We start from the raw sequence: 117441 nt of genomic DNA on the forward strand, positions 1-117441 counted from the left end.
TAATTGAATAAGTGACACTTTATCCTATTATTTATTAATGATCTAGATTAAATTATTTACAAAATTTCAAGAAAAAGAATCGCCTACTAATTGTCTCTTTTATTTCACATAAGCCAAAATAATTAGAATTATTGTCTTAAACTTCTTTACTCTTGCAAATCTGACAGAAGAAAAATCCCCTATTGTGAAATATCATATTTAGGGTAATGATTTAGTAGGTCATTTATAATTTGGCTATTTGTTCTTTTATTCGATTTATAATTATCGTGTTGCACCAGTATATTCCGCTAAAAATTGAGACATAACTAAGTTTGATTGATCAACAAAAATTATGATAAAGTAATAAATATTCTATCTCAAATTTGAACCCTTTCTGAGTATGTCACCTTTGTTATGAAACTTTTAGCTAATGTAACACTTTTAGACCCAAATGTCAATTTCGTCGACATGGATATCAAACATTGTGCTGAAAAAAAGAAGCAGCTTTGATGGATAATATGATAATCTTCAATCCACTGAGAATTGGATAGCTACTTGATATGTTGTCTCTTTCAGCACACAGTCGTTTTTGTTCGGATCCTACCATGCCAAGGCCCACAGGTAATTGAATTTCCCACTTCCTTTTTATTTAACCCTAGCTAGTGGGAAATTGTGGGATCTCATAATCGAAAAGGACAGTGTTGATTATAAACAAGTGTCCTTAATAGAGAAAAAATTGTGGATGGGGCAAGTAAAATTGAATAATTCTCAATGTTAGAGGGATTTTTTTGGATGTGATATCTTGTTATTTGGTTGTTCCTCCACCCATTTTAGTGTTTTCAGCACCAAATGGGGCTCTGCCCTGTTACACAGCAGTTTTAAGAAAATCTTCATCTGGCTGCTGCTGTTGTATGGCATTATTTGATTTCACTATTATGTATCTCTTCTTCTTATGTTATGTACTGGAGGATGATCTTGTTGTGTCATTATTACCTGGAAGAACAACTGTTTCATGTGGTGTTTGATATAGTGGAATTTAGTTTAATGGATGATTTTACAAATGGGAGAAAATGACTTCCTTCACTCGTGAGCAAAAGTTTTTTTTTTTGTGGTGTATGGACTAGCTTGTGCGCATCTCAACTAATTGCAAATGGGGAAAATGACTTCCTTCCCTTATGGAGAAAATGTTTTTTTATTGGATAACTGTGGTGTCTGAACCAGCTTGCGCACATCTATACTAATTTCATGAGATAGATGGAAATTACGTGGTGGCTTTTTGGCTCTGCTTAGATTTGAACCTAAAACTTCAGGGTTGTCAACCCACTTCATTGGTCACTAGGTCACACCAACCAGTGGGGTGTGTGGGCGAAACTAATTTTACTTAGAACTATCTTAACTTTTTAAATCATACCATTTGCTCCATCTAACATTTTAGATATTATTATCCATCTTTAATACTCAAAATATCATCAAGGCAATAACTATTAGTAATCCCACTTCGGTTTGGACGATCTTCACCGCTTGATCTAGCTTTTGGGGTTGAGTTGGACTCAATTTCCATTTCTACTCAATTCTTGTTTCACCAGATATTGATCTCCATATTATCTTGTCCAAGCTCTAGTTGTCAGTCCTTGGCGTGCGGGGTGTTAGTAGTCCCACATCGATGTGTGGGATGACAATTTGTCTCCCTATACTGGACAATCCTCATCTCTTGAGCTACCTTTTGGAATTGAGTTATAGCTAATTTTCATTTCTCATCAATATCGGATTTGCTAATATTATTATTCATATTTACTTCTTGGAGAATATTTTCTTATGAAAAAACAGTTTTCATGAACTATAGCTTTCATTGTACCAAACAGACACAACACATTAATTATCTTACCATATGCAATTTCTGTTACTTCTTCCTCTTTTCCTTGTTCTTGGATGTTATAACTTATAAGGTCTTTGGCAAGAAGAAACTCTAAATGCTTTGTTATTGGGGAAAATTTTGTTCCACTATAGCTCAAGATATTTTGTTTCATTTGCAAGTGCTGGTTCAAACTTGACCTACCATTCAACAAAATATAATGTTATCTTGATTCTTCAAGAATCTCACCAACCACGCACTTTGCATGTGTAAGATCACAAGAATCCATGCTTTGTTCTTGATGCTCCCACAAAGAAGTTGGTTTAAGATGTTCTAGAGGTGCTAAATAGATCCCAAGCATTAAAATGGAAGGTAGAAATTGATTCTGAATCAGACTTTTGATATTGCTATTATAAAAGTATATCACCATGAAATCATAATACAAAGAAAAGGAAAGGCACTGATAGGAGAAAAAGAACAAGCTCATTTAGTGATCTAAACAGGTGCTGTCTTTATGTGGTCAATGCACTTGTAGAACTCATTAAATTATTGCAATCTTCTTGTTTTAGAGACCCCACAGAGATATTCCTAAATCTTGCTGTGTGCATCAGTTATTGCTTTCTCTTTTTCTTTTATCTGTGATAAAAAAATGTTTCTGATGTTTGCTTCATTGTGCACTAAGCATATTTATTCAGTTCAGAATGTTACAGATTTTATTCTTCCCAAGCATCTTAAGTTTCCTAAGTCAGTTTGGTAAAACATTGCCAGAGTGGTACTACTACATTGGAATTTTTGGTGTATATGATCAAAATCTGGCAATGTGATCATAATCTAAATCTAACATTATTACTATATGTTGTTGTTGGGGGGAAAAACCCTTCGATTTTGCTCTTGAAATGGTTCCCTCTGCACATTTTCATCGCACACGATTGAGTGCTAGATAAGCGATTAGCCGGTATCCCACTAACATTAGAGCCATGATGAATACATCCATCCACATATTGTTCAGGCCTATTGATTTTATGGCTGGAAATTCTGCAACCTGACAATAGACGCCTTTTGAACACTCGTAGTAGTCGTTATCATTGTATTGTACCCCTAGAAGCAACTTGTAGCAGTAGTAGCTGTAGCTCAAATATTTTAACCAGACTATGAAAGGGGGAATTTGTTGAATGTAATAACCTCCGGCAATTAGGAAGACTAAAGTTGTGACTGATGCTAAGGTAGTGGCCTGTTTCACATCCATGAGCATGGCACCATATGCTAGACCGAGGCTCTGAGAAACGAGTACGCTGTAAAGGACTACTAGAAGAGATAGGATGAATGTGGCAGGGTTGGCTTTGAGCCCACCCATCCAATATAGGATGAAGGTAAATGCTGTTGGTAGTGCTAGTTCCAAGGGAAGATCCCCAACAGTTTTAGCTAGAAAATATGATGAGAGTCGGTACATTCCTGATGATCGCTCTTTGATGAGCATCCTTCTTTCTTGGGGAAAAGTGAAAACTGCATTGTAGAGTGGATAGAAGCCCCAGAATACCGCGAAGAAGAATACCATTGCAATCTGCACGAGGAGGTCAAATTATAAATATCATATTAGCAATTGAATTTTCCTATTCTATGTTGATGCGAAATGTGATAAGATCAGATTGTCAATATTAACGTAGCAAAACTTGGAAATGGTTTTACATTAGAAGAGATTGTCATGTTGCTGTAAATACGAGCCTGCTCTGCTGTTATTGGAGCTACCTAGTGTAAATATTGAAACTAGTTGTCTTCTTAACATATAATAGTTCTTACTCTGTCTTCAATGTGGGATGTTGGAGTGTGCCACCATAACAATCCAGCAAGAAATGCTACACTAACAACTTGGAAGATTCTAAGCTTGTTGAAGGTCTCGTATCTTCGTTCCTTCAGCCCCCTTAGTAGCAGCACCTTAAATTGATAGCCCCAACTCGTGCACCAGTGCTCTGACTTCACACCGTTTCCTGCATGAGTAGAGCATGAGTAGAGCACGATAGAACTGGAATCAGTCACTAATTCGAGGTAGAGAACAATTTGATAGTCAATTAAAACCATCCCTTTCTTCACAGTTAATTGAAAACTTACTTGTTGAAACATCCTTTGCGTAGCTGTAGTTATTGGTATCTGAACTGCATAGCTCAGTTTTCAGCCTTGTAGAAATGTTCTTGTCATAAGCAGAGATGAGAGCTTCTCTAACAGATTTCTTCTCCTGTTCACTACTGTCACCTTGCTCAATTGCATGCTTGGAATCAGGTCCAATTCCTGAAATTTCGAAGATCCTTTTTAAAGAGATGTTTGACACCATATACATGATTTTTAAATGTCTCAATGTTTGCATATCTTTTGCCCCTCTATATACAGTAATTGGTCAAAAAGGCTAATTAAAGAAATTAGATTGAGATTTACTGATTAAATAGTAGGACAACTTATGAGTGGATTCTCTTTTTTACTCTACTTACTTAAAGGTATTGAATAATTACCATTGCTTATCATCAAGATTAGTGACTCATCTGACTTTAGCAAAACCAATAATGAAAACTATGGACCTCTAAGTTGATTTGCTAGGAATGATATTTATGTTAGAGTGTTTGAATTACCATTGGCAAGATCAAGCAAGAGATCAGCAGGATTGATAGTGATGGATGTGGAAAAACCAACAGAGGAGAAGTACTCAAGGGCGGTTGATGCAGGACCATAGTAGATAGGGCAGCCTTCAGAAAGCAAGACTACCTTATCAAACATATGGTAGAGCCTGCTGGATGGTTGGTGGATTGTAGTGATCACAGTTCTGCCACCGTCAGCTAGGCGCTTAACAGTAGTTAGAATCCTCAGAGCTGTAGTAGAATCCAAACCAGAAGTAGGCTCATCTAGCAGTAGTAAACTCGGGTTAATTAGCATTTCTTGACCAATACTGACCCTCTTTTTCTCCCCACCTGATATCCCTCTAAATAATGGTCCTCCTATCATGCTGCTTCGACACTTGTTTAACCCGAGCTCTGCTATAACATGCTCCACATGCCTTTCTTTTTCCTCCCTGCTTAGGCTTTGGGGAAGCCTTAACAGAGCTGTGAAGAGGAGAGTTTCTGTTACAGTTAGATGAGGATATAGGACATCATCCTGTGCCACGAATCCAGTACGGCGTTTGATAGCTCCTGAGAATGGCTGGCTGTTGTATGTAATTTTCCCTGATAGCTTACCCGATAGACGGCCTCCTAAAGCAGTTAGGAGGGTAGTTTTTCCACTACCTGATGGACCTAACATTGCTAGCATCTCCCCTGGGCACACAATACCTGTGACTCCATTTAGTATAGTCTTTTCTTTTGTGCTTGATGGTCCTCCACAACACATTCCTTTTGTTTCTTGCTTAATCTTGTAAACAACTTCTTCAAACTGCATAACATATTAATCAAGATATCAACATATTGATAAAGAAACAAATTGGGTACTATTATGCATGTAACTAACAAGTCTAGAGAGAAATTAAGTTAGAAAAGAGACCTTCAAAGTTATGGGAAACAAGGCCCTTTGTATAAAGGACTCTGAGTTCTTCATCTCTGGCTTTGACGAATTAGGTGGAGGTGCCATCAATTCTGTGCCAAAGTTTTCTGGTTTTGGTGCTACACAATGAAGAGGCATTGGTGTTTTGTTTTAGCAGTGTGTTTTACTGATGAATACTGAATATGAAGAGAAGTTAAAGAGTTGCTTTTAACTTGAGTTTTCTCAAGAGAAGTGAACAACCATATAAATATATAAACTGAGAAAGACACAGAAGAAAAAAGACCAGTATCTATTGTGTGTGTTAAAGTCTCCATGATGTAGGTCTATCTCTCCCTTTATTTTTTCCTTTGTGGTTCCCACCCTTTTTCTCTTAAAGTAATGTAACACTTTCACTTAATCAAATTATTTAAACCATTCTTTCATTTTGATCCTCTCTTCTCTCTTTTTCAGAACCGGCAATATTTGGCTTTAGATTACTAATTTTATACGTCTCAGACGTGTTACCAAAAAAAACATTTTTTTCTAAGATGTGGCCTTGGTCTATGCCACACTAGTAGATCTACTTAGAAAATAGCCAAATTAAGGGTACTTCATAGATCATCCAACATTAAGAAGTGGGTAATGAGAAGCATGCCACTGAACAGATCATTTTTTCACTTGCCTTGCAATTCTGATTGAAAAGAAACTTAGATTTAGACATTTAATTATCTTTGAAATGATTTTTTTTAAAGCAAGTTGCAATAAAAGAAAATGAAAATCTAATGTGGCAATACCCTATGAATTATGGGTTTTGTAGGCTAATTTTGTCGGATTTGTGCTTTCCCCCCCTCCCTCTTTTTTTCTCTCCTTTTTTGTTATTTAAGCATAGTCATGTACGGATGATTTATACACACTAATATTATAATGATTTTCACCATTCAATAAAAAACAGGAATTAGATTGGATACTAGTCGGTAAATAGTTCATAGCTAACATATTTTTTTGATAATTCATCATCAAATCGGATTAGCGATAATTTTTTGGTGTTTGTTATATTTTAGCTTGCTTGGACGATCATAGGTGAGGTGTCTTATTTTTTATGTTACTATTTTCACTTTTTATGAACGGTCACGTATAATTATTTGATAATGTAAAATATATATTACATTAACAGGTTAACAACGTATAGAAGTAGAACTCTTTTCCTATTCATTTGAATTCCTTTAACTTAGAATTTTTATTTTTATGTACTTCTTTATAAGACTGATAGTGCTTCCCACCTTTAATTCAATAAAGCTCTATTATTTTTGGACTTTTTTTTAAAGTTTTCTGCAAATGGGTTCTTACATTATCTGCATGTCAACTCTTGTGCATGCTGCACCTTTTTTTTTTCTTGGCTTTTAATAACTATACTATATATTTGTTTTTCTATCTTATGCACTGCTTTCTTTTTCTCTTTATGTCATGCGTCTTAACCACCAAGGATTATAATGGGACGGATACGGTCTCTTTATTCTTAATCAGTGATCTTAGGTTCGAGTTTGTGGTCAATGAAATGGTTGAGAACCCTAACGTCTCAGGTTCAAAACTTAGTGGAGACAAAAGAACATTTCTTCCTATCTGATCTAGCCTCGATGGATAGAGTTACCTGATACCTGTTGTTGGTGGGAGGTGACAAGTATTCCGTGGAATTAGTTGGGATGCACAAAATTTGATCTGGACCACGGTCATCAAAAAAATAAGATAGGCCTAACACAACACAAATTCAAATTTGTTGGGTCTATTAAGTGGGAAACCAAAAATGTTATGCGTCTTAGGTTCTATTCTTTGGAAACAACCTTTCTACCTATACGCCTACATGGGATAGTGATAGAATCTGGGTATACTAAGTTTGATTAATACTCATTGACATTTGATTAGTGATTTGGTGCTCTTCAAGTGATGGAATATACAACGTAAGGTCACAGATTAGTAAGAAAAGCAAAAAGATGCCAACTTTACTGTTTTCATATGTTCATAAAATTCTCACAAAATAATTATAAGAAAACTAATTTCTTTTTCTATAATAGAAGAAAAAGAAAACCTTATTTGGTGATTTTGTCAGTGGGGATTGATGCAAAGCTGCATTTGCAGGAAATATTCTGAAAATATATAGAGTAACATGACTAAGCTGGGAGTTGAGTCAGTTGAGTGGTGCCCTATTTGTGTACACGGCCGTACATTATTATATGTGATGAACATAATATAAATTTCGAGAGTTGGTTGACTACTGGAACTTTCATTTTGTTACTATGAGTTCAGTTCCTCTCCTCCATTTCCCCTTCCCTTACCCCGATGTAATAAACTTCTTTTTTGAAGTTTCAGTTGGTTGACTATTTAAACTTTATTTTGTTGGTGTGGGTTCAGTTCCCCATCTCCATTTTCCCTTTCCCTACGCCGATGTAATAAACTTCTTTTTTCGAGCAACAACAAAATTCAAACTCTTTTTTTGGGACCAATTTGACTCTTTAGTCATAGTTATGTAGGTGATATTACGAGATCAAGTTGCAACAATAGCTGAATATGCAACAACAATCCAAGGTCGCATATCCAGACGCAAACTAAGCTCCCACTCACGACCCATGTAACAGGCTACGACAAGTAAGGAGTATAAAACAATTAGTTCATTAGGATCACTATTTAATTAATCTCTTACTGGAAACCTATTTTCTACCTCCATAAGATAGAGATAAAATCTGCGTAAACATCTGATATCAACCTCTCTAAACTCTACTAGTAAAATTACACCGAGTATTTGAACTACTAGTAACATGCGCACATTTTTCAACTTTTCCATTATTTAAACTATTTCCTCCTTTAATTTCTGTTGCTGCATTTATTTAGTTAAAATAAACATATAATTTATATCATCATAGCTAGCATTGTTGATCTAGATATTATTCTATTTCTTCTTTTGTAGATGTTAACATGTGTAGATCAAGCCTACAGTAATTTGAAATTTTATGCTTTATTTCTTAAGATAAATTTGGAAAATTGAGAGAATCCCTAATCCAAAATTGTGGTGCATTTGTCACTGGTTTTGTAGATGTTAACATGTGTAGATCAAGCCTACAGTAATTTGAAATTTTATGCTTTATTTCTTAAGATAAATTTGGAAAATTGAGAGAATCCCTAATCCAAAATTGTGGTGCATTTGTCACTTTCCAGTTAAAAAAATCATAGGATATACATACCACTCGTGGGGAGCATTTATGCTTATCTCCAGTAAGCAGTATAATACAATTTCACTATTTTAGTAACAGGAAAATAAAGTGGAAAAGGATCAATTCTGATACTCACTCGATTTGATATGCATGTCTGGTATAGTTTGATTCGACACGAAATTAAAAGAAAAAAAATAAAGATTTAAAAATGTGGTCTTTAATATTTCATAATGTTTAATTTGTGTGACTATAAAGATTTGAGTACTACATCTCTCTAGTTAAATAGAGTTATCTTCGCGGAGCCTTAACGATCCCGATGGTAATGTTTAAATGGAAGGAGAGGTTGTTATGGAGATAGGTTTTTGTAAAATTAAACTTCTGAAATTTGTGGGTTAAATCTGTTGTGATATTTATTTGTTTATAAAAACTTTTTATTAAAAGTAAAATGAGAAGGTATTGAAAAATTATAAAAAATAAATAAAGTATTTGACCAAATTTAATTTACTACAACTGCTCTGGACCCACTCAGTCCGTCGATTTTCTTTAATTGATTTTTACACTATTTTTATTAGCATAACTTGTTCATTTATAAACACAACTCATTTTGATCAATCCGAATTTAGCTTAATCTTCCACTTAATTAAGACTTTTATTAATGTAACAAGAGATTAATAAGGACATAGTCTCAAACAAAATGGAACATAATGAGTGTATATAAGTTGCAAATTGGTAACCACATATTAAGCAAATAAAAAGTGAAAATCAATGGTTTCTTTTTCCTAGTAAAGCCATTTGATTCTTATATTCTACATTCCCTTTGATAGAAAATTGAACTATAATTTTCAATATTCGTATCAAGCAAATCCAATCTATCACCATATTCTATAATTAGGTCGTTGATTTCTGTAATATTCATTAAATAATTTCATGATAACTAAAGTTGATTAGGCTACTAATTTCTTGATTCTCTCATGATAATGAATTCCACCTTTTCGATTAACAATGAAAAATGTTAAATAATAGAGAACGTTAGCTTGAAGACCTATATGATTCAACTTTTGAATAACTTAGGTACAAATATCTGGAAAAAAGATTTTTATTTTCAGTGTATATAAATTAAATAAAATTAAACATGACATTGTTCATGGTAATTTTACCACCTTTAACCAAATTATAATTTGTATCCATTTATAAAAGGGAAAAGAAGCAGTATTAACTTATGTTTAAGGAAAATATAGTGAGATTATTTAGTAGTTTTTTTTTTCTTTCAAAATGTAGCTGTATTTTCCTTTCAAAACGTAGCGAAATAAAGTGAATTTGTGCGAATACAAAATTTAATCCTAATTGAAAGTGTGGATATACATTATCTGATTGTAATTGTACGCGTGTATGTATATATATATATAATAAGCCACAATACAACTATCGTTGTAACTACCTTGTTAGCTTTCAACCAAAAGCTAACAAGATTTTTAGTTACATATTTTATTATTTAGTTAAATAATAAATATGTCATTGTATGTAGGGGTGTGCAAAAACCGAACCGACCGATAAACCGAACCGAAAAAAGTGTTATTGGTTTATTGTTATTGGGTTATTGGGATAACGGTTACTTAATGGTTTTACAAAAAAAAATTATTGGGTTATCGGTTCGTTATTGGTTTTTAATATTGGGTTATTGGGTTAACCGATAACCCATTAAGAATATAATAATTTACTATTTTAATTTTTAGTTATACATATATATAATGTATTAAAAAAAATATTAATATAATTAGTAGTATATTAGGCTAAATATATAAAACCCTACACAATAATTAACACTACTTAACAATTAACTCTCCTCTCTACTTTTAGTTATTTAACCTTTAGGTTTTACTTTTTAGTATTACTTATTTACTTTAGTTAGTTTATAATTGACTAGCTTTTGCACGATTGTAAATATCTGCAATTTGATTAACGTTAGGAATTTAAATTGTGTGTGTGTTTTTTTTTAAATATAACGTAAGAACTTCATTTAGTTACCATAAGCATGGCCTCATTTGCTACTGTTTTGACTTTTGTCTATGATTTGGTTTTATTTGATTCTCTTTATTGCATAAAGGGGACCTCGTTTTATATATATTATGGTGATTGAAAATTAACCAAGTCTTTGTTGTGATGACCAAAATACAACAAGTTGGTCCTCGTTGTCCCGTTTGGAATGATTATTTCGATGTATGCATATCGCGTCAAATTATTGGATAAGTCATATATTTGTTTTGAAAGCATTTTCTTATTGGTTAAATCGAAAACCGAACCGTCAAAGACGTAAAACCGATAAACCGAAAACCGATAACAAATATCTTATTGGTTTGGTTATCGGTTTAGCATATTTAAAAACCGAAAACCGATAAACCGAACCGATAATACTTATAACTGAACCGAATCGACCGATACACACCCCTAATTGTATGAGCTATTTATTACTCATTCCTTTTGAAATTGTTAATCTGATTTTGATCTGACACATAGTTTACGAAAATAAATTAGATTTTGAGAAAAAAACATTAAGTGATACTTGAAGTTGTCCCAGATTTTCAAAAAGACACTTTAACTTTGCGTGCGTCCTATTATCCCACAAAACATTCAAAATCACAATAAATACATATTTTTTACACAATATTTTCACTTTGGACAAAAATATCCTTCGAATATGCAATTTCTTAAAAATAAAAAGTCGGACCCATTATTGATGTATTGAAAGATGCTTTGGTAATTTCCTATGATGAATTCGTTTTGTTTGTATCTTTTAAATTTCTTTTACTACACTAAATAATTGTATAAAATATTATGAATAACGATAATTAATTACTTAAATATTTAAAAGATATAAAAATATATAAAAGACCTGATTGACTCTTCAAATTTTACCGGTGACACATAAATTGGGACAAATGAAATAATATATATTATTTGAAAATTTCATAGAAAGTACTATAAATTACAGTAATTAACAGCTAGAAATATTTCAAAGACAAAAAAATTAGTTGAATCTCAAAAAAAATTTAGTACTACATAAATTGAGAAAGAAGAAATGACCTCTATTATTTGAAAATGGCGTAAAAGTATTACAAATCATACAATAAAAATTAACAATTTAAAATTTTAAAAGACTTTAATGTTTTATACTTATTTCTATTTCCACTTTGGACAAAAATATCCTCCCAATATGCATATTTTTTTAAACAAAAGTGGGACCCATTATTGATGTATTCAAGGATGCTTTGGTAATTTTCCTATGATGAATTCATTTTGTTTGTTGTTTATTTATTTTTAAATATGTATAAAATATTATAAATCACAATAATTATTTACTTAAATATTCAAAAGATATAAAAATATGTAAAAGATCTGATTAACTCTTCAAATTTTATCGGTGACACATAAATTGGACAAATGAAATAATATATATTATTTGAAAATTACTTAGAAAGTACAATAATTTACAGTAATTAACAATAGAATATTTTAAAGACAAAAAAAATTGATTGAATCTCTAAATTTTATTAGTACCACATAAATTGAGAAAGAAGAAATAACCTTTATTATTTCAAAATTGCGTAAAAGATATTACAAATCATACAACAATAATTAGCAATTTAGACTGTTAAAAGACATAATTTTTTTTTTACCATAGTTAACAATAATTAAAAATTTAAACTATTTTAAATTAATATTAAAGTTTGATTAACTCTTTAATTTTGTCTTTGTCACATAAATTGAAATAAAAAATGATACATATTGGGCCCGTGCTAGCACGGGCTCCGATGTCTAGTATATATAATAAGTGAGAATATCTACTACTTAGCACATGACAAGTGTTGGATGTATGTGCTTGATATTGTTGTACATTCTTCTTTTATGGTTGTACCTTTAAAATTTATATTATTGAACAATTTAACACTATTAATTACCTACTACTTTATTAGCCAAAAAGTTTGACCTCATTTGGGCCCATTTATTATTTATATGTTTTCTATTTTCAATATATATTGTCTATTTAATTCTTTTTTTCAACCTTTTATTTTAAATTTCTTGAAATTTAATTACCTATTTATTACTCTCTCTATGCACTTTTAATTGTTATGATTTCCTTTTTAGAGTCAAACTATAAGAATTTTAACTAATATTTTACAATGTGTTTTTTCATCATATTCATAGGCAAAAAATTACAATTTATAGTACTTTTTGTATAGATTTTGCATATTTAAATTTTTATTTTAAAATATCTAATTAATACAATCTGATTTAACTTTGAAAATTAGTCAAATGGACTTTCAAAAAGCACAACATGACAAATACAAGTGGACGGAGAGAGTATATTTTAGCTACAAAATATATTAGAGGTACAATTTTTTAAAAAATTTAAATTTTTATTGCGTTGACTCTTGAAATCTTATCATTGTCATATGAATTTGAACAAATTATATATTATTAAAAGTTACATAAAAGATGCTATAAATCACAATAATTAGCAATTAAAAATATTTTTAAATCATATAAGAAATTTGATTGACTAATTGGAATAGAATAAGTAACATGTACTATTTGAAAATAACGTCAAAATTTCTACAATTCACAATAAATTAATAGCTGAAAATATTTATGATTATTCACGTGAATTGAAACATGAGTAACTTATATTATTCAAAACTAACGCAAAAATACTATAAATCACAACAATTTAATAACTTCAAATATATTTTTAAGAAAACATATAAAAAATCGACTGATCTTCAAATTCCATTTATATCACATAAATTAAAACAAAAAAAAAATATTTATTGGGCCCGTGCTGGCACGGGCACCAAATATCTATATATATATATATATGTGTGTGTGTCACAAATGGAAAAGTTCCAATCAAGGAAGCAACATATATCATTTACAAATGACTTAAAAAACATTAAAAATTACAATAATTACCAATTTAAAATATTTAAAAGCTATATAATACAATACGTTGACTCTCAGAATTCTATCAGGCTCACATATATTGGGACAGAAAAAATAACACATATCATTTTAAAATTACCAAAAAAGTATTATAAATAATAATAATTAACAACTTAAAATATCTGAGATATTTTAAAGGGTTAATTTTGTAATTTTATTTCATATCACATAAATTAGGACAAAGTGACCAGTAATGTACGTTATGTGAAATTTACATAAAAATATTATAAATCACAATAATTAATAGCTTAAAACATTTTTTAAAAAAATATGAAAATTTGGATGACTCTTCAAATTTCATTTGTGTCACATAATTTGAGACAACAAAAATAACATATATTGGGTTCATTTTAATTTATTTGTCTTATTTTTTATTTTTTTTATATTTAAAAATTGCGTAAAAATACTATAAATCATGATAATTGACAATATAAAATATGTTTTGATAAAAATACAAAAAATTCCATTGATTGTTGAAGTGAATCTATCGTAAAAATACTATAAATCATGATAATTGACAACATAAAATATTTCAAAAATGTTGTATGTGGGTAGTCTTATTATGCCTTAAATAGTGTCAAAGAAAGTACAGGTTTGTGATAAAAAAACTTATTCTTTTATCCACGCAAACAATCGCTTCAAAAACTCGATTATTAGCCCCAAAACATACCATTTATATTATTGGGCCCGTGCATATCTAGTATGTGTGTGTGTGTGTGAGAGAGAGAGAGAGAGATCAATTGTATATACATGTACATGTTTTCAAAGCACAAACTGAATGTGTGTGTGGACACTTATATATGTTTACAAAGCAGAAGTTAGATGTATACGAGTGATCAACTGAAAATTTTAAATACAAGTATATGTATAAGTATTATATGCTATAGTTTGTGATTATTTAAAAATAGCACTATAAAAGTAATAAGAAAGTAAATACGCTAAGTCAGATCATTTTTCCCTTAAATAAAAAATAAGACAGTATAGTTGATGGTCTTTTCCGAAGTGTTAGTGCACTATTTTTGCTGTTCAATTTATTTACACAATTTTCATTTATGAGGTTAATAAGATAAATAATTATATGTTTTAGTCTATATATTATAATAAAATCAGAGTATCTACATAGCGAGCTGACATGACACGAAGATTTAAAAATTAATATGAGTATCGAGAATGGATGATTGGTCGCGGTCACCTTCTTTTGGAGAAGGAGTTTGTTACTGTAACCCTTTCTCCGGTCAATAATGAAAAAGTCACTTCACTTTGTCTAATTAAATGTCATGAAACTCGTTAAACTAATTAATTTGCTACTTATAATAGAAACTCACAAAACAAAAGGAGAAGTGATCTTCTATGATACTAAAATAAAGTTGAATATGCATTTCTATTCTAATTTTTAAAAAAGTAGAATTTAGTAACTTTTTGTGATACTAATTTAATTAGGTGAGCACCCATGAAATTACCTCCTTTTTTCTTCTTTTTTATTAATCCTTACCATTTCAATTTGTTTAGTATTTCTTTTACAAATGAAAGAGATTTTCTTCCACTAGCTAGCTCATTGCTTTTTTGACATATATATATTTTTTGAAATATTCTTTCTTGCTTTCACACCTTTTATAATTTATCTTGAGCCCCATGTTGCATGGGAGAAGATATTCTCTCCCTATTCTTCCTAATATAGCATCCATACTTAAATCATCTTTGACCAATTGTAACCCTTCAAATTCACATATTCTAAACTTTTCTATGTCTTGTTATGTCATTCATGTCGATCGAACATTTCATTTTTACTAAGATTATAGTTTTGTAGACTCACGTTTGAATATTTTTATAAGTCTTCCTTCGATTTTAATCAAACCTCTAAGATTCGAGTTCTAACCATGAAATATAATATACCGTCCATTTGAATGATGAAATTAACTCGTACTTTTGGGAGTAGTTATTTTCTTTGTAGAGCTGTTGACAAAGGCTTTGCTGGTCGAAGTCTAATTTTTAAGCCGAGATATAATTTTTATTTTCTTAATTGTGTGCGCTATTAGCAAATAGTTCAGCAAGGTCAGCTTAGACCTAAGTTTTGGCATTAAGTATCAGTTGCGCTCCTTGAATTTGAGGCGTGACATAAAAGAAAATCCAGATAGGGAGAACTTCCCCTTAATTAAATGATCCTTACACTACGTGAATTCAAATTGATCAAGACATCAATACAGATATCAAACATCGGATAAAAAAAAGAAAGAAAAGAAAAATGTCATTCTTCTTGTCCAACATTTCATGTTCATTAACATTAAACTTTTGTATAGTGATCACGTTTGGATGTTTTTTTATAGACTAGCTCTAGGTCTCTAGTTCATTTGAGAGCATCTAAGATTTGTTAGGCCTTCTTTAATTCTTTTGATTAATTAGTACAAATATAAAACAATTTATGGTCTTATCGATCTCTGTTTTTAAAAGTAAAGTCTATATACTGATTATCTGAATTATTCTTCCCATAGTCTATTTGTCTCATGCAAAGTAGTTTCTTCTACCTAGGGTGTACAAAATCGAACTAAAAATCGAACCAAACCGTAAATCGAGTCAAATCGGAAAAAAAACCCCGACTAGTGGTTGGTTTGACTTGGTTTGGTGTTGAAAAAAAAAACCCGACTATATTTGGGTTGGTTTGGTTTTAACTAAAAAAAACCAACCCGAGACCAAACCAACCCGACATTATATATATAATTTTAAAATTTTATTTTATACATAAAATTATTTACTTTTATATAATTTTTAAATATTTGTTATACTTTTTTATAGTTTTTATCTGTTAATATATTATTTCAAGTTTGAAACTTAGAATTTTGAATAGTTCCATAAAGATTATAGTCCATAGATGTTGGTAATTATAATAAAACTTAAATCAAAATCAAATTAATACTAATGCAAAAAAAAAAATCAATTTAACACTAAAAATGACAATAATATTGAATATTTGTTCTTTGGTTTTACATTGGTTTAGACAATTAAAGTACAAAATCTAATTTTAATTTCCTTTAATATTTAGTCATGTAACTAATATTTATTAAACTTATTTTAGCATGATTTAGTACTTTTAAATTATGATCATTTTCATTATGACTTGTTAATTTGCAATATTTGTTTTACGCGATTTCATTATTATTAATTTTTTTTGGATATTTTAGTGCATTAATCATATCATTGTTTGTGTTGTATTCTTAAGAAAGACCTTAAATAGTTGTATTTTGGTAGGATTGGAGAAATATTTGAAGTACAAGTAAATTATATGTTTGTATGAATACTTTAGTAGAAAAACCCGAAAAAATCCGAAAAAACCCGAGGTTGAAAAACCCGAATTTTATTGATTTGGTTTGGTTTATAGATTTAAAAATCCGACACAAATAGTTTGGTTTGATATTTGAAAAACCCAAACCAACCCGACCATGTACACCCCTACAGTTCTACCTTCTGATTTTTCTTATTAAACGTTTAGAATTGTCCTTGTCTTGTTTACTGATTCATATATAGAAAAAGCATTTGTTGGATAGACCTTGATTCAAAAATTTGGACCATCCCTCTTGTAATAAGGCTATAAAGAGCTAGGGAATATATGAAATAAAGAATAAAATTCACCTCTGAATAGTGCATTATATTGGATATGTGAATAAAGTCCAAATATTGAAAGTTGGCCAGGTGAGGAAAAATGTAAGATCGTTCGAGAAAAAATCATACAAGTTTAATTTGATCAAATGGTTAATATAATACCATGTTAGGAGTATAGTTTAGTTATTTTACCCCAATAATTAGTATTGAAATCAATGGATTGATGACAAGGGTAAGAAAATGCCAGAGTGATGACATCATGGGGTCCGTCTTACTACCTTTGCGACTTGCACCCTGGTTTACTAGCTTTACCTATAGCTTGGAGATTCGTACACATAAAATACGTTTCTAGATTTTCATGGCCGTAAATATTTTATTGTTATAGGCGATAGACGATTAATCTCTAAATGAATCCATAAAAACTTAATGATGGGCCATATGGATGGGTCACGTCCCAATCGTGGGTGAGACCCAAAAATACCATATGAATGCATATGATACAACTATACACATGAATCATGACACGTGTCACACTTTATAAACAAATAAGCATGTGACACAACTAACAGACTAGTAATTTTTTTATTTTTTTTTATATATACATGTAAGGGCCATCCGGCCTAATTGAACCATATGACTGAAATGACAAGTGAATACACATGAACTTCATTATATACCGTGTCTATATATAAAGCTTCTATTAAAATTCGAAATCATACAATTGTCATATTACCTTAACGAAATTTTTGACATCTTCAATCAAATCTTCAATACCTTAATTAATAGCATCCCTTTGTCCCCTCATCTAAATTGTCCTTGAATTTCCTCCACTAAACATTTTCTCTCTCACACAAACATACATTTTGGACCATTGATGTGTAAAGTTCATTATATGCTAACACTCTAATGTACAAACACAAGGAATTCCAACACTCACATAATAGGAAGTTCTTATCATTCATAGATTGTAAACATAAAACAGCCTATCAAATTGTACCAACAGAGATTCTGAGTTCGAGTTTTAATGTCATGTCAAAAAGAATTTTAATGTGATTGGTCATAGAAAAAGATTAGGCATGCATCATATGAAATGACGTGTTGAAGACATAATGTAATGAAGTAAAGAACAGTGTGTCCTCACTTTAATAAATTAACCTTTTAGGTGAGATGATTATGATGTTTCAAGAATATGATATCGAAGCAATTAGAGGTACTAGGTTCGAATCCCACTACCACTTATTACCATTAAAAATTCAATATTCTTGGCGCATGCATAATCTTTTTTCTAGATTCGCACGGGAGAAAATAACATTAAAAATATAATTAAGTGTATTTTCTCTAACAACTTACACTTAAAATGATCCATTATAGTGGGAAAATGCAAATTAAGTGAGAAACCAATTAATAGCGCAATGAATTAGTGATGAGAACCCGTGAAAATAAGGATTATAGCCCTTTTAATTAGTCCTTGCTATATTTGAATGTACATTTAATTTTTAACTACTTGAAATATACATTTTTAATTTCTTTGCTTATGAATATTTACAATTTTTTTGAACTATTTACCTTTTTATAGTTAAATACTCATGAGAAAATTAATCATATTGTTTTGGAGTATAATATACTACTAAAAATAGTTCTATTTACCTTTTTTATAGTTAAATACTCATGAGTTTTGTTAAATTTATATTGTTACTTAGGAGTATAATATACTACTAAAAATAGTTCAAATATATCACACTTCCTTGTGAAAGGGCCAAAAGAACATATTATTAATGAACTGTTAAATCATAAATGTATTTTGTCATAAAAGTAAAGATCAAAATCGGAATTTCCCAATAATGAAGGGACCAAAAGAATAAGTCCCTTTGTTTTTAATTATCTTGTCCTACTTTTTTTTATAGTTCGTTTTTTTAAAAAATATATCTTTTCTTTTTTAACAACTTTTTAGTATCTACCTTCCACGTGACATGTTTAAGATCACAAGATTAAAATATGTTTTGATACATTTGACATTTTTTTAGTTTAAGACAAGAAGATTCAAAAGTTTTCTTTACTTTTTAAACTCCGTATCAAGGCAAAACAAGTCAAACAAATTAAAATGAAAGAATAAAAGGGTTTTAGAGCCTTTTTTTTTTTGTAACGGGTGGGACAAATTACACATTTGGCCGATCGATTAAATATAATTACATTCGCTAGCCAAATATATATAAAAAGAATATATACTATTATCATACATTAATATAAAAATATATTTTTTATTATTTTTATTTTGATGGACGACTATTTATATAAATTTTTTTTTCAAGATTTCAAAGAAAGTTCCACAAACAAATCCTTCACTCTTCCAATATATATTCTTAGTAACATCAACAAAAAAAATTCTGTTCTTATTTCTGCATGTTGTCTTTGACTTTTGCTTTAATTAATTAACTCAATTAATAAATGAATCTTATATATCATATTATTAGGGATTGACAGGTAATTCAAAGCTTAAATTCTCGAATATAATTAACAAGTTATTGGAGAATCGTTATCACTTTGATTCTAAACTATTCTATATTCAATTCATAAGTATAATTCCTTTAATTTGTTTAAATCATCTTCAACATGATGAGTACTACTTTTATATTTTTCTAATTAAATTTAGTATATTCCTTTATGATAAAACGAGTAGAGTTAGTGTACAAAATGTTTGTTTTCGGCGCGGATTAAATTGGAATAAAGATGAAAATTATACTTTTTACTCGTTTTAATTGACTACTTTTTTTTTTAGAATGAGAAAAGGTAGAAGATAAGAACATTACTATATTCACATAATTTCTTTTGGGAAGGGTAAGCATATTACCGTAACTTTAATTGGAATATATCTTAGAGAAAAAGTTGTGTTCAATCATATATTTTTTATTTAATTAAAGAGTCAACTATGATGAGTGACATGAAGCAAATTAAAAGTGTTTTAGATGCCTCATCACAATTTTAATATTTTTTTATATGAGATAAAAATACAAAATGATTTCTTTTTATTTGCTAGTTTTGGTGTCTAATATCTCATGAAATTAGCCGTGATGTGCGAAAGCTGATCCGAACATTATAAAAAGTAAATTTTTGGTTTGTTAATGGAAGTTTTCATCTAATAATTGTAAGTTATTATTTAATAGAATTTACATTAACGTTGTAAAATAATATTTATACAATCATATAATTTAAAGAAAGTGATAGGCAACTTTTTAGAATGTGCGTTAATTGTTGGTAACGTAACGTCATAAATTACATTAATTAATAATATAGTATTTTTTTTGCTGTACAAGTACATATATAACTTAAAATTCGTTTTTAATTGATATGAACATGTCAATAGGTGATATTCTCACCAATTTTATGAAAGATGTAGCGGAATAGAATTTAATTTGGATCAAGTAATGTCTGGAGTTATAGTTCAATGAATGTCTGCTTGCCTCAATAAGACTCCCCCCCCCCCCCCCCCCCCCCCCCCCCCCCCCCCCCCCCCTCNGTATTGAAATCTGATTAAATTTAGATTCGTGTCGAAAAGTTTTATATTAATTAGTAGGCATTTAGTGACAATAGATCTTTCTTTTATTATCGCGAAAACATCTAGCGACAATTGAGTAAATGTTATTTATATTCAGAATCGCTAAAACTTTTACCAGCATTTATATAGAGTACGGCTGATTATAAATACGCATACTTATTATTATTGTTTTAATCTTCTATTTTTTTTAACATAATTTTGATTTCACATTATAAAGTTGTAAATTAAATTTGTGGTAATAGAATATATATATATTTTTTTATGGAAAGAAATGTATTCTGTCATCATCTAGAATTTTGATATTCCTATATAGAGGAATTCCAAATTCTGATACTAATTACAGTTGGTCGGTTTAGACAGTTGGAAAGTTTATAATAAGAATAATCTAAAATTTAAATTATTAAAGATGAAACATTTATTCTTTAATTATGTTACGTCGATATTACGCTATGCTTAATTTAATTTGTATGGACTAATTCTTTTTTCTTAGCTATATATGTAGAAATTTTTAATTTGTTGATAATTGATGACTATAGAATTAATTAACACAAAGCCACAACCTTCCTGTTCTCTTTTTATTCAATCTTTTCTTATGTATGGCTAAACATGGATGGTGTATAACACATTAATATATAAATATATTTAAAATAATTATCCAATTTTATTTATATAATTCAAAAAATTAAATGATGAAAGGTTTTTTTCAGAAAATAATTCTCTCCTTTCTGTCTTTTTTCAATGAAAAAAAAAACGTTTTGAATTTATATTATTCTTATATCATAACACTATGACATTCACATTATGCAATCGTTTAAAGAATCTTATCTAAGTGGAGAGTATTTTCACAATGATTCATTTTTTTCCATCTAATTATTATCTTTAAAATTTGTAATTAACTTTCACATAACGTCTTATTATTTCGATCCGAATATATAAAAACTAGTTAGTGGTTGTTGTGGTTAGTGATATGAAATAAAAGGAGTTTAGAAGGCGAAACGTGGCATACACTATACACTCTCAGCTTGTGGTGGGATTTTTGAGATATCATTTTGTCAATATTGTAATGGATTTTTCTGCTACATATATAATATATAAAATTTAATATATAGTATAGTATTTTTCACTTTTAAATCTTTGTGAAACTTTCAAGGTGATGATGAAGGAAATCATGTTTTTATTTGGTGGATTATTATTGTGGGCTGTCCCTACACAAATTAAAGTGTCGTAGTACTCAATTCATTATCTTCTCAATTATTATATAGACTTCTACATTTAATACACACCCCTCTTTTAATTTGAGTGACTATATAATAACTATTAATTATTATCTCTTTCACTCATTTGTCCTAATTATTGCCACTTTAACAACCTTAATTAGTTGTTGGCCCCTAATCTAAACCCCCCCTTTTTATTGAATTGATAGTGACCGTCCATCATCTCTTTAGTACCACACCTAATTTGTTATTATTATTATTATTTTTTAAAATATGATAAAAGCAAAGAAAAAGTTAATATATAGTGATGATTTCATAATTTTCTTGTTGAAGATGAACATTCTTTGTGACATCCTCCTAATAGAGACAACTCCATCCATGTGGGAGTTCTTGTGGCTTTTTTTTTCTCCTTCGCTATGCATTCGAAATTTGAAATTTATTAATTTGATCATTTTAAATTCGATAATTTTTTTTATAAGATATTCTCGATCCATGCGCAACCTCAAACACTCCGACTAATTAATTTTAGTGTAAAAAATTGCTTTAACTTCCTATTTGATCAAATACTATTAAGAGTATTAACACACCTACATTCATGTAGCTTCTCCTTCTTTTCAACAACTAATTAATGTACGATTTTGTTTAAACAGCCAACAAATTTCCTTAGGATTAAGCTCTGTGTGATCCATCACTTCACACAGGCTTATCTAAAAGTTAATCGTGTGTCACCCACATCAACTAAGTGTTTATAGTCGTTAACGTCCACCAATTTTTGTTGTTGTTGGTAGATACGTCTCCAAAGCTAGAGGCAAAGATAGCAAACCGGTCAATAGATGGACAAAGGCGCTAAGCTAGGCTTCACGTCATCAACCCACCATTTTCATAAATCATTTGCTCTGATATCAATTATTATTAGGCTAATAAAATCCAAAAATACACTTAACATGATATGATTTTATCTGCTTTGAATCAAGTATACCCCATAAAATGAACCCCAAGTTTAGTGCATCCATAAGGAGTTGGTTAAGTGTAAAATTATGAAAGGATGTGTGAGATTTGCAAGTCCTTATCAACAGTTAGTGGTCATAGATGATACTGTATTAGGTTGTGATAGCCACTCTTTATTTAATAGTAACTAATGCTAGTCCACACTTAATCCTTTAACACTTTGTTTATCCAAAAGAATTAGTGAACGTAATCCTTTATTTTGGGCTTATTTGGGACATTGCTAATGACACTTCCATTGATCACCTCATTCAAATCCACAATTGCAGCATGACGCAACACATCAACTTTAATTAACTTTTTTTCTTATTTCATTCCTAGTTACTAATACTTAAATACTTTTAATTAACACTTCCTTTGCCCATTTGTGCGTGAGCATTTTAGGTAAGACTAGATAGCTCATCAACCAAAATTAAGGGTGTGAAGGAAAATGTTTTTCTGGAAAACAAGCAGATTTTTGACTTATTTTCTCATGTTTGGTTGGTGAGTAGAAAATTTTTTTAGTGTTTGATTTATGAATGAAAAATGTTTTTGAGAAATATCTTTTATTTTTACTAGAGTATAAAATAATTTTTGAAATTGAAAATATTTTTTAAAAACAAACATAATTTTTTCTGGGGGGGGGGGGGGNCAAACTTAAATTTTTTTTGGGGGTGGGGGGGGGGGGTGGGTTGAGGGTAGGGGTGAAAAAATGAAATTTTGAAGTTGAAAATATTTTTTAAAAACAAACTCAAGCTGGCCATAGTGATGGATCGGTTTAAACCAAAACCTTCAGCTCCTAACTGTGATGGAGAAGAGACGATATCTTTTTTATTTGTGATGGATCTTTTAATTGGGTTTGGATCAAGGAATATCAATATGGGTCGGGTTGGTAGGAGGAAATTTGGTGGGTTGAAATTTAACTTTATTCAATAGAAAGACTCCACGTAATAATTATTAAATATAATAATTAAAAAACATAAGATTGTTAGTTTAAAGGGCAATATTGGACAAAAAGGTTGACTGAGGGGTATTTTTAACCCAATAAGTGGATGAGAAGTATTTTTAAACCTTTTCGAATAATACATGGATATTTTTGGCCCTTTTCCGAATAATTATGTAAGGAGCTATGATAATACAAAAATGTGGGAATAATAAAAATAAAGAGCATTGATTTTTATATTAGAGAATTTTTTAAAAAAGATTCTTCTAACTTCTTATATTGCATATTTAGTACAATTAAAAGAGTTAAATGAGTGATATTATTAATATTTTTTATATAGCACATAAATAAAATTAAATAGAAAAAAGTCCAAAAAATATATTGCATTTGTATTTCTTGGCCAAAGAGAGGTCTTAAATAACTTTCTATATTCCTTACCTATATTATTATGTTAGAGAATTTTAAAAAAAAGATTCTTCTAACTTCTTATATTGCATATTTAGTACAATTAAAAGAGTTAAATGAGTGATATTATCAATATTTTTTATATAGCACATAAATAAAAATAAATAGAAAAAAGTCCAAAAAATATATTGCAATTGTATTTCTTGGCCAAAGAGAGGTCTTAAATAACTTTCTATATTCCTTAACTATATTATTATGTATACATATAAATTATTGCAATATAATAACATAGCTTCAACATTTTAAAAAAAAAATATTATATAAATAAATAGAAAAAATAGAAAAAAGACAACAAAAATAAGGGGGAGAGAAGATAATGACATTACTTGGACAAAATAAGTGATACATCAACTTTTCAATCCCCAAAATTATATATTTTTATAGCAATACAATACTAATGAAAAGAAATATCAATTTTCTTATACCACATTATATCTTCTAAAGCTCTCATTCAAATACTTACAGTAATAAAAAAATTATATAAAACCAAAAAAAATTATTTAATCACAAATATACCAACCTTGCATGTTGATGAAAATTTTTAAAGAAAATAATCTAGAAATAGTGTTTCAGTGATCATCATCTTATCATGATAGATTATGTGCTTTGATTTTATGTTTCATGAAAAATTTTCCCTGCAAAAGAAACAATATATGCTAAGTTAAACCAACAAAAATATATGAATTAGAAAATACAGTTTTCTTTGAAAATCATGTACTTCATGAAGATCGCTATAATAGTAATTTGTTTTTCCATAATTAATATACATAAATAAAATCTCATACTGAAAGAGGAATAAAGAAATGTAGGAAGATGATGATTTACAAATACGAATAAATACAAATGGAGGCTAACTATCTTACTCAAAAATGAAATGATCATTTTCGCCAAATTCAAACTTGAAATTTCATCCTAATTTCACTTTGTCAGATAAAATATCTACGAGCCTTAGATCGATGATGTATGAAACCTAAAACTCAATAGAAATATACAATAAATATAATCAAATAAGAAAGAAATAATGTAGTAAGATTTTGGGAAAAGGGTCTGAAAAATACTCCAACTTTGGCTGAAATTGATGTTACGATACCAAACTTTATGGAAGACCTTTTACCCCCTGCACTATTTAATAGTGTATTCAAAAAGTATATATGTGCCCACGTGGACACGTTATTATTTATAATTATGCAAAATTTATGATGTCCACATGTGCATATATATACCTTTAAAATACACTATTAAATAGTGTAGGGGGTAAAAAGTCCTTTCCAAAGTTTTGTATCGTTACTGCAATTTCGGTCAAAGTTCGGATATATATCAAACCATTTTCCCTAAGATTTTTAACTTACTTGATGAATATAATGAAATAAGGAAGAAATAATGTAGTAAGATTTTTACTTACTTGATGAGTATAATCAAATTAGGAAGGAAAGATGTAGTAAGATTTTTAACTTATTTGGAATGAATTAAATAAGTAAAACAGGAAAGAAATGGAGCAATTTTAGGAAAAGATATGAATGACATTAATTGTGAGATTAATGGGAGAAAAAAACCAACGTAAAATAGAGAAAGGTTTTAAAAGATATGAATAACATTAATTTTCAGCAATATTTATTGTAAAATATTTAATGTATAATATTATTTTTTATTTAGTTACAAAATAAGTTATAAATAAATAAAAATGTCAAAAATAAATAAATATGAATCTTGACTTTAGAAGCATGCCATCAACAACCATATCATTCAGCTTTTGTAACGACCCGTTCCTGTCATTATAGAAATGTCAACGGGAGAAAATTTGGGGCCGAAAAACTTTTTTGTAGTATTTGAATTTTCCCAACCTAGTTCAGATTTGGACGAAATCAGAGTCTTTAAGGTGCAAGGAAATCTGGTAATAATCGGGTAAGTTAATTATTGTTTTGATTACATGAGTAGTTAGATAACTCGTTAAGGAATCCGTACGACTTTACAGAATTGAATTCGGGCGGGTAGAACTCCCGGAATCGATCTTAGTGTAAAGGGTATTTTTCTGAGCGTCGTTGATTAGAGGTGTGTTGTGAAATGGGGATTTTGGAATTCTTTAAAAAGCTCTCTGTTTCGTGCAACCCGCCTTGGCGGGGATTTTGGTCGCTTTGGTAAGGCTGCTATAACGGGGTGGTGGCCGCTGTGGCGGGCCAGACGGGATTTAAAGTCGTAAATAAACCCCTAAATGACCTTTTTGGCACTTTTCAATTTTTAGAGCTAAAGAACGAACAGGTGACTCCTACTCATTTTTCACCATTCTTGAGGCTAAAAGTAAGCTTTTCATTCCCCGAATCCGTTTTTCGATCCGTAGAACGTCATAGAATGGGTGAATATTGATTTGGGGGGGGGGGGGTTATACATTCTATGGTGGAAACAACCCTAATTTGGATAATTGGTATCATAGGTTTGATCTATGGTTTATAGAATTATTAATAATTCGGGTAATTAATGATTGTTTATTGATTTCCATATTGTATTGATTGTTTGTAAACCAAGAACAAGCGGAACGAATCCGGAAAGGGAATGATCAAGTTTCTTAGGGTTTCAAGCTTGTTTCGAGGTAGGTGATGGTTGTGATTCTATAATTGTGTGATGTATTTTTGTTCTTGCTTATATATATATATATATGAATATTGCATTATTGATCACATTTGTTGTAAATGAGATAGATGAATGATGATTACCATGAAATCATGACTTAATTGTATGATCCTGAGGATATACTTGTGATTGTGGTATGTTGAATGGATCGGTTGTCACGTTCCGGCATAACTAACTTGGATCGGTTGTCACGTTCCGGCATAACTATGGGATTGGTTGCCACATTCCGACATTACTATGGAATCGGTTGCCACGTTCCGACATAACTATGAAATCGGTTGCCACGTTCAGGCATAATTATTGGATCAGGTACCACGTTCCGGTATGCTAACTGTTTGGGTTTGGGTTCCATGAGATGACCAGTGATTTGATATAATTGTATATCTTGAGAAATGTGAAGTTGTTCGTTGTTAGTAAATATTGATAATATTGTATATGTTCGATAGATGCATGTGATTATATTGTTGTGATGACTTATGTATGTTGCACCTAGTGGGATAGCCGCGTGATCCTACTAGTACACTATGGTTGTGTACTGATACTGCACTTGCTCTTATTTTGTTGAGTGCAGGGCTTCTTCAAGCGGCTATTGATAGACCTCGTTTAGGAGATCAGTGATCGTCGTTCGAATTCAAGGGTGAGTCAATTTTTCCAGGCTACCATTAGTTCTCCTTTCATCTATGTCACTACTAAAAAAATGCCAAAAACGACAGGCAAAAAAGCGACGGACTGCGTCGCTCCAAAAAGCGATGCCATTTGCCACACTGTTCGTCGCTTTTTAATAAAAATAATTATTTTACAAAAAGCGACGGACGACCTCTCTTAGTCCGTCGCTTTTTTTCACGTATTTTTGCGCTAAATATATATAATTAATATTTATTTATTTAATATATATAGAGACACCATCCGTCGCTTTTTAATAAAAATAATTATTTATAAATTAAAAACTAACCACGTTGTCCGTCGTTTTTAATTTATTTTATTTTATTAGTTAGTTTTTTAAAAAAGCGACGGATGGCATCTCTTAGTCCGTCGCTTTTTGGTTAAAATATCTAGTCAAATATTTTTAAAAAGCGACGGACAGTGTCTCTTAGCCCGTCGCTTTTTAGTCAAAATTTTGGTCAAATATTTTAAAAAAGCGACGGACAAAAAGACGTTGTCCGTCACTTTTTTAAAATTATATTGAACCAAAAAGCGGGTTTTCCCACCATTTTTTCATCTCTCTTTCTCTCTCTTCTCTCTTATGTCCCTTCTCTCTAAAACCAAATTGTTGTGCCACTACCGCCGCTGCCCCACGCCACTCCACGCCGCTGCCGCCCTTCTCTCCTTGAGCATTATTTCCGTCGCTACCTTGCCCCGTCGGCGCCGCCACCCGTCGTCTCCACTGCCTCTTTTCTTTTGCTTGTTAAGGTTAGGGTTTAATTTTAGATTTTTTCAATTCTAGTAATATTTGATTTGTTATAAATTAGTATATTGTTTTAGTTTAATGAATTGTGTTATTCAATTGTTAATTTGTATATTTGATTATTGTTAGTTAGGTAGAGAATTAGGAATTTTTGATTTTAGGGTTTTCTTCTAAATTGGGGTTTATTTTAATATGATTGTGAATTGAGTTTTAGAAGATAGAACTAACAAATAATTAGAAGTTAGAAGTTAGATTAGTTACATTTTTCAACTTTGAAATTCTTGAATTTAGTATGTTTGACGGTTGAAGTTAGAAAAACATTCAATTGTATATGAAAGTTAGATTACTTTGAAGTTAGAAAAATATTGGATAGTCTATGAAAGTTGAAATTAGAATAGTTGAATTTTCCAACTTAGAAGTTCTTGAATTTAGTAAGTTTGAAAGTTGAAGTTAGAAAAATTGAGGATTTTTAAATATGATTGTAAATTAAGTATTAGAACTTAGAACTAACAAATAATTAGAAGCTAGCTAGAAGTTAGAGATTAGTTGAATTTTTCAATTTGTCATTGTATTTGTGCTTATATGTATTATATTGTTGTTGAAAATTGGATTACTTGAATTATATTCTTGAACTTAGAAATTTTTGAACTTGGAAATTTTGAACTTAGAAATTCTAGAAATTAGATATGAACTTGAATTTTTGTAGGATTTTGGATTTTAGAACTTTAATTAGGTTGTGAACTTTAGAAATCTTGAATTATTGTAGCCTTTTAGAATTTTAGGTTGTGAACTTTAGAAATCTTGAATTATTGTGGGACTCTAAACTTTAAGTTGTGAACTTTAGAAGTCTTGAATTATTGTAGGATTTTAAACTTTAGGTTGTGAACTTTAGAAATCTTGAATTATTGTAGAATTTTAGAAATTTAGTTTGTGAACTTTAGAAATCTAGAATTATTGTGGGATTTTAGAACTTTAAGTTGTGAACTTTAGAAATCTTGAATTATTGTAGGATTTTAAATTTTAGGCTGTGAACTTTAGAAATCTTGAATTATTCTATTTAGAACTTTATAAGATTGTAAACGTTAACAATCTTGAATTATTGTAGGATTTTAGAACTTTAGGTTGTGAAACGTTAGAAATCTTGAATTATTGTAGGATTTTAGAACTTTAAGTTATGAATTTTAGAAAACTTGAATTTTTATAGCATTTTAGAACTTTAAGTTATGAACTTTAGAGAACTTGAATTATTGTGGGATTTTCGAACTTTAGGTTGTGAACTTTAGAAATCTTGAATTATTTTAAGATTTTAGAACTTTAGGTTGTGAACTTTAGAAATCTTGAATTTTTATGGGATTTTAGAACTTTAAGTTGTGAACTTTAGAAACCTTGAATTATTGTAGGATTTTAAACTTTACGTTGTGAACTTTAGAAATCTAGATTTATAGAATTTATGAACTAATTATTAGGTGAACTTTAGAAATCTTGATAAAATATAGTCTTTATGAACTATTTGTAATTTTGAAACAAATTCTTTGTAATTTTGAAATGAATTTTGAAAGACTTTATAAGTCTTTAAATCACAATTTTTGAATGTTAATTTAAGTTTGTTGTTTTATATTTTGTGTAGCTTCTTTATAATGTTTTGTGTTTGGTTGGGGCTGAACTGAATTAAATTTAATTGAATTGCTTTTGCAGATGGGCAGCAGAAACTGACAGTTTCTGCTGTCAAAAAAAATGCAGAAAAAGCGACGGACACGGTGGTTTTGTCCGTCGCTTTTCTGGATTCTATTTTTTAAAAAACCCAGAAAAGCGACTGACAGGGTCCTTTAGTTCGTCACTTTTCTGGATTTTTCAAATTTTTATTTCCTAAAAAGCGACGGACGGCGTCTCATTGTCCGTCACTTTTCAAGATTCTAAAAAAAATAAAAATTAATTAAATCAATGGACTTCGTCTCTTTTTATTTTTTTTTTTTTAAAAAAAGCGACGGACAGCGTCGCATTCTTCAAAAAAAATAATTTTTTTAAAAAAAAACAAAAGTGACGAGCCGAAAAGCGGTGAGATTGACTGTGTCGCTTTTGGCTAAAAAAGTGACGCAGTCCGTCGCTTTTTTCCGTCTCTTTTTGACAGTTTTTTTTAGTAGTGTGTCCATATTTCGGACTTAGACAGTTCTATTAGTTATTAGTACATTTGTTGGGGTTGTATCCCTTCTTGTTTAGACTTGGTTCATTGTTAGATGTTTTGGTACATTGACTTTCAGGTTCTAGGTTATTTCTTTCGCATTGTTTAGTTCGTTGTTAGACTTTTGTTGGATTTTATGGAAACTCCCTATTTATTTCCTTAGTATTTAACTTGCTTCCGTAACTTAAATGCCTTAGTTTTGAGTTAGTTGCTTGGTTTGGGTTGTAGTAGTGGTTCTCCCACCAGAAAGTTAGTATGGGTGTCAATCACGAGGGTCGGAATCGTGACAGTTTTATGTTATTACAACAAGCATATCATTCAGCTTTATATTACTATATAGATTGTGCATACAAATGTTTTCATAACTATTAGCTATGTGAATTTTTAAATTGCAAACCAAATATCGTAATAGCCTATTAGGTGTGCTAAATTTTATACATAACAAAAAAAAATACCAAAAATCATACTACTTATACATAATTTAATACTAGCATAATTTAGCTTCTAATAAACGACCCCTTAATTGTTTGATTTGCCTTATAAGATAAAAATAACCAAGACACTCTCTCTAAAGTGATTTAATTTCTTGTATAAAGTTCCCTTGCAAAAACACACGCTACACCAAAAATGATCTTTAACGGCAATAGTTTAATTACTGCTAAATATGTTTTTTAGAGGTAATTAACACTCTTTGTAAATGTTTGACATTGAATCTAGTGGTGATAAAATAATGTCAATAAACACTTTACTGCTAATGTGATATTTTTTTCCGTTAAAAATTATTATATATATATAGTGTATAGTAGTTGAATTTTCTAACGACGAAAAAGAAAAATGCAAAGTTAACTTTGTCTAAAGCAATTTTATGATGTATGATCATGTGAAATCACAGTCCGAAATGCCAAAACAAAGAAGAAAGGAGGGGCACACATTGAAAGGATTACACGTTTCTTGAAAATCGCTATATATCACAATCAATAATATTTGACAAATCTAATTTTGAGAGATTTGATTTCTTTTTGCATTTGATACAATCGTTACCTAACTACCTACTACCTAACATGCTAGTTTACTAAACTAGGCTTGATTTTAAGTTCACCCATTGGACAAAATGGATTTTCTTTTAGTAAATATATATCATTAATTTCTAGAAATGAATATATGACGACATGGGGAGCTAGTTAGGTCAAGGGGTTTATCAAACATTTTTTAATAAAAAATTATATTATTTATACATGATAGATACATATAGTAGATACTGAACAATCTTTGACTTTACATTTGTTTATTTTTAGAGAAAATTTTGATTTTGCGTCACTGCATTTTTTATCTTATAGTCCCTACATAGAGACTAGTGCTTCTATATATTGTTATTATTATTATGTGTGTCCACAATCTATCCCTTCAACATCAAAGAAAGGGACAAGTCCGAGGTCCATGCATTGAGGAGACAAAGTTATTAGGTACTCTTACTTCTTTACTCTTTTTTTTTTTTTGGCATAATATATATATTAGACCCTAAACTTGGCTTTAAATTTTACTTTGATCTCCAACTTTCATAGTGCACAAATAGACACTTTAACTATCCAACTTTTAAATAAATAAACACACGATTTTTGCAGCCAAGGAACTTGAAATGCAAACGATCCAACGTATATTAGTGAGCCACTCAATGGTTGTCAACTAATTAAATATTTTACACGTCGATTTTAGAACTTAAAAAAATCAAAATTAATTTTAATGTATATACAAGAATCAAAATTAATTCCTCCTAATCTTTTCCTTTTCTTCATCATGTTTTTTTATCCTCTTTTGTAATCTCGAAATAGCAATTCTACCGTGTTCAGTATAATCAAGTTCACACCACCTAAAAAATTTGCATCCAATCTGTTTAAGAAGAACAAATTCACTATCAAAATTGAATCTTGAGAACTAAAATTTAAACAAAAAAAAGATGTCTTAAGAAACCAATGACCTGAATTGTTTACAGACCAAGAAATCTTCATTATAGCTTTTTTTCCACAATGACAAAAAAAATAGAAGCCATTTGCACTAAATATGAGCAGAAATAGTTCAAAAGAGAGGAAAAAATCTAGGTTTGAAAGAGGAGGAAAAAAAAGAGATTTTGATATGGTAATATAAAAATATATGTAAAAGGGATACATTAAGGGTAGAGTTGTCATTTCAACATTTTTTTTTTTACTGTTGTGAGCCTAAAAAATTACTCCAAACGTGCGCAAAATAAGTGCACATCACACGTTTTGCCATCTAGGACTCGTGTGTTATTTATTTAAAAGTTGGATAGTTGAAGTGCCTATTTGTGCACTATGAAAGTTGAAGGTCAAAGTTAAAATTTGAAGCTAAGTTTAGGGTTCAAGTATTATGTCTTTTTTTTATGGACCTAAAAGATATATTTTGTGTGCATTATTGATAACTTAGAGAAAAAAGCAAAATATATCTTCAAATTATTCAAAACGGGTCAATTTTACTTTCCGCTATATTTTTGCTAAAAAAAAAACGTTTTATCAATATGTTTTGGACTCAGAAATGCCCTCCAATATTATCAAAATAGCTCAAAAATATCCTTCTTACAAACAATTGTTCAAAAATAAGGGGAAATAGATCAATTTTTCCTTTGAACTATTTGAAGTAAAACCACTTTAGAAAAAGAAATATACTTGATAGTATAAAAAGTCTTTTTATCTTATTAAAAATGTGACATTGTGTCACGACCCAAAAATGAACGTGATGTCACTCGTCTTCTCCCACCAAGACAAGTCAGCTTAACACTTACCCATTTCGATAAAATGCGGAAATTTACTCAAAAATACCCCCAAAATCTGGTTGTCACGTGTACAAACCTCTAAAGTATTACCATAGATTTGAAAGGAAACGTAAGTCTCAAATGATGTTGTCTCTAAAATAGAACAATATCATAAATAGGAGTAAGAAGGTCCGCTGAGATAACAAACAACTACCTCGCAAATTTCCAAGACGCCTCGGAAAATAAGAGAATGGAAAGTATCACAAAATTCAGGCTCGTAACCTACAAAAAATTGTAGAAACAAGGGGTGAGTACCAAACCACACGGTACTCAGCAAGTAAACCTCTAAACATAAGCTAAAGGGATAGAATACGGGTACTCCTTACACCCCAACCGAACCTCCACAACTACAACTTGCATAAAACCAATCCAATCTAACAGTTCACAATTTACCTAGCACCCAGCTCAACAACAATCACTTTAACAAATTACATATCCTCAGCAACAATTCAATATTCATCAATCACAACTTCCACAAAAAGGCACTCACAAATATCAGCAACACACAAGATCAAGTTCATCGAATAGAGGTAATCAAATATCAAGTACTTTCTAACCACCAATAAAACACATAATCATCAAGAATGAAGGATGTCATGAGATGCAATGCAATATGACACCATGAAATGATATGCCTCAGAATACTAAGTACTCTCTCAACCGTATATACATGATACTCCTCAAAAATACATCGAGAGTTCATGACCCGTGAGGAACTCGCGAGGTCCATATACCGACACGGACGATCTCCACGTGTCTGTGCGGACGATCTCAACGCACTATCATAAATCAAACAAATTTCGCACGGACGATCTCCACGTGCCCAAATTATAATCTTAACATCTCACCATCCCCAACATGGACGATCTCCACGTGCCCAACTTATACTCAATCTCATGTCAATGCATGTGCAGAATATGATTTCAATAAAAGGGATGATGCATCTCAATCAAATATCAATATGATATGTAATCACCTCAGCTATCACCAGTATACGGGTTCAATAAAGAACACAATCACACATAATAAATCAAGTCAATATATAATATCAGCTAATGCTCATATGCTTTGGCATTCTCGGATTACAATCCGCATTCTATAATAATAAACTTTCCCTTTATACACCGGTACTCGTACAGATGCCCGTCACAAACAATTCTCAACACATCACACACAAACAATTAATCACATTGTCTTTTATTATTACTCCTTTTTCATCATTAAAATTAATCAATGTGGACAAGTCAACCCATCACCAAGTCTCATTACCCCCAAACACATATTACAAGGAAATATACGAATTCCATACACTTAACAAGGATTTAGAAATCCACTTGCCTCAAATAGTCGAACAATCACTTTAGGACTTGAATCTTCTCTTTTGCTAGACTTCCAAATCAATACAATCTATTCAAATAGATAACCACAATAAGATTTCAAAACTAACAACACCCATATTACTATAGGTCTAGCGTAGACCCAAAATCTCATACAAACCTAAAATCAAGTTCCTAAATTTTGATGTCCATTAACATGTCAATTCTCATGTTTTTTTTTTTCAAATTTCAAGGCTAGGATTAAGTTCCAATATATCAAACCTTGAATCATAATGTAATAAGCTTAAGAAAATTCTTAACGAAAATTTGGATAATAAATTACCAAGATAATATGTTAATTCACCGTAACTACCAATTGGAAAAACTGAAACCCTTTTGAACTAATCCACTCACACTTATTACCTATCTCCCAATTCACTATCTCATGATAATGCAAAGATAAACCCATAAATTAATTAGTTTGTCTCATAGGAGCCTAACAGGAACTTCAACCTACGCGAACAACATACATATACTAGTAATAGCCATTCCTACCAACCAATCATAATCACCGCAAGTGCTACTAGGTAACAACAACAACAACAACAACATATCCAGTGAAATCCCACTAAGTGGGGTCTGGGGAGGGTAGAGTGTACGCAGACCTTACCACTACCTCATGGAGGTAGAGAGGCTATTTCCGGAGGCAAGTGCTACTAGGTAATGATTACCAATTCACAATTTTCTTTTCAATCAAACAGAAACCTTACCTTAATTATCCATGATGCCTTTTGGTAAATGTGTGCCCGCCGCAACAGTTTTCCTCTTTTCGTTCGTGCTTTGACTCTCAAAAATGCCAGCCTCATTTAACTCTAATTTACTCGTATATATGGGCCAAATGGTACTGAATATTCAATAACTCATGGACTTGGCCTATTAATTATTAACTAAAATATTGATCTGAAATTACCCACTAATTAAATAATAATAGATACTCAGATATTTCAAAATTTCCAACCAACTTCACACGCTAATTATACATGATTCGAGTCAACTATCGAGAGGGGTAAAACGATAATTTTATATAAAGAAAGATCCAAAAATGACCTTCTGGGTCATTACATTATCCACCACTAAAAATCATGTTCGTCCTCGAACATAAAGACAGAGAAGGAAGAATAACCGACATTATCAAGAGCTTGAGAAATGATCTTCTAGACTTGGTGTTCATCTCTCCTAGTGAGCTCCTCCTTAAGATCATTCCATCAAGATCAACTACTAATTACTGAACTTTCGAATCAATTTTGACAAATTTACAAATCACGAGTGATTACCAACCCACAAACTAATTCATGAACCAAATCTAAACTGAAACCCTCTCGACCAAAACACACTCCCCACAATGAAACTTTTGTCCCATAACCAAAATAACATTCTGAATCGATACCGGCTACAATCAAAAGTGAATTAAACTCGACCACCACACACTCATAAGACACAAATCATCACAGATCTTATCAAGATTCCCTTTCCACAACACAGTCTTTCATGAGATTAAGTTATAAAAATCTGATCTTTAGACATCGGATACTCACCAAGGGAGAATCAAACTTATCTAACCCAATGAAGGAAATGATTAAGTAAACATCCAACAAACGATACACTCCAAAATGCAGAATCTCTAACAACACTTTTAGAAAATTGTAACTCTTCATATATAATAGCTCTTGTATAAGTTCTCATAAGCAAGGTTGTGCGTGTAGAATCACTAGTATACTTCAACTATCCAAAACAACACCAAATCTATCATAACTGAAATGACCAACTCTGCCCAAGGATGCCACCCTACCAGGAGGACAATCGCAGGATCGGTACACCCGATCCACCACTAGAAATTCACCCATAGATGTGGAAACACGCGTAGCATAAGCAGTGAATCATACTCCAAATAATGTCCAGTACGAAGAATGTGGTCACATAAGAATATACGGAAGCAAGGTCGAATAACACAAGATACTCCTTCCATTGTGCCCATATAATTATTAACNCGGTACACCCGATCCACCACTAGAAATTCACCCATAGATGTGGAAACACGCGTAGCATAAGCAGTGAATCATACTCCAAATAATGTCCAGTACGAAGAATGTGGTCACATAAGAATATACGGAAGCAAGGTCGAATAACACAAGATACTCCTTCCATTGTGCCCATATAATTATTAACTAAAATACTGATCTGAAATTATCCACTAATTAAATAATAATAGATACTCAGATACTTCAAAATTTCCAACCAACTTCACACGCTAATTATACATGATTAGGGTCAACTATCAAGAGGGGTAAAACGATAATTTTATATAAAGAAAAATCCAAAAATGACCTTCTGGGTCATTACACATTGTTATTGTATAAAAGATAAATTCTTGTATTTATTAAACACAAATATCAGTAGAACGAATATTCCTTTTTAAAGAACGTATTTTTCTAAAAAAAAAAATTAGAAATATTCTTCATAACGAACTCATCCTAAATTTTATAAACACTTCTAGATTACCTCTTTTCATACAGAGTCTCTAAATTGTAGACATTATAAATTAGGTAAAATAGACTATATATGAATTAGTGTACCACTTATAATTGAGGATATATAGTTGAGTTTTTTTTTTCTCCTATAGAATTGGCACTTTCAACCACATGGAGACCTAACACTTGTTCATCAAACAGCCAATATAATAGTTGCCCTACCCTTTAACTTTAGCTTTAATTGTGTGATAATAAAAACAAGCTATGCAAACTTTAAATCTTGCTAACCGACATTATATATTCCACCCAATTTCTAGTAACCTACTAATCTATGACGAAAGTAGTAGTTATATAATGTTAATAAAAATTATCTTGTTAGATCTAATTGAGATTCACTAATAGAAATGGAAGGTTTTTTTTCCACCGCGTGAATTGGAGAAAAATTATGTTGTAAAACATGATTTTTCATTCATTTTCTGTTGAATCAGAAACCGATTCAGTCTACTAGTCAACTTTAAAATTTGTCACTAGTTGATAAGGCCTGCTTACTTATAGACCCAACATCTCTCCTGTGTCTTGCAGGTATAAAATTTCTTATTTTAAATTGAGGTGTCACAAAATTAGTTCACTAGGAAAATACATGATGGAATTAAATTCTCACTGAAATAATGGGGAACTTTCAAACATTTCCATATGAAAACATTTGTTATTATTTTTCTTTTTCTTAGCGATTCAATCAAAATTTATATATGAAAATAGTCACTAAATATTTTTCAGTGAAATAATAGTAATTTTATAATGAAATCTCATTCAAAATAATGATCCAAAATAGTGAAACAACATTAATTTACGGGAAAAGGGTAAAAAGAAATGTCCTTAAATGGTGTGAAAGGAACAAAAAGGTCCTCAATTTATAGTTTGGCTCAAAAATGGCCTTGCCATCAATACTTTGGTTCAAAAATGCCCTTGCAGTCAATACTTAGGTTCAAAAATGCCCCTGCGGTCAATATTTTGGTCTAGAAATGCCCCTATAGTTAGTAAATGAGTCATAAATGTCATTTTCGAATACATATATTATTAATTTTCTTTTTAAACACATCTTCTTCCTAATCAAAATAGTTTTAAACAACCATGTTCTTGTTTTCTTTCTTTTAAAATCACTTTAACAAATAAAAACGGAAGAATTTTTTTTTTCTTCTTAATCTCATTTTATAAATTAAAATAAAATAACTTCATGTACCCTTTCGATAGATAATATGTCATATATAAGATCATAGTATATCCATCATTGATTTATATTTATATAACGATAAAAAAATAATTATAATAAAATAAAAAATATTTTTATATTTTATTTTATTTTCTGAATTGAAGTAAGATAAACATTTGCTAATTTTAAAAAAAATATTATTAGAAAAAAATGTGTTAAAAAGAAAATAAACAATATATTTATTTGAAAAATGAGTATTTTTGACCCATTAAATAACAATAAGGGTATTTTTGGATCAAATTATTGACGGTAAGGGAATTTTTGAACCAAACTACAAACTGAGGGCATTTTTGTTCCTTTCGCATAGTTTAAGGGCATTTTTGACCATTTTCCCTTAGTTTAAAGGGATAATACATTAAAAAAAACCCTAAACTTGGCACAAAAACTTACTTTAGTACTTCAACTACACGGGTGTTTATATACTCCCCCCCCCCCCTTAACATATTTGATGTGAATTATTTTCAACCCTCCGAACACCGGCCCAGTTGAAGGTTGAGCATTGTTACACACACGCATTTTCATCCGTCCACGTAACTAAGTGTTTAAAAAATATCTTACTCGGTTTATATAACCCCACCCGTTCCCAAAATAGAACCCGACCCATTTCTAAACAAATATCCCTAAATCTTTGAGCCCGATTCTCATTCTCTCAAATCTACAAGATCTAATCTGAAGATTTTTCTTTCGTTAGCGTGAAGGATTTGTTGAGTTTAGGATTTTCGTGAAGAAACAAAGGATTTGCGTGAAGAAACAAGGTTACCAGGTTACTAATCTTCGTTTAGATGATTGTAGCATTTGACTGAGTTTAGGGCTTTCGTAAAACTTAATTTCTTTTATCTTTTCAATTTGACGATGGATGTGTACGTCACTTTAAGGTTTCACCATGGTGGAAAACTAAAACAAAAACCTCGTATTAAGTATGAAGGAGGTATTGTCACTGATTGTTTTGATGTAGATGTTGATAAATTCTCATACTTTGAATTTGTTAATATAGTTAAAAGAAATCGGCTATTACTGTCTGCTTGTGTTGTTTCTATTAAACCACCTAAATGTCGACATGTTGTTGAAGTTAAAAGTGATAGGGATATTATGGGTATTGTACCTCAGTTGAAAAATGAAGATATTGTTGAACTTTATGTGACTCATTTAGTTGAAGAAGCTATTGTCCCCCCTCCCCCTCCCCCTCCCCCCCCGAAATTGAATATCTTAATGATGTGGGTGGGGAATCTAATGCTACTTTCGAGGGTAGTGAAAGTTTAGGGCTTGTGAAGAGGCTGCAGAACCTCAAGAACCTATTGTGGGTGAAGATTTGGGTGAAGTGTTGGGTAGGACTTATGCTAGTGTTGGAGAGGACTTGGGTAGGGCTTCTGTTAGTGTTGGAGAAGACTTGGGTGGTACTTCTTCTGCTGTTACTACATCTGATATTCTAGAAATTGGGTCTGATTGTAAAAGTGAAACAGAAGCAAGTAACGATTCAGACAATGCAGATTTGTCTGATGAAGGAGAAGATGAGTATGGTAGTGATGTTCATGAGGAGGTTATAAATCTTAGGAAAGAGAAAAGGGTTGCTAAAAAAAAGGCCTAGATCTTAAGGAGTTGATTTAGGAAAAAAAGGAGTTGATTTGGGATATGATGAATATTTATTCAAGAAACAAACTATTTTAGAGGGTAAGATAGCTGGAGATGAGCCATACTTTGATTCAGGTGAAACTGTTAGTTTTGAAATAGATAGTGATGAAGATGTTAATGAGCAAGATGAGGTTGAACAACCTATAAGAAGACAAACAAAAGCAAGAAGAGCAAAAAAAAATGTCAAGAAAGTTGTCTTTGATCCTACTAATCAGTTAATAGTTTGGGAGACTGGTGCTTTTGAAAGTGTTAAGCAGTTTAGAGAAGCTATTACTAGATATGCAATTCAAGAACATGTTGAATTAGATAAATATGTTAATAAAGCAACTAGGGTGAGGATAAGATGTACAACTGGTTGTCCATGGTTGTTGTTTGGAAGTATTGATTCAAGAACATGAGATTTTGTGGTGAAGAATTATTATTCAGTACATAGATGTAATGGCACAACCAAAAATAAATTGGTGAATTCAAAGTACTTATCAGTAAGGTACAAGGACATAATTATTTCTGAGCTTGGTATTAGCGTATTTCAGTTTCAAATTTTAGTAAAGAAAAAGTTGTGGGTGTATGTGGGGAGGACTATAGCAAGGAAAGCTAGAAACATTGTGTTGCAACAAATTATGGGTGATCATGTGGAGGAGTTTAAAAGAATTTTAGATTATAGAGATGAGCTCTTAAGGACTAATCCAGGCAGCACATGTGTGGTGAGACTTAGTGAAGAAACTTTTAAAGGTGGCAGAAAAATATTTCAATCATTTTACATATGCTTTGATGCTTTAAAGAAGACATTCAAAGCTGGAGCTAGATGATGTATAGGATTTGATGGTTGCTTCTTGAAAGGTGTTTCTAGAGGTCAATTACTTGTGGTTGTTTGTAAGAATGGGAACAACCAAATGCTACTACTAGCATGGGCAGCTGTTGAGGTTGAAAACACATTCAGTTGGAAATGATTTGTCAAGCTTGTAAGAGATGATCTTGAGCTAGAAGATGGAATAGAATTGACAACCATTACTAATATGCAGAAGGTATTTTTATTTTCTTTTTCATTAATTCATTTATTTTCTTTTTCATTTATTCATTAAGTTAGATCTCATGGTATTCTAAATTTTGTTAAAGGGTCTTGACAAAGCTATAGCTACACTTCTTCCAAATGGAGAACAAAGAATGTGTGCAAGACATGTTCTAGCCAACTGGTCTAAGAATTGAAAAGGCATTGAAAAAAGAAATTATTTTTGGAGATGTGCCAAATCTACATATGAACAAGAATTGAGAAGAAATTTGGATCATATGAAGAAGTTAGGTGATTAAATATGTGATGACTTACTGTGGTACAATATAGAGAGGTGGTCTAAATTATACTTAAAGGTTTTTAGTTGTTGTGATAATGTTGATAACAACATGGCTAAAAGCTTTAACTCATGGATTTTGAGGCCAAGACACAAAACTATCATCACAATGCTTTAAGAAATAAAGATCAAAGTGATGAGAAGAATACGACAATTGAGGTAGTTCTGTGATACTTGGATAACAGACATATCTCTAATGGTCCTAAAGGTATTGACAGAGAATACAACAAAGTCAATGAAGTGTAACCTTGAATGGAATGGTGAATATGATTTTGAAGTTAAAGACAGCTGAGGTAACACATTTGTTGTGTACTTGTAGATCTTGGATGCTAAAAGGTATACCTTGTTGCCATGCTATAGCTGCACTTTATTTTAGAAAATTGGAGCCCATTAACTATGTTGCACATTAGTACAACAAGGAGACTTATCTCAAGATCTATAGTTACTACATTCAACCAGTTACTAACATGAAAATGTGGCCACAGTCAACCAACCCTTCTGTTATGCCACCTGTTATAAGAACACTACCAGGAAGGCCCATAAAGTGTAGGAGAAAGGAGCAGAATGAAAACAAAACAGAAAAATTGTCCAAGAGAGGTGTTGAGATGACCTACAGTTTTTGTCATGCAAAGGGTTATAATAAGAGGGGTTGTCATTTGAATAATCAAGCTAATGCAGACAGAGAAAGAGGAAAGGGGAGAGGAAGAGAGACTAGTTCAACAAGGTCAAGTGTTGGTTCTTCTACAACATCAATTGAATCACAATCAAGCACAAAGAGAGGAAGAGGTTGACCAAGAGGTTCTACAAAACAGTTAATGTTTATACTAATTCATTTAGTTGTTATTTTACATTTTAATCAGTCTAATATTTTTGTTAATCAACTTATGTTATAGGCTAGTGCTACTGGAAGGGGAAGAGGAACTGCAACTGGTAATGGAACATGTATTGGTGTTGCTGCTGATGGTTTTGGTGCCATTAGAAACGGAAGAGGAACTGGAACTGATTTAGCTAGAAGGGGAAGAGGAACTGGAACTGATTTAGCTGGAAGGGCAAGAGGAACTGGTGTAGCTGCTACTGCTACTAATGTTCCTGGTGCTACTGGAAGAGGGAAGAGGCCAAGAATGGTTGGAAAAAGGATACTACATACACAGAGTGGTTTTACAATCCACAATGTAAGTTGTCTTAATTATTTACACACTTTTCAATTTTAACTTATCAAGCATCTAAGACAACATGTTTTTGTGAATCTAGCTTGGAATGCCTATGACACTACATCAAAAGTGTGAATTACATAGGTATTTTCTTAGGGATTAGTATGAAAATCCGCAGGAAACTTATTTTTCTGCAAATTTTCATACTAATCCCAGGAAAATCTCCATGTAATTCACCATTTTCTTGTAGTGTGAACTTTTCAATAGTGACTGGAAATCTTGGGAATCATAAACCAAGATTAGGCTTAAAATGGAGAGAAAAGGTTGTTGTAACTCAACAAGGTCTTCAAGAGATGAAAGAAAACAAAAGAATGAGAACTAGGTCCAATGTTGCTGAAGTTTGATATGGAGACTGCTTTAGTTTGATATTTTAGCTGTTTTTGGAACAATTATGTAGTTTGACTGCTTTAATTTGATATTTTAGCTATTTTTGGAACAATTATGCAGTTGTGACTGCATTAGTTTGATCTGTTTGTTTTTTAAACAATTATGTTGCAGCTGTGATTGCATTAGTTTGATCTATGTTTGTTTTTGAAACAATTATACAGCTGTGATTGCATTAATTTGATCTATGTTTGTTTTTGTAACAATTATATAGTTGTGCCTGCATTCGTATGATATTTTAGCTGTCTCTTTTTGAAACAATTATGCAGCCAGTTTTGCATTTCTTTTATGTGTACAATTATGCAGTTGTGACTGCAATTTAGTGAATGCAGTTGTAAATAAAACACAAACAAGCAAATTACATTAAGAGACTAAGAAGAACACAAAGTTCATTACAAAAGAGTCTTGCACCTGACATAAACAGTGCTACACTACACCAACACTGATCTCACTACATCAAGAGCTTAAGGTAACTTCATTGAATCTTTCTTCATATATATCACCCAGAACAAATAACTTATAGCTATAACCACAACATAACAACAAGCTACAACAAAAAAGAGCGCATTCTGCCATGTTCTTCTCCATTTATTTTGCATTCCTTTCATCTTCTCAACCTCTTCTTGCAACATTTTCAATTTCATACCTAAGCAATTATCATCTTGTTTGAAATCTCCAGGCTTGTCAACTTCTTCAGTAACCTCAACCAATTCAAATGCAGTGGCTGATATTTGAGAGGATTCTACTATATTCTCAAGCTCACCCAATTTCTATATTAGTTTAGGAATCACAAATTTTGACCTCGAATCAATATTTTCTTTATCCTTCCAACATCAAAAGTGGCAAGATCTAGGACCTTTCAATAATGCAAAAGGATGAGGGAATTAGTGGTTAATCAAAATTCTTAATCGGCTAGAAAAATGAAACAAAAATGATCTTTACCCCATAATAAGGACATAATCAATATCATCTTCCGAGGTTATTTGAAGTCCAAGATGTTTTCAAACGCACCACAAGTCCATCATTACAATAATTTTTTTTTCTTCGTAGTATAATCATCTTCTTCCATACAAAGGTTTGTCAAGTTAATTGATCGTATTGTGTGCACAATTTTGTTCAAGAAGAAACGAGAATCTGAAAAAAAAAACAGATAATAAGGAAAAGGGAGGAAACAAAAATCAAAATAATAGATGAAGAAGAATAAGTTTGAATAACAATTATTCCTTCAAAGATTCAACTTTTAGGTTTGAAGAGCTAAGATTTGAGAAAGATCAAGAAAAATAATAATAAATTAGGTCACCATTTTTTGGATGATTGGGTTGGTGAGGGAGAAGAGGAAATTAGGGTTCTTTAAAAGTGAAGGTGGATCTTCAAATACATAATGGGTCAGATATTACCATTGGAGGGGCAAATTTGATTTAAAAAAATGTTAAAAGATGAATAACGCGCCGTTCTAAGCTGTATCAACACGCGCACAAGGCTGGTGTTCGAAGGGTTGAAAATAATTCACATCAAATATGTTAAGGAGGGCATATAAACACCCGTGTAGTTTAAGTACTAAAGTAAGTTCTCACGCCAAGTTCAAATTTTTTTTTATGAATTTTCTCTAATTTAAAGGGAAAATGTTTCGCTGAGTCTCCCACATTGGTTAAGGGAGGAAGGATTTGATCTCTTTATATGATTTGAATAATATTGAGCTATTTTTTGAAGTTAAGCTAGACTTAATATTCATTTCTTTATTGTGTTCAAAATTGTCCATAGAATTTGTGAAAATGATTAATTTTACCATTTGCTAATAGTTTGGTTAAAAAATGCCCTCATCATTATCAAATAGGCATACATACGTCCTTGTTTTCTAACTCAGCTAATAGAGTTATTAATAAAATATTAAAATAATATAATGACAAAGATTTATAATATTTTCTCTGTGTGATTTGCAAAATAATTACTTTTGCCCTCCGTTTATTAATTTAGACTAATATTATCCTCTCTTTTTTTTTACTAATGGCGCCATTATGGACATTAATTTGTGCTTCTTAAAACCATAACACACCACTTGACAATTAAACTCACTCATATTTCGATAATTATTTTATGAACAATCCTTTACGGAATTAGATTTTTCTTTTAAACTTGCATACTAAAAAATAACTACTATCTATAGACCTAATTGGTCTTAAGTAAATCACACAACATGAACATTTCATAAGTAATTAATACCTAAATATTTAGTCTATCCTATAATTAATTAATTAATTATGACATGATTAATTATTGCACCTCCTTTGAAATAGTACACACAAAAAAGGACACATTTTTGTTAGATTACATGTGGAATGTAAGGTGACAAATTGGTTAACATGCTTCAAGATAAGGGTTACCACCAACCTCCTAATAATTGAATAAAAGAAATCAATTCCTTTTAGTGCGACATGATAATAAAAGAGGAAAACTTAATTCATTTTGTTTTACATGATTTTTTTTTCTTTCTTTTTTCAATTCTAAAAAAATGATATCTTTATATATTTAAGATTTTTTTTCGTATTATTTTTAAAGTTTTATCTTTAATATCTTATCGATCTTGAAGTAAATGAATTAGAAAGAAGTAAAGAAATGAGATAATTCTTGCTTAAACTATATTATAAACAAATTTTCAATTCCTCATAACATCCTTAATAGTCACGGAAAACATCACGACATAATTAATTAAGATTACAAATTCCAACGATAACTTGAATTCTGATGTACATATATTTAAAAAAATTGTATCTTTAAATTAAATTTTATACTCAATCATACATCGACATATAAAATAATAAAGCTAAACTTAGATTGCTTTAACACTTTCAATAGTTGAATGGATAGTATTTTAGCAGGGTTAATTCTCTGCGGTCTTTCAACTAAGAATTATTTTCTCATAAAGTTACATTTTTCTATTTTAATTTTATTCAAAAATTAATAATAATACACTCAAATAATAATCATTAGTTGAGTGACTATCTGCGGAAAAGTTTGAGAGTATCCGATCAAATGATAAAGAATAGACAAAGAGCAAAATCTTTTACATATAAAGTGCAAATTAATTGTCATGTTTCATCCACACAATTGGCAAGTTTATCTTTATGACTAGTTTGCGTCAACCTTGTCATGAAAATCTATGAGAATAGTACTACACAAACACAACTTTATTATGATTTCTTAATAACGTTATAATAAATAGGTTATCTTAATTTTTGTCAATGCCATCTCATCAAGTACCTAATAATGTTTGTTAAAATCATGATGAAATTGGTGATAAACTTCTTAAATCTATAACTTAGATATAATCATAATGTTTTTATGCAACTTGTCTTGTTGCTACTCGATGGACTACTTAGAGATAATTAATTTAAAGCTTAATTAAAAATTAGCCCATGATTTGGTCCTTTAATGTATAACTAATTAATTCGTTGCTTAAAATAATTAATTGACTCGAACTTATATATATTCAACAAATGTCCAAGTGGAATTCTTCCTTAGTTCCTTATTTGGTAATGAATGTCCTTTACACTAAGGTAAAAAATAAATGTGGAGCAACGATGTCATGACGCATTAGCTAGATATTGATCAGTTTTTTTTTTTTTTTTAATGATCGTGTGATATCGATGAGACACTATTGATGATAAAAAAAAAATGGAAGGAAGATCTTCTCGAAGATGATCATTCTCTATCCTGACACGAGCAAAACATTAAAAAGTTGAATATATATATACATGCATAACAATATATTCAGGAATACATGATTATCCAATTTGATGGACTGTCTGCAAAAAAATAAAAGAGTTTAAAATGATTGTATGACAAGACACCATTGATGAAAAAGAATGAAATAAAAATATACCCAAAGGTGATCACTAAAATAAAAAATAAATGAATATATATAGTGTACTAACTATATATTCACATAATATATAATTTAATTTGATGGATTGTCCATGGAAAGAAAATTAGAGTTTATAATCTATGATTCTTCATGATCTTTATTTTTAATTCCCATGTCCCTAGAAGGGTTAAACTTATTGATTTAAGTTTTAGCTTCTAATTAAGTTTTATATTACTTTCTTATGTCATTTTTTCATTTTATATTAATTTAATTTGTTGTACTTGAGGTGAAGGTCTTCTGAAAATAACCTCTCTGCTTCCACGAGATAAGAATAAAGTTTGTGTACACTCTAATCTCTTTAGACTTCTATAGATATGTGGCAGTTTCACTATATATGCATGTTGTTGTAATTTTTTTAAAGATAATAGAGTTTCAAACCCCCTTTTTTTCTAAATGAGCTCAGAAGTAGTTTAATTTTGATTTTTCACTAGAGTATAAGATTGTATATTCAAATGAAATAACTAGAGCTAAGTAGTCCCAACACAATTAATTAAGGAGTCACTCCTTTTCCTCAACTCCATCTTTAATGCCTCAAATAGGATAATCTCAATTTTCACAGTATTAATTTACTGCATAAAGCAAAAGTCATTTGACCATAAGTCCATGACTTCAAATTTAGTAATTTGAAATTAAGTTAATTTGAAGTTAGATATGCAATTTAGTTTTCTTAAATTGTATTTTTCTTACCATATGAAAACCTCATAATTTGTAAATCTTATCAAAAAAATTCAAACTCTTATACTATCTTACCAAATGAACGAATCATAGTTCATAAACAAGCTAAGCATCAGAATATCCTAAGATGCCGAATTAATAGATCACAATAGATCTACATGTTTCTTTTATAAATAAATATTTGCGATTATATATATTATTAAAAACTTTCAATACACATAATTTTACAAATGTACGTACACTGGTCCAATAAATCAATAATAGTACTAATAACTATCTATTCTTTAATAAATTCCTCACACATAATACAAAATAATATTTTCACGTCAAGCATAAGCTGCTTCTTTTTCCTTCTTTTTTGCAAAATTTAAAATTTTGAGCCTTTTTACAATGTAAAATAAACAACTTTCCGACTTGCTTATATAAGAAAGTTTTTTTGCTCATTTATGCTCTACCTTTAAAAAAGATCATAATTAAGGCATAGAAAGAAATTAAATTTATACCTTTCAAGAAATGAAAAAGTAGGATGATTATTCTTTTATCATATAAAAGTAATAAATTGAAGTCATGTACTATTTTATTCCTTTGGATGGAAGGGAAGAAAAGAAAGAAAAAAAAAAGGAAGCCAAGTGGGGTGATGTGGTGAAGAATGACATATATGGAAGCAATTATATATATACACAAAGCTTATTAGGTTTAAGATTTAAAGACAAGAGAACCCACAAATCCACGCGTGACCATGTGTGTTTTGATTCTTTGCTTAGTTGTACTCCCACTTATTCAACTCTTAAGAATAATTTTTAAAAATATGTCTCAAGATAAGAAAGAAAGAAAGAGAGAGTGTATAGTAGTATTTGATTGAAATACTTACTAGTTAGGAACTTTATAGGTTTGTCGACCGATCTGCAATAATCACGACTTATAACATCAGTTCTAGTTTGGAGATTTATAGGTTTGTCGAGCGATCTGCAATAATCATGACTTATGTCGTCAGTGCTCTTTTGATAGCTAACCCTAATCATCAGGGATGGAGTTGGTGTGTTGATTATGAGTTCGATCGAATTCAGTAACTTTAGTTTAAACTCTGAATATGTAGTGAGAAATTCATTGTATATATACAAATTATAAATTTAAAAGTCAATAACTTAAAAGAATTAAAACTCATAAACGTCTATTAGTGAGAAAAAAACTCTCTTTTTTAATGCACATAATGATATACTTATATGTTAAGGATTAAGTATTAGAAGAAAGACAAGCTAATTGATTGATTAGTATATATCCTTTATGGATGGACTTGATCGACCAAATTATAGCTATTTTCAATAGAGGATTTTTTTTTTTTAAAAGGTAACACAAAAAGAGAAGAAGGATATATATAAGGAGTAGTATTTAATTGGTCATCACTTGTTGACGTTTAAACTTTAAACGATGTCTTTAGAAGCTATAATAATAATAATTATATAAGGCAAGAAGGTTCATGTTGTTAATGTAAATTTCATAGCTAATCAATAAAAATATCATGCTAATTCCATTCTGCTATAGATTATAAGAAAATTGTTTTATAGAAACGGTTAATTAGAAATTGTTCATAAATTCTGTAGCTAATTTTATATTTTGTTGTACTGATTAGACACTTAACCAATTGGTCCAAGAAAAACAATATTTTTATTTTTCTAAAATCTATCAATTTATATATGCAACTTCATGTGATAATAATTCAACTCAAGTCATCTACAACTACTTAAAGTTGTCCTCATATTTCATTTGAACACTTCAATTAAGGCTTGTACCTATTGAACACCTCAAGTGGCTGTAGATGCAACTTTTAGAGGACTACATACCATTCTTGAGACGACCACATATATTATTGAAACATTAATGATTATTTTTTAAATTCCAGGATAACCTGCGCCGCTACAACCTCTGCCACAACTTCTGCCATATCATTAATGAACTTTATTGCTAAATGAAAATGTCAAGGATTTATAATATTTCATATCGAATATATAAAGGGAAAAGAGAAGATCTTAAGTTTACTTTTTCTAATTATTTTAATTGAATCATGATCTTCAATTAGTGATTAACTTAAGGGATGTAGAAGATATGTACTAATGATAGTTTAGTTGTTAGTATTTATTATTAGTTATAATAATTGTCTTTGAGAATTACAAAAAATAGAAGGTGGAAAAGGTCATAAAGTTTAATTAAAACCTCCAGCTCTCAATTAATCTATATGCAAGTGGAAGAAAATATGATATTAGCTACTTTGGTATCATTGTGTATGTCTTTAACTCTTAATATATATATATATATATATTATAAACTCTGCATTAGCTTATGTACACAAAAATTTCATTCTCACGTAAGCATGAGACCACTGCCAAAGAAGGAAGAAAAAAACGTTGTGTGCTATATTGATCCCTAGCAACTTGGCTTCAAGTCGTGTAAGGTCAATTTAAGGGAAACACACTTTCTAACAATATATTTTTTCAAACTTGGGGCACTAACTTGCTTTAGGAGCTTTGATTAAGAATAAAAGAGACATTCATTACAATCACTGAGAAGAATTATTTATCAAAAAGTACTATTTTTTAGTATTGTATTGATTCATATTTATTTAGAGTAAAAATATTTAGTACAATTTTTATTCAATAAGTATATGTACAGTCAAACCTTTCTATGATGATATCGTTTGTCTCAATATTTTTTAACTATTAAAGAGAAATGTTATATATAACATATAAAATAAAATAACGTTTTAAAAAAATACTTAAACATTATAATGAAATATTGTCATAGAGAATGAATATTATATATAGAAAGGTTAAGGTTTGACTATACGTTACATTATATATATATATATATATATAAAAAAAAAATATTTAGTTTGACTCCGCATGAATTTTAACAAAATATATATTTTTTAAATAATTTTTTGTGTTACTAAACTAAAAATATATGTAATGTATCAAAATGATCTTTGAATCTCATGATTTCAATTATGTCAATGTAGAACTATTGGCCGTAAAGAGTTACTAAATATATAAGTGATCTTTTTTTAAATAGACGGAAAAAAAGAAAGTAAGATAATTAAATTGAAAAGAGAATTATATGATTCAATTATTCTTATTAGTACATATCTATCCGAGTTATAGATTTTTATAGGGAAAATTACGCGTATAAGCAAATATATAATAGTTAATTTCTTAGCATAGCTATAGTTTGCCTTAATTACAATTCGCGGCCTACTTTTAGCTATAATTATGCAACTTAGCTTTTTAGTTTTGTATAATTCGCACTTTGTATAATTCAGAATTTGTATAATATAATTTGTATAACTGTTTACACTTTTGATGTTTGTAATTGTATAAATTTGTTAATGCAAGTTTATACAAAAATAACTAAATTATACAAATGTACTAGCGAATTATACAAACCTGCGAATTTATACAAATTCGCGAATTATACAAATGAGATAACTTAAATTGTAGCTACAGTCCATAAATATGCAAACTATAACTATGAAACATAATCAAGTTTATTATAGTGGCTATTTGCAAAAGTTCCTCATTTTCATACTCTCTTCAAATTCAGTTTCACAGACCTCATGGGTGGGTGGGAATTACATGCTTTAGGCCCAAATAATTTGTTTTAAGTTTCAAGATTATTTTGGGCTGTTTTATAGTTAACTATTCTCAAATTTTTTAGTGTTTAAGTTGTGTTATTAAATGACACTAACATGAAATTCGAACTTAAAAAGTGAAACTCCATCGTAGTATCCTGGTTGTGATTTCTAGTACACAAGTCATGAAGTTTCACTCTTTTTAAGTTCAAAATTCATGATAGCATCCTAGATTTTCCACTTGTTTAAATTCGAAATTCATGATGTTTTCACGTAAAAATTAACTATTTCCCAATGAATTTTCAAATAGTTGCTATATTTCAAAGATCGATCCGAAAGTGACTATCCCATAAATATCTTTACCTCGACCCACAATATATGATTTGGGTGGGCTTTGACCCAATTTACTAAGCAGCCCAAATGATATGGCCCATTTAGATGTTTTGGGCCCAAACCATAATCATTTCTACTCTGTTTACGTTAGGAGGAGGAAGAGATCTGCAACTCCGATCACTTCACTTGAAGAGCTTCACATATACATACGAATTCATATATCTATAGATTATCACCGGTAGAGGAAATCGACGGTCGCCGGCGATGGCATTGGCACCGGGGCTATCTCGGAAGCTGAAGAAAGTGTTGGAAACTCGAACAGACACGCCGGATCTACTCGCGTCGCTCAATACTCTCTCTGAATTCTACACCAAAAATACACCTCATTCTCGCCGGAACCTCCGATCCACTATTGAAAAGCGTTCTCTATCTATCAATGAAGAGTTCCTCCTTTCCTCCACAGCTGCTCAAAAGGTACCGTTTGCTGTTGAAATTTGAGTTTTTTCCTTCGTTCATTTCTGTAGAAGTTCTTAGTTTAGTAATTCTCAGGTGAATTAACTTCCTTTTTTCTAAAATGGACTTTGTTAGTCGTTGGATCGAGTTGAAGAAGAAGTCAATGAGATCGTTGAATGTTGTGACAAGTAAGTAATTACTCTTCCGGTTGATATATTTAGATTAAGTTTAACTTCTATAGGTGTAAGCTAATTTTTAAACTATCTGGTCACCCATGATAAGTGAAACTAATTACATAGAATATTAGGAATGCAACATGCTACAACTGGTTAAATTACTAGGATAGCCTAAAATTTGTTTGCACCGTTGGCGTATATAAGTAAAATCCATTTGGATCGTATTGGCTTGAGAATGCTACTTACACGTTAGTAGTTTTGACCTGTGTTGATAGGAAGTTAACTAGTTATATTCGAAGGAATTAAAATTTTATTTTCCTTCTTTCATTCTCGTGGTTTGAAATTGTTGAGAATGAAATGTTGTTTTTTTTAATTTTTTGAAACTGGTAACATTTGTATTTCATTTAGTACTTAGGTAGTACTGAAAAACCATATTTACAAAAGCAGAAAGGAAGTATAATCTATCCAAAAACTGAACCAAACCTAAATGGATCCTAAACCATCTATGATTGACTCAGTTTCATTGGAGTAGACATTTGTACACCAAAAGCAGAACAACAAAACACACTTAAGCTTTACTTCCTGCAAGTTGTTGTTCCTATTCTCAAAACATCTCTCGTTTCTCTCCCTCCATATAGTCCACCAAATACTAGCAGGGATCATCCTCCATCTTTCTCTGTTTGTAGCCCCAACTCCAGCCATCTCCCAACTGAATAGAGTCTCATCAATCTTGCTAGGCATACACCAAGATATGCCTCTGAGATTAAGGAAAATCTGCCACAGCTGCTCAGTAAAGTTGCAATGTAAGAAGAGACGTCTCACTGTCTCATTAGCCTTACCACATAAGGAACATCTGTTACATAGAGAGATTCCTCTCTTGGCGACATTATCCAATGTCAAAACTGCTTTATTGGCTAGTAGCCATGTAAGGCATGCCACTTTGTGTGGCACTTTGGTCCTCCAGATTTGCTTCCAAAGCCATTTGAAGTCTTGAATGCCACCAGGACTTATCTGTTTGTATCTTTCTTTCACTTTGTAACTACATTTGTTGTGCCCTTGCCACCATAAATAATCCTCGCCTGTTTGTATACCTTGAAAATTCTCCAGAACCTTAAACAATTCAAGTATTCTGGGAATTTCCCAGTCATTCAGATTTCTTCTGAGGATCAGATCCCAGCCTTGTTGTGTCCACATTTCAGCGACAGTCTTCTGTTGGTGTCGAGCCAATGTAAAGATGTCAGGAAAACGATCTTTGAGGCTCATACCACCCAACCATTTATCAAACCAAAAACTAGTTTTTCTTCCATTTTGTACCTTGACAGTAGACTGATTACTGAGAAAAGGCCAAAATATTCTGATGGATTTCCAAAGGCTAATCCCATTGGGGGTATTTACCTCTTTGGTTACCCATTTATTTAGCTCCTCATACTTGTTGTTGATCACCCTATACCATAGTGCTTGGTCCTCCTAATGGTACCTCCATAGCCATTTCACCTTCAGAGCTTTGCTATGGTTTTTGAGATTCTTGATGCCTAATCCACCTTGCATCATACTTCTGATGATGTTCTTCCACTTGACTAAGTGAAAGCCTTTTCTTTCCTTATTTCCTTGCCACAAGAAGTTTCTTCTAATTTTGTCCAAACTCTGAACTACTGATTGGGGAATATGGAAGATAGATAGCATATATGTAGGGAGAGCATCCAGAACAGAGTTTATCAAAGTTAATCTACCTCCCAAGGAGAGGTACTGTGATCTCCATCTGGCTAGTTTCTTTTCACATTTCTCCAATATTGGGTTCCAAATGTCTATGGCTCCAGACTTTGCCCCCAAAGGCATGCCCAAGTATACTGATGGCAGAGTACCTGTCACTCCTCCCAAGGTTTGTGAGAGGTGTTCCATATCCGAAACCACATTAATTGGATACAAATGGCTTTTGTTCCAGTTTATATGTAGTCCAGATATGGCTTCAAAGTAGACTAGTATGAGTCTCAAAATCAGCAAGTGCCCCTCCTCAGCCCCACAAAAAATTAGTGTATCATCAGCATACTGTAGGTGTGTGATCTCCATACTATTCCCAGCAACCTTACTGACTTCAAATCCCTGTATTCTTCCTGTTGTCTTGGCTATCTTCAACATATTCTTAAGCCCCTCCATAGCTATGATGAACAGGAAGGGTGATAAGGGATCCCTTGCCTGATTCCTCTGTGTGCACTGAAAAAGCCTTCAGGAGACCCATTGACGAGTACTGAAAACTTAACAGTTGAAATACAAAACTTGATCCAACAGATCCATCTGCTATCAACCAGTTAACTTTCTCAAAAAAGATCCATCTGCTATCAAATCCCATTTGTCTCAGCATACTTAGAATGAAATCCCAATTCACATGGTCATATGCTTTCTCAATATCAGGTTTGCATAGTATACCAGGTTTCTTCTGGGACACTCTAGAATCAATTGCTTCATTAGCTATAAGCACTGCATCCATTATCTGTCTGCCTCTGATAAAAGCCATCTGTTGTTTGTCTACCAACTTATCCACAACTCTCTTCAACCTTTCGGTCCTTGAGTTCCTTTGCTCCTATCTTTTTAGGAATCAGTGCTATGTATGTTGCATTATAGCTCTTTTCAAACATCCCAGTTGAATGAAAATTGTGGAGAGCCCCCATAATGTCATGTTTAATGATCTCCCAACATTTTAGAAAGAATCCCATTGTGTATCCATCAGGACCAGGGGCTTTGTCTATAGCACACATTTTTAAACACTCAAGTGCTTCTTGTTCCTCAAAATCTGCCTGCAATGCTTCATTTTCACCCTCTGTAATGGTAGGATGGTTGCTGATATTTACAGAGGGTCTCCAACCTTCAGGTTTTATATACATCTTTTTGTAGAAAGAAATAATTGTTTCCTTAATTCTGTCTGGCTCTGTTATAGTCTCTCCCTGTACTTCCAGTTGATCAATATGGTTGCATCTCTTGTGGGCATTAGCTGTTTGGTGGAAAAACTTTGTATTCCTATCCCCTTCCTTGAGCCACAAAGCCCTTGATCTCTGTCTCCAGGCCACTTCCTCATTCTTCAAACACCCCTCATACTCCATGAAAAGTGTGGCTTTTTTTTCTATCTCCTCCTCAGTTAAAATTCTGTTGCTCTGATGTGATTCTAACTCAGCCATCTGATTGAGAAGGTTGTTCTTTTGCAATTTCAGATTACCTTGTTCATATCTGCTCCATTCTTTCAATTTCCCTTTGAGGGCTTTGAGTTTGCATGCTAAGATGTAATCTGGCTTCCCATAGAACTCAAAATCATTCCACCAGACCTTAATTCTTTCAACAAATCCTTCTTGGTTCAGCCACCAATTTTCGAACTTAAAATAGGATTTAGATTGTTCCCAATGTCCACACAACAAGGCTATAGGAACATGATCAGAAGTCACTCTTTGCATAGTGGTTTGCTTTATGTTGGTGAAAAGATTATTCCATTCTGTGGAGACCATAATCCTGTCTATCCTGGATGCTGTGATATGGTTATCACCCTTGTACCAGGTATACCTTCCACCACTTAATTGCAGATCAATGAGGTCCATGTCTTCAATGCATTCTGAGAACTCTCTCATTGCTGAGTTTAACCTGTTGCACTCCCTTTTTTCAGAGGGAAATCTACAGACATTAAAGTCACCACAAACAGCCCATGGACCATCCATCAAGCCTCTTACATCAGCCAGTTCTTCCCATACAAACCTCCTCTCCACTCTACTATTCGGAGCATACACTCCGGTTATATGACATTCAAAAGTGCTTGTCTGAGCTTTGAATTTACAAGAGAGAGTATAGGCTCCAACTTGCATAATTTCCCCTTCCCACATTCTGGAAATCCCATAACATCAGGATTCCTCCTCTGGTTCCACTGGCCTCTAAACAAGCATATTTAATCCATCTCCCTGCCCAAATTTGTTTAACTAAGTCCTGTACATCGCCTTCTAATTTAGTTTCCTGGAGGCAGAGAATGTCTGCTTTCCAGTCCTGCAACAGGTTTTGTACCACCCTTCTCTTTCCCTGTTCATTCAGCCCCCTAACATTCCATGAGATTAATTTTATCTTCATGGAGTATTATGTGATTTCCCCTTCCCCTTCCTTCTATCACCATTGCTTTTGAATTTGACATCAAAAGTTATCAAATTTTTTTAACTCTTGTAAATAGTGCATGTGATGTGATGTGATGTGATGTATGGAAGAAGTGGGGGGATTGTGATGCTCTTAGGAGAGGAAATTTGGTGCGCGATAATTCTTGTTCTTTCCCGTAAAATACCTGTTAATTTAGGCACGTGTTATTAAAACAAAGGGTGATATGTGTGAGGATCGGGATCCTTGTTTATCGTATGTTGGACATTTTACTGGACATATATCAGATGTGTATGGAAGTGATCCCAAAGAACCATTCATCACAAAAGTACATGCGATGATATTTTGTTTTTAGCCATGATGACTTTTTTAACTGAAGGAATTTTTGGACTTAAGTTTTGACTTGCTAGTGGATAAGGGATTTGAGATGTGAGGTATCTACCGAAAAAAGAAAATATTTTGTAGTAAAGCCTTTTACAGAACTGGGTAGTTGCCTGGATAGCTGATAAGAAGTTGAAATATGGAGTTCGTAGACTCACCTAGAATAAGATATTGTACAAAATATCATGGTCTGGTGAAACTATGTTTAGCTGGATGGATAGGAAATAGTCAAATGGACAAAAAAGGTATACCACTTCTGAACTTTCCGTAGGGAACTTGGTTCTGAAACTAGTCTGATCATGTTGATTAAGATAATTAGCTTGACAGCATCGACATTTTTGCACTAGTGAAGAAAATAAATCATTTTGAATGAACTTATTGGAAGTTACTTATGAAGGTGAAATCCTTAATTCATCTTAAGTGAAATTTTTCCTTGGACAAGTGTGTGCGAAGGTGAAGTCCTATTGTTGGAAGTTTTCCTTGAAGCTTTTAGTTTTTAAGTTTGACAATACTTTTGCACACAATATTCAAATGGATAAGAGGAGAGGGATACCTTTAGATGGTTTGTGCTAATTGCCTTATTGGATGAGTAAAAGTTAATGTTTGATTGAAAAGAATCCTACTAAGTACTAACTGGGTGTTCTGTAGTTAGCAACTTAGCCGAAAAGAATCCTCTGTTGTTCGACCTTATCTTCTTGAACATGTTTCCTGCAAATATGTCTACCTATCTTGCCAGAGTGGCAGCTTCCAAATACCAATTATATGATAAATGCAATCAATAATTCATATATTAAGTTTCCCCTCTTTTCCAGCTAAATACTTGTACCAGTATCTTGGATTGTGCTCCCACCTGGCTATTATCTGCCATAGTTGGTATTATAAAGACTTATTATGTATAACATTCTCTTGCCGTTACATCAGTTAAAAAGAAGTTGTGCTGACATGTCTTCTTGTAATGCCTGCATTTTCCAGAATTGCAATGGCTTTAAGCAGTTGCAATGCCACGACAGGCGATATTATCAGTACCACAGAACGGCTGAAACAGGAATTTGAAGTTACTACACAGAGGCAAGAGATTGTGTCATGCTTTCTTCGTGATTATCAGCTATCCCCAGAAGAGGTATTAGTCATTCCTTTTGGTTGAAGCCTATATCACTCATATATTACTTATTTTCCTTGTGTTATTAACGTACTGCTTTACAACTTTTATGTTGATGTAGATTAATGCCCTAAGAGAAGAAGACCTGGATGATAATTTTTTTAAGGCTCTTGCTCATGTTCAAGAAATCCATGCCAATTGTAAAGTGCTTCTCAGGACACACCACCAAGTAAACTTCTCTCTGATGTCTTTGAAGAGTGTGACGTGATATGATCCAGACTACATGTAGTTTGATTCAGCTTTTGCTATGGCAAATGAAGGATCCTCATCTGGATTGATGAATTAAAAATTGGTTATTTACTCTTGGAATAGTGGGACTCTATGCAGGACATATATAGAGATTCATTTTTATCTTCTAATCGCACTAATTATAACAGATTAACCAATTGCAAACAACAACAACAACTATGTTTCGCAATTTAAATTCATCTCAGGCCAGATTAACCAATTACACTGATATATACCAAAAAAAGTAACATATTTACCAATTTCTCCTGCAATATCTGCTCATCTGTTCTAGAAACTTTTTATCATCTAATGTCATGCTTCTTAATCACTTCACAGTTGTGTCCTTCTAAAGGTGTGTTAGCTTATTGAAGCAAGTCCAATTTAGATGTACGTGATCACTTCTTTCACTAAAAAATAGGTATGAAAATTTTGCTGACATAAAGGGACACCTTGTACAAGAGCTATAGATCATTGAAATATGAAAGTTGAAATTTTTATTAACAAATCACTGTCAATTGTCTATACAAGTTGAACTACATGAGTGACCCAAGGATATATGGGGAACTTCACAATTAAATGAAATGGAAAAAGAGCATTTTTTCCCTTCAAGAGCCCTTACATGATAGGTAAATGAAAAGAGTTCATTCATCTAGTTTCAGTTATATTTTCCTAAAGATAACCTAGCTTTTTCCAAATGTTAGTATTATATACAAGGCAAGGACACTGTTACCATTCTCAAAAAAAATATACAAGGCAAGGACAAACGTGATTTATTTATTTTTGCTTTATGGACTCGAATACCCTCCCCAGACCCCACTTGTGGGATTTCACTGGGTATGTTGTTGTTGTTGTTGACTCGAATGCTTTCGGCAGCGTGCTGGTTTGGAGCTCATGGATATGATGGCCATGTATCAAGAAGGAGCATATGAACGCCTTTGCAGGTTACTCTTCTCTGTCTCAGTGGATTCTTGAACTTGGGACTTTTCATATTATATTCCTGTCATAGGATTCTCTTGTTTAAGTGCCTATCATAAAATGTAACTTCTGTGGTGGTCAGCTGATGTCTGGAACATAAAACAGTATAGCTATCTGGTAAAATTCATATTGTGTTGCAGGGAATTCAGATGCCCATTTTGATCAATTTGTTTCTTTCTTGTATGATCTACCCTTGTCAACCTGCTCCTTGTGACTGGAACATATATTCTAGGCCTCTTGCAACACTACCAATCCATGGCTACAAACACAGTCTAGAATTAGTTCTCTCTTTATTTATGTACCTCTGTTTTGTCTCAGTGACTGATGTCTGGTTATTGTGACTTCGTTCAGATTGGTCTGTCTACTATTAGTGAGTCATATGATTTGTCTAATTTCTTGTATGGCTAGTTAAAACTTAAAAGTACTTAAACAAGGGGTGCTGTGGTCATATGAGCTTTCTGCTATGTTTGAGATTATGCTGGTTTTTCTTTCTAGGTGGGTTCAGACAGAGTGTAGGAGACTTGGTGATGTTGATAACCCTGAAGTGGGTGAACTTCTGAGAACAGCAGTCAGGTGTCTCAAGGAAAGACCAGTGCTTTTTAAATATTGTGCAGAAGAGGTAACTTATCTTATCTAAAAGTTAGAATAATAATTTAACAAACTTTGCAATGATATATGCATTTCATATTCATGCAATCTGAAATATTAGGTGGCAAACATGAGGCACAATGCATTGTTTAGGAGATTTATAAGTGCTCTTACACGTGGAGGACCTGGAGGACTTCCCAGGCCAATTGAAGTGCATGCTCACGATCCTTTAAGATACGTTGGTGACATGCTGGGATGGTTGCATCAGGTGATAGATTTAACGTAGTGTTTAAGTTATTCGTCCTGTGAAGCAAAAAAAGGGACTTTTGCGCATTGACTTGCTGCATCTGATTTTGTACATGTTTTTGCTCTATGACAGGCATTGGCATCTGAAAGAGAGCTTGTCCTTGCATTGCTTGACCCGGATGCATCAGATACTAGACCAACTAGTCATAACTACTCCAAACGCGTAGATAGCGAGTCTGAGAAGACAGAATCTGACTTGACTTTTGTTCTAGACAGGATATTTGAAGGAGTTTGCCGCCCTTTTAAAGTTAGAGTGGAACAAGTTTTGCACTCCCAACCTAATCTTATAATTTCTTACAAGCTTAGCAATACACTGGAGTTCTATTTCTATACAGTGAGTTGAAATCTGCTGCCAGTGAACCCGATCTACTTGCACCCCCATTTTTAAGTTGTCCTTGCCCTCAAATGTTTTTCCAATGCAGATATCGGATTTGCTGGGGATAGAAACATCTCTATGTAATACTTTATTGGTTCTCAAAGAAGCAGCCCAGAAAACATTTTTTGACATACTAAAGGGTCGAGGCGAGAAGCTTTTGAGGTATCCTCCATTGGTAGCTGTTGATCTTTCTCCACCACCAGCTTTAAGGGAAGGAGTTTCACTGCTGCTTGAAATTATTCAAACACACGATAGCATGATGTTCCCTGCATCAGGAAAGAAGCCCGACTTTGATCCAGTTATATCTGCTTTGCTAGACCCTATTATTCAGGTTAGTGTCCATCAAGATACTTTAAGTAAACGATTACTTGGAAAAAAATGATTACTAGTTTACTCTTATGTATTAGTTCCTGGTTTTTTTGTGTTAAATAAGTAAAAACTGCACAATCCTCTTAATTCTGTTGGTCCATTTAATAGGAAAGACACGTGAGGATTCTGCTTCCTAGTTTACACTTAACCCCTCAGTGCGTATGTTGTTGTATTTCCGAAGGTATTGCAAGCACCACTCAAACCTAAGAAAGGAAGACTTTCCTTGCTTGCCATTTTCTCTAACTAACTGCCCCAGTATAAGAGGCCCTTTGACTGAGAGCTCTCCAGAAGCTTTCTTTCTTCTGGAGCTTGATCCCCTTGTACTGCAATAACACTAAGGAATCTACCATATCTATTTCACTTCTGTGAACAATAAATGTAATGACGATGGTCATTTAATTTCCATGTGCTTAATCTATTCCCCCTGGTCCAGGAAGCAATATGCGTTAAATTGCACAACCACCTTTCCACAAATTGTACCATCTTTCTGAACTTGAGAATTCTTGAGAAATATCAAAAGATTTATGCCCTGCCATAAAATATATCTTTTGAGAGATGTCCTGGGAAACAAACACCATAGCTCGAAAATCTTGAAACAAAAATCTGAAAAAATAATAATCACATAAGGTGAATATCAGAATATCACTGTAAGGAAAGAAAGGATCCGGAAAGCAGTTGCCAGAAAATAGGATATTGCTCTCCTAAGAAGTGGAAGAGTGAAAGATGTTGGGAACTGTGCCTGGGAGATTTTTTAAATCTTTGACCCCTGTGCTGCAGGAAAACAATCAAAAGAAAGAAAGAAGAAGGAAATCTAGATACAGGAATTTCACTCTAATAGTCGGTTGTTGAATAATTAGTATTAACTCTATATATTCTATTTTGTGTTTGAAAAAAAGAAGAAGAAAAAACATCTAGAAGAGTTGAATCCATTAGTTTAACCCTACTAACAGTGCAGGACTAGTTTATTGCAAGATGACATTCAGATGTCCTACTATAGCCATAGATACCCGTGAAATGTAGGACACCTGTGACAATGGCTATGATGTGACTTCTAACAATTGACACCTGCTGTTTATGATTCTCTTTTTTCTAAGAGGGTATTGATTTTTTTCAAAAAATAAATAAAGAATTGCACCCAAATGATGTGGCCTAATGGTCAATGAAATGGATTGAGAACCATGATGTTTGGTTCAAATCCCAGCAGAGGCAAAAACATTTGGTGATTTCTTTCCGTCTGTCCAATCATTGGTGAACTAAGTTACCCAAGTGTCTGTGCTGGTGAGATGTGACCTGGACACTACAGTTAGAGAAAAAGTTGCTAACAAGAATTAGAGAAAGAAATGTAACTGTCACGCCCCGAGCCTACACCCTGGACGTGGCCGACACTCGAGAGCCATCGTTGGTCCCCAAGTGAACCCTTGGCCTGGCTCAATACTTAGCGGAAGACTTAATCAACAATATAGGAACTCAAATGCAATTATTAACTCATAAGACCTCAATAATACAGTAGTTTAACTCAAAACTGTCTGAAATACTCAAATAAACATAAGTGTTAAACTCAAAAGTCTTTAAAACGTCAACATGGAACAATGAAAGACTCCTCATACTACTATTGTCTATGAAACCTCTAATAACTATGATAGATATCGGGACAAGACCTACGACATCTTAACAAAAACAAAACCATAATGTGAAGCCCTCTGGAAAGCAAGGAGGCTCACCAAAGCTAGCTGGAATGTGGATGGTATCAACGGAGCGCCTTTTGATGATCCTGAACACCTGTATCTATATCATAAAACGATGCAGGTCGAATGGCGTCAGTACATTGAATGTACGAGCATGTAAGGGAAAAACTAAAACATATAAATACAGCTGAACTGATAGAAAGGGAAGACATACTCACCTCAACTCAACTCAACTCAATCCGAAAGAAATGGTAACAAGATGCAATATATAAAGCTTTTAAAACAGTAAATATCAACCCAAAGTGTATAAAAATACAATGAATAAACTATTTACTCTTATTTGGGAGATTCTCTAATCGTCAACCATCACTATGAGCTACGTGATGATACAACGTCTCGCCCACGCTGTCAGAATTGTCCTATACCTTGCCGGGGTATAGAACTCCTCAACTAAGTGGATCCACTAAGCTATGCTTAAAAGCAATAAGGAATCATCTGAAAAGTATGATCCTTTTCCCATGTTGGCATACATGGTTTATGAGGATTTTGAGTTGTCTGAACTCATCCTTTACCCATGCTCATATGTTTAACATAACTCTTCCTCAATTTGAGATAATTACTCAAAAGATCCTCTTCAAAGAGGTGATGCTCAAGACTCCTCATAAACTCATTTAGAAATCAGTGTTTCTCTCGTTTTAAATGTAAAGGTATTACATTTGGGAATGCTTAGTTCCCTTTATACTTATTTGAAACATACAAGTTAATTCTCCTCATTTTCATACTCATTTACTCAAGTCTTAAATCAAATTATAAATGATTGCAAACGACTTCTTAAAATGACTCAAAAGAACTTTCCTCTAAATTTTACTTTGATTTGAAATGTGAATTTAAGAACTATGATTAGGACATAGGATCTCTCAATGATTAAGGAAGGCTTAGATAGTTAGTAATAAGAAGAGAGCGATGACACGGATTGAGAAGCACAGGCGCGGTGCAGAGAAGGATTTAATTCTTGGTCGTGAAATAAAATTTCGAGACAGAGGACTTTGTATCCTCTCTGCTACTCGGAGATGGGGGTGACTATTTGAAGACTGAAATTTTAAAGCGCCTCTGCAACGCGGACCTGAGCGCATATTTTTGCCCAATCTTTTCTTCATCTCCCAAACTTGATTCAATCCATACCCAATGCAATTCCATGGTCCAATTTCATGAAATTTCATAAACCCAGAACATTTTCAACGAAACCCACACAAAAATCTATCAAGTGACTCAACTCATTCGCAAAACCCTCGCCTCAAGAACTCAAAGACCTCCATTGTTAGCTAAACTCAAGAACTTCTCAAGAACTCAACAAATCAACTTCAAGAACGAATTCATGGGTAAAAGTTTACATGGTTGGCGTGAGGGCGAACAAACTCAACACTATGAAAGCTTACATACATATCTCGAAAGAACTAAGTTCTTGGCGAAAATCATTGAACCTTGAATGAATGCTTAAAACCTTCTTTTTTTTCTCCTCTTGAAACCCTCTCTCAACCCTTAGCATTTAGGAATGAATGGAAACTGATCTTAATCAGTTTAGACCCCTATTTGGGTGAAGAAAAACGTTTGGGCCTAGTGGGTAAGGAAAAGACCAAAATACCCCTTCTTAACACAAATGAATTGCCTTAACTAGACAGGCTGCAGTCAAACGGGCATAACTCCTTCATCCGAGCTCGAAATTTAGCAAATTTGGTGGCGTTGGAAAGAGGACTCAAAGACCTTTGATTTGATACCTCATGGGCCACCTAACTCCTTATGTGCTGAAAGTTATGGTCGTTTGAAGTTGACTCAAAACTAAAAACTGAAGTTTTATTTGAACGGATCTCTAGTTGACTTTTCGAAGTACGAGATGTTACAGTAACTTAGTAACTTATTCACAGTTGATGACTTGCCTTTCCATTAAAGTAAGACCAAATATAAAATCATGTTAAGTACATGTCAACCTTGGTTGATGTTCATCATGAGAATGAATATGTTCTCTGCTGAATTCTTAGCACTGTTCATTGTTTCTCATGTGCAGCAAAGAGGATTATGTTGGGGAAAGTAAGTTAATTAGTTTCTCCCTCCGATCCATTTTATGTGAGGTAGTTTGACTCGGCACGGAATTTAAGAAAAAAATGAAGACTTTAAAAACTTGTGGTCCAAAATGAATAATAGAAATTTATGTGGCTATAAATCATTTCACGAAGGGTAAAATAAACATTTTATAGTTAAATTGTTACTTAATATAGAAATGTGTCATTCTTTTTGGGACTGATTAAAAATGAATGTAAGTCACATAAATTGGGATAGAGGGAGTAGTTTATTTGAAAAACTGAAGTGCATCAGCTATATACATCGGAAAAACTAGAATTCACTGTTGATTTCATTCTCCCGTTTGAGTGATTTCAGAATTTAAGATTGTTTGGTTTAGGGTTCTTGACGTGTGACAGACTGTAAATGCATCATTGCTGATTTTACTGCAGTATTGCCTCATCAGACTTATTATGCTTTTCTATATTTAATATTTATCTTCCATGCAGATGTGTGAGCAAGCAGCAGAGGCGCACAAGTCAAAAGGTTCCATGCACTCCTCAAGAAGGAACAGAATTACTTCTGATCCAAGTCAACATCGCAGGTCATCTGTGGATGCTCTTTTGGATGGCAGCAATTCAGCACCTTTACCGCAGGTATTTTTGGTGTTGTTTCCCTTGAAGGTCAAAATCCAATTAGGCCTCTTGTGTTGTAATCTTGGCTGATGAAATTTCATTCCCCTTCTCTCTCCTCCATTAAAAGATAAGAAACCAAACAGACAGGAAAAACAAGAAACCGTGGAGTCATCCTACCCTCTTGACACATTCCAAGCTGTGTTTGGGACATTTTACTCTTAACAATAGTATTTTTTTTCAAGTGTGATTTGCTGGACCACCTTATGTTAGACGGACGATTGACTGAAATCTTGATTTTGTGTTCATTCCATGTCTGCTACCATGAGTAAACTGTCAATTGATAAGGGTGGTATAACGTAGTACTATCAGACGGTTGCTTTATGCCTGCTATCCCTAGCGTTAACCTTCTGTTTTGTTTTATGCAGACCAGTGAAACTCCAGCCAAAATTTTCCTTATCAACTGCTTATGTGCAATCCAGCAACCACTTTTAGGACATGAAGTTGCAAGCGGCTATGTGAAGAAGCTAGGTGTGATGATAGATAATCACATAAATGCTCTCGTGGAAAAAGAAGTTGAAGCTATTCTAAGAAGATGTGGTTTATTAACTAAAATGTCACATTTCCGCAAGTCATTAGAAATTAATGAATCTAGCAACTCCATAGCTAGGACACCATTAGCAGAACAAGAAGATACATCTCCAGTTTCTGTTGCCGAGAGTTTGAAGGCTTTATTTGGTCTCATTTTAGGCAGTGAAACTGCCATTCCTGAATTTGAGCAGATGCAAGTTCCCAGATTGCGATCAGAAACAAGTGTTCAGGTAGCTAGGTCGCTTGCCGAAGCTTATGAGCTTATTTACAGAGCTATCATGGATCCTGAGAATGGCTACACAGATCCAAAGTCATTGGCTAGACATCCACCTGATCAGATAAGGACAATTTTGGGAATTTGATAACTGAATTATACATGTAATTTGTAGTACGTTCAGAAGTATGTCTGCTATTTGTATTTTTCACTTTTTCATTCATATTTTCTTTATACTTGTATGCGTAAAAAAAAACTGCAAATTAATTGAATCAATTTCTATCTAATATAAGTTTGAGTCGATTTTCTATTTGGTGTGATTTTCCATTTGTATCACTCCTAGTGGTTGCTCTCAACAAAAAAAAGAAAAAAAAATGAATTAGCATGCATCACCTACTTTTAAGTAAGTTTGCCTTAAGTGAGGTAGGTATGTACTCCCTCTGTCCCATTTTACATGTCACATTTTTACTTTACATTTGTATTAAGAAATGGTGTAACTTTATCCTTCTACTCTTATTTAATATTTTCTTAAGTCAACTTTATTAATAAATGACAAGATTAATTAACTATTATATCAAGGATATAATAGGCAAAATATAGTAATTTATGCATAAATTTTATAAAATGACAAGTATTGTGATTCAATTATTTATATAAATGAATGACATATAAAATGAAACGGAGGGAGTATTATCAGACATACACAAAATAAGCACCTTTAACGAAATCTACTACACAAACGAATAAGAGGACCACATATGAATTGTATAATAATCCCACCTACCAATGGAAAGAATCGTAAAATTAAAGACAAGAAATTTCGAATAGCGACACATTCTGTCAAAATTAATTACTCTATCGAAAGGTACAATATAAGTGGAATCAAAAGAATATATTAAAAACAAAGTGGTATAAATGGATTGAATTGGTGGATATTTTAATTAAATTGGTTATATAAGAACCATTACATGTCACCCGGTATTAACTGTTTAAGTCTATTATAATAAAAGACATAACATATGAATATGCTCTTTAGTTTGGCCTTTAACTTATAATTATGCCCTTTTAATTTTGAATGTGCATAAGTTAATATTTAAATTTATATAAAATTGAATAAATAGACATACACATTCTATGTGACAATTTGTGTCTTATGTGGTGTCCTACGTATGATTTATGTATTTACTTGTTCAGTTTTATACAAGTTTAAGTGCATAGGCGGAACTAGGTAGGAGTTCAGACGAATTCAATAACTTTTTCGTAGACCCTGTATTTGTATTAAAAATTAAATGATATATATGTATATTAACTTGTTAACCCCTAACAAAATTGATTGATGGTTCAGTGGTAAAGAAGAGACCATGAAAATGATTTTCATGCTAAAGTTGTAGCTCTGAACCCCCTCTCTTTTTTTAAAAGGAAATTTAGAACCCGCAAACATTTAGTCTTGATTTCGCCTCTGTTGTTATGCACACTTAAAATTGAAGGACATAAATATGAAACAAAATCAAATTAAAAAAAGATACTATTAGTATATTATACTATGAAATATAAATAAATAATGATTATAACTAGTAGAATTTTCTTACCAGAATAAGAAAAGAAAAGAACAAACCACATCAACTAAATTTGCACCTTTACCAAGTTCAGAAAGATGCAATTTTTCAATGCAAGAAGAGCAGTAGAACAATGTGAGGTTTCTGATCCCTCCAACTACTCACACTTTTTTCATCCACAATTAGTAGCAATTATAATCAAATCAGCAGAAAAATTTTCAAATATAAGTGGTCCTGCTTCAAACTAAAGACCCAGAAAACCACCTACCCCTCATTAAACTTGGTGTACAGTGTACTATATATATAGGGGTGGGTGAGGAGTGGAAGAAATTAACAAAAATGGCAGAAGGAAATGGAGGTGAGGTATGGAAAGCCCATGGTGCAATGGTTTTGGTGCAGCTTTTCAATGGTGTTTACCATGTGATTACCACAGTGGCTCTCAAAGTGGGCATGAATGAAATTGTCTTCTGTTTGTATAGAGACCTTCTTGCTATATCTATTCTTGCCTCAATTGCCTATTTCCGTGAAAAGTTAGTTCTTTTATCTCTTTATATATATATCCCCTTTTTTCGTTGTTTGTCTTAAATCTGCAATCCAACTAATGTAGTCTTCTTTTATTGCTAATCTACATGGTTAAGTTGTATTTGAAATTTTCAAAAACACCCAAAATCTTGTTTTTTACTTCTTTGACTTTCAATATATTTTTTCTTTTTACAAATTTACCCTAAAAAATTAATCTTTATAAATAGAATAACCATATTTAAGTTATATTTTGTGTTCTTTAGTACAAGTATACATTCAACAACAAAAACAACTAACTCAGTGAAATCCCACAAAGTAGGGTCTGAGAAGGGTAGAGTGTGTGCAAGTCTTGCTATTTCCTCTCTGAGTTAGAGAGGCTGTTTACGAAAGAGGAAAAAGTACATTCAAACAACCAAATTCTAATATGCTATTAAATAGTTTAAAAATTAGATCAAATAAAATCATCCCTTGATTCTGTGATTACTAGTTTGTTTTCTTTTCTCTACGTATATATTTGTATCTCTACAAATGAATAAGATTGTATAATTTTGGTACAAAACTTATAGTGTATATAGATGAGTTTCATCTGTACATCTCACTGTTTTATAGACAACTACGTAACTAATTCTAACTATGTAGGGGTGAAAAATTGAAATTTTGAAGTTAAAATTTTTTTTTAAAAACAAACTTAAAATTTTTTTTGGGGATGGGGGGCTGGTAGGGCGTGGGTGGGGAGGTCGAGGGTAGGGGTGAAAAATTGAAATTTTAAAGTTAAAAATATTTTTTAAAAACAAACTTAAATTTTTTTTTTGGGGGGNTTTTGGGAGGGGTGGTGGTAGGGGGTGAGGGTGGGGTAAAAATATTGAATTTAAAAACAAACTTTAATTTTTTTTATTTTTTTTGGGGTGCTTGGGAGGGCTGGTTTGAGTGTAGGGACCAAATAAATTGATTTTTTCAACAATTTTTTTTTAAAATTGGAAGTTGAAAGAGAGTTTTGGAAAATGTTTTCCTTAAGTTTTGAAGGGAAGTCATTTTCCTTAAATTTTAGGAAAATGAGTTTGATTTGGAAAACATTTAACCCAACCAAACATGAGAAAATTGGAAAACATTTTCCGGAAAATGTTTTCCTTCATACCAAACACACCCTAATTCTAACTACTTTGAAACTGTCAGTAACAACCCTGCTGACATGGATAACTAACTTCTAGATCTTAACTAACTTTCACACTCAATTGCATATTCTGATAATATAGTGAAGTAAGATTCAATGGCATGATGGTGTCTAAATGTTGACAGTTCACATAAGAAGGTTCAGTTCTAAAGAGAATGACATGATGGATGAAGATGTAATACATAAAATTGAAATACGGGGGGTAGAAATTGAGGAGTGTTACACAATGCAGAATAGGTGCTTTAAGAATATTACTAACCCATCTTGCATATGGTGGTCAATTTGGAAGGAAAGAAACAATAGGTGCTTTAAGAATATTACAAACCCAATAAGTTAAAGAAAACTGCATTAATACTCTATATTTTTGGTGTAAAGAAGAGGGTATATATGAAGTAGATCAGTTAGTAGATTTCCTAGGCTCTTTGTAATCATGACTACTTGGCCTTTGAATTATTTTTTTTTGTTTGGTTGCCAGCATACCCTCATTGCTGATGAATACAACTTTACCATTCTCAAAAAAAAAAATAAAAAAATTGAGGAGTGTTACAACTGTGTTATGCGATAGGAAAGGGGCAAAGGGCTATACCAAGTGAAAGACAAGTTCCTTAGAATAGTTGTGAGATCAACAGTGTTTTATGAGAGTAATTGTTGGATTTCTAAAGATTAGCATATCAATGACGAATGTAGTAGAAATATAGATGTTGAGATAGATACGTGATCGTATAAGTTGGAAAAGATTAAAAATAATCACAGTAGACAAAGTTTACAAGTAACAGATTTTGAGAGAAGGGTTTCTTGATCATAGACCTCGGAACATACTAGTTGATGCAACACTCGAAGTATAGTAGTTGAATGTTTTAAAAGTGCATAATATAGACCTATCACATGGATGTAAATTGCCTTAAAAAACTTACAATTTCTTGGAGCCAATGTGGATTTAACTAAGAATAGAACACAATGAAAGTACATAATCTGTTAGAAAAATTAGGAAATATAATTGAAGAAGAAGATGGTTTTGAGGCGTGAAGAATCACTTTCCTTAAAGAGATATTGCCCGTATATATATTGGGGAAAATACAAGCATTTCCCTCCAAGATACAACAACGACCTTGTATATACCTGCAGATTTTTCTTAGGCTACTTCAAGAGAGTCCTTATATTTATAGAAGTTAAGAAATGACTTTTCATATTAGCCATGTTCGTCTGATCAATTTAAGACCTCTACATATTACAAAATATCCAATAGAATCCATTTACGCTATACCAACTAGTTGAGATTGAGGTTATTTATTGTTGTTACATGTTTATTAAGATGTATGTTTGATAAGAATGCTTTTAATTTAATTAAATATTGTATGTCACTGTCCGTACAAGAATAGGCAGGAGATTCAGAAAACCTTTAGCTTTAGAGAATCGTTAATTCTTTTAAAAATCAATTTATTTTCCAGTATTAAAATGGAATGGGCTCGATTAGAGCGCGGTGGACAGAGGTTCATATAGCAGATCCTAATTATTTTATGAGTAGTTGCTTGAATAAAATATTTATTTTATTGACTATTTGGTAGTCCAGAAACCAGAATAACTGAAGCAAAGACTATAAATGATTTTTTTGGCTACTCTTTTGATTTTGAGATTTGACTCAAACCACATTACCAGTTTTAGGAAAAAAAAAAGATTTGAGTGTAAAACCTTGATATAGTTATTCTAACATGTCTAGCTTTCTAATGATGATGTGTGATCTGGGTTCATGATGATGTGTAAGATTTGAGTTTGTTAAAGAAAAGCATTATCATTGACCTGGTTCCTGTTAAAAAAAGCACTAGCATTGGTAAGTGGTATATTATGCAAGCTGAGGTTCTTATAATATGTTGCATATTGTTTTCAATAAGTTCTTTCGAAAAGTTAGTTACAATATTTGGAATTATATGAGTATCACTCACAAATGTATGTTTTATGTTTCTTTATGTATAGGAGGTTGAGGGTTCCTCTGAATAAACAGCTTCTACTGTCATTCTTCATTTTAGGATTGACTGGGTAAGTTTTGATGTCCTAGGCATGTTAGTTTGAATTTGCTTTGTTCTACTTGATAAAAGCTTATTCCTGAAAATGTCTGTTTTCGCCCTTGGTACTGAGACAGTATTTACGGTAACCAACTCTTGTTCCTTGTTGGTCTTGGCAACACAAATCCGACTTATGCTGCTGCTTTGCAACCTGCAATACCAGTCTTCACGTTCATACTTGCTGTACTTTTGGGGTCAGTATACAGACAACCCCCTTCATCTCTTGATTTTGTATTTATTTCCATCACTCCCATCTCTTGCATGTCCTGGGTGTTGAGTGAGCCTTGTGCTGCTTAAATTTGTGAGCTTTATAAAATCATAGTCTTCTATCAAGTGTCAAATGTTGTTTTCTTAATTACAAAGTTGTTTTGTGCTTTAAATTGGAGCAGTCACAAGTATTAGCATGATGGACAGATCATGGACGAGAATATGTAAGAGATATTATAAATACTACATTTAGTATAAAATATCGTATAGCATTTGTTGTAGAATATATATAAGAGATATTTTAGAAACTACATTAAGTGTAGAATATTGGTTTCTGTGGTGCTGTTTTGGAAACATTTGAGGTGAACAGGTGTCTTTGTTTGCCAAAAACAACTTAGGTGCTCCTTTATTTATTGTAACGGCCCAATCCCCTAGTGATATTGTCCGCTTTGGTCCTAGACCCTCACGGCTTTAAAACGTGTCACTAGGGTGTAAGGACTGCTTGCTTATATACTCAACATATTTTCTGTGTTTTGCCCATGAGGGACTCTTATCCTAAGCTAGGGTGTCACATTTATTTTAATAGTGCACCATTTAAAAAGTAATTTTATGATCAATGATAGAGTACAGGGTGTTGTTCAACTGTGGTAACACATATTTTAGTGGAAATGAGACGTACATCTATGATTTGAAGAAACTTTTATGCCTTAATTTAGTTGACATGAAAGCAGGTGATCCATGAGAATCTCTTGATATCAAGAACAATTAATGGAAATACAAGGCACAGGCTTTTAGAAAAACTGTTGTCTGTGAAGTAGTCCATGTTCCCTGCTTCTTAAGTCATCAGAACTCAGAAGTCTTCCATCATCACAGGAAGGAACATGGGCCAGTCCATTGTGCATTTCTAGTATTGTCACATAACTTATCCGGCTCAGTTATTGACCTTCTCAACATCATTCATATTGTGTAATTCATGTGTGTTATTTATGCAGTACAGAAACTGCGAAATTCTTTACTGTGGAAGGTCAGGCAAAAGTTGGAGGTACCATTGTTTGTGTTTCTGGGGCAATTTTAATGGCTTTATTCCGCGGTCCAGCGATGTTTGGAGGTGGCACATCAAACTTCACAGCACAAATTGAGATAAGTTCTAAGGGTCAACCAGAACCTGCTGGATGGCTAATGTCTAGTTTTCTGGAGTTTGGACTTGATAAGTGGCACCTCGGCGTCTTATGCTTAATAGGGAACTGTATATGCATGGCAGCATACTTGGCTCTTCAGGTAACTAGATAATCATTTCAATCGTTAATTCAGATCGACTTGATTGGAATAAATAGCAGACAGTTCTCAATGATTATACTGAAAGGCTATGCACATATATAAATTATATATGTATCTAGTCATCCTTTAAATAGTTCGACCAATCTTCCTTGTATATAGGTCCTTTCACAATGGACCTCCTCTAATAATATGCTCACGAAGGTGATTTTGGCATGTTTTGGGTGAGTGGCCTGTGATGCACTAGCATTTGCAGGGGTCCTTTGAAATTGTGAAATTGGCATTGAGTGAATTTATACAACTGATTAAAACCTGATAAAAAGTTTAATGAACTATTGCTATGTAAAATACAGATGTAACTTACCTTGTAAAAATTATTAGATGTAACTTAATTAAGTCCAATACTCCTTCCATCATTTTCTTTCTTGTCTTCTTGTCTGGGGATTTATTTTTCACTCACTGGTTCTTAGGAAAGGCTGGTAATGGTTTGTTGATTCATCTTGATTGTTGACTGGTTTTCACTTGTAGAATCTCAACTATAGTCTAGTGGGTTTCTTTCTTTCTTTTTCTATTTTCTTCTTTTGTTGGGGGTGAAGATGTAGAAGATGTTGCTTAAATTTGAATTGCCTTTTAGTATCACTGTTTGCTTACATGAACAGCTCGTATGTCCTAAAATGAAATGAAACCTCTATATCTAGATGGCCTTCCAATAGGAAGTACATAGTAAAATAGCACAATTAGGCAGGATTTATAGTCTAGACCAATAGAGGGAAATCTCGTTGTTCATACTCTTATATAATGTACAGACATATTTAATTGTTCCAAGGGGCTCGCTGTCTTAGATTTAGTTCAGAGTAGAAGTTGCAACCACTGCACAGAAATGATTTGTTAGCTTGTGGAGTGAGTTAGGAGTAAACAGAACATAAGGATGTTTATTTGGGGCCTTTTACATAGTTAAGTCAGAATTTTCTTTCCAAAGTCTTCAGATAGTCTAGTTCTTGAATGGAAATAGGTAGATAGGTGTACTAGTTCGACTGCAAGTGTCTTCAGTTCACTCACAAACTTGTGGAGTGAACTCTTCTTCCAACAAGGTTTGGATATAGTAGTTTGATCAGTGTTTAATTTTTGAAGACTAGTTATATTTTCTTCAAAAATATATGTAACACTCTCCAAATTGTATGTTACTTAGTTTACCTGTGTTAGACTTAGAAGAGCTTAAATGGGGAACATGGCTGGTGGAGATTCATTTAGCTGACCCCAAGGTTCAGCAGTATGAAAACTAAAGAATCGTACTGGATTTATTATTGAACTTCACTCTTACCACCAAGTTTGTGTTAATAGATGAAGTAAGTGCGGTGGGAGACTGTCACATCTTCTAAAAACTTGGGAGGACTTGGAATTAAAGAACTAAAAGTATTTAATAAAGCGTTATTGGGCAAAAATATGGAGGTTTGGGGTGGAATTACAAGATTGGAAGGGGGTGATAGTGGACAAATATGGGATTACGGAGGGGTTTGGAAAACTAGAGATATTGTTTTGCCTTTCGGTTGTGGTTTGTGGAGGAATATCATGAAGGGATGGGATTATTTTGTGGAAAATATCTCACTCAAGGTCTGAGATAGGAGGAGAGTTTACTTATGGAAACATAAATGGAGTGGAAACGTATTATTGAAAGACAAATTCCAAAGTTTGTACAGAATTTCTTGCCAAAGAGACTTGACAGTCTGACATATTAGGGAGGACACTAGGTGGAGAGAATTTTTTGGGATTTGAGATTTAGAAGAGGTTTTCAAGATTGGGAAGTGAGTGAGTTTCAAAGATTGATAGACTTACTCCATAGGCAAACTAATCCAGTGGATATTCCCTATGTTTGGTGGTAGGGCTTAGTTAACAATGGAGTGTTCTCTGTGAAGTCTTTTTATGAGAAACTTGTAGTCAGGGAGGAGAATGATTTCCCACGTGATGCAGTATGGGTTCCAAGTGTGCCGAGGTAGTGTGCATTTTCTCTTGGCTAGCTACTAGAGGGATGATTTTGACAGCAGAAACTCTTAGAGAGTGGAGAGTTGTCTGAATCAGTTGGTGTTACATGTGCAAGGAGGAGGGTGAGGATGTGGACCATCTGCTTCTTCATTGTGGAATTACCATGAAACTATGGTGGCAAATGTTTAAGTGGTTTTTCACCTGTAATGCCAAGAACTGTGAAAGAGTTGGTGTTCAGGTGGAAGAATGGGAGAAGGAGGAGAAGATGAAGGACTTGGAACATGGTTCCTCTTTTGTTGATGTGGGTAGTTTGGAGAGAGAGAAATAGAAGAGATTTTGAAGGAGTAGAATCGAGTCTCCTTTATTTTCTTTTGGTGGAAACAGAAAGTACCTTCTTGTATAGATGATTGGGCGGAGTTTGTAGAGAATTATATTTTGTAGAATCTTTATCTTATGGTATGCCCCATGTATAAGTCCAAATGTTTATGAATGAAAATACCTTTTGACCCAAATAAAAAAGAGCAAATGTGTGGAAAATATAATTCCCTTTACCTTACATGTTACCATTTCAAAAAAGAAAAAAAAAGCCCTTAACACTTTCCTTATTAAAAGTTATTACGTTCAGTTTCATGATATTCTCTCCTATTTGGTTTCTGCTCTTGTGAACTTTGATCTATCAATTGCTATTCATCTGAAAGAGATCAATATGCTCATCTTGCCACTATACTGGACACCTTTCACTTAATCTTAAGCATGTTAAGTTTTGATTTCGTCAAGTAATCCAGATTATATAAATTAGTGATCATTTGATAATTGGTTAAGAAAGATGACTTAACTGAACAATAGCTATATACTGTTGGGTTTTCACAGGAGATAACATATACCAATTCTAGTCAACAGAATCGATGTATTAAAAGACTGATTTTTTTTGTGAAATAATCTATACCCAATAGGCCAAAAAGTATACTGAATATTTTGTGAAATAATCCATAGAAACAATCTGGCTTTGGCTGGTTGCATGACCTCCAGTCAGGATTGGTACAAACAGTTTATTCAGAAATATCTGTGACACTTCAGATCTTGGGCTAGCTTGAGCATTGTCTGGAAAATCCTTGAGTATGTCAGTGTATGTGTGTATATTATTATGAAATGTCTGCAGAGTTGAGTGAGTTAAGAATTTTTTTGCAGGCTCCAGTTTTAGAAAAATACCCAGCAAGCATATCATTGACAGCATATTCTTACTCTTTTGGCGTTCTATTAATGATAGGGACGTCATTCTTTGCGACTGATGGATCAACAAACTGGTATTTGACACCATCTGAAGTTGTTGCTGTGTTCTATGCTGTAAGATTCTCTTAAGCCTGATCTTCATTTTTCGCTGATGAATGAAATGAGATTTTATTTATCTTTGATCAAGTCTCAAAATGATTTACCTCACATAAAAAAGAAAGGCATAATACATAAATATGCCCTTTAACTTGGCTTCAACTCACATTTACGCCTTCCAACTTTGAGTGTGCACAAGTAGACACTTAATCTTGTATAAAGTTGAGTAAATAAACACACACGTCCTACGTGGCTTCCTACATGGCAATTTGCATCCTACGTGATGTCCTACGTGTATTATGCCACATAGGATCCATGTGTCTACCTGATCAACTTTATTACAAGTTTAAGTGCTTACTTGTGCACATCCAAAGATGGAGGGCATAAATGTGAAATGAGGTCAAATTAAAGGGCACATTTATGTATTATGCCAAAAAGAAATCTGAGACGATATACAAAAATTCAAAAAATGTGATACCATGTATAATTTGCTTTTTTTTTTTTGGTAAGTAAATATTTTATTCATCACCAAAGTATTGATTTTACAAGACCACAGCCAATTAACACATTGGCTATCTAAGAGCAAAAAAACAACAAAAACACCTCTGTTACTGAAGAAAAGCAAACTTGACTCACCTCCTAGGGAGGGTCTCTAGTTCCTTTTAGATAACAGGTAACTCAACTACTAAGAAAAGCAAATACACTAGCGATAGTGCTAGAAATGACACTGATGCAGTAGTTGTTGTATGGGAGTTGAAGCTCGAATATTACAAGTGAAGGCAATCTCCCTGGCAATGCTTTTCATTGATCGACACTTATCTTCAAGTACTCTTTGGTTTCTCTCCTACTAGACAGGATGTACATATTCTGCATATACCAGTTTGAAAACAGGAGCTTTGTGAGATCTCCCTTTGGCCTGCATAATTGCTCAGTGCATATGATCAGTCCAGTCTCTTGGCCTACAAGGTGCTCTATGGAGCCATCTTAAAGTCTATCCCATAGACTCTTGGCGAAGGGACAGCACATAGAGATGATCTCGTCTTTAGGTTGCTTGACAAAACACACACCATGTTTCAATTGATCAATCTATCCTTTGTGAGCAGCCTACCTTGGAAATTAAGCCACATAGTGAAGATAGACTTAGCTCTTGCTTCATTCCTGAACATGAAACATTTTCAAGACACTTATATTGTCCCCTAGCAGGTGCAGATACACTTGTCTGATAAGACTCTTCCTGTTCAAATTGTGGAGTTGACTGTGATTCACAACACTTGTTTCAATGGTTTTCTTAACATATCATCAATTTTTCTGACCCTTTATGTAAAGCATATGAATCCACTTCATCCACATAACATCTTGTTTGTGTGTCGAATCCCAGAAGCTCTCGAGTAGGACAGCCTTATTCCAGAGCTTGAGATTGATCAGGTTAATTACTGTTGTTAAAATCATAATTAAGTATACGGTGCTCTCTCCCAACAACTTAACTTTTTTCACGAGGTGGTCAAATAATTTAACATGGTATGATAGCCAAGAAATATCCCTATAACTTGGTCCTTTTTTACAAGTGGAGTGATCAAATTTTCTCTTGAACTATGCAAAATGATCCAGATTTGCCCTTGAACTTTGAAGAACAGGGTCAATACTGTTCATACTTCCTTCCACTAAGTTGCTATTTTAATTTGCGATCATCAATGCATCGTGTTTTAAATTAGCTTCTGAATGTTTCGTAGTGGATTCTCATTCATCTGTCTATAACATCTCATCCCATATGGTAAGTATGTAGATGGACACACTTTTTAGTTGGGATGAAATGAAATAGTTTCGTCATAATGGTTAATGTCTTTCAGGGAATTGTTGCATCAGCACTGAACTACGGACTTATGACATGGTGCAATAAGGTTCTTGGCCCTTCTTTAGTTGCTTTATACAATCCACTTCAACCTGCTGCATCAGCAATTTTGTCTAGTATTTTTCTTGGGAGCGCTATTTATCTGGGAAGGTTAGTGCTCTGATTTATTCTGAATGTATATCATGCTCCGAAAAAAACAAAACATTTATATCCGTCTATGTTCTCATATCTTTGGTTTATACTTGTTTTGTCACAATGAGATCCAAAAATACATGAGGGTAATGTGAAACTCTCCTGCTGGAAATTTGCCATGTTTTCTTTCTGATTTACTTTCTTTTGGAGATTGGTTCATGCGAAACTATGAAATGTTCCACTTGCTGAGTGCATATGATTTTTTCCTTTCCGGTCCATCTTCTAGTTGTTCGTTGTTAGCCTTTGTTCTAAGATATCTCCGTGCATTGTGATTGCAGCATTTTGGGAGGAGTTCTCATTATAGCTGGGCTTTATTTAGTAACTTGGGCATCTTACAGAGAGATGCTGGCAGCCAAGGGAACTGTTCCTCATGCGCCTCAGATAACGGATCCCCTAATCCCATATCAGACAGGACACATTACCTCTGTTCCTTCTTCCTCAGTGCCATAGATCAGTGATTAGATATTGCTGCAGATATCATTTGCATGTTCCTGTCTTGTTTCACTGCCAACAATTTTATTTCATTTACTATTTTTTACTCAAAAGCACCAGATTCTACCAAAATGGTCATTCCACCGTCACTCGATTATAGAGGGCTGGAACACTCTCTGAAATCTATCTTGATGTGATGATAAGATGGATAGTATTCAAGGCTAGTCTATTAATATGATATTTGTGACATTTCTTGCTCAAATAGTAAGATTTAAGAACACAATTTTCTGATTATGCAATTTAAATAACTTATCTTGATGATGTTGTTGAGTTTATATTTCAAGTCTTTAATAATTATTGTATATGAACCAAATAACAATTGAATATCTTGTTGCTCATGTTCATACTTAAAATTGTCTGGAAGAATCATTTATCAAATGACTCTAATTAATTGCTAGACAATTGTTTGTGAGAATAAAATTTTCAATTTCGATATGAGGGCATGCTCTAATTAATTGCTCTAAAAATTTCATTTATGGCAATGATTATTGTATCTTAACTTTAAATACAAGGATTATATTAGCGAGTGCTTATCCTTTTTCAATTCAAAAAAGATCAAGAAATATAAGTATTTTTCTATTTTATTAGACTTCTTTTTATTGTTATCTAAATGATAATTTAGTGATGAATTAGTATGATTTTATATATATTACCTATATTATGAGTTTAAATGTATATGAAATTTTATTTTATTTTAATTGATATTATGAGTTTAAATGTATATGAAATTTTATTTTATTTTAATTGATAAAATGACAATAAGAAGAAAAAAATTACATCTTACTTTTTTATCCGTTAAAGAATTTTTCTATATATATATTTTTTAAAAGTAAATAAGAAAAATGTTCTTTAAAAACTATATTGTTCTCAAGAAAAAAAATATACTTTAAAAATAATAATATATTTATGAGAAAAGGATACATATAACCCCATAAAATAACAATATGTTTGTCAAGAAAAAATATTTTTGACCCAATACAATAGTAAGATACATTTTTGAATCAAATCATTAAAAAGGACAATTTTATTCGATGGATTTCTTATTATTTTTTCAAACAAGTCACCTTTAACAATGGAATTTTTGTATGTGGAACAACTTTTAACATCAAAATATGATTAGCTTCGATATCACTTATCACAAAATAGGGTGGGTACTTGGAGTGAGGAGAGGATTAGTCGTCGAACTTCTTATTAAAGATATTTTCATATTCAAAAAAATTTGATCTTCCATTGGACCACATTATTTAGCCATATTTTTTATATTGAGAAATCCGATCATCGACATCACACAATTAAACTTATTCCTCTACCACATAGTAGTGACCCAAGGGTCCTATAGCAATGGTACCATAGAGTGTATGTATAGCGATAGAAAAGTCAACAACTTTAATAGAATTTACTACACGAAAAAATAGAAAGGGGCCACATAGGAAAAAATAATCCCACCTACCAGGTTTAAAATAATTTCATATTATCTCACTAATTAATAATTTTATATTAGATTTTTATTCAAATACATCTATACATAATTTTTGCGATCAGATACGTTGAAAATAGGGAGAGGAGAGCGAGAACGGGAGGGAGGCGAGCGAGATTTACCTATGTATCTCAGAAACTGTTGGGTTCTGAAGGGGTGATTATGGCGTCATGCGGAAGCTTGCAATTTGCAAATCATATGGTTGATAAATCAGACAACAAAAAACTTATACTAAAATCAAAATATTATTATATCAAAACTAATATAAAGAAAAACATTGAAACTTTAGAGAGAATAAATCTCCCCATAAACAAAACTCTTAAACGACTACATTATGGATTCTATTGTTGTTGTGTTAGAAGAAACAAACCTATATTTATAGAGTCCTAAAACCTTTTCTTACTAGAAAAAGAGTCCAAAAAGGAGAGAATAAACCAAATATAAAATAATATTATATTTTCCTTTCAAGAAAAGTAAAAACATTTATGGTAATGTTTTGTTTTTTCTTTAAGGAAAAATAAATCTTAAATTATGGTAAGAAAATCAGGGCAAAACCCTAACAGAAACATGTATCTGGGATATCATATACGCGAACGAGATAGGAAAGTGGCGAGCAAAATAGGAGGAAGGTGAGCGAGAGCTATTTATATATCACAAATACATGTGAATTCACTTACATACAATGTATCTAGAACAAGTTACACCTAATTTTGACTTATGTATTCAAGATACATGTATCTAAAGTCTAAAATATGATAAGATTTGTAATATTACAGCACGTATCTAAGTAATTAGTTTCTAAATTAGTGAGATTTCGATAAGGTACTCGCGAAAATCAATAGAAAAGGTACACACCACCTGATATAAAAGATGCTAGGTCTGTTTATTTTAAGGGCAAATGTGAAGAAAAATAAGAAGACAACATTGATGAACCAATAGATTTTAGTTAAATTCAACTCATTAATTATTTGACAAAAATAAAAAAAATGTTTACTTTTGATAAGTTTAGAAGATGAAAATTGCTCAAAGCATATTTAGGAGACTAATTTTGAACTTGCCCCTGAATGTAAGAGATCATATTTTTGTTATTTTCTTATACGGTCAAACTTTATTATAAAGTAAATACTTGATATACCTCTTAATTTTGTCATTTAAAGTTGCTATTACCTCTCGTTATAAAAGTGACATATATATATTCATACAGTTACAAAAGTAAAAAAATTAATTTTAAACTCATTTTTTTTAATTTTTAATTTTTTAGAAAATCTTGTATTTAATTTTTCACACATAAATTATTTTTTGACTTCTTTAATTATTATTGTTTTAGTTTTTTATTCTTATTTTAATTATTATTTCATCATTTAGTTTAAAATTTAAGAGAAATAAAAAGAAAGAAATGTGAATGGAAAAAGATTAAAAAGTTTTTAAAAAATTAAAATTAATTTTTTTTGGATATATATTGTAATTTAGTTTTTATATCTGTAAAAATATATTTGGGGCATCTATAATAAATTTTACAAGAAAATAAGTGAAAAAATAAATTTTATCATCAAAATAATAAATCAAATAGCATAAAAAAAATGTACGAGAAAAATCAAATATACCCCTTATATGGATTATCTTTCTTTTTAATTAAAAAAAATAAAAAGTAAATTTAAAAATATTTTTTTCACTTCCATTAGAGGAAAATGGTATATGTGTGAGTCATTTGTGTACCAATAGGAGTATATGATCACATTCATAACGAGAGATATATCAGCTCTAAATAACAAAGTTGTATATCACGCCCTTTTCCTTTATTATAATAGCATTTAATAATTTTTCCGTACAAAAAGAAAGAAAGTATCTGTTAACTAATTTAATCAAGAAAAATTATTATAGTATGAACGAAAAAAAAAATGCAAACACCAGTAATCTTTCCTTGTTAACTATGATTAATGACTAATAGACATCATGTAAATACAATTTTTTTTTCCTTTAAAATATTTATATTTAAAATTTATCGTGTGCATCACATTAATAATAATTATAATAAATATTTTAATATAAAATATTATTATACTCAAATACTCAAAATCATGGCCGTTAGTTGTTGGTGTAATATATATATAGGGTGTGTGTTGAGTGCATGAAATCATGATTTTTTATTGTTCAAAAAATCTTTTATACTAAAATGATTAGAATGTGTTAAGATGACATGTGAATTCCAGTATCGATTTTTCTTTTAATTATCTTTTGTATATACATACGCTCGTTAACAAATGATTCTTTATCTATATAAATTCAACCGATCTAACATACACCTCAAGTTAATCTTTTTACTAGTGATACATTTTGTATCAAAAATGACATTCATAACGTTCAAATTATGAATCCACATCTAGAATAAAAATCAAGTCATGAAGAAAAAATAAGGAAGAGAAAGGAAAAAGAGGGATAGAGAAGAGAGGAGCGAAGACTCCCTCCGGCAAATATATCTTTGTCTGTATACTTCTTCCGTCCCATTTTTTATGAGTTAGTTTGACTTGACACAACGTTTGAGAAAGGAAGTCTTTTGAAACTTTTATGGTCTAAAATAAGTGATAGATATTTGTTTGACTATAAATTATTTCATTAAAGATAAAATGAGTATTTTAAAGTTAAAAATTGTTACTTAATATAAAAATGTGTCGGTCTTTTTTAGATTGACTAAGAAATAAAGTGAGTCATATAAATTGAGACATAGAAAGTAAAAAGGAAGATAAATTTAAAACCAGACACTTTGGAAGATGCCAGAGATCATTTCTTGATATTTAAGGGGTTATTTTTTTTATTTATACATATTTTTAGAAAAACCTCATGCCATCTCTGGAGACAGAGATCTTACCAACCTCCGAGTCTGACAATCTAGTTTTCTAGGTAAGTTTGAGTCTATTTTCAAATTGATGTGATTTCCATTGTAACATTCATATAGTTTATCAACTATTGCACCTATAAAAACAGCAACTTTAATGGAATTTAGTACACAAAACAAACAAGGGAGCCATATTGGAAAAAATAATAAGTTTGAATAGGGGTCCACATTCTGTCAAAAATTAAGTACTCCTCGGTCTCTAATTACTCATCAATTTTTGAATTGATACATTTATTAAGAAAACAATTATTGACATAATGAATTTATCATTTTACCCATATTAATTATAAAGTGAATGGATTAAAAGTTTAAGATTTTCAAGAAATTCTATTTTTTTCAAAGTAATTAATAGAGAGTATAATATGTAAAATTATTTTGTCCTTTCTTGATTTGTCATTAATTATTGTTGACAAAGATAAAAAAAATGTTTATTTTTTACAAGTTTAGAAGATGAAAATCGCTCAAAGCATATTTAGGAGACTAATTTTGAATTTGCCCATAAATGTAAGAGATCATTTTTGTTAATTTTAAATACATTCAAACTCTATATTATAATGATGTTTTATAATTTTTCTCTACAAAAAAGAAGGAAAGTATTTGTTATCAATTTAATCAAGAAAAATCCTTAAAGTACGAATGTAAAAATAAAGATAGACGCCACTGGTCTTTTCCTTGTTAACTATGATTATTGACATCATGTAAATACAATCTTTTCCTTTTAGATATTTGTATATTGAAATTTACCGTATGCATGAATTTTGATGATTTTAAGAAAACAGTAACACTTTTGAACTTGACACAAATTATTAATTTCATCCTTAAATTATTAATAGTCGTAAAAATACATTTTTACTTGATTAACTAAACTTAGATACAACTCTGATATTTGTATATTGAAATACAATCTTTTCCTTTTAGATATTTGTATATTGAAATTTACCGTATGCATGAATTTTGATGATTTTAAGAAAACAGTAACACTCTTGAACTTGACACAAATTATTAATTTCGTCCTTAAATTATTGATAGTCGTAAAAATACATTTTTACTTGATTAACTAAACTTAGATACAACTCTGATGCACTTTCGATATGCCACATGACATAGTAAGTGGTCTCAAACTCTTGTAGGAGCATGAAATTCTTAATAAAAATCAAGAAAAGTGTTGAAAACACCCCTAAACTTGACGAGAATTTAAGGGTGTATTTCACTAATGTTACAAGATCGAGAATCTATGACGGTCATGCTGTTAGTTGTTGGTGTGCTATATATATAGAGGGGGGGGGGGGGGGGGGGGGGGGGGGGGGGAAGNAGTATGAACGTAAAAAAAATGCAAACACCAGTAATCTTTCCTCGTTAACTATGATTAATGACTAATAGACATCTTGTAAATACAATTTTTTTTCCTTTTAAATATTTAAAATTTATCGTGTGCATCACATTAATAATAATTATAATAAATATTTTAATATAAAATATTATTATACTCAAATACTCAAAATCATGGCCGTTAGTTGTTGGTGTAATATATATATAGGGTGTGTGTTGAGTGCATGAAATCATGATTTTTTATTGTTCAAAAAATCTTTTATACTAAAATGATTAGAATGTGTTAAGATGACATGTGAATTCCAGTATCGATTTTTCTTTTAATTATCTTTTGTATATACATACGCTCGTTAACAAATGATTCTTTATCTATATAAATTCAACCGATCTAACATACACCTCAAGTTAATCTTTTTACTAGTAAGAACGTCAAGTAGAAAGGAACAAGGTCTTACGGCATGATCACCATATCTTTTTTTTCGTCTATCGAAGGCAGTCAACGTGTCATCCATTCTTCCCCCATTAGACTTGTCAATCCTTTGCTCTTTTTCCTTCTCTCTTCCAGTTCTCCCCCTCTACTTTATTTGACAGGGGCGGAGAATACCACTTTATCAATAACAAGAAAAAAATAGCAATTTTGTTTCAAATGGTTTGAGCTTGGAAGCAACCTGCTATCTATCGATAGGCGAGAACAGACTGCTATTGACTGCTTCACCTATCTATTCTATTATGGCCGGCTCGGGGACATCAGAGGAAGACCACCATCTCTATCCGGGTACGATCATAGCTTCATTCATTCGTTGAACCTTGGGGATCACCATTAGCATTGAGGTCAATCACCACACTACCTCTATCATACATACGACATTACACGAAGCGAGAGTGCATGGTCAACACACACCTAAAGCGCCTACGTTCCGCTTGCAGCCAATACAACCACAACCTAACTTGCACGAGATTCAACAACCGAAGCTACTGGTAGTCCCGAGGGGGTGGCATCCTCCTATAATAGTTAGCAGTACTAAACAAGCGAGTCATCGGTCCGAGGGTTCAATAACATTCACCTTAGTGGGGCCCCAACACCATTTTTCCTTAGTAAATACTAGATGGATTCCCTATTGCTATGCTAGCTTCCTTGGGAATACCACCTTGCACTGGTTTAGGCGGTATTCGGGCCCTTTTAGAGGCAACAGTCGACTTCCCCTTATTTATTGTGGTCCCAAGAGGCGTAATAACCTAAAAGTTGTCCAGTCCTAAACAAGACAAGAAACCCCTTAGGCTTCTTCAGAAAAGGAACATCAAATGTTTACTTGGAAAACACGTTATACACGTATGATCCAAGTAAACGTCCAAACATCCTTTCTAGCATACCCGTCCGAAGAGTCAAAGGCCATCTATAAGTGGCCGACTTTAAATCAATCATACGAGTATGCTATCTCACTATGGTACGTTTTATATCAAAAATGACATTCATAACGTTTACATTATGAATCCACATCTAAAATAAAAATCGAGTCATGAAGAAAAATTAAGGAAGAGAAAGGAAAAAGAGGGATAGAGAAGAGATAGAAGCGAAAGACTCCCTCCAGCAAAAATATCTTTGTCAGTATATTTTTTTGGTTCCATTTTTTATGAGTTAGTTTGATTTGACACAACATTTAAGAAAGAAAGATTTTTGAAACTTTTGTGGTCTAAAATAAGTGAGAGATATTTGTGTGACAATAAATTATTTCATTAAAGGTAAAATGAGTATTTAAAAGTTAAAAATTGTTACTTAATATAAAAATCTGTCATTTTTTTTTAGATTGACTAAGAAATAAGTGAGTCATATAAATTGAGACAGAAAAAGTAAAAAGGAAGATAAATTTAAAACCAGACACTTTGGAAGATGCCAGACATCATTTCTTGATATTGAAGGGGTTATTTTTTATTTATACATACTTTTAGAAAAACCTCATGCCTTCTTTGAAGACAGAGATCTTACTGCTACCTTCGAGTCTGACAATCTAGTTTTCTAGGTAAGTTTGAGTCTATTTTCAAATTGATGTGATTTCCATTGTAACATTCATATAGTTTATCAACTATTGCACCTATAAAAACAGCAACTTTAATGGAATTTAGTACACAAGACAAACAAGGGAGCCATATAGGAAAAAATAATAAGTTTGAATAGGGGTCCAAATTCTGTCAAAAATTAAGTACTCCTGTCCCTAATTATTCGTTCACTTTTGAATTGACACATTTATTAAGAAAATAATTATTGACATAATAAGTTTACCATTTTACCCTATTAATTATAAAGTGGATGGATTAAAAACTTAAGATTTTCAAGAAATTCTACCTTTTTCAAAGTAATTAATTGAGAGTATAATAGGTAAAATTATTTTGTCCTTTCTTGATTTGTCAAATTGGATAAGTAATTAGGGACAACTAAAAAAGGAAAAGTGGACAAGTAATTAAGGAGAGGGAGGGAGTATTGTTTTTGTCATTAATTATTGTTGACAAAGATAAAAAAAATGTTTATTTTTAATAAGTTTAGAAGATGAAAATCGCTCAAAGCAAGGAGACTAATTTTGAATTTGCCCCTAAATGTAAGAGATCATTTTTTGTTAATTTTAAATACATTCAAACTCTATTTTATAATGATATTTAATAATTTTTCTCTACAAAAAAGAAGGAAAGTATTTGTTAATCAATTTAATCAAGAAAAATCCTTAAACTACGAATGTAAAAATAAAGATAGACGCCACTGGTCTTTTCCTTGTTAACTATGATTATTGACATCATGTAAATACAATCTTTTCCTTTTAGATATTTGTATATTGAAATTTACCGTATGCATGAATTTTGATGATTTTAAGAAAACAGTAACACTCTTGAACTTGACACAAATTATTAATTTCGTCCTTAAATTATTGATAGTCGTAAAAATCCATTTTTACTTGACTAACTAAACTTAGATACAACTCTGATGCACTTTCGATATGCCACATGACATAGTAAGTGGTCTCAAACTCTTGTAGGAGCATGAAATTCTTAATAAAAATCAAGAAAAGTGTTGAAAACACCCCTAAACTTGACGAGAATTTAAGGGTGTATTTCACTAATGTTACAAGATCGAGAATCTATGACGGTCATGCTGTTAGTTGTTGGTGTGCTATATATATAGAGGGGGGGGGGGGGGGGGGGGGGGGGGGGGGNGAGTGGATGAAAGAAAAATGGCAGTAGGAAATGGTGATGTATGGAAAGCCCATGGTGCAATGGTTTTGGTACAACTTGTCATTGGTGTTTACCATGTGATTACTAAAGTGGCTCTGGATGTGGGCATCAATGAAATTGTCTTCTGTTTGTATAGAGATCTTATTGCTATATCTATTCTTGCCCCAATTGCCTATTTCCATGAAAAGTTAGTTCTTTTATCTCTTTACATATATTCATTCCCCTTTTTGTTGTTTGCCTTAAATCTGCAATCCAACTAGTGTACTCTTCTTTTATTTTCTTGTGTTCAGTTCCTAAGTAAAACTTCTTATTTTAAAAATATTTTTATATAATGTAAGACAAATACTATGATGTGGATGCGGAAGTGGAGGTGGAGGTGGGAACTAGCGGGTGGGTGAAGATGAGGTGTATTAGAGTATCGGGAAAACATAATCAAAGTGGGATGACACTTGTGTAATTCGTTTTCCATACCGAAGTCATTTTCCTTATTTTCATGGAACTTGTTTTTTCTAGAAAAAATGTTTTCCAAAATTTTTGATCAAACCGAACATAGAGAAATTGGAAAATATTTTCGTTACGGAACACACCTTGAGTCTCTATATCTGTTTAGAAAAAAAATAACAGAGATTTAGTTAGATTCAGCCACTCTGTGAATAGACAGTTGAATTCAGTACATGTAAATCATGAATTTTTTGTAATCTGTGGGCATGTACTGAATGATGGAAAATAACTGCTTCCATATTTATATAGTGATTATGAAAAGTGAATGAGATGATAGATGAAGATGTAATGCATAAAATTGAAATACTGGGTGGAAATCAAGGTGTGTGCAAGCTGATTCTGACACCACGGTTATTAAAGTTACAATATTTAGAAAAGTTAGTTACAATATTTGGAATTTTATGAGCATCACTCACAAATGTATATATGTTTTATGTTTCTCTATGTATAGGAGATCGATGCCTCCTCTGAATAAACGGCTAGTACTGTTATTCTTCATTTTAGGATTAACTGGGTAAGTTTCGATGTCCAAAGCACGTATATTTGGATTTGTTTTGTTAATTTCCTTAGTTTTGTTATACTTAATAAAAGCCTATTCATGAAAATGCCTTGGTATTCTGACAGTATTTTCGGTAACCAACTATTGTTTCTTGTTGGTCTTGGCTACACAAATCCGACTTATGCTGCTGCTTTCCAACCTTCAATACCAGTCTTCACGTTCATACTTGCTGTACTCATGGGGTCAGTAAACATTCAACTCCCTTCATCTCTTGATTTTGGTTTACATGGTGCTGTTTTCGAAACATTTGAGGTGAAAGAGTGTTTCTGTTTGTGCCAAAAACAACTTAGGTTCTCCTTTATTTATTGTAACGGCCAAACCCCCCTAGTGATATTGTCTGTTCTGGTCCTAGAGCCCCATGGCTTTAAAACGTGCAACTAGAGTATAAGGCCTGCTTACTTATACACCCAACATCTCTTTTGTGTCAAGGTATAATTACCTGAAGTAGTGAAGTGGATTACAGAGAACATGGGCCAGTCCATTGTGCATTTCTAGTAGACCTTCTCAACATCATTCATATTGTGTTATTTATGCAGTACAGAAACTACGAAACTTCTTACTGTGGAAGGTCAGACAAAAGTTGGAGGTACCATCGTTTGTGTTTCTGGGGCTTTTCTAATGGTTGTATTCCGTGGTCCAATGGTGTTTGGAGACGGCACATCAGATTTCACAGCACAAATTGAGATAAGTGCTAAGGATCAATCAAAGCCTGCTGGATGGCTACTGTCTAGTTTTCTGGTACTTGATAATTGGCACCTCGGCGTCTTATGCTTAATAATGAACTGTATGTGTGTGGCAGCATACTTAGCTCTTCAGGTAATCATTAATTTGGATAGACTTGATTGGAATAAATAGCAGACCGTTCTCAACGATTATACTGAAAGGCAATGCACGAAAACAAACTAAACATACTGATATGAAATGTATCTGATGAGTAAAGAAATTTTTGCAGGCTCCAGTTTTGAGAGAATACCCGGCAAGCATATCATTGACAGCATATTCTTACTCTTTTGGCGTTGTATTAATGATAGGGACATCATTCTTTATGACCAATGGATCAACAAGTTGGTATTTGACACCATCTGAAGTTGTGGCTGTGTGCTATGCTGTAAGTCCCAATCTTCATTTTCGTTGATGCATGAAATGAGTAGAAAATATAATGGTTAGTGTCTTTCAGGGAATTGTTACATCAGGGCTGAACTACAGACTTATGACATGGTGCAATAAGGTTATTGGCCCTGCTTTAGTTTCTCTATACAGTCCGCTTCAAGCTGTTGCAACAGCAATTCTGTCTAGTATTTTTCTTGGAAGCGATATTTATCTGGGAAGGTTAGTGCTTCTGACTTGCTTTCTTTTATAGATTGGTTATGATCTTTCATTTTTACATTCCATCTTCTAATTGTTCATTGCAGCATTTTGGGAGGAGTTCTCATTATAGCTGGGCTTTATTTAGTAACTTGGGCATCTTACAGAGAGATGCTGGCAGCCAAGGGAACTGTTCTGACGGATCCCCTAATTCCATATGAGAATATGAGATCATAGGACACATTTCCTCTGTTCCTTCTTCTTCTTCGATGCCAAAGATCAATGACTAGATATTGCTACAGATATCATTTGCATCTTCTTTATTATATATATAAGTTCACTGCTAAACAGAATGACAGATATGTATCAAGTTATTCTACCAAAACATGTTTAAGTATAAAAGTTTTGTAGTCATCATTGATATTCCTTCACAAGAGAATCTGAGTAACAAAACAAGAAAAACATATATAGTTGCAATCTATGATAGGCAGTTAGTTGCACAGTAACATAGACTAAAAATGGTCATTCCACCATCACTCGATTACAGAGGGTTAAAACTCTCTCTGAAAGCTAGCCCTGTTGATGCGATGATAAAATGGCTAGTCTATCAACTTGACATTTGGGATATTGTTTCTTCAAATAATAAGATAACACAATTTTCAGTGCGATTTACTTTATTCGTTTTTGATAATATAGGTGAATTTACATCTCAAGTATTTAATAATTATTGTATGTCAAATGGATAGCAACTGAACATCTTATTGCTCATGTTCATATGAAAAATGGTCTAGAAGATTTATTTATCAAACATCTCCGATTAATTGCTTGACCATTGCTTGAGAACGAAATTTTTCATCTTATATTAATTATATTATTTACTCGCAAATTGTTTATTTATTTTTAAATGTGAACTGTAACAATAAAGTTTTATGACATAAAATCATCATTTAACATTTATATTAGTTATTATAGTACCAAATTATTAAGATAAGAAATTTCAAAAATAACGATATCTATGAAACTGATGAACAACCTGCTCAAAGGTTTTATTTATTCTATAGTTCATGGACTTCTTTTCACATTTAGTTAAGTGTTCCTGTTGTTCAAAAAAATCTTTTGCTCAAATGATTAAAATTTGTTCGAATAACGTAGGAATTGCAGTATTGATTTTTTTAATTATTTTTTTGTATTATAGACCCTTTAATGAATTATTATTTTATAACTGAATAATATAAATTGAACTGATCTAACGTACACCTCAAGTTAATTTTCTTGCTAGCAGTAGATTTATAATAAAGTTGATATTTATAATATTTAAATTCTAAATTCGTCTCTAAAATAATAATTGGATCATAAAGGAAAATGAAGGAAAGAGAGAGACAAGAAGAAGAAAAGCCAGAGGTAACTTAGTTCATTGAAAAAAAAAAAGATACAATCAAAATGTAATATAGGAAAAAAAAAAATTAAGACCAAACACTTTGAAAGATATTAGACGTCATTTCTTGATATTTAGCTAGCGTTTGGCCATATATTTCCAAATATTTTTGACAAATATTATTTGGGTGAAATTTCACCATGTATTTGGCCATAGTATTTGGGAAACATATTTGACTTTTTAAGAAAAATGTGATTTATACCCATAAGTTTTAAAAACTATCAAAACTAACCATAAGTTTGTATTAGAAGCCAATGGATCTTCGTTGCAACAAATAACTAGTGTCCATGACATTGGAACAATGTGATAGTTTAGAGTGAGTGCAACAAGCATCGTTCCATACATCGTGAAGTAGACAAAGAACATGACTTTGTTACCCTGGGCCAATTGTTCATCATTTTCATCAACAACCATATCATCACTTTCATATTCACTGAATATTTCATAACTACTTTGATGTTCACGTTAAAAAAATATGTAATACAACGCAAATAACTACTATAGAGGGTGTTTTTGTAAAATATAAAAGTTTGGTGTAAAATTTAAATTTTTAAAAGATCCCAAATAATGAAATTTGGTCCAAATACTAGAAAAAATTAGTATTTGAAAATTTGGGATATTTGCCAAATAATTACAAATTGTATAAACAAACACTATTTGCCAAATTTCCTCCCAAATATTACTTGGGAAATATATGGCCAAACGGGCCATAGGGATTGCTTTTATACTTATCCCTAAACATAAGGAACATCGCTAATTCTTGTATGTTCGATTTTGATTTGACATAGAGCTTTTAAATTAAAAAATTAAAGATACGGAAAAAAAAAAGTTCTAAAAAAGAATTTTTTTCCTGAAAAGGTAACCTATAAAACTCCATTAACAAACTTCTCTTGTTTGGCCTTTCGCCAATTTCAGAGAAGGAGAAGACAAATACAACTTTTGTATGTGGGAAAGCTTTTAACCTCAAATTCATTGAAAGATGTTCCAATTTTTTTTTGTCCAAAAGGTTCATCAATGTTTGGTGATCAAAAAATTCAAAGACACAAATTCTGTAGAACAACTTGAGGTTCATACAAAAAAGTTCACTCCTTTTGTCTGATTCTTGTTTTCTTTAGATTTTAAAATCAAGATTCACCTTACCCATTATTAAACTTGGTGGACTATATATAGGGGGGTGGGTGTGGAGTGGATGAAGTGAACAAAATGGCAGCAGTTGCAGTAGGAAATGGGAGTGAGATATGGAAAGCCCATGGTGCAATGGTTTTGGTACAGCTTTTCAATGGTGGTTACCATGTGATTACTAAGGTGGCTCTCAATGTGGGCATGAATGAAATTGTCTTCTGTTTGTATAGAGATCTTATTGCTGTAGCTATTCTTGCCCCAATTGCCTATTTCCGTGAAAAGTTAGTTCTTTTATGTCTTTACATATATTCCCCTTTTTACATGTTTCTTTTAAATTTTCCGTCCAAGTAGTGTATTAGTCTCTCTATCTCTGTGGAGAAAATACCTGATTCCTTCTTCTTTGTAAACAAGGAGTGGTCATAGGCACTTTGTGAGTATCCTGCACTAGTCAATGCAGTTGTAAGCTTAATGTTGCGTTGTCTTGAAGCCTGCTTCGACCCATACGATGACATAACTGGCCTATAAACTTTCTTTTCCCCCTGTTTGTGGAAACTGGAAACCTTGTGGCAAACTCATAGAGACTTCCTCAGATAAATTACCATGTAAGAAGGCATTGGACAATTGAATTGATGTACATGTAAATCATGAGCTCCTCTCTGTGGAGGATCCCCTACCTTCCTTTTTCTCTTTATTCTTTTTGTGGTCACATAGCAGAGATATATTTAACTATGCAAAAACAGGCACCCTCTAGCATACAGTGGTAGACAGAATACCAACATTTAACACAAGCTCACAATCTTATGACATATGAACCTGTCTCACCAATACCATCAGAATCACTTTGCCTACTCTTTCGTGGCTTCTTTTTGGAATTCAATGTAGAAGTAGTAGTTTACCTTGGATTACTGTTGGGCGCGTCCAGTAAAGACCAAGCAACATGGAACCCAGTGATTATAAAAAGTTGCAGGTTGGCAGAAGATATACTTTTCGATAGGGGGGTAGAAAGTGTTGATTAAGAGCACATTTTTTAACATTCCCACATACTATGTCAGTGCTACAGTCACCAACTAACTAACTGGAGAATCGAAAAGACTCTATGTAATGGAACTTCTTATGGGACTCAACAAATGGAGATAGGAAGTTTTACTTAGTTGGGAGATTGTCACATCCCCAGAGAATTGGGGAGCCTTGGGTGAAGTTTTCCTTGTTTTGAACAATACTCTTTTAGGAAAGTGGATGTCGAGGTTGCGAATCAAGAAGCACCACCTCTCTGGAGGGATGTGATAATGGAAAAATATGGGACCGAGGAAGGAGGTTGGAGGACTAAAAACATTAAAATTTCATTGAAGTGCAAACTTTGGAGGAATATTATGAAGGAGTTGGAGGAGTTCAATGTCAACATAACATTTCAAGATTGAAGATGAAGCAGAATCGGTTTTTGAGATCACGGGTAGGACATCAAAAAAACACATAAAAGGAGATGCTAGTATAACATCTTCCGAGTTCAGTAGAGGGGAATTCATTGGAAACTAGGTTCAAGAGAAACCTAGGATTGGGAGCTCGCTGGATTTCAAGTCTACTTGAAATGATCTACAAGCAAAATACATCACATGTTGGCCAAGATATATAGAAGTGGGAGAGGGGATAGATGAATTGTTCATGGTTAAGTCTTAAACCATAAGCTTTTGGTAAGGAACTAGTCGGGTTTCCGCTACTTACGGCTTGAATTCCTAGGGCGTCAAGGAAAATAAGCTTCTTTACATGGTTTGCATCAAGGGAGGGATCTTAACAGCTGAAATTTTGAGAAATACATCAACTCGTATTCTTGCAGAAACTCGGGCAGAGACATAGATCACCTACTCTTGTGCTGCAAGGTAGAAACTCTCTTATGTGGGAGATCTTGAAAAGTTTCGGATTACAGTTGATATGATACTAGGCATAATGAAGAAGGCATTATTCAACTAGTTCTTTAAAGGGAGGAGAAGACGAAGGGCGTGTGATGTGGCTCCATTAGGACTAATGTGGGTCATGTGCAATGAAAGAAATATGAGAGCCTTCAAGGGGATAGGAAATGATCTTGTATATTAGAGGAACGACCTATTATTCCCTAATTCGTAGTATCTTTTTGGTGCTTCTGTGAAGTTTTAGTTTGTGTAGAAGACTTGGAGGTTCTTTTTAACTAGAAAGTCTAAAACATCATGGAACAAAAGATTTCGTGACGTTTGTGCAAAATCATATTCTTTTGTAGATTCTCTACCCTTTTATGTTTTTGATGAATCTGATATACTGCTTGTATACTGGAGACTTTTCTACTGTTAATAAAATTATTTTACCTTATAAAAGGAGTAGCTTAGTCTTTGATCAGATGAAACTATTTGATGCTGCAATATCATCTATTTTGTGTTTATTAGAGAGTTATGGACTGCCCCTTGTAAGTTCCACTCAAAATTGTGCCATATTGTTTCTTGGAGATTTGTGATAATAGCCAATCTTTTTTTTTTTTGGGGGGCCGAGCGGACAAGGAATAGATTTTTGTTAAAAATTTGTCAGTCAACCTTGATAAAAGTAGCTATTGCTAATATTTTCTGCGCTTTTATACTATTTTAACCCTATAGGAATTTCTCTATGTACAGGAGGTCAAGGCTTCCTCTGAGTAAACGACTACTACTGTCATTCTTCATTTTAGGATTAACTGGGTGAGTTTTGATGTCCTAAGCATGTATGTTTGGATTTGTTTAGTTAATTTCCTTAGTTTTGTTATACTTGATAAAATACTATTCCTGAAAATTCTTTTTTCCTCTGTTGGTATTGTGACAGTATTTTCGGTAACCAACTGTTGTTCCTTGTTGGACTTGGCTACACAAATCCGACTTACGCTGCTGCGTTGCAACCTGCAATACCAGTCTTTACGTTCATACTTGCTGTACTTATGGGGTCAGTAAACTTTTACTCCCTTGATCTCTGGATTTTGTATCTGTCTCCATCACCCCCGTTTCTTGCATGTCCTGGGTGTTGAGTGAATCTTCTGTTGCTTAACTTTTTGAGCTGTATAAAATCATAGTTCTATCAAGTGTCAAATATTGTATTCTTAATACCAAAATTGCTTTGTGCTTTAAGTTGGAGCAATCACAAATACTTTCTTTTGTGCATAGAATGAGAATAATTACAATCAACTGTAGAATCTATATCCTCTAAATTTCTTAGTTGAAATATTTTCATTTTTCCAAAACCTATAGTTATTCTCTGTAACTGGGGAATGCTTGAATGGATCTCAAAAGGGTAAACTTTCAGGAAATTGGTTTAAGTGGTGCTGTTTTGGAAACATTTGAGGTGAAAGGGTGTTTCTGTTTGCCAAAAAACAACCTAGGTGCTCCTTTATTTATTTTAATAGTGTACCATTTAAACTGTAATTTTATGATCAATGATAGAGTACAGGGTGTAGTTCATTGTCAAGGTAACACCTGAAGTGGATCACAGAGGACATGGTGCTGTTGCAGAATAGTTTAGTGGAAATGAGACGGGCATCTATGATGTGGAGAAACTTTAATGCCTTAATTTAGTTGAGATGCAGGCGGTTTCCCTTGGGGATCTCTCGGTATAAAAAAAATGGAAATGCAAGGGACAGGCTTTTGAATAAAGTATTCACTGTGAAGTAGTCCATGTTCCCTGCTTTTTAAGTCATCGGTCATTACAGGAAGGAACATGAGCTAGTCCATTGTGCATTTCTAGAATTGTCACATAACTTATCTGTCGCAGTTGTTGACCTGCTCAATATCATTCATATGTGTTACTTATGCAGTACAGAAACTGTGAAGCTTCTTACTATGGAAGGTCAGGCAAAAGTTGGAGGTACCATTGTTTGTGTTTCTGGGGCGATTTTGATGGCTGTATTCCGTGGTACAGTGGTGTTTGGAGACGGCACATCAGACTTCACAGCACAAATTGAGACAAGTGCTAAGGGTCAATCAGAGCCTGCTGGATGGCTAATGTCTAGTTTTCTGGAGTTGGGATTTGATAATTGGCACCTGGGCGTCTTATGCTTAATAGGAAACTGTATGTGCATGGCAGCATACATAGCTTTTCAGGTAACTAGATAATCATTTCAATTGTTAATTCATATTGGCTTGATTGTAATAAATAGCAGACCGTTCCAATGATTATACTGAAAAGCTATGCGCATATATAATTTACATATATATCTAGTCTTCCCTTAAAAAGTTTACCCCCGATCTCCTTGTATACTGGACCTCCTTCTTTAATAATATGCTCATGAAGGTGATTTTCACATGCTTTGGGTGAGTGGCCTGTGATGCACTAGCATTTGCAGGCGGGCCTTTGAAATTGTGAAATTGGTATTGAGTTATACAACTGATTGAAACCTGATAAAAAAGTGTACTAACAATCTTTGAAAAGAAAAATCTTGCTATGTAAAATACAGATGTTGCTTACCTTGTAAAAAATATTAAATGTAACTTAATTATGTCTAATACCCCTTCCATCATTTTCTTTCTTGTCTAGGGATTTAATTTTCGCTCTCACGGTTCTTAGGAAAGGCTGGTAATGGTTTGTTGATTCATCTTGATTGTTAATTGGTTTGCTTTTGTACAATCACAACTATAGTCTAGTGGGTTTCTTTCTTTCTTTTTATATTTTCTTCTTTTGTTGGGGTTGAAGATGAAGAAGAGGTTGCTTAAATTTGAATTGCCTTTTACTATCACTGTTTTGCTTACAGGAACAACTCTTATGTCCTAAAATGAAAATGAAACCTATATATCTAGATGGTCTTTCAATAGGAAGTATAATGTCCTTTACCTTTGCCCTTACATTTTATCATTTCATAAAAGATTTAAAATAATGTCCTTTACCCTTTGCTTGTTAAAGGTGATCACGTTCAGTTTCATGATATTCTCTCCTATTTGGTTTCTGCTCTTGTGAACTTTGATCTACCAATTGCTATTCATCTGAAAGAGATCAATTTGCTCATCTTGCCACTTTGTTGGATACCTTTTACTTAATCTTAGACCTGTTAAGTTTTGATTATGTAAAGTAATCCAGATTATATAAATTAATGATCATTTGATAATTGGTTAAGAAAGATTACATTAATGAACAATAGCTAGATACTAATTCCAGTGAACAGAGTTGATGTATTACAAAAAACTGATCTTTTTGTGAAATATTCCATAGCCTATAGTCCAAAAACCAAACCTAATACTTATTTTTGTGAAATAATCCATAGAAACAATCTGGTTTTGGTTGGTAGGTTGACTCTAGTCATGATTGGTATAAACAGTTTATTCTATGATGTCTGTGACATTTTAGATCTTGGGCTAGCTTGAAGTGTTGTCTCGAAATCTTTGAGTTTGTCAGTGTATGTGTGTATTACTATGAAATGTATGCAGAGTTGAGTAAGTAAAGAAAATTTTGCAGGCTCCAGTTTTGAGAGAATACCCGGCAAGCTTATCATTGACAGCATATTCTTACCTTTTTGGCGTTATACCAATGATAGGGACGTCATTCCTTATGACCAATGGATCAACAGATTGGTATTTGACACAATCTGAAGTTGGTGCTGTGTGCTATGCTGTAAGATTCTTTTAAGTCCCAATCTTCATTTTCGCTGATGTATGAAATCAGATTGTATTTTGTTATCTTGATCAAAGTATCAAAATGATTTGTCTCACATAAAGAAGAAATCTGAGACAATGATATACCAAAAAATTTAGAAATGTCATACCAGGTATACTTTACTTTTAAATCAACTATTGAGTTTTGGTTGTTGGAATCATAATTAAGTAATCCGTGCTCTCACGAACAACTTAACTTTTAATCTGAGGTGGCCAAATAATTTAACATGGTATTGAAGTCGACCGATCCCTATAACATGGTCCTTTTTATGTAAGGGAAAATGGTTAAGTTCGCTCTCGAACTATGCAAGATGATCCAGATTTGCCCCTGAACTTTGAAGAATAGGGTCAATGCACTTCATACTTCCTTCCCCTAAGTTGCTATATCAATTTGCAATCATCAATTTATCATATATTAAATTAGCTTTTGAATGTTTCTTAGTGGATTCTCATTCATCTGTCCATAACATCTCATTTCATCTCATATGGTAAGTATATAGATGGACAAAGTTTTTAGTCGGGATGAAATGAAAGTAGTTTTCGTCACAATGGTTAATGTCTCTCAGGGAATTATTACATCAGCGCTGAACTATGGACTTACTACTTGGTGCAATAAGGTTCTTGGCCCTGCTTTAGTTTCTTTATACAATCCGCTTCAACCTGCTGCAACAGCAATTTTGTCTAGTATTTTTCTTGGGAGCGCTATTTATCTGGGAAGGTTAGTGCTCTGATTTATTCTGAATGCACATCATACTCCCAAAACAAAATCTACTTTTATATCTGTTTATGTTCTCATTTCTTTGCTTTATACTCGGCATGAGGGTGAAGCAAAGCTCTCCTGCGTGAAAATTGCCATGTTTCCTTTCTGACTTGCTTTCTTTAGGAGATTGGTTCTTGTGAAACTATGAAATATTTCACTTGCTGAGCACATATGATCTTTCTTTTTTACATTCCATCTTCTAGTTATTCGTTGTTAGCTAAGGCATCTCTACGCTTTGTGATTGCAGCATTTTGGGAGGACTTCTCATCATAGCAGGGCTTTATTTAGTAACTTGGGCATCTTACAGAGAGAAACAGGCAGCCATGGGAACTATTACTCATGATCCTCGGATAACGGATCCCTTAATCCCATATCAGATAGGACATAATTCCTCTGTTCCTTCTTCCTCAATGTCAAAGATCAGTGATTAGATATTGCTACAGATATCATTTGCATGTCCTTTTCTTCATCTTTTTCATGATAATATGTATAGTTCACTGCTAAAAAAAATGGTAAATATGTGTTGCAGTTCTATCAATTTTGTTTTTCCCTTTCCCAAATGTTAACTCTTCATGCAGAAACTTTCTTCTCATGTTCCAGTCTTGTTTCAAAATCAAGTCAAAATGATTGTAGAGGGTGGAACCCTCTCTCTGAAAGTTCTCTTTATGCAATGATAGAATGACTGATATTTAAGGCTAGTTTATCAACTTGACATTTGTGAGATTGCTTGGTCAAATTATAAGATTAACAACACATTTTTTAGATTATGCAAATTCAGACAATCTATCTTGATAATATTGATGAGTTTACGTCTCAAGCCTTTAATAATTATTATTATATGTCATTCGGATATAACATCATATTGTTCATGTTCATACTCAAAATGGTCTAAAAGAATCATTTATTAAAGGCTTAATACGTAAATGCCCTTTAACTTGGCTTCAATTTACATTTATGTTCTCCAATTTTGGGTGTGCACAAATAGACACTTAAACTTGTATTAAGTTGCATGAGTAGACACATGAGTCCTATCTGGCATAATACACATTGGACACCACATAGGACACAAGTTGTCATGTAGGATGTCACGTAAGACATGTGTGTCTATTTGTTTAATTTTATACAAGTGAAAGTGTTAACTTGTGCATACACAAAGTTGGATGATATACATGTGATTTGAGGCTAAGTTAAAGGCATATTTATGTGTTCTATCTTTATTAAATACTTTCATTAATCGCTAGACCATTGTTTATGAGAATGAAATTTCCCATTTCGATGTGAGAACATGCTATTTTACACCCAACGACACTTGAGTGCAATAGACCAACAAATTATCAGAGTTTTTCTATCATAGTTGACTTTTTGGTCAGGAGTCAAAAAAATTTCATCGTAAACCTTATCTTATTTAATTGGAAAAATTACTTAAATACACAACACTTCTTTACCTATTCTCAATATTTCCCTACTCTTTTACTAAAATACAAAAATCCCTTATTTTCCCCCAATTCAACTTAACCGGATACTTTATTAGTTTAAGTATCCGCCCGTTATTAATTAAAGTATCCGCATTGCTATATTATGCATCCGCCCGTTAATTAAGTATTCGTGCTGCTAACAACTTAATAANTATGAGAATGAAATTTCCCATTTCGATGTGAGAACATGCTATTTTACACCCAACAACTTGAGTGCAATAGACCAACAAATTATCATAAAGTTTTTCTATCACAGTTGACTCTTTGGTCAGGAGTCAAATATTTTTCATCGTAAACCTTTAAATGTGCGGTATCTGTTTTAATTGCTCCACTACAATGCATGAATAGTGGACTAAAACTGCTCAAGGTTATAGGAACCATTTTTCAGATATGTGGTATATGTTCTCAATTTTTTGCAAAATAGTGGACTAAAATTGCTCAAAAGTATATTTTTTGGGTCATTTTGAATCTACCTTCAAACATGAGATATTTTTGTTATCTTCTCTCATATTTTAGGTAGGATTTTAACCGAATTTTGTCGAAGTTATTTTTGTGAAAGATGAGACAAAATTAAATAATCTTTGTAGAACAAAACAAAAAAATAATGACTTTTCGATAATGAACACAAAGCTGACTGATAACTCATAAAATGTAGTAATATATTTTTAGTTATAATACCAACTACCAAGTTATCTACGTAAAAATTTCAAAAATAACGATATTTCAACGGACATTTATTTATGAAATCATTTTTATTATTATTCTTTTAAAACAACTAATTAGGAATTGATAAACAACCTGATCAAAGGAGCTTATTTATGCTACTATAGCTCATGGACTTCTTTTTATATTAAGTTTATTTATTAAATGTTCCTATTGTTCAAAAAAATATTTTACTAAAATGACCAAAATTTATTTGGATGACGCGTGAATTGCATTATTGATTTTTTATTTAATTATTTTTATTTAGTACACTTGTTAATAAAATAATATCTTTTTTAATCATTGATTGAACCAACTTAATGTATATCTCAAGTTATATTAGTTTTGTATATTCTTAGTATCATGTTTTAAAAAGTAGGCCAAAGTCATCTCTGACCCCCTAAAGTTGTTCACATAATTCATTTGAACACCTCAACTAAGGCTAGTACCTATTAGACACTCTAAGGGGTCGTTTGGTTTGAAAATGAGTTATGATGGGATAAGTTATGTTGGGATAAATTATGTTGGGATTAGTTATGATGGGATAAGTTGTGTTGGGATTATTTTTTATTGAGTGTTTGGTTTGTTCTATTCAAAATAATAAATTTTAAGAACAATTTATTTGTTTACAAAAATGTCCTTCATTAATGTAAAAAGTGATATAACAAAAGGGTTGAAAGAGACATTTTTGTCATTTACCTATTTTATCCCGGGATAAGTTATTCCGAACTTGCCAACCAAACAACAAAATAAGCGGTACTATAATTTAATCCCGGGATTATTTGGTATTATCCCTCACGCCAAACGACCCTTAATATTAACAAATATGTACTTATTGAGCACAAAATGATAATAAGCTTTTAAAATGTAGTGCATGTTATTCACACACACCATCTTTAAAAAGTAACCAATAAAACTGCAACATGTGGCACAGGGCCCCAATCTAATGAATATTCAATTTTTAAAAAAAAATAAAAACTCCAGCCATCAATAATCCAAAAAATTAATTAGCAAAAAGGAGAAAAAAGAAAGGCCCCGTCCCCACACAAACCCACCCACCCACCCACCCACCTTTCTTCTTCTTCCCTTCGGCGGCCATCCTGATTCTAACAACAATCCCGATTTCTCCGGCGACAACAAAAAGAAGAAAAAAGAAAATCTAGCCCATCCGCTCCCCCAAATCTACCCACCTAATCATTTGCCTTATCTTCTTCTTCTTCATCCTCTGTTACTTGTCATTTTTTATTCCTTTGAAAATATTAATTTTTTTTCTTGTAATAAACTATGGGCTATTGAAATCAAGTCTAATGCAAATAGTGAAATAAATTATGAAGCATGATAGATTAATGGAGTGGTTGTTGAGATTTTTTGTGAAAAATAAATCGACGTTGATAAATTATTTCAAAATCAATAATGAAGAGAAATCAAAAGGATTCAAATGAATTATATCAAATGGACAGAGGTTGCTTTTATAATTTCGATGTCCCTTTTTTTTCTTGTTACAAATTCGATTAACAAATTCAATTTCATTTTATAAAGAGTAAAACATAAAAACGATGAGAAAAAAACAAACAGAGTTTAAAAAGCTTAAAATAGGGTGAAGAAGTGGTATATCCTACAGGGGTGGGGTGGGGTTGCTTTCTTTTTGGGTTAAAAACATTATTTTAAATAAAAAATATTTTTAGTTATTTTAATTAATGCATGCCAGTCATTAGGACAAAAAAGGTAAAGTTTATTCTAAAAAAAAAAATTAAAAAAAAATTGGGACATATTCACGCACTACTAGGCAGTGAGATACACTTATTTTGCCACATCAACATTTTGTGCTTAATAGACACATGTTTTGAACTATTTAAGTGTTTAATAGGTACAAGTCTTAATTGAGGTGTTTAAATGAATTATGGGGATAACTTTAAGGGGCTGCATATGACTTAGGCCTAAAAAGTATATTGAGCTATGTATTATTGATATATGAAATAGTAAGGCTGCAATACATATTTATTAGAAACAATGCAATTTTTTTATACATGAAAATTTTTTATAAACAATTTTTAGAAATAATACAATACATATTATTTCGACTAAATATTATTTAAAAAATTATCTTAAAATAACTAATACAAATATTACTAAAACGGGTTACTAATACATGATATTGCATATACTATTCTTATCCAGTCAAGAAATTTCTCTAAAAAAACATTGTTGTCTAACATCTTCTTTGTGAACAAAAATCCCCAAATACAAACTGAGTAGAAAAACTTGAGGTTCATACAAAAAGTCCACTCCTTTTGTCTGATTCTTGTNTTATAATCACATCATTACTTTTAAAATTTATTATTCTCACCAATATAAAATTTATGATTACTTTAAATTTGATGAATATAAATGATAAAGTAGAAATTCATTTGGTGAATATAAATAAGAACGAAGGGAGTAATATTTTTTTGATTTTTCATAATAAAAAAAAACGACTTAATCTTATGACTAAGCATAATATTGATAAGAGACAATTTTCATTGGAGGTGCCGCACTTTCTTAATCTTAGTATTCGCAAAATGTTCGTTCACATGACCGAAGAATATCAAGTCCAATTGATTGAGGACTTGGGAAAATTTGATCAATTAGTTATTAATATTTAGTCAAGTGGACTAGTTATAATTTTTTTGATTAAATTTTATTAGAAGTGTTTTTGATTCAAACTTGTGGTAACTTTTTAAAATTTTGTTATTCAATAATATTTAATTATTGATTTTTCTTGTAAATAGTTAGAAGTCAGTGATGTTTGTTAATTTTTATCTTAGTGTATTTAACTTCTCAGTTAATATTTACTCACTAATGTATGTTTTTTTTTCTACTTTATAGGTTATTTGTAAGAGTAGTTGAGAGATATGAGCATATCAAGTACAATTTATGTTCAATTTTTTAGATGAAACAATTACTTAAGTGAAGAACAAATAACTTTGTAATAATTTATTATGCGATTCTATAATATTTGTTTATTTGATAAGATTGAATAAACAATTGGGGCTATTTTAATAGTTTTACAACTTATGGGATTTTTATGTTTATGAGAAAATATACAACACAAAAATTCCATATCGCATGTCCAAACAAACCTTTAATTTCATCTCATGATTCCATATCATGATACCATATCGCATGGCCAACGGGCCCTAATACAGATATTACTAAAACGGGTTATTAATACATGATATTCCATACTATTCTTATCCAGTCAAGAAATTTCCCTAAAAAAACATTGTTGTCTAACATCTTCTTCAATGTTTTGTGAACAAAAATCCCCAAATACAAACTCAGTAGAAAAACTTGAGGTTCATACAAAAAGTCCACTCCTTTTGTCTGATTCTTGTATTCTTTAGTTTTTAAAATCAAGATTCATCTTACCCATCACCACCTACCCAATATTAAACTTGGTGGACTGTATATATAAGGGGGTGGGTGGGTGTGGAGGGGATGATATGAGCAAAATGGCAGTAGGAAATGGGGGTGATGTATGGAAAGCCCATGCTGCAATGGCTTTGGTTCAGCTTTTCTATGGTGGTTACCAAGTGATTACTAAGGTGGCTCTCAATGTGGGCATCAATGAAATTGTCTTCTGTTTGTATAGAGACCTTATTGCTATATCTATTCTTGCCCCAATTGCCTATTTCCGTGAAAAGTTAGTGCTTTTATCTCTTTACATATATTCCCTTTTTATGTTACATGATTCAGCTACTTTGTAGATAGACAATTGAATTTATGTACATGTAAAGCATGGATTTTTATGAAATTATTGTTACCATATTCAGATAGTGATAACTTAAAAGCTCCTACCTGTGTAGGGCTTGTTCTCTTTTTCATTTTTGTGGTCAAACAGCAGGTATATATTTACAATATTTAAACTATGCAGAAATAGGCCCCATGCATAGGCTAAGTTTTCATTAGCTTCTTTTTGGAATTCAATGTAGAAGTAGTTAACCGTGGCTTAACGTTGGTTGCATCCAATAAAGACCAAGCAACATGGAGCAAAGTGATTATGAAAAGTAGCAGGTTGGCAGGAGAGATAACTTTTCAAAAAAGGGGATTTAGAATTGAAGTAGAATTAGTTTTTGAGATCACGGGTACAATAAAAAACACGTATAGGTAGTTGATAGTACAACAAATCTTGAGAGTGCTGTAAAGGGGAATGCATTGGAACCTAAGGTTTAAGAGAAACCTAGATTGGGAGGTGGGTATAGTAGTAATTCCCAGATTTGTTTGATTTGACATCCATCCCAACAATCACAGTAGAAGAAGCATGGGGCCAGCAAGGTTGGAACCTAAAATTTAGAAGGTTGTATGATTGGGAGATTTAGAAAGTTGTTGTATTGTTCAAACAACTGGAGCTGTTTCAAGGGACTACTTATAATGAGGATTCATTGCTCTGGAAAGGCAAGAATAACAAGTTGTTTACAGTTAATTCTGCCTATTTTATTGTCTCGGGAAATGAAGTCAAGATAGCCAGTGGCCTAGTAGCAGACTTGGAAGACTAAGATTCCTTTCAAGGGGGCTTGTTTTACTTGGTTGGTTGCCAAACAAGCTTGTCTCACTGAGGAAAAGTTGATGAGAACGGGCATTCATATGTGCTCTAGATGCCACCTGTGTCAGGCTGAAACAGATAGCAATAGTCATCTACCCCTGCATTGTGTGGTAGCAGATCAACTCTTTCAGCCGCTTCTTAACATGACTGGACTTAAATGGAGCATGGCTAAGACTACAAAGAAGCCGTTAAGTTGCTGGAATAGCTCAGGTGATACTGTTAAGCAAAAGAGATGGTGGAGAATAATACCGGCTTGTATCTGGTGGATATGATGGAAAAAAGGAATGCAGGATGTTTTGAAGATAGAAGTAGCTCGGTACAAAAAATTAAGATGAATTGTATTTTGCTATTTCAATTTTTTTTGCATTCTGTAAATATGGTTTCTAGAACTTCCTTTCTGCTGATGTTTGTCATATATCGTTACCCTTTTCAGAAAAAAAGTGGGTATAGTAGTGCAAACTGAGGGCCCCGCTGTTTATAGTACGTTTGTGTATTTTCAGTCTATTACAACAAGTTCTTTCAAAAGTTAGTTACAATAGTTGGAATCATATGAGCATCACTTACAAATGTATATTTTATGTTTCTCTATCTATAGGAGGTCGAGGCTTCCTCTGAATAAGCGGCTCGTACTGTCATTCTTCCTTCTAGGATTAACTGGGTAAGTTTTGATGTACTAACCTTGTATATTTGGATTTGCTTTGTTAATTTCCGTAGTTTTGTTACACTTAATAAAAGCCTATTGCTGAAAATACCTTTTTTCTCTCTTGGTACTGAGACAGTATTTTTGGTTGCCAACTGTTGTTCCTTATTGGTCTTGGCTTCACAAATCCGACTTATGCTGCTGCTTTGCAACCTGCAATACCAGTCTTTACGTTCATACTTGCTGTACTCATGGGGTCAGTAAACATTCAATCCCTTTCATCTCTCGATTTGGAATTTTTGTCTCCATCACTCCCAGTTCTTGCATGTCCTGGGTGTTGAGTGAATCTTGTGTTGCTTAACTTTGTGAGCTATGAAAGGTCATAGTTCTATCAAGTATCAAATGCTGTATTTTTAATACCAAATTTGTTTTGTGCTTTAAATTGGAGCAATCACAAGTACTTTATTGTTGTGCATAGAATGAGAGTAATTGCAATCAATTTGAGAATGTATATCCTCCAAATTGATGCAATACAACCCGAGATAAATCTCAGTAACAATTTTGGTGAAATGGACATTCTAAGGAACAAAATTGCAGAAACACTTATACAGAAGGGATAAACAATGACAGATTAAGTCTGAGACAGATAGAAGAGGGAATTCTTCGAGATTCAGAAAAAAATGGTAACTGATACTATTTCAATTTGGCTTCCCCTTTTTTGAAAAATGAAATTACATTGATATCCCAAGACCTTCCATCTAGATTAAAGACCAACTAACTACAGAATTCCCAACCCAATCTCCACCCTACCCCCCAAATCAGCACCTAGGGACGTTTAGGTGGCAGAGGGGGGGCGAGGTAAAACTAAGGGGGGCAGAGAAAGGTTTCTTTTTAGAAAAAGAGGTTTGCATTACGAAGTGATACACAAAAGAGAGATCGAGATGGAGGATAGTTAATCTAGGAGATAAACTTGAAGAAGATGGCAGCTAACACAGGGAAATCTGAGTACATAGCTAACACAGTTTAGAAGGGAGAAGAGAAGAAATATCTTATTTCATCAAATGTGATCAATGTACTATTAAGACTTGTATTTATACACAAATTTGATGAACTACTGCATTGTCCAGTCTTTGAACTAACTGAGCTAACGAAAAGCTGTGAACAGTGTTAACTAACTCTTTTGAAATGCTAACTGCCTAACAGAATTATAACTACTTTTGGGATACTTGATCTACTAACTCATCCAGATTCAATTCCTTAAGCTCTTAATCATGCATCACGAAGTGGGATAGTCCTTGTTTTATCCCAATTATACTTTTGAGCTCCCAAACTTTCGTCATCTTAACCTTCCTTGTAGATCTCTTTTCTTTCTTTCTTTTTTGTTTCAGCGATTTTGAGGATGATGTGTTAGAATAAAACCAGGTGCTTTGGTATTAGAAGTTTGAGTTTCAGTGGAATCTAGTTCACAAAAAAAAAATTGGTAGTTACATTTCTTGATTAATTGAATTTTTTCATTTCTCAAAAGCTATAATTATATTCTGTAAGGCTGAAACTGGGCAACACTTAAATGGATCCCGAAAGGGTAAATGTTCAGGAAGTTGGTTTTATGTGCTGCTGTTTTAAAAACAATTGAAGGGGTGATTCTGTTTGGCAAAAATACTGTGGTGCTCTTTTATCCTTTAATATTTTTAGCAGTGTGTGAGTTAAAACCGTAATTTTATGATCAATCATAGAGTACATGGTGTTGTTCAATTGTCAATGTAACACAAGTGGACCACAGAGAACATGGTGCTGTTGCAGAATATTTTAGTAAAAATGAGATGGGCATCTATAATGTGAAGAAACTTTTATGCCTTAGTTTAGTTGAAATGCTAGGCTAGATGTGTAGATCCATTACCCACCGAGTTCTAAAACCTAGCTTCATTGACCCTCCGGAATTTCTTGGTATAAAAAAATATTAAAGTAAAAGCAAGGGAGTGGGGGCAGGCTTTTGAAAAGAGTATTTGATGTGGCTTGCTCAACATTATTCATGTGTTGTTTATGCAGTATGGAAACAGTGAAACTTCTTACTGTGGAAGGTCAGACAAAGGTTGGAGGTACTATTGTATGTGTTTCTGGGGCAATTTTAATGGCTGTTTTCCGTGGCCCAGTGGTGTTTGGAGACGGCACAGTGGACTTCACGGCACAAATTGAGATAAGTGCTAAGGTTCAACCAGAGCCTGCTGGATGGCTAATGTCTAGCTTTCTAGAGTTGGGATTTGATAATTGGCACCTCGGCGTCTTATGTTTAATAGGAAACTGTATGTGCATGGCAGCATACTTTGCTTTTCAGGTAACTAGATAATCATTTCAATTGTTAATTCAGAAAGACTTGATTGCAAGAAATAGCACTGTTCTCAATGATGAAACTGAAAGGCTATGCAGATATACAAATTATATAAATCTATCATTGGCGGTAAAAGTTGGATCCTGATCTTTCATTGTAGATAGGACCTATCACGGTGAACTGCCTTCTCTAATAACATGTGAATTAGGGGTAAACAGAACATAAGGATACTGAATTGAGGCCTTTTACATAGCTAGTCAGAACTTTCTTTCCAGTGTCTCCTGATAGTCTAGTTCTTTTACATAGCTAGTCAGAACTTTCTTTCCAGTGTCTCCTGATAGTCTAGTTCTTGAATGGAAATAGGTAGATAGGTGTACTAGTTCGTCTGCAAGTGTCTGCAGTTCACAAACAAACTTGTGGAGTGAACTGTCTGCTTTTCCTTTCAACAAGGTCTGGATCTAGTAGTTTGATCAGCATTATAATTTTTTAAGGCTGGTTGTTCTAATTGAAAGTTCTCCTGCTAAAAGCTGATATTCTTTCAAAAGTATATGTAACACCCTCCAAATTTTATGTGGGTTTAACTGTGTTATATTGGACTAAGGTGAGCTTAACTGGGAGCATGGACAGTGGCGATCCATACATCCGACCCCAAGGTTCAGCAGTTTGTAGATTAAGTTTGAAACCGTACTGGGTTTATTATTGAGCTTCACTGTCACCACCAATTTTGTGTTAATACATGAAGTTTCCTGGTTATAGTTAGAGTGTGGAAATTATAATGCCCTTTACCCTTTCCTTGTTAAAAATTATCACTTTCAGTTTCACAATAATTTCTCTAGTAATTGTTTTCTGCTCTTGTGAACTTTGATCTATCAATCGTCATTCATCTAAAAGAGATTACTTTGCATCCATCTTACCACTATGTTGGACACCTTTTACTTGATCTTAGGCATGCTAAATTTTGATTCTGTTCTAGTAATCCAGATTATACAAATTTGTGATTGATTGATAAACTGATCAAGAAATATGACTTGCTGAATAATAGCTAGAGACTACTTCCAGTTAGCAGAATCAATGTATTAAAAGACTGAGTGTTTTTGTGACATAATCCATAGAAACAATCTGGTTTTGGTTGGTAGTGTGGCTTTCAGTCAGGATTGCTAAAACAGTTTCTTCTATCTTGGGCTAGCTTTGAAGAGTTGTCCGGAAAAGAATGAGTTTGTCAGTATATGTGTGTGTATTATTATGAAATGTGTGCAGAGTTGAGTGAATTATGAAATTTTTGCAGGCTCCAGTTTTGGAAAAATACCCAGCAAACTTATCATTGACAGCATATTCATACCTTTTTGGTGTTCTATTAATGATTGGGACGTCATTTTTTGTGACCAATGGATCAACAGACTGGTATTTGACACAATCTGAACTTGTCGCTGTGTGCTATGCTGTAAGATTCTCTTAAGAACCGATCTTCATTTTCCCTGATCCGTGAAATGAGATTGTGTCTATCTTGATCCCATGCCTCAAAATGATCTGTCTCATGTAAAAGGAAAATCTTAGATAATGATATACAGAAATTTCATGAAAAGTGTTAAGAGTACAAGATATAATTTGTTTTTAAATGAACTACTGAATTTTTTTAAAACTTCAACGCCTTGTGAGACTCGATTTAGGGGGTGTATTATCATATCACAGAAAGGCAATTTTTCTTGTTTGAAAGAACAATCCCCTGAATATTCTGGATATATTGAGCTTTTCTTTTGGTAAGTAAAGATAAATTTAATTATAGACGATGGTATAAACAACACTACGATAATGTGAAAACACAAAATTACCGGTTGTGCGATTCTCCGATCATTTCTAACATGGAGTCTATATCATTTACAAAAATCAGGTTGCACCAAAAAGCAAGCAAAGCTACACATCCAGGCTTAAGAATATGAATGTTCTCTGTTTGTTTAAAAAATTCTGTTGTTCCTTTCACCCCTGAACTTTGAAGAACAGTGTCAATGATCTTCATATACTTCTCCTAGGTTGCTATTTCATTTTGCAATCATCAATGCGTCATGAATTAAAGTTAGTTTGTGTATTTTTCATAGTGGATCCTCATTCATCTGTCTATTACATTACATCCCATATGGTTAGTATGTAAACGGACAAAGTCTTTTTGTTTTCGTCATAATGGTTACTGTTCTTTCAGGGAATTGTTGCATCAGCCCTGAACTATGGACTTATGACATGGTGCAATAAGGTTCTTGGCCCTGCTTTAGTTGCTTTATACAGTCCGCTCCAACCAGTAGCGTCAGCAATTTTATCTAGTGTTTTTCTTTGGAGCCCTATTTATCTGGGAAGGTTAGTACTCTGATTTATTTTGAATGCACATCATACTCCTAAAACAAAATTCACTTCTATATCTGTGTATGTTCTCATTTCTTTGCTTTATACTCGACATGAGGGTGAAGCAAAGCTCTCATCTGTTAGAAAATTGCCATGTTTACTTTGTTTTGCTTTCTTCTGGAGATTGGTTCTTGTGAACTTGCTGAGCACATATGATATTTCTTTACATTCCATCTTCTCGTCGTCTGTCATTAGCCTCCATTCTAAGATAATCTCCGCGCTTTGTGATTCCAGCATTTTAGGAGGAGTTCTCATTATAGCAGGGCTTTATTTAGTAACTTGGGCATCTTACAGAGAGAATCAGGCAGCCATGGGAACTATAACTCATGATCCGCGGATAACGGATCCCCTAATCCCATATCAGATAGAACACATTTTCTCTGTTCCTTCTTCCTCAATGCCAAAGACCAGTGATTAGATATTGCTACAAACATCATTTGCATGTCCTTTTCTTAATCTTCTTCATGTTAATATGTACAGTGCAGTTCATTGCTAAGAATAATGTCACTATGTATTGCAGTTTCATCAAGTTCTTTTTCTTAATTAAAGGGAACTCTTCCTGTTCAGAAGTAAATATATGTAAATAAACTCTCCTCAAATCAAAACATATTTGATTTTCACAAAAAAATTGTGAAGAATCAATGCAATACTAAGGCCATATTTAATATTCCTTCCGTTCCAATTTGTTTGTCTTGTTTTTTCGTTTTAGTCCGTTTCAAAAGGAATGTCTCCCCTTTTTATTTTTAAGATCACATGATTAAAGAACATTTTGGTACGTTCTATATATGTTTAGTGTTACCCCACATGATGTGAAAGTCTTCTAATTTACTCTTTTAAATTTCGTGATAAGTTAAAATCCGACAAATAAATTGAAACGGGGGTCTTAAAATTAAACACCCAAAACGTTATAGTTGGTACTTTGTAGTCATCATTTATATTCCTTTCACAAGATAATCTAAGGTCCTTTAATAGGTATGAAGAGATATCTTCCTGATTAAACAAAACATATTCAATCAAACTCTATAATACTCATGGTCAATTTTTTTTTTTCAAAACCAATTAAGATTTACTCTCTTTCTCCCTTATTTTTCTTTCATGTGAAGTTATAAATATTTTTGTTGTAAGGTGTCAAGGCATGTTTCTTGTGAGTTACGTTATTGTGTTACATACACGCAATATCACACACAGAGAGAAATAGTCATACATCATTTAGAAGCTTAACATCAATTGAGTTCAGACATATATGACTTGAATTTCATATAAAAATGACTAAAATTCAATAGTATATGACTGAACTTCATGCAAAAATGACTAAAGTCTAGTCATATATAACCTGATTTTTAGAAAATGATTAGAGTTCAGTCATATGCTATCATATCACCACCAGCTTCCTCCCACGCATTAATCACGTATACAATATTAAACCCTGGCACATCAAACCACCTCATTTCCGACTCATCCTTAGCCTTCCACGACTTGACATTCAGTCGAAGGAAGTTGGTCCACTGGGGCAAAGTTATTAGAGAGAACATACTTTGGATCAACGGAAGGTTTCAGAGGATGATTGATGAATGTGTTAACGAAATCGCCCAATGCATTGAAGATATAATTGTGGTCTTTCTTCAATATTTCAAATTATTGAAAGAATTATTCTACAAAAAATTCAAGCAGCAAAAGACTAATAAGGGTCTTATATTCAAAGGACAAAAATTCACCAACATATTATTCATGTTACTTTAATAATAATCGTATATCTGTGTACATTTTATTTGCTTGTCCCTATTAGATATCTGTATTGATACTATATATATATATATCTATAGCTTATTAAGATCACTTTCCCTTACGAAAATCCCATGAAAACCATAAGGAACTCGACGAGGCAATTTAACATCAACCACAATATCAAGATTAGGTGATGTTGCATCCATGACCAAAAAATTTAATTCCCCTGTCTTCTCATTATGCACGTACAACATTACGTAGCCATCGTCTTCCTCAGCTTCCAAATTATTTTTCGCCACAAAAAATGGTTCACCGCAAAAGCAACCTTCTCCAAATATCCTACATGCCACTATGCAATCGCGACGATCAACTTCTGCGATCGATACGTCCAATTTTACAATCCCTGATAACTTAGGTGGAGGGTACCCAATCGCTGCATATACATACCTACACCATCAAAAGTATTATATTATATATACGTTGTTATATGTAGCATTGTACTGAATATGTTATTTAAAAGTACGTACTTGTTTTTCTTCCCAACATAAGTTGGATTTATGACTCCAAAATCAAGATTTCTAGTAGAAATTGGATGTCTACTCACCACCCCACTATTCAAATTAATTTTCACTTTCTCAACACATCCATGTATCATATCCATCCTCTCTAGTGTATGCTCCACCGATAATATATTCGGGGCAACCAATACTATCGTATCGCCTCCATCCTCTTCCCACGCGTTAATCGCGTGTAAATTATTAAACCCTGGCACATCAAACCACCTCATTTCCGACTCATCCTTAGCATAACGTGGAATCACCCCAAGTCGGGAGATTTTCCTCGAGTTCATACCCACCAGTGAACCACCGGTGAGTATGAACTTAATCGGGTTCATTCCTATTTGTATGTCTGAAAATATCGCGTATTTTTTTGTGATTGCAATGTCATGGAACAATGTTGGACGTTTAATTGAAAATATCGGTACGTCTGCGGTTTTTATACCATTCGGGTCGACCCGAAAGTAAGTTAAAAACGGAGGAAACGGACCGTAACGATAAGCAAAAGCCTCGTTAGTTTCGGGGTCGATTTTCGGATGAGCTGTCATGCTCCTGACAAGTTTTCCGTTAAAATTATGACGGCCAAGGGTAATAATATCACCATCTAAGGCTATTTTTACTGCATATGGTAAATCAGATTCACCAAGGGCGAAAAGTTTACCCCCGAATAAAGCTAAGCTTGTATTTGCAAGGCCTACACCGTTTGCGGGATTGAACTGTCCCGCAATCAGTCGGGCCAAGGTGATAGCACCACGTGTGACCGAGGGGAGAAGACCGTTGAAATCGGAAAAAACATTAGGGATAATTTGAAAACCAGCTTCATTTTCGATGTTGTACTTGTAAGTCTTGACAAATCGACTACAAAACGTAGCTTTACCTTGGGAAATTTTAATAGAGTGAAGCATTCCATCACCGTCGAAAAGATGGTAAGGTCCACGTGGAAAATATTGAGGGTTGGGTCCATTTCTAATATACGCGCCGTCTAGGCAAGAGGGAAGGGAACCTTCCACTACTTTGCATTCAGTAGGTGGAAGCTCATCCACTGGAGCAAAATTGTTAGAGAGTACATACTTTGGATCAACACAGGATTTTCTAGGAGGATCGATGTAAGTATTCACAAAATCGTCAAATGTATTGAAGATATTGGAGGGAAATGATGGTTTTCTTGAGGATATTGGTTGTCTTTTTGGTGGTGAAGGGATTGGCTCTTCACCGCCAATGGAGAAGGCTTTTAGAGTAAAAGAAGAAGATGTGTTGGGAGAATAATAATAATAATTATTATTATTAAAAGAAAGAAGAGATTTAGGGTGTTGTGATAATGTAGAAAGGAAAGTTGAAGAGAGAGCATCCATTGTGTTTCTTCTTGAACAAATTAAAACAAGAAAAGCAAAGATTATTTGAAACTAAAGAGTGAAGGTTGAAAATAAATGTGTTTGCATGATCTAATTTATAGAGTAAAGAAGTGAGGTGTAAGGCAAAGGAAAGGGACAATTCATTTAAGGAATACCACAATTTTTTTGATGTGATATATACAATGAAATGAAAAGAGGAAGGTTACTAGTTACGTATTAATTTGATCGAATCTAATAACTTTAGTGAAAATCATGTATTCAGATTAACAAATCCATAGAATACGTTAAAAGAAAACGATCATTTAATAGTTACATACACCAAAGATTAGGCAAGAAGAGATCACCATATATTTCACTGTATGACTTTCTTTGTCTTATTTGTGTTTTCTCTTACCTTTTTCTTCTTTCTTTCGGTTTTTTTGATATGCTAAATTTTCATTAGTATTGTTCCGTTAAGAAGTCTCTATATCGGTAGAGAGATGAAAAATTATTCTTATATGGACTTGGATAAATCTCTCCAGCGAGCTAGTTTTTTAGGTTGAGTTAAGTTTAGGTGTCATATCTTTACAGTAATTACTCCCTTAATAATTTTTTTTTGTTTTTTTGTTTGGAGCATTATTTCCGAAACTATTTTCTAATTTTTTGGTTTAATAAATTTTAAATATATAACACAAATACTTTATGTAATATTGCCTGGTTATACGTTGGCCTGCTTTGATTTTTTTAATTTTTTGAATTAAGATAGAAATAAAATATGCATACAATACTCTACTTTTTCTAAACTCCACTTATAAAATTAGGTTTTCCTATATATATTTGTAACTAATTATGTATAGAGAAACAACTTAGGTGTCTTGACAAAACCATAGCTCAATATTGTTCGACAAAATGATAATTACACACAAGATAATGTCCAGACTAAATAGCAATAACAAGAGAGTAACAATGACACCAAATATTAAAATGGGTAAATATAATATCCAAGTAAGTAATACAATAATTAGGGGTGTACAAAATCGAACCGAAATCGAACCAAACTGCAAACCGAGTCAACCCGGAAGAAAAACCCGACTAGTGGTTTGGTTTGACTTGGTTTGGTTTTGAAAAAAAAAAAAACCGACTATATTTGGGTTGGTTTGGTTTTAACTAAAAAAAACCAACCCGAGACCAAACCAACCCGAATTTATATATATAATTTTAAAATTTTATTTTATACATAAAAATATTTACTTTGATATAATTTTTAAATATTTCTTATACTTTTCCATAGTTTTTATCTTTTAATATATTATTTAAAGTTTGAAACTTAGAATTATGAATGGGTTAATAAAGATTATAGTCCATAGATGTTGGTAATTATAATAAAGCTTAAATCAAAATCAAATTAATACTAATGCAAAAAGAAAATCAATTCAACACTAAGAATGACAATAATATTGAATATTTGTTCTTTAGTTTTACATTGGGTTAGGCAATTAAAATACATAATCTAATTTTAATTTTCTTTAATATTTAGTCATGTAACTAATACTTATTAAACTTAATTTTAGCTTGATTTAGTACTTTTAAATTATGATAATTTTCATTATGACTTGTTAATTTGCAATATTTGTTTTACGCGATTTCATTATTATTATTTTTGTTGGATATTTTAGTGACATTAATCATATTATATTGTGTTATATTTTTAAGAAACATCTTAGATAGTTGTATTTTGGTAGGACTAAAGAAATATTTGAAGTACAAGTAAATTATATGTTTGTATGAATACTTTACCGGAAAAACCCGAAACAACCCGAAAAACTCGAAAAAACCCGAGGTTGAAAAACCCGAGTTTTATTGGTTTGGTTTATAAATTTAAAAATTCGACACAAATGGTTTGGTTTGATATTTGAAAAACCCGAACCAACCCGGCCATGTACACCCCTAACAATAATATTGATGAAAACTTGATAGTGTCAAAAGACTACTTCTTTTTTATTTCTCAAAACCACAATCTCCACCAAAACTCTATCAAAATTTGTCTACCAACTTCCACAAATGTGGCTGCTACCTTTCACATTTGTGACTGTCAACTTTCACATTTGTGGCTATTGATTTCCACAAGTGTGTCTGCCAAAGTTGTTGTCAAGCTTTATTCCTACAAATCTCTCCCTTAATTTTCGTTTTTCTTCTTTACACTAAAGCTTGATCTCAATTTCTGAAAATCTTCAAACTTAAGAGGCTTTGTAAAGATATCCGCAACTTGATCATGAGATTTCAAATACTTAAGCTCTACCTCTTTCTTGGCAATGCATTCTCGGATAAAGTGATATCTTGTGTCTAGGGTGTTCATGGTTCGGTTTGGATCGGTTATTGGTTAAAACTAAAATCAAAATCTAGTTTATTTTTTTTCAATTTCTAAAACCAAACGAAAAAAATAACCGTCGATTTGGTTATTTTCGATTTGGTTCAGTTTTCTGATTTTTTCAGTTTGAAAAGTAATAAAATTTTAGAAGACATACGTATTTCGATAGATACAAACACATAGTACATGAACAATCCACATGAAAGCTATTGTCGGTTCAATTAATCAATTAAGCAATACTAGAATAATTATTACACGAACAAAATGATTCAATTAAGTGAATGTGTGACTATCTTACGTGAGATAGGGTAGGTAAAGACTAAAGCAATGGATTTTGATGGACTTGGACTTAGGATTGTAATATTTGGGCTAAAAATATAAGTATTGGGCTTGAGAAAATGGTAAAGTTAAAGGTTTTTGTTAGGGAAAATGCATAAGTACCCCCCCTCCCAGCCTATGCCCAAAATCCCTGAGACACACCTAACCTTTACAAAAGTCCTATCACCCCACCCCCCGAACTTATTTTATATATAATTTTCTACCCCTTTTCGGCCTACGTGGCACTATCTTGTGGGTCCAGTGCATGTTGATAATTTTTTCAAGGATAGTGCCACGTAGGCCAAAAAGGGGT

General features: G+C 32.5%; 6 protein-coding genes and 1 pseudogene across 12 annotated transcripts; 5 read left to right on the top strand and 2 right to left on the bottom strand.

The window, feature by feature from the left end:
- Positions 1-2492: 2492 nt before the first annotated feature.
- On the bottom strand, positions 2493-5578 carry LOC125841266 (ABC transporter G family member 14). Its single transcript, XM_049520359.1, has 5 exons — positions 5351-5578; positions 4450-5242; positions 3938-4114; positions 3629-3816; positions 2493-3392 (listed from the first exon to the last, which is right to left on the bottom strand). The coding sequence occupies exons 1-5, from the start codon at positions 5486-5488 to the stop codon at positions 2748-2750; spliced, it is 1941 nt and encodes a 646-aa protein (XP_049376316.1). The 5' UTR covers positions 5489-5578; the 3' UTR covers positions 2493-2747.
- Positions 5579-42077: 36499 nt separating this feature from the next.
- On the top strand, positions 42078-43323 carry LOC125843101 (uncharacterized). Its single transcript, XM_049522328.1, is given in 5 exon segments — positions 42078-42241; positions 42304-42577; positions 42657-42700; positions 42807-42954; positions 43270-43323. Coding segments are annotated over 5 exon segments (684 nt in total).
- An 8367-nt stretch (positions 43324-51690) lies between these two features.
- On the top strand, positions 51691-66164 carry LOC125841336 (conserved oligomeric Golgi complex subunit 6). Its single transcript, XM_049520444.1, has 11 exons — positions 51691-52026; positions 52141-52193; positions 57651-57798; positions 57899-58006; positions 58939-59006; positions 59536-59659; positions 59750-59896; positions 60008-60268; positions 60357-60641; positions 64929-65075; positions 65480-66164. Exons 1-11 carry the CDS (start codon positions 51817-51819, stop codon positions 66002-66004), a joined length of 2076 nt encoding a protein of 691 aa, XP_049376401.1. The 5' UTR covers positions 51691-51816; the 3' UTR covers positions 66005-66164.
- A 1368-nt stretch (positions 66165-67532) lies between these two features.
- Positions 67533-78548, top strand: LOC125841613 (WAT1-related protein At4g19185-like). Of its 2 annotated transcripts, XM_049520778.1 has the most exons (7): positions 67533-67942; positions 71077-71139; positions 71243-71359; positions 72365-72650; positions 75816-75971; positions 77801-77952; positions 78273-78526. In XM_049520778.1, the coding sequence occupies exons 1-7, from the start codon at positions 67752-67754 to the stop codon at positions 78442-78444; spliced, it is 1137 nt and encodes a 378-aa protein (XP_049376735.1). In that variant the 5' UTR covers positions 67533-67751; the 3' UTR covers positions 78445-78526. The 2 variants fall into 2 exon arrangements, with proteins under 2 accessions (XP_049376735.1, XP_049376736.1); XM_049520779.1 differs by lacking the exon at positions 67533-67942 and having other exon boundaries at positions 71071-71139; positions 72370-72650; positions 78273-78548.
- An 8849-nt stretch (positions 78549-87397) lies between these two features.
- LOC125843102 (WAT1-related protein At4g19185-like) lies at positions 87398-90059 on the top strand (annotated as a pseudogene).
- Positions 90060-92090: 2031 nt separating this feature from the next.
- LOC125841611 (WAT1-related protein At4g19185-like) lies at positions 92091-111484 on the top strand. Of its 6 annotated transcripts, none has more exons than XM_049520774.1 (8): positions 92101-92560; positions 104526-104572; positions 106068-106130; positions 106252-106368; positions 108159-108444; positions 109724-109879; positions 110633-110784; positions 111064-111475. In XM_049520774.1, the coding sequence occupies exons 1-8, from the start codon at positions 92408-92410 to the stop codon at positions 111245-111247; spliced, it is 1158 nt and encodes a 385-aa protein (XP_049376731.1). In that variant the 5' UTR covers positions 92101-92407; the 3' UTR covers positions 111248-111475. The 6 variants fall into 6 exon arrangements, with proteins under 6 accessions (XP_049376730.1, XP_049376728.1, XP_049376731.1 ...); XM_049520772.1 differs by having other exon boundaries at positions 92102-92509; positions 104475-104572; XM_049520773.1 differs by lacking the exons at positions 104526-104572; positions 106068-106130; positions 106252-106368; ... (1 more) ...; positions 109724-109879; positions 110633-110784 and adding exons at positions 94960-95022; positions 95144-95260; positions 96126-96411; positions 97757-97912; positions 98520-98671 and having other exon boundaries at positions 92091-92607; positions 111064-111484.
- A 1153-nt stretch (positions 111485-112637) lies between these two features.
- On the bottom strand, positions 112638-114463 carry LOC125841603 (probable carotenoid cleavage dioxygenase 4, chloroplastic). The gene is made up of 2 exons (XM_049520757.1): positions 113082-114463; positions 112638-113001 (listed from the first exon to the last, which is right to left on the bottom strand). The coding sequence occupies exons 1-2, from the start codon at positions 114461-114463 to the stop codon at positions 112647-112649; spliced, it is 1737 nt and encodes a 578-aa protein (XP_049376714.1). The 3' UTR covers positions 112638-112646.
- Positions 114464-117441: the final 2978 nt, after the last annotated feature.

The sequence above is a fragment of the Solanum stenotomum genome, chromosome 10, assembly GCF_019186545.1.
Source record: "Solanum stenotomum isolate F172 chromosome 10, ASM1918654v1, whole genome shotgun sequence".
NCBI classification, from domain to species: domain Eukaryota; kingdom Viridiplantae; phylum Streptophyta; class Magnoliopsida; order Solanales; family Solanaceae; genus Solanum; species Solanum stenotomum.

Coding starts and splice junctions, on each gene's coding strand:
- LOC125841266 (XM_049520359.1), bottom strand. CDS start 5,488: ATGCCTCTTCATTGTGTAGCACCAAAACCAGAAAACTTTGGCACAGAA. Junction 5,243..5,350: donor TGTTTCCCATAACTTTGAAG/GTCTCTTTTCTA, acceptor TATGTTATGCAG/TTTGAAGAAGTTGTTTACAA. Junction 4,115..4,449: donor CTTGCTTGATCTTGCCAATG/GTAATTCAAACA, acceptor TCGAAATTTCAG/GAATTGGACCTGATTCCAAG.
- LOC125841336 (XM_049520444.1), top strand. CDS start 51,817: ATGGCATTGGCACCGGGGCTATCTCGGAAGCTGAAGAAAGTGTTGGAA. Junction 59,007..59,535: donor GCATATGAACGCCTTTGCAG/GTTACTCTTCTC, acceptor TTTTCTTTCTAG/GTGGGTTCAGACAGAGTGTA. Junction 59,660..59,749: donor TTAAATATTGTGCAGAAGAG/GTAACTTATCTT, acceptor CTGAAATATTAG/GTGGCAAACATGAGGCACAA.
- LOC125841613 (XM_049520778.1), top strand. CDS start 67,752: ATGGCAGAAGGAAATGGAGGTGAGGTATGGAAAGCCCATGGTGCAATG. Junction 72,651..75,815: donor CAGCATACTTGGCTCTTCAG/GTAACTAGATAA, acceptor ATTTTTTTGCAG/GCTCCAGTTTTAGAAAAATA. Junction 77,953..78,272: donor AGCGCTATTTATCTGGGAAG/GTTAGTGCTCTG, acceptor TTGTGATTGCAG/CATTTTGGGAGGAGTTCTCA.
- LOC125841611 (XM_049520773.1), top strand. CDS start 92,408: ATGGCAGCAGTTGCAGTAGGAAATGGGAGTGAGATATGGAAAGCCCAT. Junction 96,412..97,756: donor CAGCATACATAGCTTTTCAG/GTAACTAGATAA, acceptor AAAATTTTGCAG/GCTCCAGTTTTGAGAGAATA. Junction 98,672..111,063: donor AGCGCTATTTATCTGGGAAG/GTTAGTGCTCTG, acceptor TTGTGATTCCAG/CATTTTAGGAGGAGTTCTCA.
- LOC125841603 (XM_049520757.1), bottom strand. CDS start 114,463: ATGGATGCTCTCTCTTCAACTTTCCTTTCTACATTATCACAACACCCT. Junction 113,002..113,081: donor TATGTTGGGAAGAAAAACAA/GTACGTACTTTT, acceptor TTGATGGTGTAG/GTATGTATATGCAGCGATTG.